General features: G+C 36.5%; 2 protein-coding genes and 1 long non-coding RNA gene across 7 annotated transcripts; 2 read left to right on the top strand and 1 right to left on the bottom strand.

Annotated features, from left to right (window-relative positions):
* Window positions 1-8,749: 8,749 nt before the first annotated feature.
* Window positions 8,750-9,364, bottom strand: LOC127857358 (uncharacterized). Its single transcript, XM_052393758.1, has one exon. It carries the CDS (start codon window positions 9,362-9,364, stop codon window positions 8,750-8,752), a length of 615 nt encoding a protein of 204 aa, XP_052249718.1.
* A 16,260-nt stretch (window positions 9,365-25,624) lies between these two features.
* Window positions 25,625-26,425, top strand: LOC127857624 (uncharacterized). Its single transcript, XR_008038527.1, has 3 exons — window positions 25,625-25,701; window positions 25,920-25,989; window positions 26,264-26,425. It is a non-coding gene; the product is annotated as an uncharacterized LOC127857624 (long non-coding RNA).
* Window positions 26,426-37,146: 10,721 nt separating this feature from the next.
* On the top strand, window positions 37,147-132,563 carry LOC127856982 (adenylyl cyclase-associated protein 1-like). Of its 5 annotated transcripts, none has more exons than XM_052393211.1 (16): window positions 37,147-37,277; window positions 60,219-60,444; window positions 68,188-68,223; window positions 74,903-74,953; window positions 88,657-88,766; window positions 92,123-92,200; window positions 94,487-94,540; window positions 95,779-95,868; window positions 97,426-97,511; window positions 107,673-107,778; window positions 120,659-120,854; window positions 122,737-122,966; window positions 125,019-125,142; window positions 126,502-126,584; window positions 128,196-128,339; window positions 130,135-132,563. In XM_052393211.1, the coding sequence occupies exons 2-16, from the start codon at window positions 60,315-60,317 to the stop codon at window positions 130,213-130,215; spliced, it is 1,599 nt and encodes a 532-aa protein (XP_052249171.1). In that variant the 5' UTR covers window positions 37,147-37,277; window positions 60,219-60,314; the 3' UTR covers window positions 130,216-132,563. The 5 variants fall into 5 exon arrangements, with proteins under 5 accessions (XP_052249171.1, XP_052249173.1, XP_052249174.1 ...); XM_052393212.1 differs by lacking the exon at window positions 37,147-37,277 and adding an exon at window positions 37,444-37,517; XM_052393213.1 differs by lacking the exon at window positions 74,903-74,953.
* The last annotated feature ends 9,937 nt before the right edge of the window (window positions 132,564-142,500 follow it).

Genomic DNA, 142,500 nt, shown 5'->3' with positions numbered 1-142,500 from the left:
TTCTATGAAAATCAGAGGTTCTTCGTTGAAAAAGTTAACATTGAATTTATTTTTTTTGCATTAAAGGAGTAAGATTCAGCAATTGTAGGGGTCGTGCTAAAGCAGCCATTCATTTAAGATTAATTCCGTCAAAGAATAAATAATGTTGAAATCTTATGATATTCAGTATTTAGTAACGTGTGGCGTCTTCTTCGTTTTACTTAGCTTTTTATGCCTAGGTGTGTGTGAAATCAGTAGTCCGGTGTATGGCACTTATAAAACATGTATATGTTCTTTTCGACTACACCTTTCGGAAAAAAGATGTGTATAAGATATCTTTTAAATAACAATTCAATGAAATATTTTTTTATCTAATTGGCAAAGTCATATCAGCGTGGGTTGCATTTGCGTTGACTTTTCTATCACTAGATAACACTATGTAAGGTAAATGCAGCTGTAACAAAGGATGCTATACCTATATCAATATATTCATAACGGAAAAGTATACTTGTTAAACTTAGGTCATGCCGTGTTTCGCGTCTTTGTTTAGTTTTATAGTTGTAAAACGACAATGTTGTAATGTTTACGTTTAATAATTGTATATGTTCTGGTAAATAATTTGTTAAGATTATAATTTTAAAATATACCAAGTTGTGTGAGATGAAATATTTATTTTAAGAGTACTCTTTCAAATGCAACGCACCATTTATATGCTAATTTTTATTACTCCGTTAATTAAAAAACTAACAATAGACCCGTGTCTAGTCTAGCACTTGCTTCGACACGTGAAATTTAGCACCACTCGTTAATTGGACATGGCTAATTTCACACCTTCCTAGTCCGCACTAAGGGAACGTTCAGGATTAACAGGGCTTTATCCGTAGTTTTATTTTAAAATTAATTGGCACTTTTTATTGACACTAATTGACAATTGCAAAGTCCCCTTTTACCAACCGGACTAGTACTCGAGTCGTGCGGAATAAAAGGAAAAGGCAAATTTGACACATGGCACAGTTTAATCCACTGCTATATAACCAAGCATTATTTTGTATCAGTAGTATAGTTACTGTTCAAACAAATACTTCGATCATGTCTGTCCATACAAACATTCATGTCCAGCTGAAGACCGCTGAGCGCCACTTCCGGTACGCCTGTCAGCAAGTGATGATTATCAGCCGTCAGGTGGAGGAGAAGACCCGTCGGTACCATGGCGTCGACAGAACAGGCGACACAATCTCCCGTTACAACATCCGGTTGCGTCTTTCTATTCTTGATGGCGTCAGAAACATGTACTATGAATTTGCCGCTAAGAAAGCGGCCGAGATAGTAGAGCTGCAGCAACGCGTTCTTGACGTCATCAGCCACAGTGACGTCACACTCGACGAGAGTGATTCTGAGATGTCAGCCGATGACATCTCTGTAACTTCGGATACCTCGGTTTCCTGTAGTGAATCCGACTGCTTCGAACTGTGCGACTGAGAGCGTCTTCATTCAACAATATTGCAGAGTTGCATCGTGTTACTGAAGATGTAATCAAACACCGAGATTTACCCTCGACGTGGGTGATTCTGAGTACCTTTGAAATGTACGCAACATCGGTGATTAGACTTAGCGGAAGCGACTCCGACTACAGCTCGAACTGTCCGACAGAGCGACTGCGTTCCACTTCATGGCCAGACATTATTTGCATATTCTCTTCGTCAGCGTCTGATATTGAAATGCGGATTGAGCAATATGTCCACATAAAGAAGACTAGTTCTCTATTGATAAAATGTCGACTCAAACTGTGGTCGAGTTATATGTGAAACCACGAACTGCTGTTACTGTATTTAATGTAACAAAATGTATTGTGTGATTTTTACTATTGCAAGATAATAAACTCTTTGGAAATTCACTTGTTTTGACTTATATACATGTAAATACGCCATTTCGTATACTTATAGTTGAAGGGTTATGGCAACTGTTACGTCCTCAGAACTTTTCTTGGAACATTCAGAAGTAATACAATAAATTCAATATTTATTTATCAATTTGAAATCAGATAAAAAGTGCAGTCGAGCAATAATACACCCCATAGTATACAATTAGTTTTTCCAACCGGGTTGCTTTCCATGTTTAGTTTAAGCGATATGAAATTTAACTAGTTAACTAGTTTTATTTCTAAACACGTAACGTTGTATAAGAGAATTTGTGAAAAATCCTTCTTTCGTGGTTGCGTGGTGTAATGGTATATAAATAAATAAATTGCTCGTCTATGTTGCCTTTATTTACATAAGGAATTGTTTTTTTAAATGCATCGCAAATTGATAGGTTCGATATGATCATTAGAAAATAATATATATGAAGTTTAAGTAAGATAGAAAAACCCGCTCCTAAAAGCGAAACTTATTGAAAGTAAAACACCACAACAACAACAACAACAATAATAACGACACATACACACGATAATCCTTACTTCAACACGATAACAAGACAGCATCAATACTAATAAAAGTCACACAATATAACAATAATTAGTAGTCTTCCGATTTACTAGACAAGCCATTTCGAGTGTTAGATTAAAACACGTAAACTGTCGACGTGTTAGATTAAAACACGTAAACTGTCGACGTGTTAGATTAAAACACGTAAACTGTCGACGCCAAGGGTCTGAAGTGTCTGATACGTGTCAAAACATTTTTGTTATAACATGAAGCATGTACCCAACCTTTAATGCTTATTATACAACTATGTCTTTGACAAATCCTTTTTCATTTATGTAATAATATGTCTTCACAATAACTTGCATTCCTTATGAAACGACTGAATGTTTAACCCATTAAACTGGTTTGTTTTTTATCAGAATCACAAGATTGTTTTCGTCCATTTATGCCCCCATTTTTTTGTCTTGATATGTTGGTCGTAGATTAAATTATGGTACTAATTTACTGTCGCCGAGTAAATATTTTATACCTGTAATCAAATAAAAACATTTGCAATTATGAGTTTGGTAGATTTATATTTTATCGTGAAACATATTATTTTGTTAAAGTTATCGAATTCAAATATGGCGGCCGTTCCTTTGCGCGTCATTCTTGTATCCGTGGAGCTCGTTCTAAAGATTATATTTTAAATATATAATATAATTTATTCATTGAATATCAAGTTTCCTCAAATATTTTATATCAAAAACTATACCTCTAACTCGCGAAAGCGCTTTCGTTCAGTACGAAAATCGTGAAATAAGCAAAAATGATTTGCAACGTTAAATAAACCTCCATCTTGAAAAATAGTATTCAGAAACGGGTGCAATGTTTTCCAAAACGCAGAGAAAACAGACTGGCTATCGTTAAAATGACGTGATTGCACGCCAAGACTTTTGTAAAACGCGCGTGTCTGTCTTTACCACATTATGTTCCTGTTTTTCGTGGAAGTTCATCGGGTGTCAAATGGAAATCCACGTGCAGGCACGTGCCTGGTATGAATTCTCGCTCACAAATATGTTGAGCGGTTTCACAACATGTCATCTAAAAACCGTCACTCTCATATGTTGTACCTTTACTATCACATGAAATACCGATATGAAGAAATGCTTCCCAAACACCGGATTTCTCCAGAAATTACGAAAATACAATAGAACACGGTAATAAGAAATAAATAGATTATTATATTCGCTGCATAAAATCAGAAAACATGTAGAAAGCACATTTTTTTCCTACGTCTTAAAGGCGGCCACAATATACTCAACCAATCTGTCACGTTCATGCTTCAAGCATGTTCATAGATGGCGCATAAAGTAGGTAGAAAATAAAGTTGGGAAGCAATATACAGTATATGTTAACAAACATTATTGGCTTATGGTCGTTGTATATAAAAACAATGCCACGAGTCGAGTGGTTATTATTTCAACAATTAACCCATTTGTGTCTAGTGGACCTTCCCACCCTTCTAAATTTGATCAATTTATTACCAAAATTAGAGATGCCTTGAATATTTATTTCTAAATTTAGAATATTTCTTACAGAAATTGCTTTAAGCAAACAGCGCTGACCCTGATGACACGCCGCATCATTCGGCGTCAAATCCGGGTCTACGCTGTTTGCCAAGGCCTTTTTTTCTAGACGCTAGGCATAAATGGGTTAATTGTATTGCTTGTCGTGAAATATGGCACTGGATTACCGTCGTTTACCATCAATACAATTACTTAGTATATCGCTTGCAAAAATTATTCATATTTGGACATAAGTGCCGATCTTATATCAGTGTAATTAGATCGTGGTCTCAAAAAACTGTTAAGGAATTATTTTTTTTCTATATGAACATTATTAACATTACTTTTTAGTCTTTTTGAAACGCAAATAGGCTTTTGTAGGTCACAATATACTAAATAGTTTTCCTATATAATTCAATGTAAAAGCGACAACTTTGAGCGAAAATAAATGCAACATTTTGCACATAGAGACTCCCATAACCATACATTTTCTTAAAGGCCATTCTAAGCTGAATCGATTTATGCAATAAAAAGATAGGTCATGTTCAATCCAAGAAAGAACTTGACACGAATCAAAATCGACTGTTTTTGCAACTTTTTTCTCGGCCGTTTCTTAGTCCGTTTCTTAGTGGAATGTAACCTTTTTCAGTACAATGCTTTACTATAATCTCTAAGATCATATTTCAGGGATCAGTTGTGAACACTTATTCATGCCCTACCACTATCTCCAAATGATAAAACCCGAACAATAGTTTAAAGTGTAAAACATGCCTTCGAGTCAACTATGATATTTTTTTAGGGAGTACAGCCCTACATGAAACGATTAATTAGTATATTGTAACCTGTAATACCGCATTTCAAAATCACAGAGGAAATGGTTGTCCTTTTCCAAGCCTTCCCTCATTTGGGGCAGACGAAATAGATATTTAATATAGTATTTCGTAATTCTTACAATTTCTCATTTATTAACTTTTTTCTAACATTTTCTTCTAGGAACATTGCTTAAACCATTTTATGTGATTTTTTCTTAGACCGTTTTACGTGAAAAAACGTTCTTAGAAACTAAAACAAATTTCGTTCGTAAAACAATTCTGGTATTGGCAAAAGCGAGTTATTTTTAGAAAATTACCATCTACAAGGCAAACTTAAAAGAATTATGTCCCTTGAAAAAGAAAGTGAGACAATTATATAACTGCTTCATGCGAGGTAGGGGACTTTTATTGCTTGGCAATAATCTTGTTCTTCAAACAAAATCTTTTTGATAACCTTTTACATTTTCAGTCAGACAACTAATCCTTTAACATTAACTTCAGCAGAAACTTCCATGTAACTTGCAAATAGACTTTCAACGCCATCGGCGCTCTCGTTTATATTTCAGGAGATGCGCCACGCACATGACATGATCGTGCAGACCGTATTTACTACGACTATTGTATCCTACAGTCGTTGTGTACCTGAACACAATGCTCTCATAGTATGCCAGGGGCACAAAGATTATTTCGCCTGATAAATAGTTACAAGGAACTCAGGTCGCGCGCCGAAATCTGGTCTGACAACCATACGTTGACAACGTCATAAGGGCGTCAACGCAGATTAACGTGTAGTCCGATAACGGTGGTTTGTGTGCTTTCATGCGATTGTTCCTTCGCGTATTAATCACGTTCAATTAAAGTTGACATTCCATTTGATGAATCTAGTACAAGTATATATGTTTAATCTTAACGCTATAACCTACAGACCCTTCTAGTTACATTCAGGTCCCTTATGCCCCGATACCATCAGATCTACTCTAGATCAACAGCCTTTCTGGTTATTTCTTTGTCTTAGTTTTGTATACACAATTGCAACACGTATATTAAAGTGACCATACATACACAATAACGAGACAAACTAAATATACTTAACCACAATGAATATAATGAATGAACGAGCATTAAAGCGGCGGTTTTATGGTGTAACCGTTAGCACAATTTTAAAGAAACGTACGTACTTTTCTATTCATTATCATGAGCAGAGCTAAAAGGTTCACAACATGTTTTGTTTTAGTCATTAACAAACTTGACGCTATGGACGTAGTCCTAATTGAGAAACACTACAATCTGATTTTAGTTTGGATTTATTTCACTGTAAGACTACTTCATACAGATGTATTTTTTTGTAAAATCTGATAACATGTATTTGTATTAGACCACGCGATGTGTTTTTCTGTTTGAATTAAAGGTATCAAGGAACGAAACTTGTGCCCGTCGAACATCATCCGAAAATGTAAAATAAAAATTCAATTTTTGATGAATCTTTATTTCTAAGTATCAACATATTGAATTAGTAAATGTCTTTATTTCTAATAATTTTCTTTTTATATTTCACATTTCCTTTATTGAAGGAAAATAGTATCCTTGTTCTTCTGGGAAAACTGGGCTTAATGCGTAAAGTGCGTTACCGGTACTTGTCGCCCCAGATTGGCAAGTATAGTCTGCATAGGCTAAAATCGGTACGACACTTAGGCTAAAATCGGTACGACACTTAGGCTAAAATCGGTACGACACATAGGCTCAAATCGGTACGACACATAGGCTAAAATCGGTACGACACTTCCGCCAAGACTTGATTTTCGTTTAGAAGAGTCTTCCTTTAAACGAAAAATTCCGTAAAATTCCGAAATTATGCGGGCTGCACAGGCTAATCTGGGACAAAAATGTACGTACAAACATTAAGCCCCATTTTCGAAAACAATGCCTCGTATTGGAAAATATGTGTATGTGTCGTAACCTTCATTTGTCATAAGATATTTGATAAGACAGGAACAAAGGTATCAGTAAATTTTAAAGGGCGTTGCACCTTCTGCTGAACGTCAACGCTAACAGTCGATATGCGTGACGACATTATATTACTTGGTGTTCTATAGGGTTCTATTTAAATCCGCCTCAGGAAAAATAATAAACACACACTATTGCACTTTTCAACTATATTATACTTTTATTACACTATAGTTATTTAAAGATTTCATAAAATACTTTACTTTTCATATAAAGCATTAAAACAACTCTTTTCTATTATTCCTATTGTTGCTATAAAATATTTCCATGTCTATGCTGCTTTCTCTATAAAACCTAAAATTTAACTGAACTAAAACAAAGCTTATTCTAATCTAACAGCTATTTTAAATGTCAAAACATCTATTCAATTTGCTACAGGAAACAAGAGCATGGTGAAATTAATTCTCTTTCAACAGAGTGATATTTAAAGTAAACAACAGGCAACACAATGTTGTTATTAATTTCATGGTTAAATGCTATCCATTAATTTCCCTGCAGAACATTCTCCCCATACCTTGATAAACTTTAGTTTATCAAATTGTCAAGTATACCAGATGTATGCTAACTGCTTATGCTAACTGTACTCTGTTAAATTTCAAAAGTATGCCATATACTATATTCTATCAAATGCTGTAAGTATAAGACTTATACTGTATTTTATCAAATGTTAACAGTATGACATATCTTCTGTACTATTTGCTTATCTAGATTCAGTGGAAGTGTTAATATTACTATACTAACTATAATTTACTGTAATATCATACTACAATACAAACGAGACACTTTAATCTCCAAATTCTCAACTACACACAATCGCATTATTTTTATAAACAAAACTATAACATTTCACATGCATATATATGATAAAAGTTTGTAATAAAAGCAACACATAATATACATTCTTTATCATCAAAATGTCATACAATGTATAGTAAACTAAAATGTAATTACAAGACATAAAGCAAAATTTCAAGCTCTTCAGTTTCACAAAATGTTCACTATGTTTGTCTTCCCAAAAAAGGATATACAGTTATTATTATGCGCTCTGAGTCAAATTGCAAATCTGCATATAAAACTTTTTACACCTAACAGTAATAGTTACTGTGGTTGCTTTGTGGATTATTATGCCACTTAACACAACAACCAACATTCAACTAGCTTATTTACACTTGCACTTGGTCTTGAAGCTGAGTTCATGCTGTAATCTTCTTCCTCTGGCATAATTAAACAAAGTCTTGTAACTGATCTCTTCAAAACTGATTGTCCAATACGAACACTGACAGCGCGAACATGACCATCAGCTCCTGGGAAAATCTCCACTATTCTACCAAGCAGCCATCGACCTCTAGGCTGCTCAGGATCGACAACAAGAACAACGTCTCCTATCCTAAAGTCTCTGTGTTGTTGAAACCACTTCTTTCTGCCAGCAAGAATTGGCAGAAATTCTCGCAACCAACGTTTCCAGAAGTGTTTCACGAGTTCTTGTATACGCCTCCAGCGTTTAATTGACTATATTCTGTGTCGTCAAATGAGTCTGGAGCAAACTGGCCTCCAACTTGTTCAAACAGGAAATGGTTTGGAGTAAGCGGTGTGCAATCATCAACATTTGCAGACTGGTACGTTAGTGGACGAGAATTAATCAAACTTTCAGCTCCAGTGCAAGCTGTGATGAGCTCTTCATCAGATATATCAGCTGAGGTCAAGATTGCTGATATTGCTCGTTTTGCTGATTTAATCATTATTTCATGTACGCCACCCCAGTGTGGCGCCGCAGGAGGGTTGGAAAACCACTGTATTCCTCGGTTAGCAGCACTTTCTTTGAATTTGTCTTTGTCTACATTCTGCACTAGTTCTCTTAGTTCTTTATCTGCCCCGACAAAGTTAGTGCCATTGTCAAAATACACTAAAACTGGTAAACCTCTCCTATTCACCATTCTGTAGAATGCATTCAAGAATGCGTTTGTGTCGAGACCAAAGGCTATTTCTAGGTGCACTGCCCGTGTTGATAAGCATGTAAATAGACAGAGGTATCCCTTGCTCGTCTTGTTCCCCTTCCCTGGATTGTAATGTAAGGACCACCAAAGTCTACTGCGACATTACTAAATGCACGCATGGTTACTTTTGTTCTCACTTTAGGTAAAGGTGCCATGATTTGATCCTTTGGATGGCCTTTCCTTCGTTTGCATTCAGAACACTTGCTTTTCCAGTCTCTTATTTGTTCTCTAGCAGCTACAATCCAGTATTTCACTGACAGATCAGAGAGTGTTTGGTTTGTTCCGCTATGATTGTTCTTTTCATGGGCATCTTTCACAATTAACTCTGTAACTGGACTCTTTCTGGGTAGTAACACAGGATATTTAGTGTCACATGGAAGAAATTCAGAGTACTTTAATCTACTGTCACTTCTCATCACCCCTTCGGTGTCTAATCTTGGATTCAGTTTGATCAGTTTGCTGGAAATTCCTACTTTCTGATTCTTACTAAGTTTATCATACTCTTCTGCAAAATATCTTCTCTGTGTCTCTTTGATCATTTCAGTCTTGCTTTCTTCAATTTCAACTACATTCAATGGCCCACGGACTCGATCATCTTTCTTCATTTTGCAGTTTTCAACAAATCGAATGACCCATGATCGAATTTTAACAAGTTTTGTCCAATTGGAATATCTTTCCGGGCTAAGTCTCCACTCTTCTTGTGACACATAAAATGTACGCAAATTTGTTTGTGCTGTTTTTCGCATTTCAAGTTTTCCATCATTACCCACATCAATTTTCTCTTTGGACATTCGTTTTCACTTTCTTTTAGGAAGCTGGGGCCTTCCCACCAATTGTTCGCAACAGCAAGACTGTTAACAGGTAAACCTCTTGGCACATAGTCTGCTGGGTTTTCGTTTGTTGAAACATATCTCCATTGACTTGGATTTGTTACTCTGTGAATTTCACCAATTCTGTTTGCAACAAATGTTTTGAATTGTCTGCTGTTATTTCGTATCCAATATATGACATTCATGCTGTCCGACCATAATGTTACTTGTTTGATTTCTATTTCAAGAGTTTTGCAAATCCTTGATGTCAGTTTTAAACCAAGTGTTGCTGCGAGTAGTTCAATTCTTGGGATACTAGTAGATTCTGTGGGAGCAACACGACTTTTTGCAGCTACAAAGCGTACAGTCACATCGTCATTTTCATACTCACATCTCAAATATGTTGCTGCTCCATATGCAATTGATGACGCATCTACAAATGAATGAATTGCCATTGACTTCAGCTGTGTTTCATTATTTTTGTTTTTGAGACAACGTGAAATCTTGATCTTATCTAAATGTTTAAGATCTTCGAACCACCTTTCAAAATTCAACTTCTCTGCTTCTCTCACGTTTTCATCCCAGTCAACCCCACTTAACCAGATGTATTGCATGATTGTTTCCCTCGCACTACATATGGCGCTAAAAAACCTAAAGGATCAAATATCCTACAAACAGTCTTCAATACATTTCTCTTTGTGATTTCATCTGGCATGGTCATTTCGTCACCGACTTTGAATATAAATTCATCATGTTTTGCTTGCCAGGATATTCCAAGAGCTTTAGTTGTTGGCAGATGTCCTGTTCGTAAATCTATTTCTGCTGATCTATCTTCTTCTGGTATTGTTTCTAACACTTATAGTGAATTTGAAATCCACTTTCTATCATGCATATCAGCTTTCTGCCACAGCTCTCTCAATTGTCTACATAGCTCTATTCCCTCTGTCACGTTTTTCGTAGAATCCATGCTATCGTCCATGTAAGTAGACTTCAGAATTGTCTCAGCCGCCATCGGATATATGTCAGCATTGAGCACAGCATTATGTTGAGATACATACTGGGCTAGATATGGTGATGAGTTAACTCCGAACACTAAACGTGTGAATTCAAATGTTTCGATGGGGCTTTCTGGTGATTCTCTCCATAGGAATCTTTGGTATTTTTGATCCTCACTTGCTAGGCCAACTTTCAAATACATCTCCGCTATGTCACAGACAACTGCGATCTGATTTCTTCTGAACCTTAGCAACACATCAAACAGTTTTCTTTGCAATTTTGGACCTGTACTTAGGTACTCATTCAAACTTGTGCTTCAGGTTTAGATGATGCATCAAACACAATGCGAACGTTTGTTGTCTCCTTTTCTGGCTTCACTACAGCAAAATGTGGCAAATACCATCCTTTTTCATTGTCTTTTCTTTCAACCTTCTTTATAAAGCCTTTCTCTTCATATTTCCTTATAATGTCACTATACTCCTGCTTCAATTCAGGAGATTTCTTCAAATTTTTCTCAGTACCATATAGTCTGTTTAAGGCACTACTATAGTTGTCAGGTAATGTTTCTTTATCTGATTTCCATGGCAATGGAACTATGTATCTATTGTCTTTGTGTTCAATACTGTTTTCTATTTTAACCTGCACTTTCTGGTCTTCTAGTGACATTTGGTTACACTCCGTTTCACTTTCAACTACCCAAAACTGTTTCAATGAAGTCTCCAAGGTATTATTAGCATGAAACACAAACATGCTAGTGCTATCATGATTATTCTCTCTATTTATTGGCCCAACACATGTCCATCCAAGTGGTGTCAATCTAGCCACTGGTTCACCATCACCACCTACTATCTCTCCAAGTGACCTATGAAGGTGCGCATAGTCAAGACCTATCAGTAAATCTATCTTCTTCTTTCTACCTGTACTTGGGAATGGTATGTCTTTAAGATGTGGCCACTGCTCTTTCATTATTTGCCAATTCACTGTTTGAAGTTTTCCAGTTACATTTCTTGTTGTTTGTGCTTCCATTGAAAGTTCATATTTTCTATTTAAGCTCTGGAGTTTGAACATAACATTCATAGTGCTAAATCTATCTGATTTTCCATTCATCACACTTACTTCAATGGTTTTTCTTTCACCTTGGAGTTGTTATTCACATGCAACATCTTCGTTTAGATAAGACGTTGTACTCCCGTCATCTAACAATGCATTGATGACTAATTCACGATTGCCTGTTGATACTACTACCGGAATGGTTCTCAGAGCAATACTTTATCTATTATGAGCACTATATGTCTTCGAGACATCTTCTTGTGGTACTGGGAGAAATGCTTTAGCATTAACATTCAAAACATCTCTATGTAATAGTCTGTTGTGTGTCTTTGTGCAACTATTTATTCCACACTGTCCCTTTAATCTACATTCTTTCCCCATATGAATACCTTTAAGGCATCTGAAGCAAAGTCCAGCATCTTTTGCTTGTTTCCATCGTTCTTCTACATTCATAGCATTGAATTTCATGCATTCCCATGCATTGTGATTTTCTCTGCAAATTTGACATTTAACAGATTGTTTTTGCCTTGCGTCTGTTTTTAGGAAGAAGGTCTTTTGGGGTTTCATTCGCGGGTTTTCTTGGTGTTTCAAACCATAAATAGTCTCATTTGCATGAACTGCATATTCCGTCTCTTCATTCACAAACGTTCTCAATGTTTCAACAGAGTCTGGTAACGATTTGTCATGTAGTGTTCTCATAAAGCGTGTTAACAATGGTTTGTGGCAGTTTTTTTAACAAACGGTGGTATAACGATCTTCCTTCAAGATCATGAAGATGGTTTACTTCCTTTAAGTTAATAACTGCAATGTCAAGTAAATCAGCGAATTTTTCAAGTTCTTTAGGCGATTCATTCTTTAACGGCTGGAAATTCTCTAACTCATCTAAGAATTGGTTTACTACTCTTTTGGTACCACCATATTTCCTTTGCAGCATTATATGCCTCTTTCGAATGTCCCAGATTTTCAATAGATTGTAGCGCTTCGCCACCTAGGTACTGACGTAATTGCAGAAGTTTGTACTGTGGGGTACTTGGCGATTCGTCAATACATGCTTGAAAAGCTGCCTTCCATGCAGGGTACTTTGTCTTGTCAACAGTGAACACGGGAATCATTACTCTTTGAAGTTGTTTCCGCATGTCTTTGCCTAATGCGGAATCTGATTTACTGCCGTCTTCATGGTTTGATTCATGATCTTGGTCAGACTTGGAGCTTACTGTGTAGTCAGACTTGGAGCTTACTTTGTGGTCAGACTTGGAGCTAACTGTGAAAACTTCATCATATAAACTCACGAGTTCATCATACTGTTTCTCAAAAATGTCAATTTTATTCAAAGTACTTGCCAATTCTGTTGAATCTTTCACCACTAAGGCAAGGTCTTGAACACTTTGCACTGCCATGTCCATAGCCTCTTCAACCTTGTCAAGAGACTCTTTCGCAAGATCTTTATTTGGCGTATCATCGCTTAATATGTTTTTCATTTTATTACGCGCCCTGGTGAATGCTGCTTTACATCGTGATTTTTTCACTTTTAATTCTACCAAATTTTCCTTGAGGGGTGTCTTCATGTTCTTTGTCATCCATTGTGAGATGTAGAAATAGGCAAACCACGCTCTGCTACCAAATTGTTCTATAGGGTTCTATTTAAATCCGCCTCAGGAAAAATAATAAACACACACTATTGCACTTTCCAACTCTATTATACTTTTATTACACTATAGTTATTCAAAGATTTCACAATATACTTTACTTTTCATATAAAGCATTAAAACAACTCTTTTCTATTATTCCTATTGTTGCTATAAAATATTTCCATGTCTATGCTGCTTTCTCTATAAAACATAAAATTTAACTGAACTAAAACAAAGCTTATTCTACAGCGATTTTTTTTCCTTCTTTATAAAGTACCGGTAAACGGCACTTTCCCAATTACGAAAAAACTACAAATTTCCCAATTGCTGTCCAAAAAAATTCCCAATTTAAGGTAAAAAAAAATGCAACATTTAGTTAGTTACCCTTTGGCTTAAACCAAGGTAAATATAATATAGACAGCTTGAAAACACTTAGTTATCAATTTTTAAGTATTTGGGAGCATAAAATCAAATACAATAATTTCTCAATTTGATGTTTTCACGACTCGATTTTTCCCAATTTTCAGGTTTTCACGACTCAAATTATCCCAATTGGACCGGTACGGGTACTTTTCCCGATTGGACAAAAAAATCGCTGTTCTAACAGCTATTTTAAATGTCAAAACATCTATTCAATTTGCTACAGGAAACAAGAGCATGGTGAAATTAATCCTCTTTCAACAGAGTGATATTTAAAGTAAACAACAGGCAACACAATGTTGTTATTAATTTCATGGTTAAATGCTATCCATTAATTCCCTGCAGAACACTTGGCGTAATGTTCGATGGGTACTGCGTTGTATTGGATTGTTTCAGTAAACTGTCGTGTCAATTTTAACACTTTTGGAAACTTTATAATATTAAAGATAATTGTTTGAGACGTGGAATAAAACTATTTGCAACAATTTTGCGTTACGCCTTAAGTCATAAATCACCAGGTAAATCTTCCAAAAAAACGCACCGTTTCTTTAAAGTTGGACTGACTTACCTCCCTTTCTGTGACGTCATTGCTGTACATCCGCTATTTTTAAAAGCGTTATTTCTGTCGGGACGATCAGTTGCATTGCCATTACTTCAATACTTTTATGTAAAATTATGGATTTTTCTGACGAATCTGATCATTATGAAGATGAACTGCATTAAATTAGACCATACATGTACAGTATACGCCATTTTATCGATTTTTAAAAACAATGACAATTTAACCAGACTCCTTTTCCCAAAATGGCTGGAAAAGCCCTGAAATGTTCGTTATTACATTTTTCGTCATCTATCCAAATTATTGTATTCTTTCTTGATAAATAAATTTTAGTGAAAGAAATCGTATTATTGTAACACATAATTCAACTTATAACAGTAATTCTAATCATTTGCATCCATCGATGTAATTGCATTCATGCTCTTACTGTTCATCGACCCCTTTTAAACACAATTATATCACGAATAATTTGAAATTTCCTCTATATTTATTTCAAAACAAACACGACGTATCTTTTTCGTTAGGGTCGATATTATGTGGTACAATAATACGATTAATAAACGATTTGTAAACACCCCTCCACGCGAAAAATAACAAATAACAAATACATGATTTGTTATTAAAGTGTCTGTTTGTAGAATAAGTCGGGATTGTAAGCAGATATAAATGGAATATGTCTCCTTTACTAAATTTCAACATGTATTTCACACCCATGCACATGACTGTTTTTTTGGTCGTTTTAGACGCCGAGGATAAAGGGAAACCGTGCTAGCACCTAGCTCACGGACTCTAGATGAGACCAATATACGCTCCGTGCCTAGCTGTAGGCTCCCACACCTGGAGGAGTGATAATTGCGTGATATTTATGCTTTTCTCAGTATAAAGCCATGACGAACCCACAATTGATTGAAATAATTGCATCATATATGTCTACATGTCGAATTTTATATTGAAACATTAGGCGGTGACCATTTTGATTTGTCGGCATTTTGTTTCATTTCAGACTCCATGCAGTTTTCAGATCTTAATCTCTATGATTTATTACTCGAACTTGTTAGTTTCTGAACACGTGTGCTACTGAAAAAAAGCCATCGGGATTGTGTTTTATGGCCCAAACAAGCACACAGTGGCTACGACCGTGTTTTTATCCCTAAATGTAAGCTAAGCACGTGCACTGTTAAATATTATGGGCTGCACACGACACGTTTTAGCCATCAATGCAAATTGGCCCCGGTCATATTTCTTAATAAAGAGAACATTGCTCAAGTAAGCACCATTTTGAGTGTCTAAATAATAATGAATGTCAGATTTGAGATTTGATGATTTTTTCTTGGATGTTTATTAGTTACCAAAACATTGGTATTTGTAACTATAGCTGCATACAGGAAGTAGAATTAATGCAATTCGAAAACAGGTGTAATGCTGGCTCCAGTCAGTGCTTCTCGTGGAAATTTGAAAGGGCGTACGGACATTAAAGTATTACAAAAAATCTAACCCTTTGACCCCCAATTTTCTCCATTGCTGTTTAGTACAAGGTAAGTTACCTATCTGAAAACATGGTTTCCAGGCACCTTACGTCTGCAGGAATGTGGCAGTTTGTATGTTGAAACTGGCTTAAAAAGGCTCTGGAGCACACAGAATTCTTATGTTTTCCCTTGAAATAATCAATACTAAAGCATGTTGCCCGAACTCATTTGATTTGAATTTTCCTGATTTTTCAGAAGTCACACCCTCAACCATTCTGGAAATGTGCTTGGTTTATTTTCAGATTTGCGAGGTGACCAGTTTCCAGACATTGGTTCGCTCCTGCTTGTGTACGAGATTGGCCGAGACTAATAAAACTGTAGTGTGCCACCATGTTGGTAAGTGCAAACGTTCTACCGAAAACCGCCGACTTCGTCTTTTTTTTATTGCTCAATCAAGCCATGACCTTCCAATATACTGTGTATTACGACACACAAACTTTAGATAAGCACGTGTCTTCTGTCAAAACAATGATTTTATAGGTCAGTAAACATATCGAAGTACCACACAGATTAAATTCCCGTACCAAAAATATCAATAAAAACAGAAAAATAACACCCGAATTAACTGTCGCTTATCTTCTAAAGCGGACGCCAAAATGCTTGTTCAGCTGTGACGTCACAAAACAGGGGAGAACAGGGGAGGTAAGCGAATCAACGCTTTGCGAGTTACGATCATAAAAATCAACAAAATCATCTTTTTTTATGTTAAACACAACACTAAAACTTTATTTACCCGATAAATTAATCATATTTCAATGTAAATAGCGTGAAATATATTGACTTTGGATTTTCTTTGAAATTGGCCTTTAATAGGTACGCAAAGTTTTCCCATGTACTAAGTTGTCTTAAGTCTAATATTTTTTTTAATTGATATCTTTTTTGTTAATCGATGCGAGATGTTCCTATGTACAAAAATGTCGAGATCAACAAAGCATTAATCAATACCTCGTTTTGTAATCAGAAAGCATTATCAAAATGAATTTAGTATTAATTATATTTATCGCTAATCGATAAGCACATTTAAGATGTAGTCAGTTAAACAACATTAATGAGCCGTCCATAATGTACACACGGTATTAATAGTTGTTATTTTATAATAAAAAAAGCTATTCAAGCTTTGCAATAATTTAAAATATTCAAACAGGTGGATCATCTATCTCGGCCTATCGTAGATCTACTGCATAAATGGTAAGATATTTAGCACGCTATCAATCAATCTCACGTCATAACAATACCAGTTTGGTATACATTTAATACTATCTTATCGGTTGAATCGATTAACATTTAATATGGTTTAATTTATTTAATACCAACATGGGTATACATCATAAACAATGGCGACTGCGAAGTCATAGATGTCCCTATAAAGACAATGTCAGAGATGGGTAATCATGATGAACAAGGCGATATGATATATTATATACAAGATAGTATATGTTTACGCGATATACCCGATTGTCAATTAGACAATTTGAACGGTTGATGGGATAGATAATAAACATTGAGGCCCGGGAACAGTGGGTATCTAAATGAGCCTTGTTCTGAGAAAACTGGTCTTAATGCATAGCGCGTAAAGTGTCGCCCATATTAGCCTGTGTAGTCCGCACAGGCTAATCAGGGACGACATTTTCCGCTTTTATTGTATTTTTCGTTTAAAGGAAGTCTCTTCTACACGAAAATCCAGTTAATGCGGAAAGTGTCGTCCCTGATTTGCACAGGCTAATCTGGGACGACACTTTACGCACATGATTTATGCCCAGTTTTCTCAGAACACGACTCAAATTGTGTTAGATTTCGTTGTGTATATACACGGTCAATCCGCGACGAAGCAGCGTGTGTGTGTAATTCACGTTTCTGAGGTCCTTCCGCGCCTGAGGCTGTGGATCCGGATTATGTCCCAGCACTCCTACCTAATTATCTTATTAGAATAACGAAAGTTGGGACGAATTTCGAAAAATGGCTGCAATTTCCAGCTTTGTGTTTGTTTTTTACTGAAATATATTTAATATTTTGGATGGTCTTGTGCTGTAGGGGAATACCCGGACCAAATCCCACTTGTCCGGGATGGTGGACACAAACCAAACTCACATGCTGCCGGGAACACGCATTAAAACTGGTGTCGCCTAGGCGAGAAGCGCGTGTACCAACCACTGCGCTAACCGATCAGCCTGTTTTAGCTTCCCTCTGGGAAAATCGGTTTAAATGCATTGCGCAAATTCTGGTCACAGATTAGCCCGTGCAGTCCGCACATGATAATCAGGGACGACACTCTCCTCTCTTGTGGAAATTGTCGTTTAAAGGATATCTCATCTCAACGAAAACTAGTCTCCACAGGCTAATCTGGGACGACAGTTTACGCACATGCATAGAGCCAGTTTTTCCAGAACAAGGGCCAAGGCTCGTATGAAGGAATAAGACCACTCCATGAGCACTAAAAAAATAGTTAGTAACAATCTGGGTCGAGATTCATTTGTCGCTGCAGGTTCAACATCAGAGTTCAACATTTGGACCGTGCTCTGTGAAAAAGAGGGTTTAATGCACATGCGTAAAGTAATATTAAGAGATTTTCTTTAAACAAAAAAATATCATCAAAGTGGAAAGTGTCATCCCTGATTAGCATGTGTGGACTACACAGGGTAATCTGGGACTACACTTTACGCATATGCATTAAAACCCCTTTTCCAATAGCATAGCCAAATTTTAATTTACCTAAATCGTTTGCGGTAGTGTTGAAGGGCAAACAGAAGGAAGCCTGTAGGAAACGCACTCGTCGGTGTACTGGTCTCTATTCAAACTCGTTTGACATTCATGAATACATTAAAGGGGCCTTGTCACGTTTTGGTAAATTGACAAAATTTTAAAAAGTTGTTTCAGATTCGCAAATTTTCGATTTAGTTATGATATTTGTGAGGAAACAGTAATACTGAACATTTACCATGCTCTAATATAGCCATTATATGCATCTTTTGACGGTTTTAAAAACCTGAAAATTATACAGCGTTGCAACGCGAAACGATTGAATAATTTGGAGAGTTCTGTTGTTGTCGTTATATTTTGTGAAACTACGAGGATTGCTTACATATTGTATAAAATACATGTTTCATTGTATGCGGAAGGATGGTCGAGGGGTCTAAGTGGTAGACTTTTTACTCCCAGGACTCCAGGGGTTAGTGGCTCGAGCCCTGTTGAGGGTTACTTTTTTTCTTTTTTAAATTTTATTCTTGATTTTTTTACTGGAGCTTTTCAGAGCAAATGTTTACATTTATCAATAGAAAGCATGTAATGACAAACTTCAAAACATGCCAAAATCTGTGAAAAGGCCCCCTTAAGCAACAATGCGCCTGAATGCACTCAATATATAAAAGTGGCATTCAGAGATGACGTAGAGTGAACATTGATGGACAGTCATATTGGCATAGCTGCATTTAGAATTGTCAAGAGCAGAATAGTGCCACGTGTTACCTGGAACGGGCTTTTAAAGACACTTATAAAACAGGAACTTGTTTCTCTTGTTCAAATTCAATACAATACAGTAATTTAGTGGGTTTTTTTTAAAGTGAGCAGGTGAATGTTCATTGGTGACGAGCAAATAGACCGATCTATAATCGTCATCTACCTATACAGTGTGTTATATATATATATATTCCGTCAAATGTTCTGACAGTCTTTTGAAAATAATCAAAAGCGAATGGGACCAGGACCTGGAATATAATTAAATGCAGGTGCGAAAAAATATTTCCAAACTGCTTTGTGCTGATTAAAGTAGTGTACCGGCCGTTTGTTAAACACTCAAAATTACTTTCTTTTACTTGCAAAGTACATCATGGCTTCCTGCGGGCATTGTGTGTTTGCCTCTGATTTCATTATGGAAGGGAGTTTGTTCCGCTATGGAAGAGGGTTTATTCCGCATATGCAAAACTAGCGAGGGTGTTTCTTCCGCGTATGCAAAATGTGACAGGAGGTTTCTTCCGCTATGCTGCTTTTAGGGAAGGGTGTTTCTTCCGGAGGAGGTTTCTTCCGTACACCCTTTTCGACACTGTTCGTCTGCTGGTGGGACAAAATATTTTGGTATTGTGGACTAACGGGCCTCTAATCAGCGCATTAAATCAATCATTATCGTGATCCTGCGTACCTGGTCGGGCATAGCGGTGTTGCGTGCCATCACAAGGACCCCGTCGAGGGTCATCGGTGCCTCCCATTGTCCTCCACATATCTTCATCGCGCATCCCAGGTAGGCTATTGTTTCTGGGTGTCCCATTTGCAACAGGTATTAGAGGCGTTTGTCGATCAACGATGGCCGATAGCGATTTAATTGGCGCTTTACCGCTATACATGGCTGACTGATATTAATTCGACACTTTAGGGTCGTTCTAATGTGCGACGTATTTGAATTAATCCCGAACAGGATTTTAATCGCTAACGCATTTAATTGCGATTTACATCTCGGTGTAGGAATACACGCACTTCTTGTTATAGCGAGATCACGCGAGAAATGTAATGTTTTGTCTGTAAAACGAGACCTTACAGATCAGACGATTTTAGTTTTGTATGGTTTTTGTTTTTTATGTGTGATAAATTAATTGTTATTTTGGCGAAAAAATGCAGTCTTATTGTTTGCGCGAAATACCTGTAGATGCAATAAAAAATTCGATGACGCTAAGCAATTATTTGTTGTGGCAGAGTTCAATAATGTCCTAAATCAGTAGTAATGCTAAGTTTGCAAATACGCTGAAGTCAAATGATCATCATATCAAATCACATCAAAAGATCAATTCAAATTCAAATTAACATTTTTCTTAATCACAGTCCAACCCCTTCGGAATAACTTTTGGGCTCGAATGACCAACATAAAATAATAATAAATATCACCTTTTAAGTGATGTTCTCACTTCAAAGTTATACTTTCTCATGTCCATCTTTGGCATTATCAGAACAGAACAGAAATGTATAGTATAACATGGCTAAGATAGACGATGTACTTTGTACAAGTCGTAATAAAGTTCTGTTCTGTTTGTCATTATCACCATTCACATAATCGTCAACAATATTTAATAATAGTATTAGACCTGATCCTGCTCTCACGTATCATCATGATCATCATTGCCATCCTGATCAACGTCATCCCCATTGTAGTCGTTGTCATTATCATCGGCATCAATGCATCTAAGGTTATGGATCGAACTTGACGAAATATAAAATCTATACATACAATTCAAATTTTTAAAGGACGCTTTTGTAATTGAAGTTTTAAACTGGTCAGTATCGCATGACAACCTGTATTTATTTTCAAAAATATAAGCCTTACACTTGTGGTGGTGACAGCGGTCGGTGATACTAGTGCCACTTTTTGCCTTATGTACGATTGCGTAGTCTATCGAGGGAGGTAACGCCAGAAAAATTACAAATATTAATCTCACATTAATTACCTCCCCAATAAATCAAAGTTACGTCTTAAGAATTTAACCGTAATGTACTTACTGTGTGATATCGCTTTATTTCTTATATTTCCGTTACTCCAAACGATCTACGAGTATCTGCGTAAAACTAATTTGGTCGAAATAAAAGCAAGATAGAAGTTGAAATATTTAAAAAAAAAATATAAGTATGACTCAATAAGATGTAGAGGAGTTGATGGTTGGGCATACACTTTTGCATGGAGAGATCTCACATTCGATCCACCCGGTATTACAAATATATACTCATTAAAGGATATTCCACGTAGAATATTATTGTAAGTATGTAATATTATTACATACAGTAAATGACATTTTAAAAAAGAAAAAAAGGTGTGAACAAATCCATTTATTTCCTTAAACAAAATTCCCCATGGCTTATACATTATAGAAAACGTGTTTTAAATTCCGATGTTTAAGCGAGCAATTACCTCCTCATCTGTGCATATAGCATGTAAACTAATTGTTTCCTAAGATATAATTTGGTTATGAACTCTTTATCATTTCGCATACTAGTATTTAAACATACATTTGCACAATTTAACTCTGGAAACTAGGTAGCAATGCTTAGGAGGATAAATGATCTAAGCCATGTGAACTAGTTCGGACTCGATTGCTTTATTAATTTCCAAATGATCTACTACATTTATTCATACTTGTAAGCAGTTGATGATAATTGCATATTGAGACGATATGTTTCGTAAGTTTATTCAACCTATAAAATTTTCAACTGCAGCTTGGTTATATTTATTTGTGCAAGCCTGTGTACCCTTGCAAGTGAAGCTGACACTTAAAATGTGTTTTGTTTTCCTAGTATTTCGATCAAGGATACATCAACAAAAACTTCTGTCCTCATTTTTACCTTTGGCTCTTATTTAAAAAAATGACCGATGGCTAGAAATGAGCTTTTCTGGGTGTCCGAGGGGAGATAACTAAACCTGTGTGCTTATGTTTTCTTTTTCCACTTGTAACGCGTCGTTTACTATCATGAGTGCCAAACAAAAATCAATAATATATACCCTGTATGTAATGCTTTCAATATGATGGCAACATTACGAAGTATTTAAGAATAGTATGTTTTCAATATGATGGCAGCATTACAATTATTTAAGAATAGTATAGTTGCTTTAAATAATTAACTAAATAGACATGTTAGTTAAAGACATCTCCAGCAAGGTTTATGTCTTTAAAAAAAAACTAAGGTATCATGCAATTGTGACACTTTCCCAATTAATTGTTTAATACTATTTTTTCCTCAGTAGACATTAATTTGAAGAAGAATTTTATACGTTTGAAGATCAAAAGAGGTATTTTGTTCAGAGATATTCAAGTGGAAGGCGTACATATAGAACAATTAGTGATCCCTGAAGTTTTTAAAGCTGACAATTTGAAAGGTCTTCATACAGACGTTGGGCATCCGGGAAAGGAACAAACGTTGAAACTGATCAGAGAACGATTTTTTTGGCCAGGGGTGTCATCAGAAGTAGAGGAGTACGTGTCTAAGTGTGACAGATGTTTAAGAAGGAAAACAGCAATTAACACAAGAGCACTACTTGTTAACGTTCACACAACATACCCACTAGAGCTCGTTTGTTTTGATTAACTCTCATCGTAACCATCAAAAAGGGGATACAATAGCATATTGGTAATACCAGACCACTTTACCAAGTACGCACTAGCTATTCCGACCAGGAACCAGGCAGCCAAGACGACGGCAGAAGCTTTTTACAACAATTTTATTGTTCCTTACGGTATCCCAACAAGATCCCATTCTAATCAAGGAGCAAACTTTGAATCAGATTAAATCAAAGAACTTTGTAATACAACCAACATGAAGAAAACACGTTCATCTGTATACCATCCACAGGGAAATACCGGACCAGAAAGGTTTAATAGAACTCTACTAGACATGCTTGGAGCTTTGGAAAATGAACAGAAAGGTAACTAGCAGAAATATATTCACTCATTAGTTTATTCCTACAACTGCACGCCTCATGAATCAACAAAATTTTCACCTTTCGAATTAATGTCGGGAAGAAAACCTAAATTACCTATTGATGCTAAATCTGTAAGATCACAAGAACAATCATGCAATAAGACAATTCAGGAATATATTCAAGATTTGAAAGTTAGAATTAAAACGACAAGAGACGTTGTAGAAAGGTATATTTCCAAGGCAAAGGAAAAGCAGAAACATGTATATGACCTTAAAGTAAGAGGAGCCAAGGTTGAAGTAGGAGATCATGTCCTGGTGAAGAATATGGCTCATGGTGAAGGAAAACATAAACTTGCCGACAACTATGAAGAAGAACTATATATCATAACAGAACAACCGCGAGAACATATCCCGGTATTCAGGCTTAAAGGTGTAGAAAGAGGTACACAGAAAACTTAATCAGTTATTTCCAGTGAAAATTAGGGAAGATGTGGACAGGGAGAGTATACATGAAGTGATTGAGCAAGCGGGGATTTCTAAAGGAATAGAAAAGGATGCATCCGAAGTTGGATTAATAAAGGAGGAAAATGAACCGTCTAATAGTGACAGTTGTGATGATCATTTTACGAGTTTCATACATGTTCCCAGAAAAAGTATTTGTGGGGACGCCTACAGACTAAAGGAGAAGAGTTTCAACAGAAGAATGGACTCGAGTGATGTTGTACATACTCAGCCCATACCCACAGGAGAAGAAGTGAGTGGAACAGAGAGGGAGATATTCGCGATGGAAAATGGCCGTCCGGCTGGAGAAGCTGAGAGGTGTACGGATGAGGCAGAGGAAAAAACTAGAAGGAGTGAGTTTATCCCTGAGGCTGGGAATGGATCCACAGAGCCAGGAGTAGACACAGCGAAGCAGAATATGACTCAGGACACTGCAGTGCAAGAACAATAATTCAATAATACAGTGTAAAGAAAGATCTGACAATTACCTCTACAGCCTATACGAAAATCAGAACGGCAAAGGAAACTACCAGCAAAATATGATGATTTTCATATGTTTAGTTTAGTTAACAGACCGTTTGATAAAAGATTTCATGCTTAAGAAGTATTAATGTCTTAAAGTGTCTTAAACTAAAGTGTGAACTTGCTAGAAAGCTAGTACATGCTATCATGAAGTAAATGTTTTATGAAATTTGTATAAATGTATTTCAACAGTTTTTATGAGTTTTAGATATTTGTAAGGACACAATCCTCTCAGAGGAGGAGGAGAGATTGAATAATTTTTAGATGCTGTATTTAACAGTAATGTTAGAATGTATTTTCGATTTGTTGCAGAAAGACAGGTACATTGATGCTGCATCTGTATTCATTATCAAATAATTACTGATTTTTTTGTTTTGTAGCTTTTATATATAATTATTGTGTACATATATTTGAATGTTAAGTGCGAATGCTGTAGAACTTATAATATGTTTAATATGTTGACAATGTACAGATTTTTTTTTCTCATTTATTTTTCACATTTCTTTACATTGTAGTTTACATCCATAATTACTAGAATACGGAAAAACATAAGAAAGTGTATGATAATAATGTACATTTTGAACTATAACATATCAAATATTTAGCGTATGCGTGATTATATTTTAAAAATTGTTTACATTGCCAATGTTATATAAAGAGCTTTGTGATTTATAGCAAAAACATAAAACTAATAATTTATATTTACTAAACATAGAGGTTTTGTATCTAGAAAAAGTAAAGAAAATATTTTACAACAAGATTTGTTTCAATGGAATTGTTGTAAGTATTTGTGGTTTTTTTTAGAAGGATTTGTTTTTTATTAAATTGTTTTGCCATAAAATTTGTCTGGGTAGCATTATTTGTGGTTTGTAGAATGTATGATTCACCTAAATTGAATCCATTTTTTTTGGTGTTGTTCATATTTATTTTTTACAAGGGCAATCTCAGATTCAATTTTTATTCTCGTATATAGGTATTCAATAAAGTGAGGAAAGGTTGGTATGCATTTTTTGTATTTCATTTTAAATATAAAAGATTTTAATAGTATCACAATAAAGTTAAATACATCAGAGTGTAGTTTTTTCTCAGTGCATCCAAAGAAAGCATGAGTTTTATTTATTTCAATTAATATGTTTTTACTGGCAAGAAACGTTTCCATCTTTTTCCATATTATTTGAATGTGTTGGCACTCCCAAAATAAGTGGTCTATTGTTTCAATATGTGATTGACAGAAATCACATAATGTGCTGTTGCTAATTTTGCATTTAAAAAGATATGTGTTTGTGGGGAGGATTCGCATGATAAATTTATATTAAAACAATGTACAGAATTAACAACTGGATATTTATACATCATGACTATGACGGGACGTCATTTTCAAAGGGGGGAAATGTGTTACCGGTTTAACTTTTTAATAGTTGCGTGTAACCCTATATAGAGTATATATAAAGCAAGCGCAGCCCTCCTTCACGATTTGCGGGAAAGAAGACGTCCATATTGGTCGCAGTAGTATTTCTACAATTTTATTATGTTTCCATAAAGGTATGTTGTATTTTCACTATGTAAATGTATTATTAGGATGCAAGTCTAGATAGCCATTGAATGGCTGCTTTTGTCAGTATTGTATTAAGTAGATGAATTTGGTTGTTTACTCTGACCTTGGTAGTGTTCATGATGGCAGCATATTTTCTTAATTTTAACAGTCATAACGAAGATCACTTTCTTTACTATTTGCATGCACCTATGGATTGATATTGCAGTAACATCACTGGGGTTCATCTACAGACCAAGTTCAGTCATAAGATGTCATAGGAGGCCAATCCACAATTGGTATGTTATGTTGTTGAATGTTTTCTAAAATAATGTTCAGAATTGTATGTTTTATTATTTGGATGCTTCGCATTATAATTGTAATGCTAGTTTGATCTATGAGGAGTTGTCGTGATATTGTGCTACAATATAGCAGGTGCCATATATTGACGGCCACTAGATACGCATGTGTTCAGCTGTATATTAATATGTATTTATGATGACATACTTTAATGTGATTGTTAATCTGTATTTATTTATATCATTGTAGAATATATGTAAATTGTTATTTCAGGGCTAAGACAGTTTTGTGACAGTTAACATTGTGACGGTTTTGAGAAGCTTTGGACTCGCTGTTCAGATAAATTATTCTTTAAGACTGAATTACAATTGTATTATTATTGTTATTATTAAATATTGAGAGAAACATATTAAAAGACATGTTAGAATTTAATAACCCAGCTTGTGTGTTTAATATATATATACTAAGTATTTATAATATAGTAATAAAACAGTAACAAGCCACAAATTGGGGCCCAACGTAAAAAAACACCATGTGTGTCAGACGTCCCACATATGTCATGGCAAAAGAAAATTCGTGGAAGAATTTCACAATTGGAGGAGTTGCATGTAGTAGGGTTCAGTATAAGGAGAACTTATGCTGCCTTACTATGAGCTAGCTATAATAGCGACGCGGTAGAGTGTCTGCCTGATTTGGAACTGGGGGGACCCGGGTTCGATCCCCACTATGGTCGGTGATTTTTCTGGCTGGGTTACATGCATATATATTGAATTCATGTATAAATATATACCAAATACTTATTTCTGTATGAATAGGTATTATCATAAAAGTTAATTTTCTAATCATATGGTTATTATGATGTGGGACAAAGATTGAATGTTTGTAACTTCGAATGTCTGAGAAGTTTTTATTGTCGGTAACAATATTATTAAACTTTGATTTAGGATGCAGCATAACTTGGTAATTGGAAATATCCGATAAATAACAGAAAATCAAAATGTCGTATTACAATATTCTAAAACCTTTTTAAAATCTGGATCATTTGCGTCTTTCTTTTCTTCAAATATAAGGCGATGACTTTTCACCTTTTTATTAAAGTATGTACATCAACAATTTAATGCAGCACACATATGTTTAACAAACTACCATACACATGTTCAGACATATAATTATGCTTTTTGATTCAGTTTCATATGATAATATTTGCATATAAAAGCAGCTTTTTTATATAAAAACAAATAATACTAAAAAAGAAACAGTACATGCATTATGAAGATATAAATGCATATACATGTATTTTGTAGTAAAATAGTACATATGGATAACTAGGGTTATTCTTATAAAACATATTGATCATTATGGCTATTCTAGTAATAAGTATGGGATAATCCGATAATGAGGAAATTAACAAGTATCACACAAATCCAACCATTTCCAGTGGTTGAACACCATATAAGTATATAACGAATGCTAAGCTAGGTATGCCCACCTAGTCCTGCGCAAATACCACTTAATGTTGTGTTATCCACTTCAAATACATTCTATGTGGTGGCATGTAACTGTTCAATGAGCTAATGGATTTCGTTCTCTTAAAATTTCTTGGCCACATATCGGTATCCAGCACAACATCGACCATATCCGTCTCGTATGTTTCCTTCAGGTAATCAATCACGGTATCCGCATCGCGTATTTTAATCATCAAACTGAAACAAAAAAATACCGGTACTTTTGCACATTTCTGCTCACATTTGTTTTTGTCTGAAAACTCATTTTATTGACGCAGCACTGACACAGTCCAGCCTTCGTTCTAGTCGCCAGTGGCATTACGTAAATGCATGGAGCAATCCTTAAAGTAACGCAGTATGTATTTTTGACGGCGTGGTTACGCGGTGGGCCCATGTCCTGAGATGCCAGTCTTTGCGATGACAGTCTTTGCAACGTTCGTGTGACCAAAAGTATTTGCGATGACAGTATTTGCAAGAACATTGTATCCCAAAGTCTGTGCAATGAGTGTCTTTCCAACGTTCTTGTGATCAAACATCTTTTCGACGACAGTCTTTGCAATGAGAGCATTTGCAACGCCATCAACACGCTAAGTCATTGCGATGACAATCTTCGCAAGGTCATAAGACCTAAAAGTCTTTGCGATTACAGTCTTTGCGATGCCAGTCTTTGCGATGCCAGTCTTTGCAAGGTCATTGGACCCAAAAGTCTTTGCGATAACCGTCTTTGCGATGAGACTATTTGCAAGGCCATTGACACCCTAAGTCATTGCGATGACAATCTTTGCAATGTCATTGGACCCAAAAGTCTTTGCGATAACAGTCTTTGCGATCGCAGTATTTGCAAGGTCCTTGTGGCCAAAATCTGTGCGATGACAGTCTTTGCGATGACAGTATTTGCAAGGTCTTTGCGACCCAAAGTCTTTGCGATGACAGTCTCAGCCAGGTCCTTGTGCATTCAAACGCAAACATGGACGAGATGGGCGTTTAAGGAACGCCGTGAGAGCGTTGTAAGCCGTTCTTACCAGATTATTGATTCTTCAATGCGGTCGCTTACTATAAAATATGGCCCGATTTAGTTTCTTATATAGAACGAAGAAAATTATTTTTGGTCAGGAAGAAATTGTGAATGGAATCCATCAGTTATATACATGAAACGACTATGTTCTGTAATGTTATCTGACTATATTTTGAATTAACAAAATCAATTTACATTTTCATTATATTGTTTCTGAATTTCTTGCTTCAATACCATGTTCATGTTCCTGATGTTTTGTTTGTCTGTAGAAGTTATTATAGCATATACATGTAAATGGATTTATAATTCATGGCACAACAAAGGTATTCGTAGTGTTAATAATGAGCCCGCTCTCAACATTCGAAGAGGTGAGTTTATTGCTTTGTACCTGTACTTAGAATCTTTCGTGTACGCAATATAATTGCATGTATAAGTAAAGCTTTGTCCTAGTATTTTAATTGGAATGGCCAACTGATGACCAGAAGGCAAAGACATACGTTTGTTTATTTTCAGGTCAAAGGTAAAGGACAAAAGGGTGAGGAAACAGCAATACGTTTTTGCACTAAGTCTCGAAAATACTTCAACTTACGATCATCCCATTTGGTATACTTTTTACTTGGGAGAATAGAAAGACGCACACCAACTTTGTGTTTAAAAGGCCAAAGGTCAATACCTCCATATAGCAGTTAGTTGACCTGAGATTATACAAGTTATTATGATGGTTACTCAGGGTTTAAAGGGAGATACGTTTGAATAAAGGTCAAAAGTCATGGGTCAAGTTTTTACTATTTGTAAAATAAAACATTTTTACACATATGAACATTAAATAAGAAGACTTGTTTGTCTAGAGAAAGTATTGTGTAGAGCGATGGAAGATTCAATATTAAACAAAAATCTTTGAACAACTGCGCATATTGAAGACTTGACTGCAATATGTGTAAAATTATTTGGGGCAAATATGTTCGGCAACCGTTTGTTTTTCTTAACTCCATGTGTGGTTCAATAGAATATAGTAGTGCTATGCTGGTGTGTGCTTTGTTATTTAAATTGCATGGATAAGTCATGTAATATTGGTGTTATAAATTACGTATGATGGTCATTAATTATATATTCATACTTGTAACGTTAGGACAAAGTGTTCCATATTTGAATGTAAAAAAACTTGTTCGGTAAAATGTACGAGCTTAAACGCGCGATCTAGCAAACGCTTGAAAAACAGTTTTTTAATTATAGAGCTCAGCAATACCAAATAAGTTGTGCAATTGTTCAATGCAAGTGTATAACAATAGTTTTTGCATCATTTCGCCTCTATTAACATAGCGTCACTCCGTTGAACAATACATATGACGTCACTGTGATTATTTGTTGATAATGAATTAAATCGGCGTCATTTTGAGTTTGCTTGGAGAGTTGACGTCAAGGAAATGCATGTTGCACGTATAGTTGTTTTCCATGAAAAAAGGGCAATACAGATTAACATAGTTCTTATATGATAAAGACGTATAGTATGAATTCGTAGAAGAATCGAAATAAGCTTCGTCTAAGTGTTTGTTTAATGATTTAATCCATCATCAGATCTCCTAATGATCGGTTAATACCACAATAACCAACACATATCCCGAAATAATTTCTTAATTAAATAACTTAGTCGATAGCCTTTATTACATCTCTCCGCAAACTAATTAGACATAACGAAAACTGTTTGGCCATAAAGCAACCCATGTATATATGTGTGATTTGATAAAATGTAGTAATATTGTGGTCTGTTTGTGTGTCAAAAACATAATACATGCAGCATTTAGCAACGTTATAATACGTTGGCCTTTATGGACAGATGACCATTATTCTCAAGTGTATTATATAGTGAATTTCGTCGGGGGAAATCCAGACTGACCGTTGTCTGCAGGTGACCGTTATTTTCAGGTGGCCGTTATGTCAGTTTCGACTGTATATCATAACACAAATACATATACAGCTTTTTGTAGAGACATTCCCACAGAACCATAACCTCCATAGGGTGCATTATATGAGCCGCGTTCTGAGAAAACTGGGCATAATGCATGTGCGTAAAGTGTCATCCCAGATTAGCCTGTGCAGTCCGCACAGGCTAATCAGGGACGATACTTTCCGCTTTAATGGTATTTTTCGTTTAAAGGAAGTCTCTTCTACAAGAAAATACGGATAAGGCGGAAAGTGTCGTCCCTGATTAGCCTGTGCGGACTGCACAGGCTAATCTGGGATGACACTTTACGAACATGCATTATGCCCAGTTTTCTCAGAACGCGACTCATATGATGACGCAACAAATATGATTATATATTTTTATGTATAGAATTATGTACATAACCGCAACACACAATACACATTATTTAGCAATAACTTAATATATGTATCTGCAATACAAAAAATAAGTACCGGTACTCATGGAGTTCTTGAAATACATTTAACGATTTCAAAATACAGTTTCGTGTGAACATATTAACAGGCGTTTGAAACGAGTCGTATCTGGTCTATACAGTTGTGTGGTATTGGTGTCTCATCAACATTTTAGCACTAGCGTCCCGCACCATTGTCGCGAGAGGGGTCGCTGTAGGGGCCACGATCATGCGCAGTTTAGGGACACTAGAGCTCGCCGAATGCGCTGCCCTTTTCCCGTCCACGGACCACAGTTTGTCCCTATTATGTGTCCCTGAATATTCATTAACTACATTTGCTCTGAGAACAGCGTCTATCTCCCCGACTTCATCCCGATTAGCACTACGCCTAACTTTCGCACTACTTTTCCGCTCGCCTCGTAGTCCCACGTGACTGTAGCTATACGCATAGCTTCCGTTACTCGCGTCATGTGTCACCTTCAATGGCATGCTAATGTGTTCTGTCTTTGGTAAAGAATTAATAGTGCTTAGCACTAGTCTATGTCTTACTTCGTCCGAAATAGTCGTTCTTGGTTTCCGACTAGTTCTACTTATTGATCGCACAGAACTACTTTTTGTTTCACTGATTACAGTGGAACTATTTTCTGCGCCTTTAAAGTTCGGCCGAGGAGTGGCGCGACGTGACCTACTTCTGCTCATTCTTGGGCGCAACTTTCTTTGTTCGCTTCTACATGCAGCTCTGCTGGAACAAACACTGGCACTTCCGACTGATCTGCTGCTTACACTGTTACTGCGATCACTACGCTTACATGAAGGGCTTCTGTCACGTGATTTGCCTCTTAATACCGCGCGTCGCCTTTTGTCAGCACTTTGACTTTTTTCCTTCGGGCAACCAGTTTTATTGAGACCTAAAACAGTCCTTGGGCTGATTTGACGAACCGCGTTACTTAACGTGTTTTGTTTTGTTTCATCATCAAATGACATGGCTGTTACAAAGAAACTTCCGGTGCTTCTTTCGTCTGGAAGTTTTCTTCTAGACATTGAAGCACTAACGGACCGTTTCCGCTCTTTTGCTGAGCTTATTCGCTTGCGACCGGACCTTGGTCGGCGTGATTTTGAAGAAGCACTTCTAACCCTGCCTCCCTTTTCTTTGTAAGCAGTATCACCGATGACTAGATCCCGATCTAAGCGTTCAAACCTGTCATAATACGAATTGTCCACACTGGGCGGGCGCACTGTTGACTGCAAAACACGTATATCAACAGGTCCCGTAATTGCCATTAGTTTCGATTCTATGACGTCTTTAGAAAGCAATTTACATCCCTGTGTATCTCTGACTGTTTCCGCATTATTATCACTTGTACACGTTTTCTGTTTGCACTTGGGTACAACCTTTGTTTCCGAGCTTGCCTTGTCTATGTGTTGGCCTTGCACGAGGAAAGTTGCGTTTAAAGGAAGCGGTTGCCCTTTTGGTGCGATTTTTGCTGGTGCGTGCGGTGGATTATTAGGTGAGGTCTTGGGTCGTTGATTGAACAACCGTTTGAATATATTCTCATGTTTACCCATGTTTACAGAGTAACAAGCAAGAAACACAAAGATGAGTCAACTTATCGCCTCAAACACGTCACTTCACATCAAATTCGACCAATTCTTTCACTATAGTGAATCATTCCGGATCTTGCACGGAACAATGCTGCCTCGATTGTATTTGTATCGGCTCACATTCTAACTGCAATTCATAAGATCGATATAGAAAATGTGTATAAAATTTGAACTTATGTTGGTGTTGACAGTAACTTACAACACCGCGAGTGCTTAAATAGAATATCACTGCTGTTGACGCATTACTTGTCCGACCACTTGTTGGTAAGTCCATATCTACAGAGTTATGTTCACTCTCTTTGATGTGGTTTATACGAAACGTGTAAAGCAAACTAATAAATGTTCATTGGTATTGTTTAGCGAATTATGTTAGCTCATTACTTCTTCCACAATGCCCTAATTATCCCCCACCGGTTTAATCTCGATAATACTTTAATTCAACGATTAAAGAGTCATGGGAAAATATCTCCAGATCTTCGTTCAAAAATACTAACATATCGTAACGTGCCGTTTAATTGAAGTATACGTATTTTATCCTGAACGAAGCATGATTAATTGTACCGTAATGCATTAAAACATCCTGTCCGACTTGACGTGTTTACACATAAAAACAATATGCAAATGCAAATCATACGCATACATTTTCACAATACATTGTATTTTAAATGTGGCGATTGAATAAACAATTCGACAGGTTACATTCCACGTGGCCAGATTGTTATCACCCCTGGCTTGGAATACTTGTAGGGTATCGCACATCTCAATCACTTGGAGGCCCGATAGACAAGAAGAAAAAACATAAACACGATTCCATTTAAAATTTAAACATGAAAATCTTGAAATAATTGACCAATCCATTTGACACTGCACTGATAGCTAACGAATTAAAAAACAAAACAATAACACGCTTAGATTTAATAAGTAAAGACTTTTTTTGAAACGGTGTATGAAATGGGCGGGTCTGTAAATCCGTTTTCTCATTTCAACTTTCAAAGTTATAATTTTGCAGATTGACTTAACCCATTTATGCCTTGTGGACTTTCCCATCCTTCTAAATTAGATCGATTTATTTCCAAAATTAGGGATGTCTAGTTATTTATTTCTATATTTAGAATATTTCTTATAGAAATTTCTTTAACCAAACAGCGCATACCCTGATGAGACGCCGCATCATGCGGCGTCTCATCTGGGTCTACGCTGTTTGCAAAGGCCTTTTTTCTAGACGATAGGCATAAATGGGTTAATTTTAACAGGAACGACTGCAGCAATTAAGCTATGTGAATATGCGCTTTATATTAGGCCTAAAAAAGTTTATTGTTGCCGCTTAACAGGCCGATCCTATATTTTGCTGCCGACTACTTACATTTTTTTCTATTCCTGGTTGAGTATTCGATCAATTTTACTGCATTCGATTACATGTGCAAAATTGACAGTTTCATTAAATACAGATATGTTACAACAAAAGTAGAGCATCTGTGTTGTTAAACATCCTAATTATAGGGGAAAAACGTAAGTAATTTAAAAACAATTATATTTTTGGTTCGACCTATCTACGCTATTTATCGGATAGGTTAGAGGCAACTGACATCTTATTCGTTTGGGTCCTAACGCACAGGCGTAAAAATGATGTTTGTTTCTATTAATCGGAACTTCTCCATATTTCGTGCTGACCCTTAACTGTTGTTTGGCTTAACATGTTGATTTTCATGTTGCTTTGCTTAACTCACGCAAATCACGTTTAACTGTGTAACTTTTGTACTAAAAAAGATCATATTCGCTAAACTAACTTTTAATTTATTAGAATTACCTACAGAAAGAAAGTTAAACAGAGACTTTGGAAGATTTTTGCGTATCGTTGCATATTGTTATTACCGTTCCAATGGGAATCGATAAAAATGAATGACCAAAAAGTGGAATCAAACGACTTTTTGGCCACATTTACTACATGTAGTTTAGTGTGGGCGCTTGACGTCGGTCCATTTGACGTCTAAATTAGCTCTGTCTTGCTTTTTGAAGTGCTATTGGCATTTGTTACACTGGTCTTAAGCGTGAACTCGATATCAGCTTTGAATAGTTGACATATGGGCCGTGCTTTGTGAAAATGGGGTTTAATGAATGTACGCTAAGTGTAACTCCCAGATTAGCATGTGCTGTCCGCCTGTCCGCAAAGGCAAATCATGGACGACACTTTCCGCATTTATTATATTTTATGTTTCAAGAAAGTCTCTTCTTAGCAAAAATCCCGTTTAAGCTGGGACGTTACTTTACGAGCATGCATTAACCCCCCTTTTCACAGAGCACGGCCCATTTATTGTATTGGTCTATAGGATGTTGATAATCTGTTTTAACCGTCAAGAGTACGGGCCGCGCGATTCTCTATGTAGCACATAATCGGTCGTATTAAACTATTCGACAGCAAAATTATAATTGCTGGCATATAAAAACAGCGCTCTTTGATTTAACGCCTAAACATTATGTATAACAAAAAATCTGTGGCATACATCAGGACGAAGTTCAATGAATATATCTCGATTGGTTTGCCAAACACAATGGCACAGCTTATCAAATATTTATATTGGCGATCGTTCTGAGTTCGTGTGAGGGTGTGACCCAAATTGCTTTTGACACAGATATAAATTTATTGTGAAAATGAGAACATTCTTATTTCTCTACTTGAATTCAAAAATCTAGACCATCACAACCCCTAGTATGTACGGTTCCGTCATATCGAGCTTATCCTGGTCTCGATCTTTGTATGTCCCCCACCACATATTGTTTTTGCCCTGTCTGTTAGTGTGTTGCTTTGTTTGTTTGTTTGAGCCAACTTTAACATTTGCCATAACTTTTGCAATATTGAAGATAGCAACTTCATATTTGGAATGCATGTGTATCTCATGGAGCTGCACATTTTGAGTGGTGAAAGGTCAACGTCATCATTCAAGGTCAAAGGTCAAATATATGGGTCAAAATCGCTCATTTAATGTACACTTTTGCAATATTGAAGATAGCAACTTGATATTTGGCATGCATGTGTATCTCATGGAGCTGCACATTTTGAGTGGTGAAAGGTCAATGTCAATGTCATCCTTCAAGGTCAAAGGTCAAATATATGGGGACATAGTGTTTCACAAACACATCTTGTTTATCGAGGCTCTCGTGATGACGTCACACGCATGCGCTTCGAGTATTTTCGCCTAAATAACATTACTTCGCTCGAAAACAAAAACAATGTAAACAAACATTTGTTTGGTGTGCGCACGCGTATGAACGTGGGTCGTATATGGGGTCATTTACGGAAGGTAATTGTCCACTGCACCGGAGTATTTTCTGGACATTTTATATAATTTGAGTAATTGGAAATAAATTATGCTTTTCGCGACAGAAACGTTTGCATGACGTTAATACATTAAATTTGATGGTGGTGCAATATGTTGTCTTTTTCGTGTGTAAATAGAGATATGATTTGCTTTCAATATCAGTGCAAACAAAGATCTATAAATACATGTTTATTTATAGATCTTTGTGCAAACAATAATATCCACCCTGGAGAGAGAAAGTCTTAACAGCGAATTAATAATGGTACATGAAATTTGTTTTTATTTTATTAAATTGTTTGCTAGGGTCATTTTGTTAGCAGATCTGATATATGTATACAACAAAGTGTGTCGAGATTAAATGTAAAAAATAATAAAGAATTTAAATTATGTTCGCCGTAACGATTCTGGTTAAATAAGAGGATTTAAGTAAATAATTGAGATCTTCTCTATTGTATTAGGCGAACGAAAACTTCAAGCAAACATGCCGAGTTTCATTAAGGTACCGGTATATCTTTTGAGCATCTGCGTGCTATTTATATCCCTCCGCACGGAGTTCGCATTTGATATCGAAGAAATAAGTAATAAGTGTCATTGTTAAACTATTATAGTTGCGTGTTGACGAATGGCTGCTGGTTAATTTCAAGAAAACAAGCATGCCGGTATGTAAGTACGTAAGTATGTGACGAAGCATATTGTGATCAAATGTGTCAACCGTATAAGCCGAAATGTATTTGAACAAATGTCGCACGATTGTGTTTGTGAAATTCTTAGGCACTTTTATGAGCCTACATATGTTGCTCAAACGAAAAATGACCGATATACCATAAACTTGTTAAATGGTAAATAGAAATTATAAAAAAGTGTAATTACTGATTAAGGCTATATGAAATATCTTCAGTGAATCCAAGTTTTAAATGTAATTAGCCTAATGCCGAGTACTTTCCTTTTCCGGTGTGACGTCCCCACGCGCGTAGTGAATGTTATTGCGGGTGGGTATGGAACTTTCGGCTTTGCGTGGTTAAACGCGCTGTACATAAACAATTTTGACATGAATTTTACTGGAATTAAATAAGTATTTGAAGTGAAATCGTTTATTATTGCATTGTTTGCATTAATTCAGAAAGTATGTAATTTATGTTACTCGTTTCCATAACCGCTCGATACGTGGTAACCGGAGGATAGTATCGTCTGCAGACTGAATGGTTTTGCAAATTTGTTATGTAAATTTACTTTCTCTATTGGATTTCACAAAATGATATGCTAGTTAACGAAATGAAGATATGTGTACATTAAAAATACCAATCGAACCTAATAAAATGAGTTTCTATCAAAACAATTCCCTAAAAGTAACACTCACAGGTAAAAATTGATCGTGTTATGAAAAGTAAAGGCACGAATCTTTTGAATATTGCATTGTGGATATTCGATTTGATTTCCGGTTTCAATCCTATGCGGAAGTGAGGCGTCTACTAGGTAAATTTACTGATTTTTATTTCAATTTAAGGTCTTTATTGTTAATACATGCGTTTTAAGACAATTTTATGATACCGTGTATTAGTAACAATCCATGTCATCCATCCTGAAATTGTACGTTAACAAATATTCGCTTTTAAACTTATGACATCAATTTCCTTGTTTTGTCAACTTTTGAACGGGACGTCGAATAATCGCAGATTTTGATGCGTGGGAAATAGTTGTCATTGCTTAATTCAGGCATGTGCTGACACTGTTTTCTTTTTCAATTCCTGTTCTTTGAAATTTGTGAAATTTACTCAAAAAGCCTATGCAAAAAGTGTTGTGTAAATATTGTCACGTATTTTCGCGACATATAGTTTGTAGATATGATGAGTCATAAAAATAGAATGTCTTAACCAGCTGAAGCAAACGTAAATTATTGTTTATTGATATATAAGGTTGTGCTTGCATATGTTCACTTGATTGCTTGGAATTGTTATAATACAAAAGTAAATAAAGTGAGATCAGAAACATGCATGTGATCTTTCAAACATCCATTGACAATTGGTAACTAATAGCATTCTTGAAGAGTGGCAACATACTGTCTTTTTTTGAAGAAAGAAGACATCCACGTAATCAAACAGTATTCCCATAATTACCTGATAACTCTTGGGAAACAATTCTTCAAACGAACAAAGATCTTAATGATGGATTTAGATATTGCTACTCAAGAAACCAAACTACAATGCAAAGAAATGCTAGTAAATAAGTTATAAGTATTAAAAAATAAATGCAGCCAGGGCTCTCGCTAGGATTTTAAAACAGGGGTCCATGGACTCCTTCCTTGGAAAAAGTAGGAGTCCAGAAGGAAAAAGTAGGAGTCCAAAAGGAAAAAGTAGGAGTCCAGTTGTATTTTGCACACATCTTCAAATTTTCAGCAAAATATGCAGTACAGGCACCGTGTACTTAAACAAAAACGCCTGTCCGCGGTGTTCACTTTTCCCTATGGGTGACATTTTGCGGGGGACGGACATGCTACTGACCCCGGTGTTCAGCAAACACCTGAAATCGTGGCGATTGCACGCTATTGTTAACAGGAACTCCCTTGATCACCGCGATGACTTTCTTCCAAAGTGTCTAGAACCTGTGTTTCTTATCCCTAAATGTTAAATAAGCAAGTGCACAATTAATTATTATGTTGGTCAGTACAAAAGGCCTATAGAAAACTGCCGACTGCGTCTTTGTTTTATTTCCCAAACAAACACCGAAAATCCAATATCCTATGTATTACGAAACACAAACTTTAGATAAGCACATGTGGTCTGTCAAAACAATGATTGTACATGTCAGCAAACATATCGAAGTATTTCTCGTATATGATATCGGAAACGGGACTTGCTTTAAACATTTACAATTACGATATTTATTTTCATAAGATTTGCTGAAAACAAATTAGAACCAAACAAACATACGCAGACAACACAAAATATAAATAATTATGACAAAACGTTGGTTTATTTTCGAAAAATCGCTTTAAATTTGTCCCGATTTCCAGAAAATGAATTATACATGTTGAATGAAATCTAAATATAGATGACGCTGTTCATTTGTCGTTATAAAAGAATATTCATGAACTGTACACAGCACTTTATGTGCAATCAGATACAGTAAGTTTGCCCCCGTCAAATTCATGTGCAAACTATAAATACTGCACGTGCTTTCTAACAACCGATATATTGCGTCTAGCTTGGATTATGAACCGTAAGCGTAGCCCATTCTAACGTTTCATTCAACAAAGTTATCTCAGGTGTACATGAGCTTGATATTGATTGGCCCAGCTAGCATGCGCGCTTCCATAACAAAAAGGTCACGCGTGGTCACTTACTATGGTGCAGACCAGGTTTCGCTTTTTGTTTAAATGCTTTCGCTGACAATGAAACCACATTGAAAACCAGTCTGGATTTGAATGGTGGACAATTGTGGTACATCTCAGCTGCTGGATATGACGCAATTTTTATACATTTTTATTGCAAAAAACATGCGTACCAGGGACTCTTGATTGGTTTGGGACATGCGTCCTTTTTCAAATTTATGCGTACAAATACGCAAAATTAAGCGTTTCAGAGAGCCCTGGCAGCCACTACTATGAATTTGAAAACCATATCCTCCAACAAGTATAAAGAACACCAAGGCGTCACCTTTACCAACAGGCTTTTTCTGCCCTATGCCACGGGTCCGAAATTCGGCCCCATTCCCAATGCAAATCTGGTTGTTTTTTTCCCAATTGAAAAAAAAATCCCAATTCCAAAAAAAAAAAATAAATAATTTTTTTTTTAACCTTAAAATATATAAGTTAACCTGATCCGGTGTAGAAAATAGAAAGTATTGCATAATTAAATTATCTGTTGCCTTGAATTTGTTTTAAAAACTGTAAAATATGTTAATGATTATTTAAGACTTTCCTTATTTTCCTCAAAATCCGGCGCTTCGCGCGATTTTTTTCAACTTCCCCAAATTCAGATTAAAAAACCTGCACTTATCACACATGTTCATAATATTTTGTAAAATTTTAATAATAAGTTATCAAAATAGTCGTAAATTTACCAGTTAAAGGCTTCTTTGAAATATAAGAAACACTATTTACATGCGATAATTTTTCCCAATTGAGCCAATTTTGCGATTATTTTTTTCCCAAAATTGGGGTTTTCACGACGCGAAATTCCCAAAATTCCAGTGTGGCGTTTTCCCAAAATGGAGCGGAAAAAGCCTGACCAATGATCTCATATTTGGAACTCCCTTCCCAAAGATCTCAATAAAGGCTGGTCCTAATCTCCTCTTCTTCAAGAGAAACCTGAAGCCCAAAAGCATGCAGAACAACAGTATACCAATCTAGTGAATCATTGAATCCTGTGAGACATTGACACATCCTTTAATCATGTGGGACGTTGACAAACTGGAGCTTGTTCAAAGCAGATAATCCAGACACATTTAAGCCTACTTCAAATCTGCCAAACAGGACTGTGTTGCCATGATGTCACTGAAGCTAGAAGACATTCCAAGACAGAAGAAAGTTGGCCAAATGAATTTCTTCTAGAAAGTGGCTCGGGGGTTGTAGCCTACAATGCCTGTTAGCTCCTATCTGACCCCAATTAATGGTTAATGCGAAGTCATACCAAAAGAGTTCATTAACTATATCATTTATGGTTATGTACTAACCATGAAACTGTGTTTTTGGACATATTAAAAATTCTAATAATGACCAGTATAAACACTTATTCTATAATAAAACTATTGTAAACAATCTTGACTGTGATATTGCACAAAGAAGGCTCTGCACTTGTTCTTTCATCTGTTCCAAACAATGTCATTGCATCATTTATCAGTAAATTCACCAATAACTTGTTACAAAATGATCTCCAGGTGCTATGGCATGGCAACTTTTGTCCAGCGCTTAAAAAATCAAGAATCAGATATGGGAATAATTACCGTTATTACTCTTTGTTTTTGGATACTCTTTTCGGAAAGTTTTTGGACACCCCACCCCGGAAACCCGACATGCTGTGAGAAGTTGGACATGCTAGATGTAGCCTGGCGGATATGTTACGCGGGGACATTGGTTAATATAATTGTCGGTGAAAAATTTTTTTCACTGGCATACCTTTAAAGAAATTTGTAAATAAAGTGCTAAATATGGGACAAATCCCTGCATCGTCGACTTTAAATAGCCATATTTCAATAAATCCTGAATATTAATAACCAGGATTTTTCTAACATACATGGTAATACCTCCTTTGCATGCACCAAAATTTATTTATTTCAAAAATGCCTTTAAACAATCAAAAACTTGATTTACTTACCCTACCAAAATTCTTTGAAATATATAGGCTACATCTCCTAGCATGTCCAACTTCTCACAGCATGTTGGGTTTCCAGGGGTGCTTTTTAGCTCACCTGTCACGAAGTGACATGGTGAGCTTATGTGACCATGTGATGTACGGCGATCGTATTTGCATGCGTGCGTGTGTGCTTCTGTCAACAATTTGCTTGTGTAGACAGTAGAGGTCACAGTTTTCATCCAATCTTTATGAAATTTGGTCAGAATGTTTTTCTTGATTAAATCTGGGTTGGGATTGTATTTGGGTCATCTGAGGTCAAAAACTAGGCCACTAGGTCAAATAATAGAAAAACTTTGTGTAGACAATAGAGGTCGCAGTTTTCATCCAATCTTTATGAAATTTGGTCAGAATGTTTATCTTGATGGAATCTGGGTAGGGATTGAATTTGGGTCATCTGGGGTCAAAAACTAGGTCACTAGGTCAAACACTAGATCAAATAATAAAAAAAACTTGTATAGACAATACAGGTCGCAGTTTTCATCCAATCTTTATGAAATTTGGTCAGAATATTTATCTTGATGAAATCTGGGTTGGGATTGTATTTGGGTCATCTGGGGTCAAAAACTAGGTCACTAGGTCAAATAATAGAAAAACCTTGTGTAGACTATAGAGGTTGCAGTTTTCATCCAATCTTCATGCAATTTGGTCAGCTTGTTTATCTTGGAGAAATCTGGGTTGGGAATGTATTTGGGTCATCTGAGGTCAAAAACTAGGTCTTTAGGTCAAATAATAGAAAAAATGTCAACAATTTGTTTGTGTAGACAGTAGAGGTCACAGTTTTCATCCAATCTTTATGAAATTTGGTCAGAATGTTTATCTTGATGAAATCTGGGTTGGGATTGTATTTGGGTCATCTGGGGTAAAAAACTAGGTCACAAGGTAAAAAGCTAGGTCACTTAGTCAAATAATAGAAAAACCTTGTATAGACAATAGAGGTCACAGTTTTCATCCAATCTTTATGAAATTTGGTCAGAATGTTTATCTTGATAAAATCTGGGTTGGGATTGTATTTGGGTCATCTTGGGTCAAAAACTAGGTCACTAGGTCAAATAAAAGAATAACCTTGTGTAGACAATAGAGGTCACAGTTTTCATCCAATCTTCATGAAATTTGGTCAGAATGTTTGTCTTGAACAAATCTGGGTTGGGATTGTATTTGGGTTATATGGGGTCAAAAACTAGGTCACTAGGTCAAATAATAGAAAAACCTTGTGTAGGCAATAGAGGTCACTGTTTTCACAAGTCACTTCTCCCTAAAGCCAAAATAAGGAGAATTGGTAACATCTTTGGGAGAAATGGTACATTTGCGTCATAGATCTTAGTATGATGTATATTTTGCGGCAACTTAACGGATAAGTGGTTTCTGCTCAGCGTTTAATCAACTCTTCACTTGTTTTATACAATAAGACATGTTAAGGGTATAAAACCGACATTTTTCTTATTTCTAATTGATTGTTGATTATAATGGTACTTTTTTTTCTGAACAGGTATATCAAATAAACTTCAATTGTAACAAGCCAGTAATGTTCAGAATCCTTTTACTTCCTTGTTAATTTTAAGCAATTCAACATTTAATAAATCAAATTCATATTTTGTTACAAAATATTTGTTTTGAATTCAATCAAATTCATATTTTGTTACAAATATTTGTTTTAAATTTAAAATTCATAAAATATCTCATTTTGCAGCAGAGATTCCAAATCTGACCTGTAAATGAGCACCATATTTATTGCCAGTGATAGGTTACCTCTTCCCATTTGATCATTCCTTAGTATTTTTAATGGGCCATTTAACATTGCTGAAGCATAGTTATTGGTAGCCAGCACAAGGCAATTAATCAAGGCATCATCTATAAACAATTTCAAGAAGTGTAATAGCTCCAGACTGTTCTGTTGAATATTCAACTTTGCATGACCTGTAAATGGGGCAACTTATGGCAGAGAATCCTCCTGTGTCCAATTCTCCACATCAAATTGATTTTAATCCGTCAATGTCTGGCACAAAGTAAATCATTAAAAGGAGGAGAAGTCACATTGCCTTCATGAAATTAATGTGCGAAGTTAAGATTAATTGCAAATAATTGGGCGAAGAAATCGCCCACTTCGCCCACTCGCGAGATCCCTGATAAAAGTGACTACTTGGGAAGTAACTACATGTACAGGCATTTGGTTATTTTGACTGTTCCTCCTACATTTTTATGATTCAAAAACAATCAACAACAGAAACATCAAGAGCTGTTCCAAAAGCACCAGTTCTGCTAGAATTGTGCACAGCACCTTGTAACCTCACAATGATTGGCTTGTTGTCCACATACCTACTAGTAACAAATATTTTGAGAACTTGAGGCATATATACCAGACCGTGGATCCAGTCCAAATTTTGAAGGCCTTTGCAAACAGTTAAGATCCAGATGAGACGTCACAGAACGTGGCATCTCATCAGGATCCAAACTGTTTGCTATTCTGATAGTATTCTTTGAAAAGAATCGAAGATAATGCTAATTTTAGAAATTCAGCAGACAACATTTTAGCAGACGAAAAATTTCCCAGCATGCAAAGGGTTAAATTCAGTATTCAGAATGCAGCACAAGAACACACACTTGGTTATAATTATATTAAAGTGAACTTATTAAGATTTTCAATTATATCAGGTGAGAGTTTTGGATAGGCTGATTTTTTGGTATCGTGGGAGATGTTTATGGTACAATGTACAGACCAAGATTAATGTATGTATAAAGATATGTACGTTTTTTTCTAAATGGGTAAGAGCGTTTCTTTAAACTGAATGTACCGTAAGTTACCACATATAGCGCGCAGTTTTTTACCTCCAAATTGAAATTAAAAATTTGATGCACGTTATACATTGATTCAGACTTCCCAAACTTTGTCGGACCTTCAGACTTATCTTACATAAACTTTCAAGGGCCAATTGAAATTCAAAAGATCAGGATTATCTTACTTTCTTCTGAAAGTCAACAAATAAATATTGGTGGTTGGTTCCCAGCATCTTAGTGACAGGTCAATTGGTAATTGCATCAAGCTGGGCTCAGTACTAGTCCAAATTTTTGACGCTCTTAAATATTAAGCTACTTTTTATATGGGTAATATTTGGAGCGTACAAAGGGTGAAAGACCAATTATGTGGTGGGAATTTTTTGTTCTTTGTCTATATTGTTGCGCAAGGATTTTGTGCGCAACATTCAAGCCCCGATATAAGACACTTAATAACAACGGATTGCAATAATATTTACATACCTGTGTAGATAATTCATTTCTCGATAATGTTCCGTAAAAATTATGTAATGACACTTTGAATTTTGCACGCCTGAGCAATTTAAATCCAACCACTATTCAATTTTTCAATATCTCTCGATTCGCTCACTGTGTAGATATAAATCGATAACACGACCTCGATGTAAAGCATCTGGTTTAAAGTGGAAGAATAAACAGCGTAAAATACAGTTTGCGTTCGTCTGTTGTGGTGCAGCGCGTTACATAGTAAAACGATGTTATACTTTTCTGGATTAATTTAGCATTGTTTTTGTTTTCTAAATTGACAATTAAAAAGTTCTGAAATAAATTACATCTTTTATTTTTATACTGTACATAAATAATATTGATACAGATCGTACAGTATACCGTCCTTTGTAACGTAGAATGTAAGTACATAAAACAACACAGACAGAGGTGCGAAAAAGACATGCATAAACACTTCCTGAAACTTAGAACAGTGAATAGAAACTGCACCATATCTGTTTTGAACATATGCTTATTAAATCGACAAAGTTTAGCATACTAGATCTAGTTACGTAAAAGTCGGTGTTAAAAGCTCATGTTAAATAAAATTACGCGTACACGTTACACCGTAATGCCTTCTTCTTATTGGTTCATATTTAAATCAGTTTCATGACATGGCTACAGGTCAGTGATTGTTTTGCGATTTAAGCAGAAGTTTAACTGAAGAATTTATGCCTTTCTAACTTCGAATCGACGATATTTGATGTAAAAATGAACTTCTGAATTAAAACTGAATGAGTTGGTAATGTTATTTTGCAATTTTACGCAAATTGATGAAAATTTAAACTTTCTGGTTTCCACCACAAAAAAGGTCCTTCAACGATGAGACGTTCCAAAGAATATAGCCCATATAAAAAGTATCTCTAAATTCTTTGCGCGTCTTATAAATGAGACTAGGCTCAGTACATATTCAAGTTTAATTCGCAAGAAAACAAAACAACAGATTATAGTCAGATTTAAATGAACATGCACAGACTGTAACAGCCATTTTGTATAACCAGGTGATTTCGTTTTGATTTTCTTTCTTTTGAATTAACATTTTATATTGAATCGATAATGTGGACATTATGTGAACATGTCAAAGCCTGAAAATTCCAAACGGCATGCAGACGATGATTTGCAAACGCCCGATAGCAAGAGAACGACGTACAAATATAAGCTTTTCGGTCATAAATTGGTTTATTTCTTGAAGACGGAAAAACCATGGTTGTCATTTACCAGAAGCTGGTAAAATGACATGCAAGGTCTCTCTGGAATATTATGGGTGTAATGGGAAATCTAACCATGTTAACTAAAAAAAAGTGGAAACATTTGTGACACTCACAGGTGATAAAATAATCAAACATTTTCAAGACGAGGAACAGTACAGGTAGGAGAACAATAAATTATTTTCATGGAATGGTGATTTCTTATTGAATATTGCACATGACGTGATCATAACCAATACTTACCATTCTTGAATTCACAATTTGTTTTATAAATCCTAAGCAAATTTATTGTGCATTTAATCTTTTCTTTTCTCAGTACATGCTGCTTCCTCTTTTTGAATACAAAAAGCTTTCCAATGGCACAGATTATTTGATTGAGCAGTATTAAAATGGTGGCCATTTTCGGTCTGACTTGCTAGTTTTCTATGCTTGAAAGTTTTTTCTCTCAATTTTAGCATTAAAAACGGGTTGTGCATTTTGCATAATTGTGGCTATTCATGGATTTCTTTGAAAGAGGTGATATATGTTGAAATTGGTGAATATCGTCCTCATTCAAATCGTGCACATAGAGAATAACTTCTTGTGAATTCTTGAAAATCTTAATATTCCTGTGATTTCGGAATCTCTTTAATCATCTGTTTGTATTATTTGTTATGCCCCCGGATCGATAGATCGGGGGGTATATTGTTTTTGGCCTGTCTGTCATTCTGTCCCAAAACTTTAATATTACAGTAAAGTTTTGCAATAACTTTTGAAATATTAAACATAGCAACTTCATATTTGGCATGCATGTGTATCTCATGGAGCTGCACATTTTGAGCGGTAAAAGGTCATGGTCAAGGTCATCCTTCAAGGTCAAAGGTAAAAAATTTAAAACTTTAATATATTAAAGTTTTGCAATAACTTTTGAAATATTGAACATAGCAACTTGATATTTGGCATGCATGTGTATCTCATGTAGGTGCACATTTTGAGTGATGAAAGGTCAAGGTCATCCTTCAAGGTCAAAGGTTAAAAATTTAAAAATTTAATATAGTAAAGTTTTGCAATAACTTTTGAAATATTGAACATAGCAACTTGATATTTGGCATGCATGTGTATCTCATGGGGCTGCACATTTTGAGTGGTGAAAGGTCAAGGTCATCCTTCAAGCTCAAAGGTCAAAAATTTATAAATTTAATATAGTAAAGTTTTGCAATAACTTTTAAAATATTGAACATAGCAACTTTATATTTGTCATCCATGTGTATCTCATGGAGCTGCAAATTTTGAGTGGTGAAAGGTCAAGGTCATTCTTCAAGGTCAAAGTTCAAAAAATTTAAACTTTAATATAGTAAAGTTTTGCAATAACTTTTGAAATATCAAACATAGCAACTTGATATTTGGCATGCATGTGTATCTCATGGAGCTGCACATTTTGAGTGGTGAAAGGTCAAGGTCATCCTTCAAGGTCAAAGGTCGAAAATTACAAACTTTAATATAGTAAAGTTTTGCAATAACTGTTGAAATATTGAACATAGCAACTTGATATTTGGCATGCATGTGTATCTCATGGAGCTGCACATTTTGAGTGGTGAAAGGTCAAGGTCATCCTTCAAGGTTAAAGGTAAAAAAAAAGCTGTGCATTAGGGGGCATTGTGTTTCTGACAAACACATCTCTTTTTCCCTATGAATATGAGGCAAACTTGCGTGTCTCTGAAATATCTGTACATAGGCTGCTATATTAAAGAAAAGAACTGAGTTACACAAGCTTAAAGCCACACCACTTATAAAATTTGGCATAGTAAATTTAAATATTAAGAAGAAACATAATTTATCTATGCCAATTAGAATATATCTGGTGGTTTCAAGGTAGAAATCCATCTTTTTTGCGCTTTAAAACTTAATCGTGTTTGTCAAAATGGACGTACATGTATATGTCTAGAAATCCTACTTTCGGTTTTAAAAGCGGTATCGTTTAAAAAATAATAAATTACTTGCTAACTAGGCTATAGATTTAATTTAATCTATGCCAGTTAGAATATATCTGGTGGTAACAAGGTAGAAATCCGTCTTTTTGTGCTTTAAAACTTGAAAAATTATCACGTTTGTCAACTTTTCTCATAAAGTATCAAAGCTTTTGCATTCAAACTTGATCACAATCACATTTATATCTTCTTACTTTAAGTTTTTATGCCCCCTTTCCAAGAAAAGGGGGTATATAGTTTTCGCACTGTCCGTCAGTCTGTCTGTCTGTCGGTCAGTGTTTCTGTCAGTCTGTCACACTTTTTCAAGTCTGCTCTCTAATTCAAATAGTTTTCATCTGATCTTTACCAAACTTGGTCAGAAGTTGTATATAGACAATATCTAGGTCAAGTTCGAAAATGGGTCATGCCGGTTCCAAAAACTAGGTCACTGGCTCACTAAGTGCATTTCAAGGATTTAGCATGGTGTTGGCTCTCTAATTGAAGTACTTTTCATCTGATCTTTACCAAACTTGGTCAGAAGTTGTATCAAGACAATATCTAGGTCAAGTTCGAATATGGGTCATGCCGGGTCAAAAACTAGGTCACGGGGTCACTTAGTGCATTTCAAGGATTTAGCATGGTGTCCCCTCTCTAATTGACCAGTCGCCAAAGTATCGATCGCTCCGCCCACATTCTTCGATCAGCCAATCAGATATCGATTTTTCACACACCCCTCAGCAACGCTTATCTGGCCGCCATTTTGTCCGACAAACAAAGCGTATCGTACATATGGAATGGACGTAATTTTTAAGAGTTTACACAGATTTTATATCAAATGCATGATCATTACTGTTCGATCATTATTCAAAATTGTAGGTGCTATACATACTTTATAAAAGGTTATTATTTTATCTTTATTTCTTGAACATATGAACGAGTAATGAGAAAACAAACACAATAAATAGTGTAACCACACCAGTTGTGTGTTCTATAAAACGTGTTATACCGTTTGATGCACAATATTATTAAGCAGTTTGGGCAACATAATAATTGCCACACGTGCTTATTAATCTCAGCGTAATTGTCGATGATTAATAAATGACAGTATGTTGCGTGGATCTCAGAATGAATGAACATTAAGGCATTGTAAGGTACTGTACACAAGAAAAGAACTATTTAATTACTTAAATGATTTCCAATTGTATATTTATTTTCTGTGGATCATAAACAATGGAAATCATTATAAATTGTTAACTTAAATATTGTTTTAACTAAAGTAAAAACAACAAAAAGGAGATTTCAACGCGGCTTAGCTAGCTTAAAGCGACTTCAAGTGTAAAATGTAAGGCTTATAATACAACAACAACAACAACATTTCTAATACAACGTATATTGATACGGGGAGAAATGTGAAAATTGCAATTAACATATATAAGGGCCATCTTGCTATAAATAAACAAATGCATAATATGCTAAATGTATTCAATTCGAATGTTCGTGAACAGCACCGTAATACCAAAATTTCATTTTTCGATAGTGAAATGTAGCAGGTTGCCATTAAACATAAATGAAATAAAATGCATATTAGATCTGTTAATGAAACCACGAAATTAGGCCTGTATTATATTATGGTTACAATCAAAATTTAATTTATATCTAAATTTAAAAAATCGGTGTCTTTAAAAATAACACAATAAAACAAAGATCTAAACATTTTTAATAAACAAAAAACCCATCATGATATGGATGTGTCATTTGCATTTAATAAAAATATTTTCAAAATGATACATGAATAGCAACCGGTTTCACTGCCAGACGGTTTAATACAAGTTCAAAATCAATATGAAATAAATGCTCATTTTTACCACTGATTTTTCATCAACTTCCTATAATATGTATAAGAAACGTTTCTGATAGTTAACTCATTTATTTTGATTACGCCATTTCTCTCTAAAGCATTTATGATTGTATTAAAGTTGTACAAAGCAGTTTAGTTTAGTGTGCGGCTTTAATAAAAAGAGCATGATACATCGTTACAAGTATAGTATTTCACTCACGTAATGCGCTATAATTGCGATCTGCTTGTCGGAGTTTTCTAATCACTAGACCACGTGACTATGTGGGCAGAGCGATCGATAATTTGGCGACTGGTCAATTGAAGTAGTTTTCATCTGATATTTACCAAACTTGGTCAGAAGTTGTATCAAGCCAATATCTAGGTCCAGTTCGAATATGGGTCATGCCGGGTCAAAAACTAGGTCACGGGGCCACTTAGTGCATTTCAAGGATTTAGCATGGTGTCCGCTCTTTAGTTTATGTGGCTTTCTGATTTATTTTGATATTCTAAGACATTTTTATGCCCCCGAAGGAGGGCACATAGTGATCGGACTGTCCGTCCGTCTGTCCATCACACTTTGCGTTTAGATCTCCAAAAATGCTCATAACTTATATGTCGCTTCAGATAGCAATTTCATATTTGGCATGCATGTGTATATGGACAAGGCCTTTCCATACGCACACAAATTTTGACCCCTATGACCTTGACCTTGAACTAAGGGTCCGCGTTTAGGTTTTGAAATCTGTGTTTAGGTTTCGAAAAAAGCTCATAACTTCTACCAAGCGTTTATAGGGGGCATAAGTCATCCTATGGTAACAGCGCTTGTTATTTATAACTTTTCTACAGTTTAATATTTTAATGAAAACTGTATCTCAATGTAAGGAATTTAGCTATATTTTGAATATACTCTTTTTCCCCTTTGTGTTTTTGAAACAGTGTGCATACTTTAAAACTCATGCTTGTTCTATAATCAATATTTGTATACAGATGCAAACAAACTTTACAATTTTTTAACAAGAGGCTTTTACCCAAATCTGATAAGCATACAGAAGAATGTGTATGTATTTTACTTTAATCTTTTGATGCCATAAACATATTCATAATAATAGTGGCATACACATTATTTTCCTGAACTTATGAGTAACACTGAGCTATCTATGTGAATACTGGTAACCACTTAGGATGTTTTTGCTGCTAAACAGATAAACTGTATGAAGTTTATGCTCATCATACAAGCAGGTATAAAGCCCAACCAGTGAGCGCAGAAACAGCCAGCTGAGATAAGGCTGGGGTAGACTACATCTGTATGTTGTGTATATACCTGACATGCAACCACACTCACACCCTTGTGTACATGTGGTGTTTGCTACATCACGCCTCTCTGCCCATGTGAACAATTTGAAAGAAATGAGGGAGGAATTCTAGTAATAATTAGTGATGTGCCTTTGATATTTTATTATTTTGTTTCACAGTTGAGATTATTTAGGTGCATGTATTTTTTTTATCCCAAGATAATGTGAATAGTTAATAGTTGTGATTGTGTGCTTTGAGAAGTGAAGTGTGGCATCTGAAGTGTGTTTAGGATGATACTGTTGAAGTGAAAGTGACTTAAAGTGTTATCATTGTGCCCGGATATCAGGAAGATTACAAACCAGGAAGTCAACACATAGTTATACATCTGTGCTAGGATTTAGATGGAGTGTGACCTTGACATTGTTGTTCTTAATACAGTGCAGTTGTATAGTCACTAGTAATCTGTATCATTGGTGTTGAGAGAAAAACAACTCATAATCTACTGCATGATGTTCTATGTGATGAGTGATAAAATAATCATCATCTTCACACAATTTAATAACAAAATGAGAACTGAATTTGTTTTTATGCCCCCTGGATCGAAAGATCGGGGGTATATTGTTTTTTTGCCTGTCTGTCATTGTATGTGTGTGTGTGTCCCAAAACTTTAACCAAAACTTTCACCTTCTTCATAACTTTTGCAATATTGAACATAGCAACTTGATATTTGGCATGCATGTTTATCTCATGGAGCTGCACATTTTGAGCGGTGAAAAACCCATTTTCTCCTGACATGCTTCATTAATGTTCACCATTTGAAGAAAGGCAAAAGGGTACCATGTGCTAACCCTGTGCTTAGGTGTTTGTCCCTTTAAAACACTCACATCTTTACTAGTCGCAGTGACTTATACAATCTTTTTAAAATGCAATAGTTATGAAAGCCATAATTATCTTTAAGGAATATCCTTCAAGAAAATGCAATAATTGCTATATATAAATGTCAATGTGACACAGCATAACCCATGTTATTCAAGGTGATGGGTGAATTAAGCCAAGTTTGTATGTGCCAGCTGCTGGTCTCTAGTCTGTTTATATATCCATACAATCAGCTTTTATGACAATCACTCAGTGTGACAGCCTTTTATGGATATTAAGGAGTTTTAAACTGTGCTTGCATTATATTGTATACATTTTTTTGTTTGATACAAGTATTTTTCTAGGAAAAAAAGTGGATTCATAACAAGGAATTTTTAATCTAGAGACTAATTTAGATGTACTTATAAAAAAATATATAATTGTATGTGTGTTTTTAAGAGTTTTTAATTAAAGACCTTTGACCTTTTTATATGGAAAAAATAACATTTGCGTTTTCTCAAGGTACAATTGGTATGGATCACATATCATTTAAAGAAAAATGTATGATATAAGAATAGTATCCCAGTTATGGTATACAGACCAGGCATTTTTCATAGCACCACGATTATAATTATCTACCTGATATAAAGGTTCCAGTCTGCCAGATGTTAATTTGTATGCCCCCGTCCGTCTGTCCGTCTTTCCGTCGCACTTTGCATTTAGGTTTCGCGTTTAGGTTTTGAAAAATGCTCATAAGTTCCATGTCCCTTCACATATCAACTTGATATTTGGCATGCATGTGTATCTCATGGAGCTGCACATTGTGAGTGGTGAAAGGTCAAAGTCATCCTTCAAGGTCAAAGGTAAAAAAACATGTATCAAAGCGGCGCAGTGGGGGGCATTGTGTTTCTGACAAACACATCTCTTGTTTATCATCCATCTATGCTGATATTGGCCTAATACAAAGGTATCTGATATAATTTCATATATCATGTTAGTAGTCATTATATCTGTAAATGTGTGGAGATAAAAAAATTCATTATCAGTTAAAATAAAGCAGATTCAACACCACAAACAATTTGACTAATGTAGAACATTGTCCTCATAAAAAGCAACACAAACAGCAAAAAATATATTTTACCAATATATATTTCTTTTCATTCATAGATGCAAGAACACATGATACCATTATTTAAACATCAAATTCTGTACAACATTTTAATTCCTGCTAAAAATGCAGAGCAGTAGCGAAAATAATTATTCTATAGGTATGGTAAACACAGGGACCGAAACTTAGCTCAGATACTCGCAAAATGTGAGCGAGTTGAAAAATTTATAGCTTGCAATTTTCCGCTAGTAGAAATTTCAGACTTCTCAAACCTGTTTTTCCATAAATCCCTTAAGTATTTAGAGATAATAACTTTCTATAATCATGACTCCCATTTTCAAGATCAAAATCTTGCTTAAATTTAACGATTAAAGTGTTAAATAATTGCATAATCACATTCAGCTGCCATTGTTGTTGTTGTTGTTGTTGTAAGATTCAATGGAAGCTACTCTGGTACGAGCTATGGTTCGCTAGGCGCTTGTGGCTAATAAGCGTCTCGTTGATCGCAACTTCTAAAAATCTTTCCGTCTGCACAATCAAAAATGTTCATCAATCATGGACAAGTTAAAATTAAATTAAGATTAAAAGATAAAATGAAAAGAAACACTGTTTGGAGAATCGAGAATGAGGTTAAATTAGTGTTTTATCCAGGCCGTTTTAGCGTGGCGCAGCGCCACGCCGCTTTTTTGAAGCGCCTCGCTGCCCCTTTCAAAGCAAATCAGCGCCACACTGCCCTTTTCAAAGGCCGCCGCCCTGTTTTCCGCCGTGCGCGACCTTATTGATAACATCTTAATTGCCTCTTAACCAAGCTTCTAAGCCGACTATTATCAGCGAAGATTCGCGCGGTTGTGAATACGTCATGCGTGAATAACCATGTGTCAATATCAATCGATAATTTCAGTGGCTTTGTAACACTAATCGGTCCAGATACAATCGTGCACAGTTACTTAGGAGACTTGATGAAAACCTCGATGTTATCACGTGGAAATTGTGCATTTCATGCATAATTCAGTTATATCAAAACATTTATTTTTACACGTAATTAAATTTAAAAAAAAAACCAGTTGTATCTGTAAAATATTGATTTGATTTCAATTTAATGCAAAACAGTTTTAAGTTAATAAAAATTGATTTTATACAGGGCTTGCACTAAGCGGCGTACGGCCGTATATTACGCCCGATAATTGTTTCCATACGCCGATTACAAAACCCCATGACGTCCACTGTACTTCCTGAAAATTGGCCATACGCCGAAAATAGCACCCCGTGACATATTAAAGCTGTTGATTAAAATAACGCTCCGCCTCCTATTCAATACAATTGGCGCAGGCTCATATTAAAGCTGTCGATTAAAATAACGCTCCGCCTCCTATCCAATACAATTGGCGCAGGCTCACAGTAGATGTGTGTTGATGAATTGTAGCAGACGACAATCTTAACACGTTTGCTGTTCACGGTTAGGCAGACCGCGCTTAATTGGAGCACGGGCTTGTTTATTGTCACGATGTTTTGATTACAATAACGTGTGAATGTCGGCAAAGAAGTTGATACCCCGTCTTGGACCCTGTTTGGCCAAAAGTTGTTAATTGTTGTAACAGTAGTAGGCCTGCACCATTGGTTCAATTAAGAACATTATGACCCGTTTGTAACTTTTCAAAATATGTTAATTGGCAAACACAGATATGAATTTTACAAAAATATTGAACTTGTACCACTTATCATTCGTGTTTAGAATGTCGCAACGTACGCTTTCCGATTTTGGCATTCCACTTTTGACGAAACGTAAATTAAAAATTGATGCAAATTGCGTTGTAAGCAAAACAATTATATCGGAGACCAATTAACGTGTATTGAATTAATTGATAATGAACAAAAGACAGTACGGCGCCGTTCCTAGTTACACTTTTTGCGAAATAAAATGTACACAATACAACACGTGGTCATGAAAACAATGTCATGACGCAGAACTTTCTGACTATTCAACAAAGTGTTAGTGTTTGTGAATCTCCATTTAAGATGCATATAAAGGACTTGTTTGTGCAATGTGTGTAACGTTTTAAATATAAATAATTGTTTAAGAGGGTAACTCATTTAACAGTATTCTAAGACTTCTTTGAAAAGCTATAGTTTGTATGAGATATATATCCTATGGTGTTTAATCTTGTTTTTTGTTACTACATGAAAATATAAAACACATAATAAAATATATAATATAAATAATAATATATATATATAATATGTATAATATATAATATATATAAAATACATTCTGGATTTTGTTGGTTTAATTATTCAACAATAAATCTCAAAACTATACATACAATGTTTGTGTGTAACAAAGCTTGTTATTAAGTCACTATACAGATATATTTGTGCCCTTTTTATGGATGTCACGCGCTAAAGTGCCCTTTTTTGAAATTTTGCACCACGCCCTTTTTCCTTCCTGTATAAAACACTAGTTACATGACTGAAAATGTTAAAAGGTTGCTTTTAGCCTTGTAAATGGCAACTGGAGATCAAGCTTGTTTTGAACAATTTTGAGTTTCAAGTCACAATTGCTGAATATTGAATGTGTGTCCATGTCTATAATTATTGAGATAACCGTTTTGTTCCAATGATTATGCTTTTTTAAGTAGCCAACATATAATTCACAATTTTAAGCAATATGGTACAATAAATGTATTGTTTAAAATAATTTTTTAAATCCCAAATTGCGAGTAAGTTTTTCATTTTGCAAGTGAAAAAAATCAACTTGTAAAAAAAAATGGAAGTGCCTTAATAGGTTAAATTCAGTCCCTGAAACATACAAAATAGTTATTTGTTGTGCTGTCATTTTATTCTTAGCCTTTCCTGATATTACAACTCAAAGAAGGAGTATCCTGTTGATAGTAATATATAATGTTTTTTAGTAAATTCAAACTGATGATTAATTGTGAAACTGCAGTTCTGTATACATTAACATTTGTTATCTCATATGCCATTGTATTTTACATGAACGGTCTTAAGGCTCTTAATGAATGTGTATATTAAACAGATAGTGGAATAATACCCAGATTAATCTACTCTTTATTTTTTCCACAATTCTGAGTGCCAGTGAATGAGAAATGGAAGGGCAGATAAGGAATAAACTATGTACATTACTTAATAATTCCAAATCAGATACCTTACTGTTGCAGTATTCTCACTAGACTTAATGTATTTCACATCTGTGATACAAGGTAATGTGAAAAGGCCTGCCAGGCTGTTGCTCAGATGAAAGATGGCTGGGTTTATGTGCATAGATGTGCACTGATAAGGTCACCTGGCTTTAAGCCTGGTGTTGCTGAAAATGATTAATCCTTAACCCTTTACCACTTAGGAGGTATTTTGAGGCATTTGTAGTCCCTTAGAAAGTATCATTTAATTAAATAACTTTCTTAATAGATTCAAATTGTACAGACTTCATTTCCAATCGTTAAATACTGATGAGCAGCAAACAGCATACAAAGTTACTCCAGGGGTCCATTTTGGGAATTTTTGCTTCGATGAAACGGATAATGTTGGGAAAACATTGGGAATTTATCATGCTTAAATAAGTCAGAGGTTTAACAAATAAATTTGTTTGTATTTGTTATTTTGACCTTAAATGCAGGTAAGCATCAGATGAGTAAGTTTGGTTTGTGTGAATGTGCTTTGAAATGGGGAGCACAGCAGGTTCATGGTGCTGAATCCTTTCTCAACCACATAAGTGCTTGTTGGTATGATACACATCAGCTGGACGAGTTGGAACATTAATAATCTAATGATCATAAGTCATTAGACACTTCTTTCTTTTTTTTTTGAAATTGGGAATTTTTGTTATAATTTCGGTTTGGGATCAGGTCCGTTTGCATTGGGAATGCCTCCGTTTTCCGGAAGCGCAGACAGTGCTGAAAACCCCTGAAAAACTCACAGGCTGTTCTGGTCTTATGCTGTTTGCACATAACCATTTTCACTTTGCTTCTGAACGGGAAAGGGTTAATGCAGGACAAGGCTCATTTCTATGTATTTCTGATGCCGTCCTAAAAAGGGTTAATACTTTTCCAGCTAAGATCTGAAACAGGAATGGTGTTTTTTTCATAAGAGCAATCTAGTGCGCAGGGTCCTATTATCCCTATGACATGGTTTTAATATAAATAATTTACAGTACAGCCAAAGCGGAACAAATGTATTTCGCGATCCGCGGCGGCAAGGCGAAACGAGTCGATGCCGCTTCAGTCGTTGAAGCCGCGTCAGTATGTGGCGGCAAGACAGGTCCCATTTCGCCGCGAAACTTCACATCTGTCCGCCGAGGCATGCCGCGATCCGCGACATGATGCCGAGTCGATGCGCATCATGAACTAAAAAATCTTTTTAAAATTATATGTTACATGTAGTTAACAAATTTTGAAAGAACAATTATAATAATAATTAAAATCATAATAAATTTATTGTGCGCGAATTGTATTAGCATATACATGTAAGCATACATGTAGTTCATGTGTCTGGCCAATTAAGTTTGTTTCCCGCCCGTAGTGTATGTATTTCACACATAAACAAGGTCACGTAATTATGTTTTCGCACATACAAGTGGTCAAGGCTCCAGCATATGGTGGATTTATAAATTAATTGCATGTTAATTCTGCTATTATATTTTAGCTGAGAAAATTAGCAGTTTGAAGCCACATCAATAATCAAGACGGTGACGAAGTATTTGTTGTTTTGTTAATTATCAGCTTATTATAACTATTGTTTGAATATGCGTATATAAACACGTTTTATTTTGTTCATATTATACAGTTAATATCGCTACTAATTACCCGATAATCCCGTATATTCCAGTTTTAAAGCAAATGCTGGTAAATATTTACAATACACAAACATTCTCGATATTTCCTTAAGTATCAAATACATTTTTGGAATTTGTTACTATTTATAGAGATGATGAAATAACGTCTAATCGGGGCGTTTTTTTCCACTGAACACGCGATTTACGCCTGACGTGATGTTCATGTATTTATGCAACACAAAATACACCCAAACTTTCCAAACGGCATTTTAAATGTCTGCATAATTTTCGCGCGCTTTTTATGAAACAAAGGATATTTTTGCACTGTTTATTTGACGCTAGAATTTGCCAAAGGACGCGTTAGCATTAAAATTCAGAAGTGTGTTTCGGATTACAAATTTAATAATGATAATCGAACGAAACATAAACAGTTGCGCGTAATTAATTCTACGCTACACATACATGTATGTACATGTAGGTGGATATCTTTTCACTCGATCCGCCGCGTACGTATGCGGCGGATTTACTCCGCGGAAGTACGCGAGGTTAATACAGACTCGGCGTCGTTGCGTGGATCGATGCTGCGTGAACACACGATTCGGCCGCCGCGGACTAATAATCTGGCCGTGGCGTAGCCGCGGATTATGTTTGTGCCGCTTTGGCTGTACTGTAGCATGTTTTATTTATACATAGATTTCATATTACATGAATTTTCATGTATAACATTGTTTCCATAATGAAGTAAACTAGAGTCTCGGTGAAAATTCATTGCATCTTCAAATACAATTTCTTTATAAATAAGTGATCAGAAAAAAAGCATTGTGGGACTGGTAGGGAACAGGGTGGGACCTAGACGAGGCATGTGCTGTGTCCTGTTGGAGCTGCATTTCTATGATAGACCTGATTAACCCATTTATGCTAAGTGGACTCTCCCATCCTTCTAAATTGGATCAATTTATTTCCAAACTTAGGGATGTCATGTATATTTATTTATATATTAAGAATATTTCTAACAGAAATTCCTTTAGGCAAACAGTGCAGACCCTGATGAGACGCCACATCATGCAGCGTCTCATCTGGGTCTACGCTGTTTGCCAAGGCCTTTTTTCTAGACACTAGGCATAAATTTGGTTAATAGCATATGAAGAAATATTGATCAGACAATATCCCATGGAAAGGTCTCAAAAATAAACCAATCAGTCAAACAGATATTACAACCTAACCAGACCTGATTTATATCATCAATACACTGAATTTCCAAACATCTTCCATCAAATAGAAACTTTGATGCTGGATTTGAGAAAAGATACTTTTGCCATAATGTGAGATGGTCCCATATTGGCTACATGATCAACACAAGCTGTCCCAGCTGCTTTAACCCTTTGCATGCTGGGAAATTTCTTGTCTGCTAAAATGTCTTGTGCTGAATTTCTTAAATTAGCATTTTCTTCGTTTTTTTTTTCAAAGAATACTATCAGAATAGCAAACAGTTTGGATCCAGATGAGACGCCACGTTCTGTGGCGTCTCATCTGGATCCAAACTGTTTGCAAAGGCCTTCAAAATTCGGTTCCAGCACTGAAAGGGTTAATGCATTCATTTGTTGAGCAAAAGCTCTGAGTGGGCAAAGTACAGGAAAACATGCAGTTTGCCTTAACATAGCGATAACAATATTAATGGAAAATCAATTTTCACATATCATTTTGATTGATGCTCAAGGCATTTATCTCAAAGAGGCTGATGTACCATAGAGGCTGTATTATACTGTTTTCATTTCCTGTTAATGCATTATTTAGATTTCATGTTAATATCAGGAAAACTCATTCAGCCTGCTTTAATAAGATGTGTTAAACCAAATCTTTCTCAAGTTTGTAGAGTGCATTACTTAATAGATTTAGATGTCGCTATTGAAAATAGTATGGAAAACATTCGAAGATTACTACATTTTGCATCTACAATAGTGGAATTTATTATAGTGTTTGAGATTTGTATGAATATGATTTTTTGTATGAAAATGATGTGTGCATGCCAAGATGCTCAAAGATGTGTGTCTGTTGATCAATGTGTTTATGTATGAAACTTCTGAATGTTTTCTGCAGATTATTGGATTTAATTAACCAATTTTTATCATAGGGAAAATATGCATTTGGGCAGATATTATCAGACACAAACTTTTTGGAATTTCGAAATGTGTTGATGTTCTAAAAATAATTGAAGTGATTGAAAAGAACACGCACTGAAAATGTTCTTTTTTTGAATTTCGAAATGTGTTGATGTTCTAATAATTATTGAAGTGATTGAAAAGAATACGCACTAAAATGTTCTGTTGTAAGGGTAGGAAGAGAGATTATGAGTTATCTGCAGAAGAAGACAAAGTTGTCCCCCTTGAAGAGTTAGAAAAGCAGAAAAATGGAGAAATTCATGCTGATGAGGCATATGAACCAGTCGAGTCTCCAATGTCAGTAACTGTAGTGGAAACCGATAAAAAAATATGTGTACCAAGTCAAAGTGATGACTCGGCAAAGATTGAGACAAATTTGAACCAGTCAATAGTAAAGGAACCTATTGTTAATCAACAAGAAGTTAAGGAAACTGAGTGTGAATATGTTGAAAGGGGAAAAAATCCCAAATATGTTTCGCAGTTGAGTATGTGCAGTACTCTAAGCATAAGGGAAGAAATAAATAGAAAACGGGACGAATTTTTCTCGAATATCTCACTGAACGATCCCTCTTTGCAGGACTATAGCTCGCCAAAACGTCTCTCGAGCACAGAGGACAAGTTTGCAGAGTACCAAAGACGTATCCTAGCCCGTAAACTCGAAGAAGAGCAAGTTATGTCTGCAGAACAGATGCATCAGGCAGTGACTCGACTGGAGGCTGTAGCGGCACGGCTCGAGTCACTTGCAGTGTCTGGTGTGACCGGAGGCAGTGGTTCCTCGGGCGGAGCAGGTGGTGCTTCAACAGGTGAGAACTGCTGACATTGCTTTGATTTACGTTTAATCAGGTGAAGCCTCAGGTAAAAACAGTTCAATTGCTGGCAGAGCTTTGATTTAAGTTTAGTCAGGCGCAGCCTCAGGTGAAAACAGTTCAATTGCTGGCAGAGCTTTGATTTAAGTTTGATCAGGTGCAGCCTCCGGTGAAAACAGTTCAATAATGGCAGAACATTGATTTAAGTTTATTAAGGTGCAGCCTCAGGTGAAAACAGTTCAATTGCTGGCAGAGCTTTGATTTAAGTCTGAGGTAAAGCAGTGTGATACTCTCAAAAAATGTTACAACACACCAGTAAATGAAAAGCGTTGTTTTTTCTATACAAAATGGCCATTAGGGTTCCCGCTTAAATGGATGATCATATTTTTATGCCCCCCTTCGAAGAAGAGGGGGTATATTGCTTTGCACATGTCGGTCTGTCGGTCGGTCCGTCCACTAGGTGGTTTCTGGATGATAACTCAAGAACGCTTGGGCCTAGGATCATGAAACTTCATAGGTACATTGATCATGACTCGCAGATGACCCCTATTGATTTTGAGGTCACTAGGTCAAAGGTCAAGGTCACGGTGACCCGAAATAGTAAAATGGTTTCCCGATGATAACTCAAGAACGCTTAGGCCTAGGATCATGAAACTTGATAGGTAGATTGATCATGACTCGCAGATGACCCCTATTGATTTTCAGGTCACTAGGTCAAAGGTCAAGGTCACAGTGACCCAGACACTCTAGAGTTACGGCCCTTGAATCATCGTAATTTTTTTTTTCTCATTTCCGCTCATTAACTCGAGCAATTGTCATCAGATCTTCACCAAACTTCATGAAAATGTGTAAGGCAATAACATTTAGGTCAAGTTCGATAATCAGCCATATTGACCCGGACACTCCTGAGTTACGGCCCTTGAATCATAAAAAATTTAGTTTTTTTCTCATTTCATCTAAATAACTTAAGCAAATGTCATAGGATCTTTGCCACACTTCATGAAAATGTGAAGGGTCATAAGATCTAGGACAAGTTCGATGATCAGCCAAATTGAGCAAGACGCTCCTGAGTTACGGCCCTTGAATCATAGAAAAATTGAGTTTTTTTCTAGTTTCCGCTCAATAACTCCAGCAATAGTCATCAGATCTTCACTAAACTTCATCTAGGTCAAATAATCGGCCAAATATAACAAGAAATATCTTTAAAAAGATATTCAACATGTATTTTCTGTACCATTTATCTTAAAAAAACGTTCTGTTACAGTAAAACATTTGTGGGTTATAACCAGGGGTTCTGAAATATGCTGTCCGAGTTGTCCGTGTTGTCAATTTCCCCTCCCGGGCAAGCAGTTTTTGAAAGCTGACTTGTCCGGGGACAAGTAAAATTTCCTTGGTAATTTTTTTTTGAGAACGAAACTACTCTATTTTCCGAAAATCAAAAACGAAAGTTTATATAAATAGCTTATGATTAATCTGCGGACTGGCACACTTTTTCAACTGGAGGTAGGTTATTTTCCGATAATAATTATTTAATGTAGTAAACCAGTCCACGAGTATATATAGCAACAGCCTATCACGCATAAGAAACAACTTTAATAGAGAAACCAGCACACATGTGTATAGCAACAGCCAATTACGCGTTAGATAACACTTTTCGTACATTACAAATGGCCGCACACATGTCCTAACGACCTGCATTCGATTTTTATATAATAAAACCACTTCAACGTCAAGCCATGACGCTAATCAGACCAAAGATAAAATCAGTTCGGCGTCGGAAAAGAAGAGAAAAGCCAAGTATGAATAGGGCCCTATGATAAACATACGACGCCAAGCAGAAACGAGAATTTGTTGAGTCTTGGCTAATTGATTTTCTTTGGCTTGAAAACGTTGCCGATGTGTGTAAATGTAAACTTTGTAAGGAGTTTCTTTTATCAGCGGATAATTATATACTTACAATTAACGGCGATTATTTTATTTCAAGTGAATTGTCTAGTCATGTTGAGATTATTAAATATCCGAGATGGTATCATGTGTGACTTAAACGTGATCTTATTATAGTCACATCTTGCTTGTATTTTTTGTTCATGTGAATTTTCTAGTTAACTATGTTTATAATTTAAAATAGAAGTTAACAAAAGTGTATGCTTGTATTATTTGCTTAATTGGTAATGATCTTTTCCTTTATCTATCTTAAAAGTACGGACAAGTACTTCTTTGGTACGGACAAGTGAATTTGTGGGTCCAACTTGTCCGTGGACAAGTAGACTCTTAAAATATTTCAGAACCCCTGGTTATAACATTACGTTTCAGCATATAAATTCAAAACTTGACATGCTCTTTAATAACACCATGCTCTTTAATTTCACATGTATGTCATACCAAACTTTATATTTCGTTGTTTTCTTTCCTAAGTTAATGATGCTATGTGTACGGACCTGATTTCACATGCCCATGTGCATGAACATATAATTTTTCTCTTTTGATTATTGTTTTTTTCTCTAATTCAATTAGCTTAGGCATGTTTGTTCGTTAAGAACGACAATAATTTCATGATGATTCCCGAAAGAAGGTATGAGCACATAGTCGTAAGAGCACTTGAATACGTGAGTTTGCCCATGGACACATGGTAAGGTTAACTAAATCTCCGCGATATGACCTAATATGTGTTTAAAACAGCAAACAACAAACGAATAGAATTATCAAACATAGTATGTGAACTGATGTGGCTCTGTAATTTCTGTTTGAAAAGTTTATTAAATATGCAAAATGAGAAAGCACGCATAAGAGCGAGTTTCAGAGATATCATACGGCTATTATGCTGTTTATATACCATAGTAGCTACAACGTTTACAAAAGGCAGGTTCAAAATAATTCGTTTTCTTTACACTCATGATGGCGTTGAAAGTTAATTATACACGTTTTAATTGCAATTTATTTACTGCATCACGACAAATGTCAAATACAATACAGAAAATGCGTAGTTGTTTCATTGTTCTATAAACATATAATGGATTGAATATAAATGATTTAAAATTAACGTTTTCAAACTATGATTTAATCTTTTTCCCAGAATATGCTGTCCTATTTATAGCTGAGCTTCCTATACCTTTATCAATGATAATCAGCGAGGTATGCCGATTAGAAAAATCGAGCTATCTCAATCGGACTGGCTCGGTCTTTTACATAGGTGGCCATTGTGAAGAATTTTTTCATGGTATGATAACTTAGACGAGCTGCTTCGCAGCATCGTCAAAAATTGTATCAAGTCTCTTGAAAGAAATGGCCGCATGAGTGCGGGTCAGTTTTTCTTATATGTCTATAGTAAAACCTTGTGAGCACTCTAAAGGTAACATTAATTTCCCGATCTTTATTAAACTTGCACAGAACATTTGTTCAAAACATATTCTCAACTGTGTTTGAAAATAGTTCCATTCTCTTAAAAACATAGCCGCCAGGGGGTGGGGCAGGTAACCTTGAATGGTGTAGTCTTGTGCACACTCTAGAACTAAGAAGTCATTGTTTTGGCCCAATCTGCATGAAAGTGGCTAAGAACATTTGTGATAATTATTTTTTATCCAAGATAAAAAGTGGTTATGGTTTGTTTAAAAACATGGCAGCCAAGGGTCAGGACAGTTTTTCTTATATGGCTATATTTAAACCTTATTGTTACTCCTGACGTCACATTTATTGCCCAATCATCACGAAACTTTATCAGAACAATTTTCCAAATCACACCTAGAACATCTTTGAAACTGGGTTGCATATGGTCCAATATAGGTAAAAGGATTAGTTGTCGTCTCTTATGGCAAAACAGACATCGAATTAAAACTTTTTTCACAAACTTTGAGCATTTATGCAAATGGATATTTGTGACGTAAAACTTCTGTTATGAAAATGCTGTTTTAAATTTTTACTGCTTTGAGTTTCTGTTTTTTTTATGTGCCCGAAGGAGGGCATATAGTAATCGGACCGTCCGTCTGTCCATCTGTCTGTCTTTCCATCACACTTTGCATTTAGGTTTCTGCGTTTAGGTTTCGAAAAATGCTCATAACTTCTATGTCCCTTCACATAGCAACTTGATATTTGGCATGCATGTGTATCTCATGGACCTGCACATTTTGAGTCAAGGTTATCCTTCAGGGTCAAAGGTCAAAAAAACAAAATCAAAGCGGCACAGTAGGGGTCATTGTGTTTCTGACAAACACATCTCTTGTTAATATGAATGATACTGCAATTCTATACTTTTGGTTTATAACACTCAATTATAAAACAGTTGTGCGCTATTTTTAGCTCACCTGAGCGATAGCTCGGGGTGAGCTATTGTGATCACTCAGCGTCCGTCGTCCCTCCGTCTGTAAGCAATTTGTAAACATCTTCTACTAAACCATTGAGCCAACTTCAACTAAATTTCATCTGGAGCATCCCTAGGTCATGGGACAAAAGAATTGTTAAAAAAAATTTGATCACATGACCAAGATGGCCGCCATGACCATATATGGTAAAAACCTTAAAAAATCTTCTTGTCAGAAACCGCTCATCAGATTTTCAAAAAATTTCACAGGGATGACCTTTGAAGGCTCCCCTGAAAAAGTTGTTCAAAGAAATTTGATTCGTCAAAAAACATGGCCGCAGGAGCTCGTTGAACTTTGCATGTTTATTCGTTTTTGCCTATTTTGTAAAAACTTTCAAAAATCTTCCACAATTTTTGTCCGATCATTTCCAAATTTGCACAGTGTCTTTATATCAATGAGGACATGAACCCTACAAAAAATGAGCATTATTGGTCCATGAAGTACAGAATTACCTCCCCTTGAATTGAGAAAATGGTGTTTATGCAATAAAGTCCAAATTTTTCATCCAATTCTTTCCAAACTTGTAAGGATTTAGCATGGTTCAAACAAGGGAAACAACTTCGGTTTATGCATGTTCTTTTTATTACACATTTGCCTCCCTTTAATTCATTCAAAATCTCATTTTACAGCAGAGATTCCAAATCTGACCTGTAAATGAGCCCCATATTTACTGCCAGTGCTAGGTTACCTTTTCCCATTTGATCATTCTTAAGTATTGGTCTTGTAATGCTGCTACTGCTTCTGCTACTGCTACTTACTACTAACTACTACTACTACTACTACTACTACTACTACTACTACTACTACTACTACTACTTCTACTACTACTACTACTACTACTTCTACTACTACTACTACTACTACTACTTCTACTACTACTAACCACTACTACTACTACTACTACTACTACTACTACTACTGACTACTACTACTACTACTACTACTACTACTACTTCTACTACTACTAACTAGTACTAACTACTACTAGTACCACTACTACTACTAACACCACCACCACCACACACCACCCACCACCCGACCACCACCACCACCACCATGACTACTTCTACTACTACTGCCCACTACTACTACTACTTTTACCACTACTACTACTACTACTACTACTACTACTACTACTACTACCACTACTACTACTACTACTACTACTACTACTACTTCTACTACTACTTCAACTACTACTACTTCTACTACTACTACTACTACTACTTATACTACTACTACTTCTACTACTACTACTACTACTACTACTTCTACTACTACTACCACTACTACTACTACTACTACTACTACTACTACTACTACTACTACTACTACTACTACTACTACTACTACTACTTCTACTAGTACTACTACTACTAGTACCACTACTACTACTACCACCACCACCACCACCACCACCATTCACAGTGACAAAAAACGTATTCACACAATGGCTGCTACTACAACTTATAGCCCATATAGGGGGGCATGCATGTTTTACAAACAGCCCTTGTTTCTATGGGATTTTAACCACAACTGTTCATGTTTATCTCCGACACATATTTTTAGGTCACCTGTCATGAAGTGACACGGTGAGCTTATGTGATCGTGTGGTGTCCGGCGTCCGTTGTGCGTGCCTGTGTGTGTCCGTGCGTCCGTCCGTCAACAATTTGTTTGTGTAGACAGTAGAGGTCACAGTTTGCATCCAATATTGATGAAATTTTGTCAAAATGTTTATCTTGATGAAATCCGGTTTGGGATTGTATTTGGGTCATCTGGGGTCAAAAACAAGGTCACTAGGTCAAATAATAGAACAACCTTCTGTAGACAATAGAGGTCACAGTTTTCATCCAATCTTTATGAAATTTGGTCAGAATGTTTATCTTGAAATCTGGGTTGGGATTTTATTTGGGTCATCTGGGGTCAAAAACTAGGTCACTAGGTCAAATAATAGAAAAACCTTGTGTAGACATTAGAGATCACAGTTTTCATCCAACCTTTATGAAATTTGGTCAGAATTCTTGATGAAATCTGGGTGGGATTGTATTTGGGTCATCTGGGGTAAAAATCTAGGTCAAATAAATAGAAAAACATTGTGTTGACAATAGAGGTCACAGTTTTTATCCAATATTTATGAACTGTGGTCAGAATGTTTATCTTGATGAAATCTGGATTGGGATTGTATTTCGGTCATCTAGAGTCAGGAACTAGGTCACTAGGTCAAATCATAGAAAAACATTGTGTAGACAATAGAGGTCATAGTTTTCATCTGATCTTAATGAGTCAGGTGAGCGATTCAGGGCCATCATGGCCCTCTTGTTTACATTTTGGGATGTGATGTCAGTTACATGTGACAGCCGTTAAAAAATGATAATGAACGCAATATGACTATACTGTTGGATATAGTGAATGAACGAGTAAACATAAATATTATCGTTGATTAACTCATACGTTTAATAATAGGTATGCATTTAATTCAATTTATTGAATATTGATTTGTATTATTTACTTGAAATAATTGGTTATGCAAATGTATCGGCAATACGCCTTTGTTTACATTACACTGTGTGCAAATGACTGGGTGGGTTAATGAGTTAGCAATACTACTGACTGACCAACCATCTAAAAAAGTTCACACTGAGAACAACAGTCACCTGTCTACAGTGGTCACTTTGGTAATTTCCCTTGAGTGACCACTGTTCTTAGGTTTGACTGTATAATTATTCACTTTATTGGAAACTGAAAAGAACTTATTTACTATATCATTTGCATTGCATACTATGCCTATACAGAGTGGGTAATCACGTCATGATAAAGATGGAGAAGTCCATGCAGAGGCAGGTATTTTTCACTGTTTTATACCCTTTATTACTTGTATTAATTTGTTAAATTCCGCTCACTTTCCAGCCATAATATTCGCTCTATATCTTGACCTTACTCATTGCAAAATTTCTGATCGTGATGACCAAATTAGGGCTCCACTAAGAAAATTTGCAGGGAGATTTTTATACGAAATAAACGCAAATCACCTTTTTTACTGATATGGCTGGAAAGTGAGCGTCATTTAAAAAATAAACAAAAGTAATATAGGGTATAAAACAGCGAATAATAACCGTCCCCATCTTGACTATCATGTGATTACTCCCTTTGCTATAGCTACTGGAGAATTCCAATATGCTTCATATGTACCATCAACTCTAGTCTTTTATATGGAACAGCTTATTTCATGTACAGGAGTGAATATTGAATTCTGTCTTAATGCCAGTTATTATTGACTTTTGGGTTGAGGTGAATGAACACTCTTGGTGCATTTATGTTGTTTCTTCTTTCATTTGTCTGGCAAATAAAAGTAACAAAATGTCAACGGCGGCTTCTAACGTTGTAGAGTGTCTTAATGTTGACCCAACTGATGCAGAACTAGGTAAGATGGGTTTTTGTTTTCCTTGCACACCTTTGAGCATTTACTTTTGTTTCAAAATTTGTAATGCAAATAAATCATTTTTTTCAGCTGTCAGCAAATGGCATTCTGTGTGAAACAAATTTATCTTATTGTAATTAAGTGTTGTTGAAACCTTAGGAGATAACCAAGAATTCATCTCACAGTTTTACGGATTTTTTTATGGTAAATAGCCATTGCCTTGTAGGAAGTTCATCATTTGAGTTTTATGTCGGAAGAGAAAATAATGTATTTAATTTATGTGTCTATAAGATGTCATCTGTATGGAAAACTAATATGGTGTTTTCTTGTTGCTTATTGATTTCTAAGCCTCTGATAATCTTTTGTAAAAAGGTCATTTTTTAGAAGAGTATCATGTCATAGAAATCAAGGCTTAACATTTGATTGTACCATATTTTACCATGTAAAGACCAAAAACCTGAAAATTGGCCCCAAAAAGGCCGCCATTCCTATATAGCGCAATCATTTAATCTAAGTTTTTCAGGCGCTTAATATTTTGTTTATAAGTAGGGATCGTTTATACGATCAGGAGCATAGGTTGCATAGCACTATATTTTCGACAATTATTAAGATTATTCTCTCGAGAACACCGTATATGTCCTTATTGCTGCCCACTGCGCGTGTTTTTTTCAAGACCCCTGCGCGTTAAATTCGACCACTATTTCCTATTCCTCACATTTGAACATTGTAACATTTTCATTACCTGCCACTCACAACATCGTATGACATAGTCTTTTGCAGACCCGCAACATCGCAATGTCCAATTTTACGCAAATCGTCCGTGGATCCCATTTTATTTTTCATGGACTTAAAATATTTCCCCATTAAAGGGATCTTTTCACAGTTTGGTAAATTGACAAAATTGAAAAAAGTTGTTTCAGATTCGCAAATTTTCGTTTTAGTTATGATATTTGTGAGGAAACAGTATCACTGAACATTTACCATAGTCGAATATAGCCATTATATGTATATTTTTTGACAATTTGAAAGCCTAAAAATTATAAAGCATTGCAACGGGAAACGATTGAATAATTTGGAGAGTTCTGTTGTTGTCGTTTAAATTTACGAAACTACGAAGATTGCTTATATAAGGTATAAATTACTTAAACTGTGTATACACGGCGGAATAGCCGAGAGGGCTAATGCGTTTTTACTTCAGACTAACTCCGGGGGTCACTGGTTCGAGCCCTGGTACCGGCTACTTTTTTTTCCTTTTTTTAATTTTATTCTTGATTTTTTACTGGAGGTTTTAAGATCCAATGTTTACATTTATCAATATAAAGCATTTAATGACAAACTTCAAAATATGCCAAAATCTTTGAAAAGGCCCCTTTAAGAGATGCTCCCCATTAAACAAGTTTGACATGGTATTTCGCGCCTTCACTGTGTCTAGTTGATTAGTATTTATAGTGAGACAAACAATACACCCAAAGGCTCAATTCCATACAGTTGGCGTTATCGGCATTATCAGCGTAAAGCCATTAGACAAATATCATTTGTTTGTCCCTATTGAAAGAAAATAAAACGAGTCTATATCTCTATTGTTGGTTTGTAACCTACGTAGTATACTCACACTGTAGCAAATTAATGCAGAGATCGGAAAATCATTGATAAATGTATTCATCTTTTCAATGCTTAGGGCCAAGTAATTTTGGCAAATCGGAGCTCAACTTACGTAAAACACTTGCTCAATTAACCGTTAAACTCCACCTCCGTTCTCTGCAAAAGGTTTGAAGGCGGAGCTTTGCACGTGCTATTATTTAATTGGACGATTGCCATTGAGGAACAAACACACGATTGGTTCGGCATGTTGATTGCTAGACAAAGGAAGCCAATTTTGTCGGCGAGAAACTTGTCGCTTTATTGCTTCAGACAGGAAGCGGCTTTCCTTTGATGACGTCAAACTGTCAATTCACAGAGTGCAAATTTTCGGAATTGCTAACATTAAACTTTGGATTAAATTATAAAAAAAAAGCAAAAGCGAAGTTAAGAAATATGATTGAAATAATTAGCGTCAGTTCGAATAAGACGTTTTGCATTGTTAATCAACGAGTTTTCATGACAACAAAAACTTTAACAAACAATACCGCGACGACTTGGGGATTGATATACTTCGATTTTTTTTAATGAAGAAGTGTGAAAACACCAACATAGACATTTTTTTCATCTTTTAATTTTTGTCAAAACTGTAACTACCTCGTTCATTCCTACAGTTTACCGCTATTTGTTGTTTCGACAACGGCCCCTTCAGTCTATAACATTATAGGGTGTAGTTTTCTGCAAGAAAAAAAATGGCGGCAATTGTGAAGATTGACGATTACGAAATGGATTTTGTGCAATTTAGCAACCAGGAAAGCGTTGTGTTAATGTATTATGCGCACTGAATTTTTATTTTGAAATTTGAAGGTAAAAAAATGCGCGCTATGCATGGTAAAATACGGTAATGATTATGGTATGATGTACATTTGTACCTATAATCACTGGGGGCTGACGAGGTCAAAGCGTAGTCCGTTTCGCTACGACGTCGGGTATATGTTTTACTACGAAAACATTGTGTAAATACACTACTTAATCAGGCGAGCTTCATCTTTTCTGGTGTTTATGGATTAGAGAACGGAACATCCAGTAATGGTAGGTACTTATTTTCAATAACAAACTAATAACAAATGCGCGTAGTTGCAACCTTTAAATTCATTTTGAGCTAAAATCGAAATATTTCGATTTGAAGCAATGCATAAGGTGGTTATTCTGTGAAAATATCCAATTACGGTAACTTAAATGAAATAAAACTACATGTTACTTTGATTCAGTGAACATTTCACATTTTAAAGTACAAAACAGGTTACGAACATATATTTTAATCATTCAAATGCTTTGTTTCGAAGGAAATTACAAGTCGCTTTATGTATAGGTTTCGCACAGAGTATGTATTGGTTGCGCAACGAAGTACAAATATAATGTATAGGTTGCTCAACGAAGATTCTGTGTTCATTTCAGGACATATCACATGCAGTTTGCAGTTACTGCAGACTGCTATTTTTCAGCGCAAAAGATGCCGTGCTTCACTGTGCGCATTAACATCCAAACGAAAAAGTTGAACTCGGTGAAAGCCGGCACAGTCCCGGCAGAGCCCCGGTATACCGTCACTACGCCGGCACTTACCGGGGCTATAACGGCATCAAACTCCGGCAGAACTGCGGCAAAGCCCCGGTTTAACCGTGGACAACCGGGGCTCCACCGGGAAAGTATTCAAATGTTTAATACATCCGTGATGAACCAGGAGTTACCGGGAAGGACCGGCAATGACCGGCTTGGCACTGGAAACAACCGGGACTTCACCGGAAAAAACCGGGACGGCACCGTCAGAGCACCGGTTTACTTATGTAACGTAGCTATAAAGAGACTCTGCCGGCATTCACCGGGGCTCCACCGGGGCGTTGCCGTGCCTCTGCTGGAGTGTGTTTGGGCACCGGTGGAGCTAAGGTGCCGTCCCGATTCTTCCCGGTACAGTCCCGGTTGTTCCCGATGCCACGCCGGTCGTTGCCGATCCTACTTGGTGACTCCCTGTTCATCCCGGAGGTATTAAACATTTTAATACTTCCCCGGTGGAGCCCCGGTGGAGCCCCGGTGGTCCCCGGTCGTCCACGGTTCATCCCGGTGGAGCACCGGATCATCCCGGTAGGGCCCCGGTTCATCCCGGTAGATGCCTGATCACGCACTGGGGCTCCGCCGGCATCATAGTGAGACTGGGCCTTAACCGCATTGTAACACGAGGTAAATTTACCGGCCGTCATGTACGCAGTAAACAATAACCTGTGACAGAAACCCACTGCCACACCTTTACAACAATATACTTGTTATTCAATTGCGGATTTGTGCCATTGGGGTTCTACTTTCCACACCTTACGGCTGTTACAGGTGTGGATTTTACAGGTAAAATCATGTATACGAACATATATATGGATTTTCGTTTCCTTTGGCCTTGTCGTGAATTTAATTATATCATAATAATGTGCATTACCATGTTGACTGTGCGCTTCGGATCATGTTGTGCCGTTGTTACTACCTCTTTCTCAAAGGAAACATCCCGCCACTCAATGACTCTATATTAAAAAAAACTTCTCTTTATTTTGCCTTCGAGAGATAACCAATACGTCTTCTGTGAGAAACGCATACATGCTAAAGCGTTGTCGTAGCGAGGCATATACGTATACTGTCAGAGACATGATCACGCCTAATAAAAGTAATAATAATAGCCTTTACTTCTGATTACTGGGTCACCCTACATATTTCTAAACACACAAGTGGCTTCACGATACATAGATCAATTTGGAAATTGTAAAATTGTGTCATTTAACACAGTTGTAAACCTAAATTGCATTTTTTTAAGTGAAACTTTACTTCGGTTTGATAAATCAGCGGTATATTTCATGTTTAACCGCATAAACCAGACACATCTTGGATTATAATTTGATGTAACAGACCTATGAAATTTCATTGTGCTTAAATTCAGAGTTTTGTCAGTAGAAAAGCATAATCTTACATGTTTTAAACACAATTTTCTACTAATCCGTTATCGATGTCATGTGTATTTTAACAATGTTTTCGTAGTAAAACATATACCCGACGTCGTAGCGAAACGGACTACGCTTTGACCTCGTCAGCCCCCAGTGATAATGAGTAAGATCATACATTGTTGATTTTTCTCAGTTTTCAACAGTATTTCAGTCAAATCACAGTGGTCAGTTTACTCTTTCCTGGGTTAGCTGGTTTACTATTACTTAGTGCATATACACTTGGGCACTTTTCTAACCCATCACTTTTCAAACTTGAATATCTCAATTATGAGTAAAGATATTGATTAAATTTTTACCATACGATCATTTGACTACATTCTATGCAAGCACAGAATAAAATCATTCATCCGTGATGATTGGACGCGTAGCATGTGGGGTATGTGTGGTTCCATATTTTTGCACGCAGAAATGTTGAAACGCGATTTAATTCTAGTTTTATTTCAATTTAATTATTTTAGGTGTTTTTTAACACAAGGAAAACATACAATTAATTTACAAAACAATATAGCACGTATGAATATTCAGGAGCGCAATCGCGCACTTTGCATTTTACTGGCTACCTTTCCCACTTGCTAAAGCGTCTGATCGTCATGGATGAATGATTTTATCGTTAGCTTGCACATATTGTAGTCAAATGATTACATGTGCAATTTTAAATAAAAATATTTACTCATTACTGAGATATATGTAAGTTTTAAGTGTAGTAAAAGGCGATACACATGTTATTATCCCCACGCTTTTTGAAAAAAAGGTGGGGATATTGTGGTGATCTCTGCCGTCCGTCCGTCCGTCCGTCCGTCTGTCTGTCTGTCTGTCTGTCTGTCTGTCTGTCTGTCTGTCTGTCTGTCTGTCTGTCCGTCCGTCCTGGCCACTATCTCCTCCTACACTAAAAGCACTAGAACCTTGAAATTTACACACATGGTAGCTATGAGCATATGTGCGACCCTGCACTATTTGGAATTTTGATCTGACCCCTGGGTCAAAAGTTATAGGGGTTGGGGTGGGGCCGCGTCAGAAATTATCACTCATTTTTTTAGGTTATTTTACATTTACTTCTTTATTTCTACACCGATTCACTTCAAATTGATACTGGACCTCTCCTATGACAATACGGTCAATCTCAACCATGCATGGCCCCATTCCCAACCCTGGGGCGCCCCGCCCACATAGGCCACACCCACCAAAAATTTCCATTTACTATAATTTTTTCATTTCTACACGGATTCACTTCAAATTGATACTGAACTTTTGTTATGACATTAGGGTCAATCTCAACTATGCATGGCCCCAATCCCAACCCTGGGGCGCCTGCCCACATAGGCCACACCCACCAAAAAATTCCATTTACTATAATTTTTTCATTTCTACACGGATTCACTTCAAATTGATACTGAACTTCTCTTATGACATTAGGGTCAATCTCAACTATGCATGGCCCCATAACCAACCCTGGGGCCCCGCCCACATAGACCACACCCACCCAAAATTGCCTTTACTATAATTTCTTCATTTCTACACCGATTCACTTCAAATTGATATTGAACTTCTCTTATGACAATACAGTCAATCTCAACTATGCATGGCCCCATTACCAACCCTGGGGCGCCCCGCCCACATAGACCACACCCACCCAAAATTGCCTTTTACTATAATTTCTTCATTTCTACACCGATTCACTTCAAATTGATACTGAACCTCTCTTATGACAATACGGTCAATCTCAACTATGCATGGCACAATTACCAACCCTGGGGCGCCCTGCCCACATATGTCACACCCACCCAAAATTGCCTTTTACTATAACTTCTTCATTTCTACACCAATTCACTTCTAATTGATGATGAACTTCTCTTATGACAATACGGTCAATCTCAGCTATGCATGGCCCCATTACCAACCCTGGGGCACACCTAGGTCAAACATTCGGCGTGGGGATACGCGTCGGCCTCTGCCGCGCCATTTCTAGTTCCAATTTGATTTCAATTTAATAATTCTAGGTAAGTTTTTACACAAGAAAAACATAACATTAATTAAAGAAAAACAATATGGCTCGTATGAATATTCAGGAGGAAAACGGCTCAATCAGCATGTTGCAAGCCCGTCAGTTATGAAGACGTGTAAGTTTGTGCGTTTTACTTTTCACATTGTTATTATTTAACGTTGTACAAGTTTGTGAATTTGACTTTTGAAGTGACGTTTTTAATTTGTTAATTTTTATATTTGGTTGTTTTTCAATTTCAATATAATTTTCATGAATTATTAGATATGTGTTGAATTATTCTTGGACAAATTTCAACACAAGCTGTTCACAAATAAGGGAGCTATGTTGATATGATTAAGTGATGCGTTAGAAATGTCTCCAAGTTCACTTATGCCAGTTACTGACAACTACCCTACTTTAACCCATTTATGCCTAGCGGCTAGAAAACAGGCCTTGGCAAACAGCTTAGACCCAGATGAGTCGCCGCATGATGCAGCGTCTCATCAGGATCTGCGCTGTTTGCTTTAAGGAATTTCTGTAAGAAATACTCTAAATTTAGAAATAAATATTCTAGACATCCCTAATTTTGGAAATAAATTGAATTTAGAAGGATGGGAGAACCACTAGGCATGAATGGGTTAATCATATGTAGTGGGAAATCACAGTAGAGGATTTCATGACCAATCCACTAACAAGTTATTTGTGGACTATGTTAAATGTCAGTTATGTGGCTGGGCAGGGGATCAAACCCACAATCTTGAGATTTGTAGTCCATCCCTCTGCCAACTGGGTATCAAACCCACAATCTTGAGATTTGTTGTCCATCCCTCTGCCAACTGGGTATCAAACCCACAATCTTGAGATCTGTAGTCCAGTCCTCTGCCAACTGGGTATCAAACCCACAATCTTGAGATTTGTTGTCCATCCCTCTGCCAACTGGGTATCAAACCCTCAATCTTGAGATTTGTTGTCCATCCCTCTGCCAACTGGGTATCAAACCCACAATCTTGAGACTTGTTGTCCATCCCTCTGCCAACTGGGTATCAAACCCACAATCTTGAGATTTGTAGTCCAGTCCTCTGCCAACTGGGTATCAAACCCACATTCTTGAGATTTGTAGTCCAGTCCTCTACCAACTGGGTAATAAACCCACATTCTTGAGATTTGTAGTCCAGTCCTCTACCAACTGGGTATCAAACCCACATTCTTGAGATTTGTAGTCCATCCCTCTGCCAACTGGGTATCAAACCCACAATCTTGAGATCTGTAGTCCAGTCCTCTGCCAACTGGGTATCAAACCCACATTCTTGAGATTTGTTGTCCAGTCCTCTGCCAACTGGGTATCAAACCCACAATCTTGAGATCTGTAGTCCAGTCCTCTGCCAACTGGGTATCAAACCCACAATCTTGAGATTTGTTGTCCATCCCTCTGCCAACTGGGTATCAAACCCTCAATCTTGAGATTTGTTGTCCATCCCTCTGCCAACTGGGTATCAAACCCACAATCTTGAGATTTGTTGTCCATCCCTCTGCCAACTGGGTATCAAACCCACAATCTTGAGATTTGTAGTCCAGTCCTCTGCCAACTGGGTATCAAACCCACATTCTTGAGATTTGTAGTCCAGTCCTCTACCAACTGGGTAATAAACCCACATTCTTGAGATTTGTAGTCCAGTCCTCTACCAACTGGGTATCAAACCCACAATCTTGAGATTTGTAGTCCATCCCTCTGCCAACTGGGTATCAAACCCACAATCTTGAGATTTGTTGTCCATCCCTCTGCCAACTGGGTATCAAACCCTCAATCTTGAGATTTGTTGTCCATCCCTCTGCCAACTGGGTATCAAACCCACAATCTTGAGATTTGTTGTCCAGTCCTCTGCCAACTGGGTATCAAACCCACAATCTTGAGATTTGTAGTCCAGTCCTCTGCCAACTGGGTATCAAACCCACAATCTTGAGATTTGTTGTCCATCCCTCTGCCAACTGGGTATAAAACCCACAATCTTGAGATTTGTTGTCCAGTCCTCTGCCAACTGGGTATCAAACCCTCAATCTTGAGATCTGTAGTCCAGTCCTCTGCCAACTGGGTATCAAACCCTCAATCTTGAGGTCTGTAGTCCAGTCCTCTGCCAACTGGGTATCAAACCCTCAATCTTGAGATCTGTAGTCCAGTCCTCTGCCAACTGGGTATCAAACCCACAATCTTGAGATCTGTAGTCCAGTCCTCTGCCAACTGGGTATCAAACCCTCAATCTTGAGATCTGTAGTCCAGTCCTCTGCCAACTGGGTATCAAACCCACAATCTTGAGATTTGTTGTCCATCCCTCTGCCAACTGGGTATCAAACCCTCAATCTTGAGGTCTGTAGTCCAGTCCTCTGCCAACTGGGTATCAAACCCACAATCTTGAGATTTGTTGTCCAGTCCTCTGCCAACTGGGTATCAAACCCACAATCTTGAGATTTGTTGTCCATCCCTCTGCCAACTGGGTATCAAACCCACAATCTTGAGATTTGTAGTCCAGTCCTCTGCCAACTGGGTATCAAACCCACAATCTTGAGATTTGTTGTCCATCCCTCTGCCAACTGGGTATCAAACCCTCAATCTTGAGATCTGTAGTCCAGTCCTCTGCCAACTGGGTATCAAACCCACAATCTTGAGATTTGTTGTCCAGCCCTCTACCAACTGGGTATCAAACCCACATTCTTGAGACTTGTAGTCCAGCCTTCTGCCAACTGGGTATCAAACCCACAATCTTGAGATTTGTAGTCCAGCCCTCTGTCAATTGAGCTAGCTGACACGCCTTATAAATTGAAAGTTTTGTTTGTCATACTTGTATGTTGTCTATCTTGACCTTTTGACATTATTTTAGTGATGTTTATTTTGGAATTCATTCAGAAGAAATATTATTGCTGTACAGTCCGGGGAATGTTATCATCATGTCCAATAAAATGATATCTGCACCAGAATATACTATTGCACAAGTTTATAATGTTGTTTTTAGCTCATCTGAGCACAATGTGCTCATGGTGAGCTTTTGTGATCGCCTTTTGTCAGTCGTGCGTCGTGCGCCGTCAACATTTTGCATTGTGAACACTCTAGAGGCCACATTTATTGTCTGATCTTCGTTAAATTTGGTCAGAGCATTTGTCCCATTAATACCTCGACTGAGTTCGAAACTGGGTCATGCTGGGTCAAAAACTAGGTCAATTGGTCAAAAAAAGAAAAACCTTGTGAACACTGTAGAAGTCACATTTGATGCCGAATCTTCATGTAACTTTGTCAAAATGTTTGTCTAAATGATATGTTGGTTGAGTTCAAAAATGGTTCCGGTCCGTTGAAAAACATTGCCGCCAGGGGGCGGGGCAGTATTCCTTATATGGCTATAGAGAAACCTTGTGAACACTCTAGAAGTCACAATTTTTGCCCAATCATCATGAAACTTCATCAAAACATTGATTTTATTGGTATCTTGGACGAGTTAGAAAATGGTCCAGATCGGTGAAAAAACATGGCCGCCAGGGGGCGGGGCAATTTTCTTTATTTGGCTATAGTAAAACCTTGTTAACACTCTAGAAGCCACATTTATTGTCCAATCTTCATGAAATTTGGTCAGAAGATTGGTCTTAATAAGATCTTGGATGAGTTCGAAAATGGTTATGATTGCTTGAAAAGCATGGCTGCCAAGTGGCGGGCATTTTTCCTTATATGGCTATATATGGCTATAGTAAAATCTTGTTAACACTCTAGAGGCCACATTTATTGTCCGATCTTCATGAAACTTGGTCAGAAGATTCATCCCAATAATATTGTGGACGAGTTAAAAAATGATGCTGGTTGGTTGAAAAACATGGCCGCCAGGGGGCGGGGCATTTTTCCTTATATGTCTATAGTAAAACCTTGTTAACACTCTAGAGGTCACATTTATTTTTCGATCATCATGAAACTTGCTCAGAAGATTTGTCCCAATGATATCTTGGATGAGTTCAAAAATGGTAACCTTTGCTTGAAAAAACATGGCTGCCAAGGGGCGGGGCATTTTTCCTTATATGGCTATATATGGCTATAGTAAAATCTTGTTAACACTCTAGAGGCCACATTTATTGTCCGATCTTTATGAAACTTGGTCAAAAGATTCATCCCATTAATATCTTGGACAAGTTCGTAAATGATGCCGGTTGGTTGAAAAACATGGCTGCCAGGGAGCGGGGCATTTTTTCTTATATGACTGTAGTAAAACCTTGTCAACATTCTAGTTATGTTATAAAGTGCTGCTTTAATGTATTCTTACAATGAAGACAATGTTAAGTTAATATCCTTCCTATTTTGCATATTTAACCTGCAATAATGTATAGATTCTTAAAATAAAATATCACCATTTATTCATAATGTCAGTATTTAAAAAAAAATTAATTCAGTTGTCCAATCTTCATGAAATTTGGTCAGAACATTTGTTTCCTGTGTAGTAAAGTTTGGTTTTAATATGTCATTACTATGTACCATTAACTGTTTTATTTAATTTTTCATAACACAGAATTTTCATAATTAACAACTGTTTTAGTCATTATTACTTATGGTAAGCCTATCAACTAAGAGATAGCTGAAAGAAAGACAACATGTACACAATTTTGCAGTATCTATTTCCCTTGTTTAACCTGCTGAGTCATATTCCCCAATCTATTTTTAGTTCTGCTCTAGAATTCGTTAGACCCCAGATATTGATCATTGCAGTGTGTAACTTTTTACCACTCAGCTTTAATACTGACCCTCTCACTGTGCTGTATGCCAGATGTTAATATCAGTGGTCAGTAATAAAAGCTGGTTGAACTGTTTGATATATTTTATTTCACAGTGGGAGTATTTAATGCATGTTTTTAACAACTACCAAAAAATATGTAATTTAAATGGGAACTTCATATCAAAACAAGATTCCATAATGATTCACATACATGCCATAATTTTTTAGGTCCAAAGCGGGACATTCCATAAAAAATTGTCGGGACATTTGACCAAAAAGCAGGACACCTAAAACGATCTATCATTCCACGTTTACTATAGTCAGTATAGTACTAACAAAAACTATTGATACTTTTATTCAAGACATAAAACATCTGATATGAAGCATGAAATCTTAAACATAACAATAACAGTTTTTTTAAATTAGATAATAGCAAACAACGAAGATAATATTCATCTGTTTAAGAGTACAAAATCTAGAACATTACGACAACAATACTCATTATATTAATTTCAATGGCAAACATTAACGCAGGGGAGGCTATCCAGTTGACTGAAAGTACGGGTTACAGTACACTATCTACCGAACAGTGACATCAGTTACACACGGAATGCGCGGCCGTACACATTTCCGTATTTTGTTTTCTTCCTATATACACAGATTAAACTGAATTGTGAATTGTCAGGCGCTGTATTGGGGTAGTGTCAAACTGTCATGAATAACAACACGTTGTTTTTATTACAATAACACAAGAAAAGATGGGTAACTCTTTTACTGTTTGTTGCGATGTTTTTTTAAGCATGTGTCCATGCGCAGTTTGTTACTTGTCAATTGCCGCGGTTTAATTGGAGTAGGGTCAAACTGTCATGCATAGCACCTCATTGTTTTTAGCTTAATTGGAGTAGGGTCAAACTGTCATGCATAGCAGCTCGTTGTTTTTATTACAATTACACTAGACAGGATGGGTATCACTTATTGGACTGTTTGTTGCGATTTTGGTATATTGCACATTCGGAATATCCCGCTATATTGGAACTAAACATTGAATGTAAAAGACTCATTTATGACGTAGCGTTAATTTTACAAAACAATTGTTTTGTAAACCGTTTCAAACAAATACAAAATAAACACATTTTCAACATTTATTTCATTATAATAAAACTATCGATAGCAATAAGCGACCACTATCTTGAAGACCACCATGGTGTGAATGCCTGATGAAATCAATAATTAGCCGATAAATCGCTGATAAGGTGTCATAAACAACACTGGTACACACGATAAGTAGAATCGTATTGTTAATTGGAGGGCAATAAAGGGATTAGCGGTGTTAAGTGTTAGCGAAACAGAGCTTGAATAGCGAATTTTATTGGGAACCTATACACCTTACATCGTTTTTTTATGAATGTCGGGACAAATCGTCTCATGGCGGGACGGCGGGACAAAGGGCCCAAAAGCGGGACTGTCCCGCCGAGATCGGGACGTATGGCATGTATGATGATTCACTCTATATAATCATATTTAAGATATGTTAACAAATATCAAATGGATACTCTATGAAAACAACAAAAACAAATATCAAATGGATGCTCTATGAAAACAACAAAGAAATAATTTCAATTATAAGTTTCTGGAGATAAAAAACAGAATCAGAATAACCTTCAAAATCAAGATTTACCTTTCTTATTTTCTGAGTTCATTTATCAAGATTAATCATTTTCAGGCTTTATGTATTTAAACGATGTCAGAAAATTGAAAATAAAATGGTAATGAATGATACACAATATTAATGAAATGAAATATAAAATTTAAAATTTCATATTTCTAAATTGTTTAGTGTTAAACAGCCTACTGTTGAATATGTTTATAAAATGATTCAAGTAAACGGCAATACCTTTACTTAATTGAATTACAACCAGTCAGCAGTGTCATCCTTACCGGAAATAAGCGATTGTGGAATAAATATTTCCACATTACATAAGTGCTCACAAAGTTACATAACTCGTAACCATCCCGTGACCAGTTCACTTGCGTAAGTAAACGAGACCGCACTACCACACCTGGATACGACAGTTGAGTTCGAAAATGGTTTGGATCTATAAAAAAAAACATGGCCGCCAGGGGGGGGTCTTTTTCCTTATATTTATATAATAAAAACGCTTGTGAACACTTAAGAAGTCACATTTTTTGCTTGATCATCATAAAAATAAAATTGTGTCAAAACATTAGTTATGTGGATGTCTCGGACGAGTTTGAAAATGGTCATGATAAGTGGAAAAACATGGGCACCATGCAGTGGGGCAGTTTTCTTTATATGTATATAGTGAAACATGTGAACAGTCTAGAAGACATTATCTTCATGAAATTTGGACATATCTTGGAAGAGTTCAAAAATGGTTCAGCTCTGTTAAAAAAACATGGCTGCCAGGGGGCCATTTGTTGTTCATTCTTCTTGAAACTTGGTTAGATCATTTGTTTCATTGATATCTTGGGCTGCAAAGAACAGGTCATTTCTTTTTATCTCAGGTGAGCAACTTTGGGCCTTTCAGGCCCTCTTGTTTCAGTTGTCACTAGAATAAATACCAATGCACTATTTCAGTTCTTCAGAACAACCGCAACTTGAAAAGACAACATTAATTGGGTTTATTAAGGAATAATTTATCTGCATACGAGATTTAGTCAATTTGTGTGCTATTTATTATTTATATACTTATTATAAATAATCATAAGCCACTTCTTTAAAAAATATATGTTTTTTTTTAATGTCCCCCACTATAGTTGTGGGGGACATATTGTTTTTACCCTGTCTGTTGGTTGGACTGTTTGCGCCAACTTAAACATTTTGCAATAACTTTTGCTATATTGAATATAGCAACTTGATATTTGGCATGCATGTGTATCTCATGGAGCTGCACATTTTGAGTGGTGAAAGGTCAAGGTCATCCTTCAAGGTCAGAGGTCAAATATATGTGGCCAAAATCGCTCATTTTATGAATACTTTTGCAATATTGGAGATAGCAACTTGATATTTGGCATGCATGTGTATCTCTTGGAGCTGCACATTTTGAGTGGTGAAAGGTCAAGGTCATCCTTCAAGGTCAGAGGTCAAATATATGTGGCCCAAATCGCTTATTTTATGAATACTTTTGGAATATTGAAGATAGCAACTTGATATTTGGCATGCATGTGTATCTCATGAAGCTGCACAATTTGAGTGGTGAAAGGTCAAGGTCATCCTTCAAGGTCAGAGGTCAAATATATGTGGCCCAAATCGCTTATTTTATGAATACTTTTGCAATATTGAAGATAGCAACTTGATATTTGGCATGCATGTGTATCTCAATGAGCTGCACATTTTGAGTGGTGAAAGGTTAAGGTCAAGGTCATCCTTCAAGGTCAAATATATGGGTCTAAATTGCTCATGTAATGTCACTTCTGCAATATTGAAGCTAGCAATTTTATATTTGAAATGCATGTATATCTCATGGAGCTGCACATTTTGAGTGGTGAAGGGTCAAGGTCAAGGTCATCCTTCAAGGTCAAACGTCATATAGGGGGACATTGTGTTTTTATTCCTTTCTTTTTTATGCCTCTCTTCAAAGAAGAGGAGGTATATTGTTTTGCTCATGTTGGTCGGTTGGTCCGTCCGTCGGTCGGTCCGTCCACCAGATGATTTCCGGATGATAACTCAAGAACGCTTAGGCCTAGGATCATGAAACTTCATAGGTACATTGATCACTTCTAGCAGATGACCCCTATTGATTTTCAGGTCACTAGGTCAACGGTCAAGGTCACAGTGACTCGAAATAGTAAAATGGTTTCTGGATAAAAACTCAAGAATGCTTACCCCTAGGATCATGAAACTTTTTAGGTACATTGATCATGACTGGCAAATGACCCCTATTGATTTTCAGATCACTAGGTCAAAGGTTAAGGTCACAGTTACTTGAAACAGTAAAATGGTTTCCAGATGATAACTCAAGAATGCTTACGCCTAAACTTCATAGGTACATTGATCATGACTGGCAGATGACCCCTATTAATTTTCAGGTCACTAGGTTAAAGGTCAAGGTCACAGTGACTCAAAACAGTAAAATGGTTTCCTGATGATAACTCAAGAATAAATATGCCTAGGATCATGAAACTTCATAGGTACATTGATCATGACTGGCAAATGACCCCTATTGATTTTCAGGTCACTAGGTCAAAGGTCAAGGTCATAGTGACAAAAAACGTATTCACTTAATGGCTGCCACTACATCTGACAGCCCATATGGGGGGCATGCATGTTTTACAAACAGCCCTTGTTTTCAATTTGGGATTTTTTTTACCAATTTACTTTAGGAATGGGTCTTTAATGGGAGGGTCAACGGGTTACGCCACATAAAGGCTTGTAATACATGTTACTGTAACAGAAAATGCTCAGTGTCTACAGTAATTTGCTTTGCATTAAATGTACTGTACTTGTATATGGTGCATTTAAGAAATAATTTTTTTGTGAAAACAGCTCACAAGCTGAAGTGCATCCTTATTGTATTACACACATTTTAATGAATGTTTTTTGGTTTGCTTCAATGCACTTCATTACATATTTACAAATTAAAAAAAAAAAAAATTCAGCAATAACATGAACATATATAATTATGCCCCCCTTCGAAGAAGAGGGGGTATATTTTTTGCTCATGTCGGTCGGTCGGTCCGTCGGTCGGTCCGTCCACCGAATGGTTTTGGATCATAACTCAAGAACGCTTACGCCTAGGATCATGAAACTTCATAGGTACATTGATCATGACTGGCAGATGACCCCTATTGATTTTCAGGTCACTTGGTCAAAGGTCAAGGTCATGGTGACTCGAACCGTCAAATGGTTTCCGGATGATAACTCAAGAACGCTTACGCCTAGGATCATGAAACTTCATAGGTACATTGATCATGACTTGCAGATGACCCCTATTGATTTTCAGGTCACTAGGTCAAAGGTCAAGGTCAAAGTGACTCGACACAGAAAAATGGTTTCCGGATGATAACTCAAGAACGCTTACACCTAGGAACATGAAACTTCAAAGGTACATTGATCATGACTCGAAGATGACCCCTATTGATTTTCAGGTCACTAGGTCAAATGTAACGGTGACTCAAACCAGTAAAATGGTTTCCGGATGATAAGTCAAGAACGCTTACGCCTAGGATCATGAAACTTCATAGGTACATTGATCATGACTGGCAGATGACCCCTATGGATTTTCAGGTCACTAAGTCAAAGGTCAAGGTCACAGTGACAAAAAACGAATTCACACAATGGCTGCCACTACAGTTGACAGCCCATATGGGGAGCATGCATGTTTTACAAACAGCCCTTGTTTATATAGTTACTGCATTTGAACGATAATACAAAGAACATCAATACATTACTGTTCCAAACACGATTTTTTTTTATTGAATCCATTGTTTAAATTGGTCATACTTGTCTGGTTCATCATAGGAGATAGTTTTGTCTTCCACTGGAGACCACTGTGTAATGCACTTCAATTTGCAAACAGATTACATCTGTATTTCACTGGATGTTCAACCAACCAACACTTCATATTAGTGGTGTGAAAGGAAAATAATGTTGGTATTTTAAAAATGGCTACCAAAAGTGCTAGAGATATTATGAGAAACCTTAGAGGTAATCAGATTATTGAAAGTTTATCGCTCATTGAAAGCTCCTTTACTTATCCTTTACTATTCAGTTAACAGTATGACACAATATTCTATCAGATTAAGGGATATATGTACAATGGCAAAAGATACAAGTGGTTGAGCTGTTTTGAAATTTTATTCAAGGATGCAAAATATTTAATTATCTGCTTTTCAGTTAAGTGGAATCTAATGTAATTACTACGAAGGAAACATTTAATTTTAGATCAGTACGTAACTATATTATATGTTGTAGATGCTCTAACAGGTTCTTGGAAACTTTCATTCTTTATTATATGCTTTAAACCTTTACCACTTAGTTATGTATTTTGACCTATTTGTAGTCACTTAGAAAGTTAAATTCAATTAAAGGCCGTTCTTATATGATCTAAGTTTTAAAGGTTTCAGTTGCAACCATGAGATACGGATGAGCAGCAAAAAGCATAAAACCTAAACAGACTGTTTGCATTTACCCATTTTTACTTAGCTTCTGAGTGCGAAAGGGTTAAATATATGCAAGGTTTGCAACAAGTGTTTAACCCATTTATGCCTAGTGGACTCTCCCATCATGCGGCGTCTCATCTGGGTCTACGCTGTTTGCAAAGTCCTTTTTTCAGGACGCTAGGCATAAATGGGTTAATAAGAGTATATGATAGAGCCTGATGTTTCAAGGACATGTTAATGATGTCTAACAATAAATAAATTCAAAAGGAAAATAAATACTCCCTAGTGTACACTAGATATTTTAAAACAGTCTATAATAATGTGTTCTTTTTTTAACAGTGATTACTATTGAAAGAGTTTAATACCACTGTGAAAGCAATGAAATGAATTATCAATCATACAATTAAAAGTATTTTTTAGTAAAATACAATCATTAATCAATCACCGTTAAGTATACTTAAGGAATTATCTTTAAGGAGGTTTATAAGCCAAATATATTTGATACTTGCATTTTTTTTTACGTATTACTCTATGCAGTGGGAGCATTAACCATCTTAGTATTGCAATTACTTGTGTCTGTCAGAAAGTATGGCATACTTCAAGTACATATCGCAATGCAATTCCTAAAATATATATCTTAGAACTTTGAATATTAAGTATATATTTATGCCCCCGGTAGGGTGGCAAATAGCAGTTTTACTGTCCGTCAGTGTGTCAGTCAGTTTGTCCGTTCGTCCGAAAACTTTAAAATTGGCCATAACTTTTGCAATATTGAAGATAGCAATTTGATATTTGGCATGCATGTGTATCTCATGAAGCTGCACATTTTGAGTGTTGAAAGGTCATGGTCATCCTTCAAGGTCAAAAGTCAAAAAACAAAATCCAAGGGAAGTAACAAGCTTTAAAGGGAGATAATTTCAATTTTATACCATTTGGCATGTACATATCATTTTTACAAGGGAAGTAATATTTTTTTAAAGGATATAATCTGAAACAAATTTTAATATCAATGTCATCCTTCACGGTCAAAAGTCAAAAAATACAATCCAAAGGAAGTAATAAGCTATAAAAGGGAGATAATTTCTAAACCCGCCAAATGATTATTGAAATTTGTATTTCAAAGCGGCGCAATAGGGGGCATTGTGTTTCTGACAAACACATCTCTTGTTGATAATTGTATTTGTTATACGTGAGAAAATATGGTTTACAAACTATTTCTCTGTTTTGAAGAATAGGGCATAAAGAAAATTTGTTTACTGAACTGAGTTGTGGGTTATATATTGTCAAGACTTGCCTTGTGAACACTCTAGAAGCTATATGTTTTGTTCCAATTAAATATTGACAGAATTCATAATTATGTAAAATGGTGTCAAAAACCAGGTATTTTGGTCAAATTTAAGAAAATGCTTTGAACACTCTTGAGGTCACATTTACTGCCCAATATTTATGAACTTTGGTCAGAACATTAAATTTGTATTTACGATTTCTCCACCGAATGAGTGTCCATTGAGAAATATGTCTGCCATGAGGCGGGACAGTTTTCCTTATCTGGTTTATAATAGTAAAATCATTTTGAAGACGCTGTATAGTAACCTTCTCATTATGGAACTTTTTACATGTATGAACAAAATTGTGTTAAAAAAAATGGTTGCTTAAGAATTGGACAGTTTTACCCTGAAACTGAGTGTATACTACCTGCTCTGAACAGTTTTGTTCCTTTGGGTCTTAGGTGAGCGCCTAAGGGCCTTTTGCCCTCTTGTCTTTATCAACCATTGGTTAAAATGATGACCCTGCACATTTTTATTATATTTACTCTTTCAATGCGGGAACCGAATTTTGAAGGCCTTTGCAAACAGTTTGGATCCAGATGAGACGACACAGAATGTGGCGTCTCATCAGGATCCAAACTGTTTGCTATTCTTAAAGTATTCTTTGAAAAAAATCGAAGAAAATGCTTATTTTAGAAATTCAGCAGAGGACATTTTAGCAGACGAAAAATTTCCCAGCATGCAAAGGGTTAATAAGCCTAGCTCTGGTGAAACTGGGCTTTATGCGAAAAGTGTCCGCCCAGATTAGCCTGTGCAGTATACACAGGGTCCTGGTATGACACTTTACAACTAAACTGGATTTTCTTTTTGAAGAGTTTTCCTTTAAACAAAAAATTCAATACAATCATGCAGAAAGTGTCTTTCATAATTAGCCTGTACAGACTGCACTTGCTCATCTGGGCAGACACTTTACGCACATGCAGACATTTTGGCATGTTTTGAAATTTGTCATTAAATGCTCTAAATTGATAAATGTAAACATTTGGGCTGAAAAGCTTCAGGATAAAACTAAAATAAAATTAAGGAAAGAAAAAACATGTTATCCTCACAAGGGCTTGAACCACTGTCCCTTGTAGTTAGACTAGCACTCAACCCTTTGCATGCTGGGAAATTTGTCGTCTGAAAAATGTCGTCTGCTGAATTTATAAAATAAGCATTTTCTTTGATTTTTTTCAAAGAATACTATCAGAATAGCAAATAGTTTGGATCCTGATGAGACGCCACACTATGTGGCGTCTCATCTGGATCCAAACTGTTTGCAAAAGCCTTCAAAATTCGGTTCCAGCACTAAAAGGGTTAAACCATTCCTCCATCCATGCTCAAATCATAAGTGATGTTTTGTATATGTTATATAAGAAATCCTTGTAATGTTACAAAATATACAATGACAACAGAACTCTCCAAATTTTTCAATTGTTTTGCGTTTGTAACGCTTTATAATTTTCAGGTTTTTAATCGTCAAAGATGCATATAATTGATATTTTATATTTTACTGTTTCCTCGAAAATGTCATAATTGCAAAGACATTTTTTTCAATTTTGTCTATTTACCTAAACGTGAAAAGGTCCCTTTAAGTCCAGTTTCTCAGAACAAGGCTTAAATGTGAATGCATGTTTCTCATCTTATATGTAACTGTTTTGCTATTCTAGACGCGCAAGATGGGCCTGTGGTACTGGCCTATGACAGTGACATCCTCCATGGGAAATTCTCCGAGTTCCTTCGACTGAGCCGGGAGCTGGGGGGAGACCTACAGACTCAGGTATCAATCGTTTGTTGTTGGAGCCTTAATTGTCCCACACTTGTCCAAGACGGGAGGCGGAAAACTACAACGGGCGAGGCATGGTCAGGGGTGATAACCCCAAAAAATGGTTAGGGTAAGGGTTAGGGTTAGGGGTCGGGTTAGGGTTGGGTTTAGGCTAACCCAAACCCTAACCCGACCCCTAACACTAACCCAAACCCTAACCCTAACCCTCTAACCCCCCCTTGCGCAATACCATACCATGCCTCGCCCGTTGTCGTTTTCCGCCTCCCGTCCAAGACCAATGCCAGTTGCTGCCTGTAAATAAAGGAGATCTAGACATGCATATAGGCCATATTATAAATATATTGATAGATAGGTGGTCAAATACTGAGCTCAATATGTGTACTTGAAAAAAGACTTTCTGACTCGATTCCATAGGGACTTGAAACATTAAAACCCTATAAAGGCTATATTTATATATATATATATAATCTTTGGATACCTTTGTCATAAACTCCTATAGTACATGCATTGTCTGATTTGGATGTAAAAAATCACATTTATTTTCTGTTTGATGTAATAGTTTGAATGCATTTGGATTTTTTTGAAATACTTTTATCCATGTAGCTTCAGGAATGTGAGGCCAGTGCTGCCCCTTTTAAACACCGGCAAAATTGTAAGGGCTTGTAATAAATTAGCAATCTGATCCCTGGTTTTGAGAGCAAGTTATACTTACTGAAATCCCCATTGAAGATGGCCTATTTGATGTAAAAGCTATTTATTTTTGCATTTAGATAATACATACATTAGATATAACGTCTGTATCAATGTTATAAGGGATAATCAATAACACCAACAATGTACACCAAAATCATCCTGAATATTGCATAATCTCCCGCATATAGATTCAACTTTGGTGTTAGCCTGTCTGGGTTTTCGGACTGCTAGGTCACATGACTAAGTGGGCGGGGGCAGAGGCATTGCCCTCCAGGCGAGATTTCAATTTGTGAATTCAGTACATTACCACTAGATCACGTTCCTGATTCATAAAGCAATGTCACTTATCTACAAATGTTATGAATACATAGTAATTCATTAACCGCTCAATGCCTCAACATGACCTATTGTTGGTAATCCAATTACCGTTTTCAAAAACGGTAATTAACTGTTATTTGAACATATTGAAATTTCCTCAAGTGGGGGTGGTTTTGTTGTGTATTGCTATGTATTAGATATGCTTTGTAGTAACACGCTAAGACGTTTGATAGCTATTGTTTAAAATTGTCTTTTCTAGTTTTGTCTAATTGAACTTGATTATTCTGTAATTAAAATCTAACTGATACATTCGATTGAAAGTCTAGACGTGGAAACCCTATATACTGAAAGAAATCTGATCTGTCCTTATAGGATATCTGACAGCTTAGTGTGGCAGCTTTAGTTTAATTTTCAGATTTGAAAAAATGCAATATTTTGATTACTTTTATTTATACCAGTACATACTTTGAGAATTATTATTATTTGAATAAACCTTTCACTGTGTTTTTCACATACCATTAAAAATGATAATTAAAATGGTTATTAATTGAAGATATTATGGAAATGGTATGTAAAATCATTTACATAAATTTAAAATGCTATATGAACATTCAAAGGGGTGTAAAGACTGTCTGCTTTGTCCAACGCTTAAAAGAGAAGAGACCAAACTAAAATGTTTTCATATTTGGCGCCAATGAATAAATAGTATTGCCATATTACTTTATACAATGGTATTCAAATTTGATGCTTAAACAACATAAATGCCTACTTTACTATATTTTTATGTCCCCCACTATAGTAGTGGGGGACATATTGTTTTTGCCCTGTCTGTCTGTCTGTCTGTTGGTCTGTTGGTCTGTCTGTTGGTCTGTTTGCGCCAACTTTAACATTTTGCAATAACTTTTGCTATATTGAAGATAGCAACTTCATATTTGCCATGCATGTGTATCTTATGAAGCTGCACATTTTTAGTGGTGAAAGGTCAAGGTCAATGTCATCCTTCAAGGTCAGAGGTCAAACATATGTGGCCAAAATCGCTCATTTTATGAATACTTTTGCAATATTGAAGATAGCAACTTGATATTTGGCATGCATGTGTATCTTATGGAGCTGCACATTTTGAGTTTTGAAAGGTCAAGGTCAAGGTCATCCTTCAAGCTCAGAGGTCAAATATATGTGGCCAAAATCGCTTATTTTATGAATACTTTTGCAATATTGAAGATAGCAACTTGATATTTGGCATGCATGTGTATCTCATGGAGCTGCACATTTTGAGTGGTGAAAGGTCAAGGTCATCCTTCAAGGTCAGAGGTCAAATATATGTGGCCCAAATCGCTTATTTTATGAATACTTTTGCAATATTGAAGATAGCAACTTGATATTTGGCATGCATGTGTATATTATGGAGCTGCACATTTTGAGTGGTGAAAGGTCAAGGTCATCCTTCACAAGGTCAAGGTCATCCTTCACAAGGTCAAGGTCATATATAGGGGGACATTGTGTTTCACAAATACATCTTGTTTTATAAATTTTTGTAATGACTAATATTTCTGATATTACCAAATTATGTTGTCAGACTTGATGCATTGAACAAGACCTCCAGCATGTTTCTATGACCCAAATTACCAAATTCATAATGAATTAAATTAAAATCTTTCTGTCCCTTTCAGTCAGTGCAAGATTAGCTCAAGATTATGTTGTAATTACCAAATACGTTTATACAATTAAAAAAAGTTTGGGGGGGGGGGGCACACAAGCTCATTCATTAATGTTTTATTGGCCAATTAAATGCTTGCAAGTACATGTACATTTATACACTTTGTCAGTAGCTATTGTACACTTTTTTCCCATCACTGTGACTATGTCATATCTTTTGTTTATTTGTTCTCCTTTCTCTTTTTAGAGCTGATTTATCAATGATGTTCAACTAACTTTTAAACATAGTTATTGTATCTCTTTTATGCGTTGCACTATAATTCTACAATTGAAAGCAATGAACAATACGAATAGTTATGTGTTTCTACTATTTGCACAACAAATTATCATTTGCATTCCTATTATAGCATGAAGTTTGTCAATCAAGCTGTATATTTGCATATTTTATGTGCATTATTCCATTACTTATTAATTTGTATTTATAAGAAAAAAAGTTTAAACTGTACCAGCAGGTGGCAAAAATACAAAAGAACTAACTGACTCGCGTTCAACAGATTTTTAATAAAGCGGTATGCATGATTGTAAATCCTGAAGTGAGATCGAAATTGAATGAGAGGTTTTAACAACTTTTCCACATCTTCATATTTGAACGATATCACTACTGTTCTTGTTTCTCTTTGCAGGTTGCCATGGTAGAGAAGGGTTTTCAGGAAGTAAGGAAGTTCATCGCCATGGCGGGCAGGAGTAAAAAGCCGGACCAGGTAATATTACCAAGTTTGTTGTCTAACGAGCTTATAAACTAACATTTGACCACAGTTGGCAACATTTGATCTTTGAGTACATTTCTTGTTCATGAGTAAAAGACGTACAGTCTTTCAATATAACAAGTAAGGCCTTTAAAAAAAATTAAGGGCAAAGGGCCGTGGGTAACTGCTTATGGCCCAGTGCAATCTGATAGCATAAGACAAACCTATCCTTGTCTGTCAGGTTTGAAATCATCTGATACATTTATTCTTTGCCCATACTTTGTTCCTGTTCCACACAAGGCAAATTTTTGACCGTGTAAAATAACATAAGAAAAGGGATTTTGCAACTTAAGTATTATATTTAATACACAGTTGTTACAGTTTGTGTTCAATGACCTTATACAAAGTATTCAAGTTAACAGGTATAAATGACATTCAAACAAAATTTTAACAGACAAACAATAATAGTCGTTATATTATGTGAGTCTTTATTGATTTTTTCTGGTTTTCATCATGCGCTTCATGACATAAAAAAGGTATGGTTTTATATATTGTCTTAAAAAAATTCTATTATACCAATATTTGCTGAAATTAATGTTACAGCGATCTATGAATTTAAGTAGGTTTTTAGTCAAAGGGAGATAAATGAATATGAAAATTTGGAGCTTTTGATTTTTCTTGACAGAGTTACCTTCTCTTGTCAATATTAGTGTGGGAAATGCAAACAGCTTATACTTAGTGTAGATTTTATTGATACCGGTATGTGTACAACATTCTATTGTTAGAATGGTAATGATAATCTGGTTCCCATTATACCAAGTGTAGGTTTATTCCTTAGAAATATTGAAATACAGGCTTGGCAGTGGATGAGAAAGTATATGTACAATTCCCTTGACACACCTTCACATGAGTGGGCCACAACAATTACCATTTCACATGCCAATTAAAATAATAATTGAAATGGTTATTTCATGTATTCCTTTCAGTAATTGTACTAAGATTATTATTTGTTCTCAACATATTGTTTGTCAGACTTGAAGTAGATCCATATAATTATTAACCAGGTTTTCCGAAGGGAAAAACTGGTTATTAGATTGGCGAATGCGGGCGGGCTGGCTGGCGGGCGGGCTGGCGGGCGGGCGGAACAAGCTTGTCCGGGCCATAACTATGTTGTTCATTGTCAGATTTTAAAATCATTTGGCACATTTGTTCACCATCATTTGACGGTGTGTCGCGCGAAATAATTACGTCGATATCTCCAAGGTCAAGGTCACACTTTGAGTTCAAAGGTCAAAAATGGCTATAAATGAGCTTGTCCTGGCCATAACTATGTCATTCATTGTGAGATTTTAAAATCATTTGGCACATTTGTTCACCATCATGGGACGGTGTCAAGGTCGCCACGACTAAAAATAGATTTTTTTAAAAAACAAACTTACAAATGGGGTTAATTTTGTTTGTTCATTTCAAAAGTTCAGTTTGAGATTTCTCCCTTTATCAGATTTTTTTTCACAATAAAAACCTGGTTTTGTGACAATTTTGTCCCTTGTTTTCTTTTCATCTGGGTAGATAGATAGATAGATAGAACATATATTTGTCATTACTGGGTGAAGTATGTGTTCACTCCAGGTAATGATGATTCCTGTTCCTAATTACTGCCATTATTCTTAATTGATCCAGATTTTATTAAGAAATTGAACACAAGGTTATTGGCAACGAAGGGGGTGGAAATGATCAGTCTGGTATGTCTAGAAATATGTGAGGCCTTTATATTAATGTAAGACGATGCATGTCCTGTAATTTCCTCACTATATATATTATTATGTTGGAGTTGATCAGAATATGTGCAGTTCATGTGGGAATCTCACAATTTGCGTCTGTTTTTAGCTAATTTCTGCTATCATCAAGGTCTGTTTACAATGATTCATTGTTAGACATTTGAATAAAAGAGACCCTCGTTTAAAATCAATTTTACTGCATTTATCAATGTAAGGTATATATTAACAAAGCATAAGGTAGGCAAACATGTGTTTTTGCTAATTACCCTTGTAAAGTAAAAAATAAATATTGGGAAAAGTTCAAAAATGTGTTGTAGTCGACCAACAGTTGTTTGGCAACTTTAGGGACCCAATACCTACCTTCAGGTCTAAAATGTTGTATCTGCAAAACATACTTATAGCATATAAAACAGGTTTGACACTCGAGCCTATCCGCTGGCTGATTGCGCAGTGTTCAAAGTCCTCACTGTGGCAATTGAGTGTTACCATAGCAACACATAGTCTGTCATATTTTCTGTTACAGAACAAGATGATGGAGCTGTTAAAACCACTGTCAGAAGTCATTTCAGGCATTCAGGTACAGTTCTCCAATGTTGTATCTATATGTGCTATACATGTGTATGCCTTTCAGTTTTTAGCAAGGCTGTTTTCGGAGAAAACCCGAGGTATTGTCATAGCCTGCTCGCCGTCCGCCGGCATCGAGCTAAAACCTTTACATTGGCTCTAAAATCAAAGTGCTTCCACCTACAACTTTGAAACTTCATATGTAGATGCACCTTGCTGAGTTCTACACCCATTTTGGGTCACTAGGTCAAAGGTGAAGGTCACTGTGACCTCTAAAAAAAAAAAATTCTGACAAGCTTTCGCAGCCGAGCTTGGCACACAAGTGATTTTTTTTTTATAAAAAACAATAAAAAGAAGAAAAAAAGGGGATGTGCTTCTTTGAAATCAGTCTAAATGTTTGCATCTGAGAAATTTTACTTGTAAAGTATTGTAACAAGAATTTAATTGACATTCACTGTGAATTCTTTAAGATTGATTGAGCATTTCTACAAAATGGAATACAATATTCTAATCTAAGTCAGTTGGAATCAAATATAATATCACCAAGCTAAGGTTTTTACAATTGATGTACCTTGAATCCAAGCGATTTTGGGCCATTATTACCCTATTTTAGAATGGTTTGTTTGATTACCAATGAAAATCAACTATCACTATTTAAAGTGATTAGATCATGCTACTATTTCTACAACGTTATTGCCGATGCTTGTATTTCAGGAGTGCCATGAGAGCTGCGCTAAATAAATGTGTGTAAAGTGTCATACAGAATTAGTGTAATAAATGTGTGTAAAGTGTCATACAGAATTAGTGTAATAAATGTGTGTAAAGTGTCATACAGAATTAGTGTAATAAATGTGTGTAAAGTGTCATACAGAATTAGTGTAATAAATGTGTGTAAAGTGTCATACAGAATTAGTGTAATAAATGTGTGTAAAGTGTCATACAGAATTAGTGTAATAAATGTGTGTAAAGTGTCATACAGAATTAGTGTAATAAATGTGTTTAAAGTGTCATACAGATTAGTGTAATAAATGTGTGTAAAGTGTCATACAGAATTAGCTTGTTCAATCTGCACATGCTAATCAGGGACGACACTTTCCGCCTAGACTGAATTCTTTTGGAAGAGACTGCCCTTTAACAAATTGAATAAAAGAGGAAAGTGTGGTCCCTGAAAAGCCTGTGCAATCTCGGACGACACTTTACGCATATGCATTATGTCCTGTTTTCCCAGAACAAGGCACGTTGTGTTTTCAGGAGTTCCGTGAGAGCAAGCGACAGAGCCCGATGTTCAATCACCTGTCAGGAGTGTCAGAGGCCATTGGAGCCCTGGGATGGGTCTCTGTGGTACGTTTACCTACGTTACTAGGCTTGTGTTATCCATTTCCCACTCAGAAGCGAAGTGAAAGTGGCTAAATTAAAGCAGCATAAAACCAGAACTGCCTGCAAGTAACTTTCAGTCTGTTAAGGTTTTATGCTGTTTGCTACTCATATGTAGTTAAGGGTTGGAGATGAGGCCTTAACACTTTAATGTTTAAAGAAAGGTCTTTAATTTCATTTGATTTTATTAGGGACTACAAACGGTATGCATATCTGAGCAGTAAAGGGTTGTCTAACATGTTGTAAGAACTTAAACCACAGGTGAAAATTACCTATTAACCCTTTGCATGCTGGGAATTTTGTCGTCTGCTAAAATGTCATCTGCTGAATTTCTAAAATTAGCATTTTCTTCGATTGTTTTCACAGAATACTATCAGAATAGCAAACAGTTTGGATCCTGATGAGACGCCACGTTCTGTGGCGTCTCATCTGGATCCAAACTGTTTGCAAAGGCCTTTAAAATTCGGTTCCAGCACTGAAAGGGTTAAACCACAGGTGAAAATGACCTATTAAGCCGCACAGGAATTGTTTTGAATGGAAAGCTTATCGACCAAAACACAAAAAATGCTCTGCAATTTGTCAAAAAATAATGATTTGGTAAGTTATAAATTGCAAAGTGCCTATACACTGGAAAGTGTGTTATGCCTCTTGTGTAAATCTATTGATGTTTGTATCAAGCACTTTCCACAAGGAAACATACTGAAATGTATTTTGTACTAACAAAATGAAGCTTACGTCATTTTCTCTGATTGGAATTATTTTTTTTTTTTGGGGGGGGGGGGGGCAGGGGGGGGGGGTTGGTTAAAGCTGTGTCAAGAAGATTTGAACTCCTGCTGATGTAGCTGAGATTCGTTCTTTATATTGAGGATGTATAAATGAAAATCTTAGGGTTATTGCATTGAGTCTTCAGGACAAGGGGGTTAAATGTCAAATTTTTGTAATGTAAATTTGACATGTTACTTACTGGCATATGCTAACGCAGATGATTAAGTATTTTTAAATTATGGTTAAGTTGCAGAAAGCATTAAAAACAGCTTACAATTCTCTAGTTTACTATTGCTTAACATAACAGATCATTTAATACGATTTTGCGATAATATTTGCTTTGATTTTCTGCTTTCTAGGGGAGAAAAGTCTACTTGTTTTACTTGATTTGATTTCTATTTCTTATTGAGTATATAAAAATTTGCTAATCTCAATAACATTTGCAGTTAGCAATCAATTTGTTCTTGAGGTTATGGTATGATTAATTGTAAAAGACAAAAATGCATAATAAATAGACATCAAATTCCTAAAAGAATCTTCTCAGATGAATGTAGTTATAGTATGTACAGTTAAATAGTTCTTGTTTCTTATCGATTAATTAAACTGTTATATCTTTGCATATTTTCAGTCACTGACCCCAGTCCTTAATATGTAGGGTTTCATTTTTACTAATAAACCTTCGATTGTTTTCAGACACTGATCCTAGACCACTATGTTTTCGGTTTAATTTTAAACAGATAAACCTGTGAATGTTTTTAGTCACCAACCCCAGGTCCCTATGTGAAGGAAATGCAGGATGCAGGCATGTTCTTCACCAACAGAGTCATCAAGGATCACAAAGACTCGTAAGTTCATTGTTCATTAACAGTGCGTGTCTTTCTTGTTCAAATTTGTGGCCAGAATTTGGCCCTATTCTATAATTTACAATCTCAAATAGTATGTATTTTTACCAAATGACTGTGAAAAATTCCCAAATTTCCCAGCATGCATGAAGGATTGAGGAAATAGCAAGAAAGTACATTTTCTGGTCTTTATAGGATTTTTTAATCTTTAAATCTTGGTCACAGACAATAAAGAGTACATGTAATTGGAAATTAACTTGCACATGTTATAAAATAATCTTTATGTACATATTTTCTGTTACTTCTGAATGAATTCTTTTAAAGTCTGATTATGCACTGAATATTGTGGAAAATACAATTTAATGTGTAATGATGTATTTGGAAAGTACATTTTCTCTCATTTTAAATATTTTTTCCTTTGTCAAGACAGTAAAAACACAGCTGTAAATTATGTAGCATGTTTCAATGAATGAGCAAGAAATAAATACATTTGTTTTTGGCATCTTTGGATATACGCATGTCTTCTCTTGCTTGGACAAAGCATGATATGACATTGTCAGCTTCTTTGTACATATTATATTTTAGACCAAATACAGGAAGCAAAGATTTACATCGTTTACCCATACATGGAGAAGAAATCTGTAGCTGTTTGTCTTATAGGAACTCCAGGAATTTTCTATTTTCTTTTTGCTCCTGATTCAATGTCTGGTTTCCCAATGTACGTACCATACTTTGATGTCTATGTTGATATGATTATTGTTTCTTCTTTTCTCTACTCATTCAAGTACAGGAGGCTGAAAGAATCTTTTTAGCCAGCACAATAATTTTATTAAGTCTTCCAGTAGCTGATACCAACAAAAGCACAAGAAGTTTAACCTATTATTATATAATACGTGCAGATTATTTTTATGCATCGCTAAGCTCTGAAGAATTGTTTATTGTGATTGTATAGTGGTATAGAAAGTATTTAAAATACATTTGCCACAGGTTACCATCACTTTCTACACTCACACCCCAGCAGCATGTCTTTATGCCTTTTTCCTGAGCTAAATCCTGGGCAAAAGTGTAGCCGTAGACTGTTTTATTTACAAACAGTCATTTGCTAGCCCCTGACACAAGTTATGGAACATAATTTCATATATACAAAAGCATGTGTGCGCATAACATTATCAGGCAGCAGTTGGTTTAGATTTTGACATAAATATATGAAATATCATTACATTGGTATTTCTACCAAATTTACTCAGAATTAATCGTGCCCTTAAATCTTTAAACATTGGACAGATAAGAACAAAATGATATTCCGTTTCAACTTGTTTTAAATTACAAACTTTACAAATTCTTTCGTGTTTTGGAATTTTAGAATACCGGCCCCTTTTAACCGACTGTTTTTAGCTCTTCTGGCCATAGGCCAGAAGAGCTTATGGGATGGCATGATGTCTGTCTGTCTGTCTGTCTGTCTGTCTGTCTGTCTGTCTGTCTGTCTGTCTGTCTGTCTGTCTGTCTGTCTGTGTGTGCGTTAGACTTTCTCTTGTTTATCTAATAAAGTCCCCTGTTTGCATCCGATTCTTTTCAAACTTGTTCAGTATGTTGATATTAATGAGGACTCTAACCCTATTGAAAAAGGGTTACATTAGAGTAAAAAGTCCAGAATTATCTCCCCTTGAATTTGAGAAAATTATGAAATAAGGCCTGTTTACGCAATAAAGTCTACAGTTTTAATCCAATCATTTCCCCACTAGCACAGTGTCTTTATCTGAATGATGAGTCAAACCCTATTGAAAATGAGCAATATTGGAGTTTGAGAATTTGAGAAAAAAATGAAAATCTTTAACATTTTGCCATAACTTTTGCAATATTGAAGATAGCAACTTCATATTTAGCATGCATGTGTATCTCATGGAGCTGCACATTTTGAGTGGTGAAAGGTCAAGGTCATCTTTCAAGGTCAAAGGTAAAAAAAAAATCAAAAGCGGCGCAGAAGGGGACATAGTGATTCCGACAAACACATTTCTTGTTTGTTTACATATAAAGTTCTATCCTTTTGAAACTTCAATGGATGTTTTATATCATCAAGGGCCAGAACCCCATTGAGAGTGAAAAAAAAAAGTCAAACTTATTGTTGAAAAGGAGCCATTTGAAGTTTAAATTTTACGTTTCTTCTTGTTTATGCGATGAATTTCCCATTTTTGGGTCTGTTTGTTTAAAACTTACTCAGATTGTTCATACTATCAAGGGCTTGAGCCCTATTGAATCCAGCAAGTAGAGTGATTCAGGCCCTCATGGGCCTCTTGTATTAAATACTGCATCTTAATTCTTAAACTTAAATATTACTTACATCAATATAAATAGCGATGCCCTCTGAAATAAAAAGAATGAGATTTTTGTGGGGTTAAAATATTTCTTACAACAAAAACTTCACAGCTAAAAAAAAGTATTATTTTAAGAAAGCAAGTTAATTATGCAATATGTCATGTATTTTAATAGCTTAATTACGTTACCTGATATCATATGCTTACTTATTCCGATAGGATCGTAATTTATCCGAAATTTTTCGTCCAAGGAATCCCACACTATTCAGAAACCCGTCAGGTAGGACAGAGCGGTCACATAGTGCCGTGTAGCCGCACAACCAAAACGGGACATTACCCAGAGTCACTCTTATTCCGGATGGCGATATACAAAGGCCGACATTTTGTTATTAACTTAATTGTTGCTTCTGTTTCTCTGGATTCTTCTGTTTAACAGAATAGAGAAGTTTTTGTATTGCGTTAAAACATTCTCCGTATATATATATCCCTGTATTTCTGTAATTGTTTTGTGTATTTGTTTGTTTGTTCAAGGCAAAATATGCCTCAAACACGTGGCTCATGTGGACACACAAAGGCAGCATGGGACAACCATGGTAGCTGCCTGTCGTGTGCAGGATGTACCCAGGATAACTGCTGCCCTTTCTGTGAGCATTGGTCTGCAGATACCTGGGCCATTAAGCGTCGACCCTTCAAGAGTCGTGGACGCAACAAGAATAGTTCAGATCAAAGTAGGGAAAGTTCCGTGTGTCGGGACTTTTCACCACACGATCTTGACCATACTCCACCAGTAGCTGCCAGGCATCGGTCCCTACCCCGTGACGACACTGGACAAAATTTGCCCGGTCCGTTCATCGGGAATGACCAGTTGAATGACATGGCATCAGATCAACGTAGGAAAAGTTCCGTGTGTCGGGACTTTTCACCACACGATCTTGACCATATGCCACCAGTAGCTGCCAGGCATCGGTCCCTACCCCGTGACGACACCGGACAAAATTTGCCCGGTCCGTTCATCGGGAATGACCAGTTGACCGGTCCGGAGACTTCACCGGTCACCGGTCAACATTGACCGGTCCGGTCACCGGTCAGGCTGTGACCGGTCAACCGGTCACCGGTCATTGACCGGTCCGGTCACTGGTCATGTAATGACCGATCCGGTCACCGGGTTTCAGTCTGTGCCACAGACCGTTCCGGTCACCGTAGATGTTGACACTACCTTGTCAGTACTCCACAAAGGTAGACGCAGCCGCGTTTCTACTGTGAGTCACAGACGTAAACATGTAGTGTCTGATGTTTCCGGCTACTCCTCCACCTCAGGCTCGTCGTCGTATGACTCATCGTCTACTTCAAATAGCCCTCATCATTATCGGAGGGGACGTCGTTCACGCTCACCGAGTGTTTCTCGGCGTATATTGCCTCGTAAAGACCGATCACGCCAGCGCTCGGGGAGACGTTCGATCAGGAAACATCATTCCCAGCGCCGCCCAACAGTGTCTCGGCATCGCAGGGATAAGGGACATAGACCTTCCTCTATTAGGCGCTCTCGGACTCCTAGGTCCCCTAGTCGATCCTTCTCTGATGAATCTATTGACACCCTTCCACGTGTGTCGGCCTCTATTTTGGCCTCAACACACACTCCAGCCGTTCCTATAACCACTGAGCATAATTTGTATTCAAACACTAGTTTGCATACATATCAGGCTCAAGGTACCGGGGTTAATCTAACCACTTCGGCTGCGTTTTCAGCCCCACGGGTCTCTTCCACATTGCATAGAAGTATACCCCGGGCTGCCGCTACACCATCAAATCCCAATACTTTGTGGATCCAACAGTCGCCGGGAATCTTTGTCCCTTTTTCGACTGATCCTTTACCAGCGACCTCTGGTATTCAAAGTGAGTCTGCTGACTTGATCTCTGAGGGAACTAACTCACCAGCTATATCTTTGATGGTGCCGGAAAACGATTCTCTCATGATAGAAGCGAATGAATCTATTATTCCTTCTCCTATATCCACCGGTTTCAATCAATCCAATGCTACCGCAGATGGTTCGATTGAGGCGGGTTCGGAGTCTAATGAGGCCGAACTTTATTATTTGGCCTCCATCAATCAGGTATACGAACTTATGTTCAATACCTTAGATGAGAACTTCTGCCCCCGCCCTTCCTTGTCTCTCACAGGATCTGCGGTTACCGTTACAGAACAGGTAGCACGCAGATGAGAGCCCGGCAGAATAAGTAAGGCTACTTCCCGAGTGGATCTACGCCTTCCTATTGGCTCTTCCACAATGGCTGTTTTTCAGTCACTTGAACCACCCAATAAGCCTTCGCCATCTCCATGGAAAGCCCCTAAGGAGCTGACGGAGCCTAAACAGATGGACGGTGGGAAAAGTTATAAGGCCCCGGTACCCGACCCTGCTACCGGTTTGGACCTTTCCAAACTTCCGGTTCCTGATGCTGACATTAGTAAGCTGTCACTTACAATGCCGTCATCATCTACCCATACATCAGTCCCTCTTTCCCTGTTGGAAAATTGGGAGCTGAGAGAACGCCGTTCCATAGGTCTGGCTAACCAGCTAGATCTCATGGCAGCCACAGCCTTAGACTTGGTTTGGGAGCTCTCTGATTCAATCCCAGAGGAGCTCCGGGCCTTGTTGATACATCTTTCACGTACTACGCAGTGTTTATCTCACAATGCTGCGTCGTCTATGTCTGAGATGTTAAGGCTTCGGAGAGACCTCATCCTCTCTTCCTTGCCCAATAATTTCCTTTTGGAAACAGGCGTAAACTCCCTTCGAACTGCTCCACTAACAGCAGATTCTCTTTTCGGAGGGAGGATACAGTCGGCACTTACTGCTGATCGTGAAGATCAGATACATGCCTCCTTAGCTAGGAGCAACTCTGGCCAGCGCCCTGTGGTTTTTAAGCGCCCTGCTTCTAAGCCCCCAGGAGCCCCACCGGCCAAGAACGCTAAAAGGGACAGTTTCCCTACTAAGCGTCCGTCTGCTCCACTTCAGCCCACAAATAGGCCTCCTTTTCAGAACAGAACAACTTCCTATCGGAAGCCTTCTGTAAAACAAAATTGGAGTAAGGGCAAACCCAATACGGACAAGAAGTCATTTAATCCTTCTTCCGGCAAGGGTGGACCTCCTAAAGGTCAGCCCTAGGTCATACCCCTTTCTACCGCCACAACCTCTGATGCTGGAGGTACCAGTCGGGGCCAGACTTATGCACTTCGCAAATCGATGGCTCCAAATAACTTCGGACGCGTGGGTTCATTCTCTTGTCACACAAGGCCTCACTTTTCAATTCGAAAAAAGGCCCCCACTCTCTTGCGTCCCAATAGATCTGGTATCTCCGCATCCACAACTTCCAGACTCCATTCTCGGACTCCTGGAAAAACAGGCGGTAGAAAGGGTTCACGACCCTTGTTCTCCAGGATTTTACAGTCGCCTTTTCCTTGTTCAAAAGAAAAGCGGCTCCTGGAGACCAGTCATAGACTTAAAAGTGTTCAACACGTTTCTAGTCAAACCTACTTTCAAGATGGAGACTCCTGCCTTCATTTGGCGCTCCATCAAACCCATGCAATGGGGGGTTTCCTTGGACCTGGAAGATGCATACTTCCATGTTCCTATCCATCCCAACTACCGGAAGTACCTGCGCTTCTCCTTTCGAGGCCAGGTCTACCAGTTTTGGGCGATGCCCTTTGGATTGGCCACGGCTCCACGAGTTTTCACCAAACTCATGGCCGCAGTGAGCGCACACCTCCGATTACACGGGGTTCAACTGCTTCAGTATTTCGACGATTGGCTCTTACACCAGCTCGATCGTCAACTGCTTCTGCTACACCTAGAGTTCTCTTGGAAGGAGCTCCTCTCTTTAGGACTCCTTCTCAATGTAGCCAAGTCAGACCTCATTCCCTCTCAGGATTTCATATTCGTGGGAATGAATTTTCTGACCCACATCAATCGGGTCAGGGTCTCACCGCAACGTATATCAGACCTCCTTTTGAAGGTCAGATGGGTGCTGTCCCAATCTCATATCACAGCTCAAGATTTCCTCTCACTCAACGGTATCCTGAGCTCTGTAGCAGACTTCGTGCAGTTGGGACGTCTCTTCCTACGTCCTCTTCAGCACTATCTCTCAGCTCGATGTAAATGGTCTCCAGACAATCTGCTTACACAGATTCCCATCCTTCCGTCCTTAGTCCCCCACCTTCAATGGTGGCTAGACGAGGAGACCCTGTTGGCAGGAGTACCGCTTCTTCCCCCACAACCGTCTTTACATCTCATAACAGATGCGAGCATGGAAGGTTGGGGCGCTCACCTGGAACCCCGCAGCCTGACATTATCAGGATTGTGGTCTCCTCAGGAGTCTCTCCTGCACATAAACAATCTCGAAATGCGAGCAGTCTTTCTAGCTGTTTCTCAATTCCAATCACATCTTCGGGACTCCTGTGTGATGGTATTGACAGACAACACATCAGTCGTGGCTTACATCCAGAAACAGGGCGGGACACACTCTCACTCCCTGTATCTGGAAACAATGAAATGACTTGTTCTTTGCAAGAGCCTAAACGTCTCTCTCTTGTCCAAACACATACCAGGTCGTCTCAACGCCCTGGCGGACGGTTTGTCTCGCAAACACCAGTTACTACCATCGGAGTGGACACTTCATCAGGAAGTGGCCAATCAGATATTCCTCACATTCGGTTATCCACTGGTCGACCTGTTTGCGACCAGAGACAACCACAGACTTCCTCTGTATGTGAGTCCAGTGTACGAACCAGCAGCGTGGGCGGTAGACGCGCTTTCGTTCGATTGGGATCAACTGGATGCTTACGCTTATCCCCCACCCATTCTAATTCCCCAAATCTTAGGGAAAATCAGGGTGAGCTCTTGCCGGATCCTCCTGATAGCCCCTTGGTGGCCCAGGAGATCCTGGTTCAACGACCTTCTCGGTCTCCTGTGCGAATTTCCCAGGGAACTCCCGCACAGGTCAGATCTCCTATCTCAGAGAGGCAGACTTCACATGGATCCAGACATGTTCCACTTACACGTCTGGCCGTTATCAGGCAATCCCTGCAGAAGAAACGCTTTTCTGTCAGGGCTTCAACGCTCGTTGCCTCTGCAAGGAGAAAGTCCACCAGAGCAGTCTTTGATGCTCGCTGGAAACTCTTCTCTAATTGGTGTGTTCGAGGGAAAATTGATCCCCTCAATCCCTCTGCTAGACGCATAGCGGATTTTCTAATCTATCTCTTTGATGATAAGAAACTTTCTCTTAGCTCCATCAAAGGATACAGATCTATGCTTTCGCATACCTTGGCTTTTCGTAAGTCATCACAAGTCTGTGCTGACCCAGCCATTTTGGAAATGATCCGCGCCATGGAACTTAAACGTCCTGTGTCTCGTTCTCTTACCCCCAAATGGGATTTGGCTTGTGTTCTTGGATCGCTTATTAAAGCTCCTTATGAACCCCTTAATCAGGCTTCTTTACAGTTCCTAACCTGGAAGACCGTTTTCCTTCTTACCATGGCTTCATCCAAACGTAGAAGTGAAATTCATGCTCTTTCTATCGAAGAAAGCCATCTTCGTTTTGATTCCTCCGATGGCTCTGTCACCTTGTTGTGTCAGCCAGGATTCCTTGCTAAAAATCAACTCCCCTCTATGGCTTCTAAACCCTTCAAGGTCCCAAGTCTTTCTAGAACTTGTGGTAATGAAGATGAAGATAGACTCCTCTGCCCTGTCAGGTCTTTGAAGTTCTATCTTAGTAGAGTTAAGTCTATTCGAGGTTCTCTTTTAATTAGTAATTACTTACCTGATATCGGTAAGTCCCACCTCCCACCCCGCACTTCGTCTAATATTTCATATTTTTTATTGGAATAAGAGTGGACTCTGGGTAATGTCCCGTTTTGGTTGTGCAGCTACACGGCACTATGTGATTGCTCTGTCCTACCTGACGGGTTTCTGAATAGTGTGGGATTCCTCGGACGAAAAATTCCGGATAAATTACGATCCTATCGGAATAAGTAAGCATATGATATCAGGTAAGTAATTACTAATTAAAATGAATTTTACTAGAAAAATTTGTTTTAGTACATGTTTATATCATCTTAAAGTTGAAAAGAAATTATTCCAATGAAAAGGAGTTCAAGAGACTATGAGCAAACATTCATACACCATTTGTTAATTATGCCAAAAGTGTGACACACATTTACATTTATTGGCAACATCGCATAATGTTCATTCATTGGAATTACTTCGGAAATAAAGTGTGTATTTTTTCTTTGAATGAAAATGCATACCAGAATGGAGGAAAAATGTGAAATTGCAAATGCCTGCTTTGCAAAAATTTCTGTTAATTGGGTTTGACTTCCTATTACATTGTGAATTCACGTAAAAAATAATTGCATTGGTTTTCTAAATAACACACTGTAAATATCTCATGTGGAGTTCCGTGAACTTTGTTCATGAAACAAATACAAAATGGACATTATGTCTCTGTAGCAATTGAAACTGTCTGTTAACTCGAAAGAGTTCAAGTTTAAGCATGACTTCTCTTCCATTTTGTTCTAATTTAATATAGAAAAACAATGACATTATTGACAGACCTGAAATGGTGTGAGTAAATGTTTAAACAACCATTTATTAATGTGCGTAAGTGTGTATCACTCTGGTTTAAAGCAAATACTAGCAGTTATTAATATTTATTTTAGAAAAATTACTACTAATAGAATTACGTGCATATATGACCTACTTTTTCATTGTGTGTTCTGTGTAGTTAACATAAACGTTCAGATAAGTTGATGAAAATAAAGTTCCAATTTTTTCAAGTTCATCAGTGTTTGTTAATACTTATAGATTTCCAGCAATAACTTTAAAAAAAATTGCAACCTGGTAATTATTGGCTAAATAGCGACTCATATTCTTACATTGATTATCCGCTTATGACAATATAGATTTTTATTCCCCGCCATCGGCGGAGGGATATTGTTTGGCGTTGTCTGTCCGTCTTTCCGTCCGTCCGGAGCCATATCTAGGAAGTGCTTTGGGGGATTTCATTGAAACTTGGTATGAGTATGTATATGGATAAGAGGATGATGCATGCCTAATGGCATTGTACACCATCAGTTAATAACACAGTTATGGCCTTTTGTATCTTGAAAAAATGCGTTTTTGTGTGTCCGGAGTCATATCTTGGAAGTGCTTTGGCGGATTTCATTGAAACTTGGTATAAGTATATATATGGATAAGAGGATGATGCATGCAAAATGGCATTGTACACCATATGTTAATAACGGAGTTATGGGCCTTTGTACCTTAAAAAAAAAAATGCTTTTTTGAGTGTCAGATTACAGTGTAATACTTTTGTGCCCAGAAACATATTGGCAGGGGATATCAATTCAACGAATTTGCTTGTTGCTGTTTCAAAAGGTCATTGAGGTTAAGATCTTTTACTTAAGTTTACATTTTGCAAGTTAATGACACAGTGAATTCATGGCTTGAGGAAGAAATTGAAAAGGCCATTTCGAGAGAAAAAAAAAATGCATGAAAATATAGAGTTTTCCTCAGTTCATAGGTAAAAGCTAGTTAGTATAATCCTTTTCCTCTCAAATAATTATATTTCAATGCTTTTGTAATCCCTTCAAAAATCAAATAAGATTTTAGACTTCTTACTAGAATCAAGTTTTGAAGGCTTCATTTCCCACCCTAAGATACTGATGAGCAGCAAACAGCATGAAACCTTAAAATACTGCGTTCCTTGCAAGCTGGTCTGGTTTGATGCTGGTTTTATATAGCCATTTTCAATTTGCTTCAATTGGAAAACGGCAAAGAATGCTTGTGTATTTCCACAGGGGCCCCCAGCATGTTGAGTGGACCAAGGCCTGGATGGGGACTCTGAGAGACCTCATAGAGTACATCAAGCAGTACCACACTACCGGTGTAACCTGGAACCCACAGGTACAGAGTCAGAACCTCACCTTACACACTAGAAATAAGGCGAGACTCATTACCCATTTGCGCTAATATTTATTGTTGGACCTTAGATTTTAAGAGAAAACTCGACCTTAGGGTCTTTTTAAGGAATTGAAAAAAAATTAAGGATATTCAAGTACTGGTTAGGGTTTTCCAATCAACTTAAGAGCTTACCGTAATATAACGATTCCAAATCACACCATGGTTTGCAGTCACTCCAGGGTTTCCAATCACACCAAGGTTTCCAAAAGCACCAGTGTTTCCAATCACAACAAGGGTGTCCAATCACACCTAGGTTTCCAATAGCACCAGGGTTTCCAATCACACCAGGGTTTCCAACCACACAAGGGTTTCCACTCACACCAGGATTTCCAATCATACCAAGGTTTCCAATCTCACCAGGATTTCCAAAAACAAACTTGGTTTCCAGTCACAAACTGGGTTTCCATTCATAACAGATATCCAATCACAACAAAGTATCCTTCACACCACGATTTCCAATCACAACAAGGTATCCATTCACACCATGATTTCCAATTGCAGCAGTGTTTCCAATCACACAAGGTTTTCAATCACAACCAGGGTTTCCAAATACAATAGGGTTTTCAATCACACCAGGGTTTTTCATTTTCAATAAGGTTTCCAATTACAATAAGGTTACCAATCACAACAAGGTTTCCAATCACAACTGGGTTTACAATATAAACAGGGTTACAATCACAACCAGGGTTTCCAATCACAACCAGTAATTCCAAACACAATTTGGTTTCCAATCACAACAGGGTTTAAGATCACACCAGAGATTCCAATCACAACATGTTTCCAATCACAACATGGTTTTCAATTGCAACATGGCTTTCAATCAAACCAATGTTTTCAAAAGGACTGAGGTTTCCAATCACAGCAGGGTTTCAAATCACAACATGGTTTCCAAGCACACCAAAGTTTCCAATATCACCAATGGTTTCCAATATCATCAGGGATTCGAATCACTACAAGAGTTTTCAATAACAACAAGTTTTAAATCACATCATGGTTTCCAATCACAACATAGTTTCCATTCACAACATAATTTCGAATGATAACAATGAGTTTCAATCACCAAGGTTTGCTAGTACACAAGGATTTCCAATTGCACCAATATTTCCTTTACAATAGAGTTTGTTTAAAACTGAACTTTGATAAAAGCCATCTTAAATACTGACAAATTTGTATTATTCTATTATATGAAAATAACACATTGTTAAAAAATAGCAAAATGTTTTAATTAGGGATTAATTATGTCAATCCATTAACACTCATACAATAAAGCAACACATGAAATGTAGGGAAGGAACATCAAACAGCAAGCACAATCTACAAAATTAATTAATGTTGCATTAGAAAAATGTAATTCATGAAGCATTCATTTCTTGCTGTAATAGTGTGTCTGCAGTTTGCAATCAACATTTTGAGTCTTGCTTGATTATGCATAATAATGTTTCTTTGAAGTAAAACTGGGTTCCTGTTAAAAAATGTTTTGTTATGTGGAAAATCAAAGAATAATTGAAAACAATCTCTAGGATCATTGTTAGATACATATGCTCATCATATTAGCATGGAAAATGATTGAATATTGTCAGAGAGTAGAATGAAAATGGCATTCTGCGGTAGATTCCTCAAGTTACACATGAAATGGCAAAAAAAAAAACACCAAGAAAATGGAATTTTTTATCTTGAATATTGTATCAGGTGAAGAAAAGTTGAGCAGATAGGATAGTTATACACCAAGACCTCTTGATTGTTTTAGACTGGTTTTACCATTATCAGTCTCAAAGTGAGACAATCTTGTCAGCCCATCAACAATAGAGGTGTGCTTTGAACTGGCTTGTGTTACCTCAACCAGTGTAATTGAACACCCTGGGCAGCTGTCAGCAATGGCAGGGGATGTGAATAGATCTATGAGGCAAAATTACCATGTGCTGCCTTCCATTTTATACCTCTTTGCATGCTGGGAAATTTGTCGTCTGCTAAAATGTTGTCTGCTAAATTTCTAAAACTAGCATTTTCTTCGATTTTTTTTCAAAGAATACTATCAGAATAGCAAACAGTTTGGATCCTGATGAGACGCCACATTCTGGATTCAAACTGTTTGCAAAGGCCTTTAAAATTCGGTTCCAGCACTGAAAGAGATACCCAATCTTCATAGAAACATGCTAGGTAATTTTGGGAAACCAATTGGAGTCCTTAAATGGTCTTGTTCCACTATCTCTGAGATGTCCTTTATCAGACCTCTTCATAGAATTTCAAGTTTTAAAGCAACACAATGTCTATCTCACTTGGTAGAGTCCAACCTCTTTGAGTGATATGTGCATGGCAGTATGAGCATAATACCCTGCTGATGATAAACAACGTTTCTGTACTATATCACACAATAGTTGGATGTAAAACCCTTGACATTAACCCGTTTATGCCTAGTGGACTCTCCCATCCTTCTAAATTGGATGAACTTATTTCCAAAATTAGGGATGTCTAGTATATTTATTTCTATATTTAGAATATTTCGTACAGAAATTCCTTTAAGCAAACAGCGCAGACCCAGATGAGACGCCGCATCATGCGGCATGTCATCTGGGTCTACACTGTTTGCCAAGGCCCTTTTTTTAGATGCTAGGCATACATGGTTAAAAACCAGGATTTAACATCAGAAATGTCATACTTTCCTTTACTTATAAGCTGTCTTTCTTGGACTGTTCACTCTTTTTCAGTTCCAAGTTTTCTTTGCTTGATTGCTTTAGTTAAGTACAGGCAATAAACTGTATTAGTTTGCTTTGTAATTTTTCCATGGGCCAAAACCTGCTTATGCAATATTGCCCTATTTACCACTATTATTCATCAAATATTCGTTTTTATTACTATTTTATAGTGTTATTATTTTTTCATGGTATTTTTTATTGGTCATATTTATATGCAATTCAGGGATAAAGTCAAGATTCTATAAGATGGAATCTGCATCAAATTTACAAATATTTGATAAATAAGAAAATTTGATATTAATTTGCATTTTCATGTCTGATAACTAAAATATAGTGCAGTTGTAAATGTTTATTATGTACTTGTGTTATGTTTTTATGTTCATTCTGAGTTAAGGCACACTGCAATATCATTGAAGTGATTTCTTCATTGCTTTATTATGCCACTTCCATATGAATTTTGAGGAGTGATGATGATGCATAAATAATTCTATTGGGAAAGTTTTGATTAATAAAATACCAATTATTGAGAACAAAGTATGGTTTATATATCAATAGTGTTATGTTTAAATATGATCATTAAAAGGCAGAATAACAAACACTGCTTTAATTGGAGCTTGTTAAAAAGGGGCCCACATTTGCCTCAGCGCCCTCTATAATTGCCAAGTGGTGTAGGAGGGGGGGGGGGGGGGGGGGGGGTGAAATGACTTTGTGATAACAACAGTTCAAAAGATGTATACACATAATTTTTGTGAATTGGTATACATACACATCATTTGTATGTAATTGTTATATGAAAGAATTGCTTAATTAAACATTTAATTTCTGTGGACTATCATAGACGTGCAGAATAGTTGCTGGCACATATTTATTTCATTAGCAACTACTTATTGAAAATAAAGATGTATAATCAGAGACACAGTGGAAAATGCCCTTTAATGGTGTGTGGGTGTGTATGTGGGTGTTTTTCAAAAGGTTACACTGTTGTTTTTATACGCCCGTCTATGACGGGACGTATTATGGTATACCCCGCGTCCGTCTGTCCGTCCGTCTGTCCGTCCGTCTGTCCGTCCGTCTGTCCGTCCGTCCGTCCGTCCGTCCGTCTGTTAATGTCGTACGCTACGTCAAATATCCTTTTACAGATTTTCTTCAAATTTTAACACAATCTTAATATTGATAAACCCTGATCCCCTTTCGTTTTTGACGGAATTCTGAATTGTCGTTCCAGAGTTATGGGACTTTGTTCGTCAAAATTTCGTGATTTCATTGAATGTCCTACTGTAGCTCAAATATCCTTCGATGGATTTTTTTCAAATTTTAACACAATCTTAATATTCATAAACCCTGATCCCCTTTCATTTTTGACGGAATTCTGAATTGTCGTTCCAGAGTTATGCGACTTTGTTCGTCAAAATTTCGTGATTTCATTAAATAAACTGAAGTAAAAAAATGATTCAAAGGGTTATTTATTACCTTACTACTTCATTGGCGAACGACGGGCGTATCATGCGCTCATGGCGCAGCAGTTTATTTTAGGGTTACTGTGATGATGATGTTCACAAGTTAATGGCACGTATTTCTCAAACACTAGATCAGCAATTTAGGAAACAATTAAATAAAGGTTAAGTTGTTGCAGGCAGTTAATAGCCTGTAAACAGAGTGCATAAATTACTCTATTAAACAGTTTATGAAGTGGCTCAAGAAACATATAGATACCTGATTTATTGATGTATTTATTTCAAAGAAAGGTCATGAGTTTCATTGTTGTGGAAAACATGTAAACGGGTACCTCCTGGGTTTGTTTGAAAGGGTACAGACCACGCCTGTCTTTGAACAAGAACAGCAACTAAAACAACAATAAAAGTTGATATTTTTAACTTAAGTGATTGTCTTTATCCTGAAAGGCTTTCCAACAGAGATTGCAGTCATTTCTGTGTTGTTACATCCCAAGATGCAGAGTACTTCATAATCAGTTAAAACACTCAAATTTGCTGACCTTTCTTTAAGTCTGAACTTAATTATACAAGCAGTATATAACTTCATATTTATTACAGCTCTTTGATTGATGCCATGCAAGCAGTGTTAAATATCATGAAAAACTTTATATGTAATATCATAGCAGGCATGTTACTTTGATCGCTTAACAAATGGATTTTTTGTATCAGATACAAGTTAAAAAAACTGCGTTGTTAATGTTTATTTAAATAACATGGATAAATATCATTGCAGCTGTGTTATTAATTACTAGTACAACTTTTACCTTAAAGTAACTGGGGGAATTTTGGTATAGGTGTCTGCGCATGGTAAACTTACCAAAGTCCCATTTACAAATAATTGGCTTATATGAATATTTTTTTTATTGTTTTCGCATTTGCATAATAAATAAATGATAAATAACACTTCTATCAGTGTTACAAATCATGAAAAACCACCAACAAAGTTCACCAAAAATCATAGCATAGACTCTAGGTCAGGTGATCAAGTGTCTGAGCATAGACTCAAGGTCAGGTGATCGAATGGGCAGAGCCAGGTAAGGGGATCAAGTGTCTGAGCATAACCTCTAGGTCAGGTGATCAAGTGGGCAGAGTGAGGTTAGGTGATCAAGTGTCTGAGCATAGAATCTAGGTCAGGTGATCAAGTGGGCAGAGTGAGGTTAGGGGATCAAGTGTCTGAGCGTAGACTAGGTGATCAAGTGGGCAGAGGGATCTTCTTCCAGTCTGGATGTTAATTTGCCTTACAGGAACAGTAATATTTAATAGTGAAAGCAAGTTGGGCTTATAAGCTGGTTATGAAATTGAGGTACATACAGTAGTTTTGTTTAAGGGTATTTGACCTAGGAAATACTTTACATTTCAAGACATCCAGGCTAATTGATATTGGCAAGTATTTAAAAAAAATATATTTCAAAGTTAAATATGTTTTATTTTTATGGACATACCAACAATTATAGATTTTCCAAAGTTTCAAATTCACATAAAATGTTCAGCAAATGATAATTCGCACAACCAACAAACATACGTTTTACAAAATTGCTTCAGAAAATCGTTCACCTTTATTTGACTTGTTGGCATGGCAACCTTGTACTGGATAAAATCCTGACAAGAGTTTGGTAATGCAGTGTCCTTCATTAAAGCTGGAATCCAGCAACAGTTCTTGCCAGTTATTAATTACCAGCAGTTACTGCTGTATTCTGATTACCTGGCAATGTTTATGGGAGACTTATGATGTTGTTTTTAGGTGGGTAGGTTGACAGATCCATTATTGTTGTTAGAAATGGCATCCATGACAATAGTACTCTTGGGCATTACAGACATTCCCTTACGAATACTCAGCATAATACATGTTTTGGAGCAAAAGAACTCTATCTATTGTAGGGTTTCCATAAGATACTCCACTATTGAATGAACACAAGAAAAATGAATTTTACAAATCTGTTTGGTATTTACCTCAAAAAATGGATGATCTGGTTATTCTATGTACAAGAGATAGGTTATGACATGCTAGTGTTTAGATAGTGATTATTGTTGGTGTTGGGTTCTCCTGAAAAGGCCAATCCAAATTAGAAAAAATAAGTAAGCATATTTCTAAGTTTATGCCCTAGCACTCCTACCTTATTAACTTTCTAGACTCAAGAAAGTTGGGGATGGATTTCTAATAATAGCTGCAATTTCGGGCTATTTCTAGTCCTTGCTGAAAGATTTTCAATTTTGGTGTGGTCTTTTGTTGTGGGAGGAACCCAGAGTACGAAGAAAACTCAACATGTGCAGAACATGTATGGTGACCACCAACCAAACTCACATGTATCCAGGAACGGGTGTGAACTGGAATCGCCTTGGTAAGAAGTGGATGAACCATCCACTGGGCTAACCAGGCACCCACATGAAGGAAGATTTACTTTGATGTGTTCATATACCTGGACCTTGCTTATGGGAGGTCATGGTTCTCAAGCAGTTGTGTACGCTAAAAATTGTAGAAATGCCTGCTCTGATTTCGTCATATTGGTGCAAAAAGGCACCATGTGCCTACTAATTTAAATGTCACACGGTACCTTTTTTGCACTCTGAGGGTCAATTTGTGGTAAGACTTTTATGTGCCTTGTAAAGCAGTAATTCATAATTAAACCAAATAATAAAAACACAAAGATGTGAAGGAGGAATGACAAGCTCTGCAGTTGTGTGTCATTCTAGTGATGCCTTGAATTGTTGAATTACTTATTTATGAATGAAGGTATAACCACTCGGGGTTGCAAAAATCTGTGTCACAAGAAGAGCCAGAAAACTGGCAAATAAACAATGTTAGGGTACATGATTTCTTGATTGGTTGCACTCTTACAGCTGACCTTTTGGAACTTTGTGGAATTATAAAAACAAGGCAATATGTAAAAAAGATGGTTTTCTGTCTCTAAAGCTTACAAAATTATCTATTTGTATAATAATATTAAACCTTTCCCACTGAGAAGCAAAGTTAAAATGTCAATGTTCAAATAGCATAAAACCAGAAAAGCCTGAGAGTAACTAGCCGTCTGTTCAGGTTTTATGTCCTTTGCTCCTCATCAATATCTAAGGATTGGAAATGAAGCCTTTAAAACTTGAATTTAGTAAGAAAGGTCTTTAATGAAACTTAGTGTTCTAAGGGACTACAAATGCGTCAAAAAACGTATCTAAATGGTAAAGGGTTGAAGACAACGAAAATATTTAATGGGAACGGTCAAAATTGTCTACAAAATAAACATCCTCCTTACAGCTTATTTTTTTTATGCCCCAGAAGGAGGGTATATAGGTATCTCAATGTCCGTCCGTCTGTCCGTCACACTTTGCGTTTAGTTTTGAAAAATGCTCATAACTTCTAGTATATTTTGTAGTGAAATCTATGGTTACAAGACTACATCTTTATAAAGAGCCAAAGGTACTCAGTAATTTTTTTTACAAAAATATATTTTCCATTGATAGAGCAGACTGCAAAACAATTGATTAGCTTGATAATTATATGGCTGTTTATTTACACAGTCTGGTCAATACACATTTGATGTGTGTTATTGTTCACCATTACAAAATACAAAGAATGCTTGTTTATTATTGTTCTCTGAACAGTATACAAGTGAGCGTGTTTATCAGAAGGGTATTTCATTAGAGTCCTGATTGGAACATTCATAGGTAAATAATATTCCCAGCCAGCCATGTTGGTTAATACATCATTGCAGTACCTTTGAAAACATACTTCTTAAAGCAAGCCCACATTTCAGGGAATATAGCTAAACTTTGGATTATATAAAAAACATACTTCTCTAATACCCCTAAATATACAATTATTTAGCTCAATAGTATGTTGAAGTAGGTCCCAATTTACAATGCAAAAATAATACCCATTCTGTAATAAAGATGGAGATGTGTGCTCTAAGTCTCTCCTTACTTCATTGGTGAGTGTCATTTTGATTGGAAGCACATGCACAGGTAACATGTCTGTTAGTGATTGAAGACAGAAAATTAACGACTGTAACAGTGCCAAGCACTTGACATGCAATTTGCACACACAGTTATAAACCTAGTTGCAATAACTTTTGCTTGCTGGGAAAAAATGCCCTGGGAATTAAGCATGGCAATGTTAGAAATACAGAAATACTTTAGTCTTTGGCCTTCAGAATAATTTTGGATCTGTTTTCTGTGTCATGTCCTAGATGTGAGGGGGGGGGGGGGGTCCTATAAATCCCTTGCTGCAAAGTGAGAGGGGATTTATGAGAATGTCAATTGTCCATCTGACTTCTGCAACATTTTCCTGACTGCTCCATATCTTCTTTACCCTTTGAAGGATTTTTATGAAATTTTGCTAACATTTTTTGTCATTGAGTTTGACTGAAGGAGGCAAAAACCAAACATCCTTAAGATCAAAGTGACACTTAAATGTATAAAATTTAAGCATTTGTTTGGTGTCAAATTTGTTTATTTGCCATCTGTATCCCATATACTTTTCGAAGTATTTTTTAATTTTACTCATTGAGACTATGATTATTTTGAAAATGTAACCTTGCACAACAACATATGGGCAAGTACTCAATTAAATGTTGAATGTTAGAGCCTGGTTTGATTTTCATATTTACCAAAGGTTCTTTATTGTCCCCTACCGGTGAAACCGGAGGGGACTTATGGTTTGCACTCCGTCTGTCTGTCAGTCCGTCACACTTTTCTGGATCCTGCGATAACTTTAAAAGTTCGTTTTTTTTTCATGAAACTTGAAACATGGATAGATGGCAATATGGAGATTATGCACGTCATTTCATTTTGTTCCTACGTCAAAAATTCTGGTTGCTATGGCAACAAATTAAAAAAATATAAAAAAAAATACTTACAATGGTGGAGTTTCACTGGTTGGGGACCATATTGCTTGGCAATCTCTTGTTTCATTTATCCTTTATGATTTTTCATGAAACTTTTGTGAAATCATAATCACATTGAAGCAAAGTAGAAAAACCATGACGGGGCCGCTCCAAATCAAAGTCAAGGTCAAAATAATTAGGGCATGAATAAAGCAGTCACATGCACTGCCATGTTCAGATTTGCCATACCTTTTTATTTGCATTGAACCTTTAACCCTTTATCACTTAGATGTGTATTTTGACATATTTGTGGTCCTCACAAAGTTTAATAGTTTTAGTTATACTTTTTTTTATTAGATTCAAGTTTTTAAGGCTTCATTTCCAACACTTAGATATTGATGAGCAGCAAACAGCATAAAACCTGAACAGACTGCGAGTTACTCACAGGCTGTTCTTGATTTATGCTGGTTGCAAAAGCCATTTTCACTTTGATTCTTATGGGGCAAAGGGTTAATCAAGGTTAAACTTTATTATTCTTTTCATTGTATTTGTTGTCAGATTTGTCTACCTTGTCACCTTGGCATTGTGGATATGGTGTCCCCCTAGCGACTGGGAAGTCATGGGTTCGATCCCTACTGTGGAATTGTTCTATAGATCTCCCCAACAAACACTAGCAAGGAAACAGTCTTGAGGGGGTTTTAATTAACCTTTGGCTTCGAACACAAAAATATAGAGGTATAAACTTATCTATACCAATGCAGAACGCTTCAAGTTCTGGAAACAGAATATTTGTCTGCAAAAGACAAGTATTTATCTCTGCAGTAAAGCAAAATATCTATCTTCTCTGCAGGCATAATGATCATACATCTTAATACTGTGGCACAATCAAAACTGAACACATGTCCCCCTTAACACAAAGCAAGAGTTCTTATCTACTTCCACTATGTCTTGCACACTTTCAATTATTACCTGGTTAATTTCTCCATTTCCTACTGCTGATAACATCTGGTTTCATTGAGCATTCACAGAAGCCTGCCAATCATTTTGACTGACATATGCTGAACAGCCAATGGCTGATGAGATGTCTTTCCCAGGAGCCAATCATATCATAGCTCTGTGTGGTATGTTGCTAGATTGTGGTACCAAGATAAACTGCAAAAAGTTTGTCAAGAAAACAAAAGGAACATCAGGCTTGAGTGTTTAAGGGTAAACCTGGCTAATGAAAAGTGGCATATTTGTTGGGTATTGTAATCCATGGCTTGTAGCTAGCTGGGTTATAAAACGGGAAGATGTAATGCAGTTGTACATAAGAGAGGAATCACCTTGGTAAGAATTTGGGGATGTGAACACTTATGTATAAGAAGAGGAAAGCATACTGGTAAGCAAGTAATTAGCATCCACCTTTGAGATTCAATTCTACAAAATACTGCTCTGTAATTGCTTTCTGTCCTTGGATTTCTTGCCAGTACAATAAAATATCAGCTTTGTGTGCTTGCTTACATTGTAAATTTACCTCTTTGTCTTTCATAAAAAACCTCCAACAAACATTGTTGATATTTTTTATCAGACTGATGTTTAGAAAAGTACGTTATTTTTACTCATTTAACAATTATTGTCTATTTATTGCAGCCTAAAGAATTATCATAACACTCTTACACAACACTTAACATTTCTCGTATGATCAAAAGTGCCCTCTACAAAATACATGGGTAATGTAATTAATAATGCTTACTTTAGATCACAGTAATCACAATATAAGAGTGATGTTCAGAGTTCCAGAGTTTGAAGTTCTATTACAGTGACTAGAGGCAGTTCATATAACTACCCCCTTGGTAATTGTTGGCCTGAAAAACTCACTCTTCTTTGAGTCCACAGACAGTGCCAGATAAGCAACCTGGAGGCCCGTGGGCAGTGAAATGTTTGGGGATGGCAGTGAAATGTTTGGGGACCATGCCCAAGGCCCTTAGAGTGAAAGAGCTGTGTTGAATTCTACAACAGCCTTAGCCCCCTAATAAACATATTGAACATTGAAATTACCAGCAAAACAACAAATTTTTGCTAATAATAAATGAATGTCACTTGGAGAGGCAATCTCAACCTTTTAATCACAACATTACATTGATGTATAATTATTGGCTTTGTCATGTCATTAGATTAAGCTAAGTAAGTAATTAACAAATATTCTTTTGTCGCACTCTCATGGGGCCTTCTAAAACTCACAGGGCCCATGGGCAGTTGCCTACTCTGCCCAATGGCAAATCCGGGACTACATTGATATAGTGGAGAAGATAGAGACTGTGTCAAAATTCAGTTGTTATGCTCATGTACTCATGCCCCTAATTGCATCAGTATTGAAACTTATAATTAACAGTTCCATCAATTACGAAAACTACAATTAGGAGCAATTACTGTAGGCAGGGATTATACCACAACATAGACCTAACCATCTGTACTGTTAGGGTGGCAAAGGGTGATTATTACCAGTTGCCTCATAGACAGAAATTGTTTATAGGTCTCAAAGACTCAATGCTCAGTTAGAAAATGGTTGTTTTACATATTTTTGATGACTGACAATATGTCAGGTCTTCCTAGCATGGCAAATCCATCAGTGATATATATGCCTCTGCAATGATGACACAAACTTGCAGTCTTGAGAAATCTTCTGGCATTATTGGCTGCATGACAATGCATCTGACAAATGTTTGCTGTGGTTTTTATTGGCATAACTAAGAGTCTCTGTAGGAAGAGAAAAATGTGTTTTGTGTTACGTAAATTGTTATTCTTTTGTCTTTCCAGTTACCATATGAATGGTATTAAATGATTTGAGCGTTTATTTCTATTTGACTTGGACATGTTCCAATGTTGGACATGTTCCAATGCGGGGGTGTTGAAAAGAAGTCAACTACTGATAGGTTTAAAATGTGCTTGCTCTTGCCTATACCAACATACCAGGTGGGTAATAATGTTTTATTACATTCAAGGAATATTTAGACAAGGCTTATGATATTTCATTCATTTTAGCTCAACTGAGCTGGGCACTGTTTGATGAACATTCTCCATTTTTGAGCTCAACTCAAAAGATGAGATTTGAGTTTCAACTCAGCTGAGTGTTGAGAATGTTGGTAAGCTCAAGAACAATCTAAAATCTTAGCTATAACAATATGCATATTTTCTGCCACAAACTCAAGGTCGAGCAACTCAAAAATACTTTTTTTAACACCAAATTGAGCAAGATTGAAAAATTTATCTGAAAAGAGAGACAAAAATCTAAGTTGAGCCAGAATATCTATTCAGGTATGTTCTAATACTAGGCAAAGCTTCTGATATTCCATTCTTTGTAGCTCAACTGAGCAAAACATGACTAACAGCTAATGTAAGTAGGTCGCCATAGCATAGTGGATGAGGTGTCTGTCTGGCCACCGGGAGATCATGGGTTCAGTCCCCATTGTGGGGGCGTTTGTTGATCTTCCCCATAGACAAAAATACTGGTTCTTAGCAGGATACAAACTCAATTCAGTTTCAAAAGCCTTAGGCTTTCAATGCATTTCAGCAAAATTAACCCATTTTTGCCTAGCGTCTAGAAAAAAGGCCTTGGCAAACAGCGTAGACCCAGATGAGACGCCGCATGATGCAGCGTCTCATCTGGTTCTGCGTTGTTTACTTGGAGGAATTTCTGTAAGAAATATTCTAGATATAGAAATAAATATACTAGACATTCCAAATTTTGGAAATAAATTCATCCAATTTAGAAGGATGGGAGAGTCCACTAGTCTTAAATGGGTTAAATAGGTTTAAACTAGCACCTAATGTCTGTCTGTTGCAGGGTGGTGAGGCCAAGCTCAGTGGTGCCCCTGCGCCCCCAGCCAAGGCGGCAGCAGGAGGGGCTCCCCCGCCCCCTCCCCCCGGCCCCCCTCCCCCACCCCCCGTGGCACCAGCAGCGCCCCCTTCAGGCAGCGGGGGAGAGGAAAACAGGGCGGCGCTGTTTGCAGCGATCAACAGAGGGACAGCAATTAGCTCGGGTAAGTACGCTATACTATAGGTAGGATTGGATTAAGATACTTGTCATGTGACCTTTGCCAAGGGGTTTCAGGTATAGTTTTAGGAAATGTTTTTATGTAGGAAACAGCAAGGACACAAACATTAGCTCATATCCAATGCCCATTAATTTTGAACAGAATAGAAAGATACTATTACATGTATTATTATTATTAAAGGGCTGTATTTTTCATGAAGAAAGTCAAAAGAGCTTAATGTATATTGGCCAAATATTTGTTGGAATGAACTGTACAGTCATAATTATAGTCCTACTTTAGATTCTTTTTTCTGTAGATCACAAACAGCAAGTAATTGGTAGCATACATTCAGATTTGGACCAGTATTTATATACCTTGAATCAATATGTCATGCAGTCAGGACAATATAATATTTTGACCATCGTTTATATCCCTAGAATCAAACTGTTATACAATCAGGCACACGTATCGTCGGGGGCCAGTAAAATGTTTACACCTTGAAGCAATCTGAATGACAGCTTGTGTAGGGTTTCAAAGACATGTTCTTGTGAATTTACTTTCTGTGTCCTGCAAAGTTTGATATAGGTTTTCGGATAACAACTTAAGAGATATTTTCAGAGGAAATTTCTTTCTTGGTTTCTTTTGAACACATTTTGTATAATTGTATTGAGTTAGTAGTAGTAAAAGGGAGAGCATTCACCTTAAAGATTTCTATATTTATTTTATGTCTTCAAGTTGCCTCCCTTGTCTTGATGCAGACATTTTGATTTTTGAAACAGCACAACACAAAACAACAACACATATATAAATATAATGATTTTTAGCTCGGCTGTTTTCAGAGAAAACCGGAGGTATTGTCATAGCCAGCTCGTCGTCCCATATCCGCGTTGTGCTAAAACCTTGACATTTTTCTCTAAAATCAAAGTGCTTCCACCTACAACTTTGAAACTTCATATGTAGGTGCACCTTGATGAGTTCCACACTCCACACCCATTTTTGGGGTCACTAGGTCAAAGGTCAAGGTCACTGTGACATCTTAAAAATAAAAAATAAAATCTGACAATCTTTTATTTAAAACTGCACCTGCAGCCGAGCGTTGGCACCCGTTATGCGGTGCTCTTGTAAAAATTATTATTACCCTGGGCAGTTATCAACAGATGATTTTCCTCGAAAGAAAACAACCCAAACACACAACAACAAGTATTTTAGTAGTATGCTTAACTTTAATTATGCCCCCAGTAGTGTGGCATATAGTAGTCACGCTGTCCGGCTGTCCAGCAGCCCAGCATTCGTTCCTAAAAGCTTTGAGATGTTTACAAGATTTTTAGTGTGTGAGAGTACCTTCATGAGTTACATATGAAGTTGGAGCTTTGTTTGTGTCCATTGATTTTTGGAAAAGTAACAGACCTTGGACTTTTTTCTAGAAAACAAGTTTTCCAGGCTTTTTTCCTACTTTAATGCAGATATTGAACTGATGTTTTATTGTGTGAGTCTACATACATGACTTACAGATTACGTTTTAGTTTTGTTTGTTGATTTTTGACGAAGTGTATGGTCTAGAATAACAGTTTTCTAGATTTTTTCAGAAACACTTTTAGATAACTGACCTTATTTTTTGGTGTGTCACTACACCTTAATGACTTACTGATGAAGTTCGGGTTGTGTTCTGGTCCATTGATTTTTGACATAGTTACTGGCCTTCGACTTAAAAATAATCTAAAAAATAGATGCTGTGCGGCTTCAAAGTGTTTTAGGGGGTATTGTGTTTCACGAACTTAGCTCTTGTTTGAATTATATTTAATACCTAGAATTTCGCAAAAGATATTTTTCAATTGTATAAATACAGCATTGAGTAATTGATACTTTCATCTGACCTTTTTCCCTCCAGGGTTAAAGAAGGTATCAGACGACATGAAGACACACAAGAACCCTGCTCTACGTGCAACCTCCGCAGTAACCAGCAGCCACACCAGCAGTCACGGGGTCAGGACGGGGCCAGCCCCTTTCAAGGCCAACAACCCCCCACCAGTCAAGGCCCCTAAACCTGGGGCTAAGGCCCCAGCAGCCCCTACTGAGAAGCCACCAGTGTTTGAGCTTCAGGAGAAGAAATGGGCAGTGGTAGGTAAAACGTATTCCTATATTTGTGTTTGGTGTAGCCAAAATGGAAAATGGCTACTTAAATCTCTACTAGACTTGTGAATTTTTTTATTGACTTGTTAACTCGCTAATGGACTTCTACCAGAGGCGTATTTAGGTGGGGGGCTAGGGGGCTATAGCCCCCCCAGCTGGCTGGCTAGACACGATTTTTAATAAAAACGAGCCCCTTACAGTTTCAATCCACTTGTGTATTTCCTGTCATATGTCCCTTATTAAGCCATAAACAGCTGTCGATTTGTGTGATTAGCCCCCAGGCATGTGTACAGACGATCTAACCTTCGTCAGCTAAAGTGCACGCTTCATTGACTGTAAGTAATAAACTGCGCTATTTGATTGGCTGAAGAAGATACATTCAACTAATGAAATTCATCCATACATTTAGCTATAGATAAATGTTTACAAATGGCTGCCGCATGAGACTTGTGAAAAACAATATTTCAATTTGTAGCAATTAAAGAGTTTAGACGAACGCAATGGACATTCATAATTATTTTTTTCGGTAATTTCTTTGATGAATTTAATTGGTATTAGCTCTTTAGAGTGATAATCCTTTTGAGTAACAAGTTATTGCCAGTGAAATTCAAGTGCACACTTAATGAATGGCAATTATTTCTTATTTATTTATTTTTTGTTTTTTTTTACAAATCAGGCTAACTGCTTTGATGTTCATCCATAGTTTTTAAAATTAAAAAAGACTCAAAAATGAAGAATTACTTTGCTTTATGAAACTAAATCATTTTCTTAAATCGTGACAACATCGAGGCAGCTACACCCGAATTAAACTACACAAGAAACCTAACAACTCCCTTTGTTGACACTTTTGTAAACGAAATGGACACCAAATTCAGTGATTTGCAGACTAAGGCAGTCATGGGATTGAAGTTTATAACTGAACAAATGTGCTCCTCTCCTATCAGTGCTAGTGACCTTGAATGGTTCAATGATGATCTCCCTTCCCCTCAGTCCCTCCCTGCTGAGTTGCACTTTATATGGCAGGCTAGATGGAAAGGTGTACCCAACCCACCTACTACCCTTCAGGGCTCTGTTGCACATTGTGATTCCCAGCTGTACCTCATCATTTACACTGTTTTGTCCATATCATGTGTGTTCCTTGTCACATCATGCGAGTGTGAAAGGAGTATCAGTGCCCAAGGACTTGTTAAGACAAAACTAAGATCATCAATGGGTCAGGACAGGTTGTCCGCTGTGTGCCTGCTTTCCATTCATAGGGACATGGACATAATCATTTTCATGTTGTACCTAAGTTGACCTAGTAGTATATCCAACAAGGTTAAATAAGAGGTCCACCCATCTAACTCTGTTAAAAAAGTTATGGATTAAGATCATGTCTCCCACCACTTTAGTGGTTTGAGAGACATTTGATTTACCCCTGTGTGTCTGTCTGTCCGTGTGTCTGTCACACTTGATGTGCGAACTCAAGTTCTTATTTGTTTTACATGCACTTTTATCATGAAAATGCTGATTAGATAGCAGGAAATCGCATCATTTCAAGGTGCCATTTAAAAAAAAATTCTACGACGGAAGGGGACACCCCTCCTGCACCCACCCCTGTTGAGCCCCCCCTCTGAGAATTTTCTGGATACGCCTCTGTCTACAATCTCTAATTGACTTCTAAAGTCACTAATTGACTGCTAAATTCTCTAATTGATTACTAAAATCTTTTCTTAACTTCTAGAATCTCTAATTACCTACTTAAATCTTTAATTGCCTTCAATAATCTCTAATTTACTTTTAAAATCTCAATTGGATACTTAATTCCCTATCTATAAAATCCCTTCTTGGCTACTTAATTCTCTAATTGGATACTAAAAAATACATTCTTAGTTTTGCATGTTGTTGGTATTTTATTGCCTGTACATAATATTGTACATGATCTGACACTTGCCTCGATACATGAATGGCATATGTTCATTATTCACCTTTTAAATGTGATACAGATTCTTTAATCAAAGCCACTCTTTTTAATTGAAATTCACCTATCCGCCACTGCAGGAGTACCAGGTGGGCAACAAGAACATCGTTGTCGGCGATACGAACATCAAGCAGACGGTGTACATGTACAAGTGTCTTGACAGCACCATAGTCATCAAGGGAAAAATCAACTCCATTGTCATAGGTATATTGTAATGGTGACATTGCTATTGGTATGTTCTCATTGTGACATTGTCATAGGTATGTTGTCATAGTAACATTCTCATAGGTATGTTGTCATAGTAACATTCTCATAGGTATGTGGTCATGGTGACATGGTAAAAGGTACGTTGTCATGTTGACCTTACCATAGGTATGTTGTTATGGTGGCTTTGTCATAGATATGTTGTCGAGGGCAAGGTTAACTCAATTGTCATAGATGTGTTATATTAACTCCATTGTCGTAGGTATGTTGTCAATGGGGCAATATTAAGTCCATTATCGTAGGTATGTTGTCATGGTGTATCTGTGGCTTTCATGGGATTTTAACCCACGACCTCTGGAAGCAAAATAAAAACGGTTTAACACTTGAATTATTCAGACTTGCTAAATTGCTGGCGCAGTAAAGGTCTCTGTTTGTAACAACTTATTTTTCAAATTATAAGTGTTACAAATGCTTGATTATTTTAGTGATATTAATGGATGATTATCTACATGTATAAATGAACCTTTGTTTTATCATTCTTAGTCTGCAGTGAAATTATACATAAATGATTTTTTTTTACTCTTTTGCTGTTTTCAGTCTGGTGTATTATTTTGCTTCTCTGTATTAAATGTATACATTCTTTTTACACTCTATTACATTTTGTTTTAGAATTATCACTTTGCCAAACTGTGACGTGAGCCATTAATTTGTCTTTAAACTTTCATGGTTTAATTAAGTTATATTCAATTGCATGTCATTAACAACTTTTTTTTAATTGAAAGAACTTTTTCTGCTGATTATCTTGTATTAGTCTTGAAAAGCTATGTCAAATGATTATTGATATTCAAGATACTTTCTTATTATTTTCTTCTAATTCTAAAAAATATGCTAAATAGATGAGCTTTGCTCTGAGCAAACTGTATTTATTGCATGTGTGTAAAGTGTCGTCCCTGATAAGCCTGTGCAGGCAGGGCATTTTCTGGATTAAGTTAAACCCTTTGCATGCTGGGAAATTTATCGTCTGCTAAAATGTCGTCTGTTGAATTTCTAAAATTAGCATTTTCGTTGATTTTTTTTCAAAGATACTATGAGAATAGCAAACAGTTTGGATCCTGATGAGACGCCACGTTCTGTGGCGTCTCATCTTGATCCAAAGTGTTTGCAAAGGCCTTCAAAATTTGGTTCCAGCGCTGAAAGGGTTAAGGATAGACCTCATATAAACAAAAATTTAATAAAAGCGGAAAGTGTCGTTCCTGATTAGCCTGTGCAGACTTCACATGCTTATCTGGGATGACACTTTACGCACATGCATTAAGCCCAGTTTTGCCAGAAGTAGCTCAACTCATTGTTAACTTACAGATAGCTGCAAGAAGGTGGCTATAGCATTTGACGGTGTGGTCTCGTCCATTGAGTTTGTCAACTGTCAGAGTGTGCAGGCGCAGGTAAAATTACTAGTCAAAGTCTGGGGCCATATTTTAGAAGGCATCTAAAATGAAAGTTTTTTCTTACATAAAAAAAAACTTTTTTGAATTTTTTTTCTTGAAAAATCAAATTTTTTAAAAAATGAAGCATATTGACAAGGAATTCTGATTTTAGTCCCCTACCGGGGGACTTCTGGTTTTGTCTTCGTCCGTCCGTCACACTTTTCTGGATCCTGCAATATCTTTAAAGTTCTGAATATTTTTTCATGAAACTTGGAATCTGGATAGATGGCAATATGAACATTATGCACATCATTGCATTTTGTTCCTATGTCAAAAATTGTGGTTGCTATGGCAACAAATAGACTAGAAATAGTGCTGAAAATGGTTTTTTTCTGGATCCTGCGATAACTTTTAAAGTTCTTAATATTTTTTCATGAAACTTGGAACATGGATAGATGGCAATGTGGACATTATGCTCATCATTTCATTTTGTTCCTACGTCAAAAATTGTTGTTGCTATGGCAACAATTAGACTAGAAATAGGGTTGATAATGGTGTTTTTTCCGGATCCTGTGATAACTTTAAAAGTTCTGATTTTTTTTCATGAAACTTGCAACATGGATAGACGGCAATATGGACATTATGTACTTCATTTTGTTCCTACGTCAAAAATTGTGGTTGCTATGGCAACAAATAGACTAGAAATAATGCTGAAAATGGTGTTTTTTCTGGATCCTGCGATTACTTTTAAAGTTCTTAATATTTTTTCATGAAACTTGCAACATGGATAGATGGCAATATGTTCATTATGCACATCATTTCATTTTGTTCCTACGTCAAAAATTGTGGTTGCTATGGCAATAAATAGACTAGAAATAATGCTGAAAATGGTGTGTTTTTTCTTGATCCTGTGATAACTTTAAAAGTTCCTAATATTTTTTCATGAAACTGGGAACATGGATACATGGCAATATGGGCATTATGCACAACATTTTCTTTTGTTCCTATGTAAAAATTTCTAGTTGCTATGGAAACAAAAAAAATATTCTGAAAATGGTTACATTTTCTGACAATGGTGGAGCCGGAAGGGGACTTTTATTGCTTGGCAATTATAAGTGTTGTTTGCTTATGTTCTAATAACAGATGATTATATCTAGGTAAAATGGTGTAGGTAAAAAGAAAGTAGGTTTAATTTTATATTCATTAAAATAAATTGTTCCTACTTTTCAACCACAAAAACACACTGTATCTTAATGATGATCCACGACATTCTTCAGTGTATGATTATCTCAGTGCCAAGTTCTACAAACATTTTAGCCTTCCTCTGAGAAAATGGGGTTTAACCCTTTACCACCTTAAATATGTATTTTTACACAAATGTAGTTCTTCAGAAAGTTGAATTTAATTAAAGAATGTGAGTTACTCGCAGGCTGTTCTGGTTTTATGCAGTTTGCACAAAGGCAATTTCACTTTGCTTCTGAACGGGAAAGGGTTAATGCAGGACAAGGCTCATTTCTATGTATTTCTGATGCAGTCCTATTTCTCCCCAGTCTTGTGTTGATTCCATACACATTGCATTATAAGCATTCACATAAACAAAAAATAAACACTTATTGTGGATCTGCCTAGGTGATGGGACAGTGCCCTACGGTGAGCATAGACAAGACAGATGGCTGCATGATGTACCTCAGTAAGGAATCCCTCGACGCTGAAATCGTCACTGCTAAATCCTCCGAGATGAACATCCTGGTGCCTAAAGATGATGGCGACTTTGTATGTCGCCTTAGATTTTTTTCTGTATTTTGTTTGAATTGGTTATGAAATATTTGTTAGCTTAGTCTCCTGGGTTTGATCATTTGAGTCGCGTTCTGAGAAAATTTTGCATTATGCATGTGCGTAAAGCAGTCAGCACAGGCTAATTAGGGATGACACTTTCCCCCTAAACTTGTTTTTTGGTAAGGAGGGACTTCTTGAAACTAAAAATACCATAAAAGTGGAAAGTGTTGTTCCTGATTTGCCTGTGCAGACTGCACAAGATTATCTGGGATGACACTTTACGCACATGCATTATGCCCCCCACTAATTTAATCGCAATACGCTCACATTTTAAGCGATTTTAATGATTGGGGAATCCAGAAAATTTGTGAAATACTGGCAGGGCCTTTGTTTAACTAGCTGACCTGAGAAGAACAGGCTGAGTGAGAAACTAGGTCCCAGCTGAGTTTAAAAACGAGGTCACAAGTTCATATTTTAAAAAGCTAGGAAACACTCTAGAGACACCTTTTTTGCCCTCTTTTCATGAAGCATGGTCAGGACATTTGCCCCATTGATATCTGGGTCAAGATGGAAAATGGGTCAAAAACAAGGTCACATGGTCAAATGAACAAAATAGCAAGTGAACACTCTATAGAGGCCAAATGTATTGTCCAATTTTCATGAAACTTAGAAACTTTGTCTTAATGATAACTCAAGCCAAGTTAGAAAGTTGGTCACTTACTGTCAATAACTCTGTAAATAGCTCAAATTCTGATGTCTTAAATGATTTCAGATATTGACAAGGTTGTGTCCATATCTAGGCTATCAGATCAAAGTTCAGAAAAAGCTTGTGAACACTTTCGAAGTCACATTTGTTTGTGCAATGATATGGTTCTTGTCCATTTAATAATCTTGCAGCCATAAGGCAAGTCAAATTTCCTTAGGTGGCTTAAGTAAACCATTGCAGACAGGTTTTGGGGCAGTTTTTATTGACCCATTTATGCCTAGTGGACTCTCCCATCCTAAAGTGGAACAATTCATTTCCAAAATTATAGATGTCTAGTTTATTATTCTATATTTAGAATATTTCTTACAGAAATTCCTTTAAGCAAACAGCGCAGACCCTAATGAGACGCCGCATCATGCGGTGTCTCATCTGGGTCTACGCTGTTTGCCATGGCCTTTTTTCTAGACGCTAGGCATAAATGGGTTAAAAGTTTGTTGTGAAACCTTGTGAACACCTGCTCAGAATAGTGTCCTTGGGGTGTTAGGTAAGCCCCTTAGAGCCTATTTTCCATCTTGTGGTTTTCTGTTGACAATTACACAACATTTGAAGTTAAACAGGGCTATATGTCAGAGTGGTTTTATAAGCTGTGTGTAAGGTATTAAACAGAGCTAAATGTCAGAGTGGTTTTATAAGCTGTGCGAAAGGTATTATAACTTGTTTTGAAAATAATATCAATATCATCAAAACATGAATACATTACAATAACAATTAAGGCAATTTAGCTCTCTAACTAGGTAAATCATTTTGAAACTGGATTAAAAGCTATTTATATTAAACATCCAATAAGGAAGCAGGGTTTTTTTCCTTCCCAGGGAATTTCTGCTCTTCACAATTTTAAGAAGGTCATGATTCAAACGTTTAGAATTTTTAAAGTTGGGATTATTCATTTAATAACAATTTTGAAAAATTTGCGAATCATTTGTCCACAAAATGAGGGACTGAAAGCCGCTTATTAATGACTGGGGAAGAAAAAGCACTGTGAAGTTGAAGACAGATGTTGATGCATTTTGTAAACATGATTTTCAGGCGGAGTTCCCCCTACCGGAGCAGTTCAAGACAAAATGGAATGGGAAGAAGTTTATCACTGACTGTGCTGAGAGCGTCTGATTGGTCGATATATTACCTAGCAACAAAACTTACATTTATACGAACAAACGCCAATCATGTTATATGTGTATATTTTTTTTTAATTGTTTAAGTCTTTTTCCACAAGGTTTAATGTTGAGTAAAATAAATCAAATAAATATGTAACTTGCATATTATTATATATATATATTCGAATTTAAGAATTATCTCTTTTCCATAAGGTGTATTGATGAACAAAATAGACCAATTAACAGTAACTTACGGCATGTTTTACTTTGTTAATAGACACTTGTTCAAGATTGCACATAAATCTGATTCAATTGACTTTGCCTGTGGGTATTCACAGGATCTTGCTACAAATATTAAGTAATTAGATGTTAATCACTCATTTCGTTTTGTGCGAGTTTCCTTTGACAGCTATGGCTCATTTGTCTGCTTATTAAAGTTAGTTATTTAAGAACTTCTATGTTTCAGTATTTTGGAATAAATTTAAGGTTTGCTTGTAAGTTGTTAAGTTTGCATCCAATGCTTCATATTGTGGGCTGCATTTTGTTTCAATTCCAAAATGTGAATATTTGGGTATTTGCCAATAGTTAAAGAGAGGTTTATCAACAGAATCAGTTCATAGATTCATAAGTGCCCGTGTTTAGATTAATATATTGAAACACATGTTAATCAAGTGGGTCCATTTTCAATTTTGTATTTAGAAATTAATTTGATTTTACTACTGAGATATAATTATCCGTTCAAAGTTTTGATTTGTTAGATGTTTCATTAGTTAATTGATTTTTGTATCTTGTGCAATTGTCTGGAAAATCCAAAATCAAAGTTCAACAAAATATTTTCAAGTGTGGCTCCTATGCTTTCAGTTTCCTGTGAAAGATTATATTGTCTTGAAAGTTCTGTTTATTATTTACTACTTTTTGCATGCATTCATGGTATACCTCTGGTGGATAATTTCCTGTTGACATATCACTTGTATGAAAGTCTTGTCTTGCAAAATGTAATATAATAGGATGAATTAAGTGTAATGCATTTAATACATGAAGTTTGAGGCAGTCACAATTGAGAAGGCTCCTGGTTATACCTGTGAGTAAAGTGTTGTTCAAGATAAGCCTATAAAGTCCGCACAAGCCTGTCTGGGAAAACACTTTCCACCCAGGACTGGATTTTTGCTTAGAAGAGACTTCTTTAAAATGAAAAATTCCATATAAAGTGGCAAGAGTCTTCCCTAATAAGCCTGTGCAGACTGCACTTTACGCACATGCTTTAAACCTGGTTATTGCTCAGCGCCTATGGTATGTAATTTAAAAATGTTTCTTAGCATTTTAAAACAACTAATACGCTGGGTTAAACATTTTTAATGTATTTGTGTAATAGGTTTTTGGTATGCATAAGCTTATCAGTTCTGGCATCTGCAAAGTCAAAAATAAACAATATCTTGGAGTAATTAATTAAAAAACAGAGATTTGTGTTATGAATGTCAATGTTAAGTATGAAAAGTATCAATGAAAATTTCAAATGAGGTATTATAAAATCTGCCTGCTTTTAATTATGCAAGAATTTCTTAACATTTCAGAACTTAATATCAATTAAACATTGTGCGTTTACTTACGCTCATATAAAGCATTATTAACAGGGGCTGTTGCACAAAAATGCTGGTGTCTGACAGTGTGCAATATTTATTGTGTTTTTCTTTCCTATAATGTCTTTAATTTAATAATATTTTTGTATAAGTCCCTAACAAATTGATGAGATCTTATTTGGATTTGCTGCATCCATTTTTTTAATTAAATAAAAATGTATATTTTTCAATTGTCCATGCATTGTCTGTTGACCCGCATCTGATTTTTTTTACAGTTAAGGATTAATTTGGTTAAGCTTATATTTTTGTACAACTTTGTTTTTTCATTTAATGGTAAATATTTTCAATGGCATCATAAAGCTGTTTGTTTTAGTTAATAGCTGTTGATTTGCAGCAGATATATTATATAATACCTATTTTAAGCATCCAATTTTGCTCAATTGACTGTTAACGAACATGATAGTGAATGTAGATTGCTTAGTGTGATTTTTATACTTGCTTGTTCACGTTACCGTTTCGAACATATATTAAATGGATCATGAATATTGTTTGAACCCCTAGCTCTCTTATAAAGACAAATATATTATTCTGATGTTTACTTGAACCAACATGGACTGTTAAACATTGTACATGATCATACTATGCTATTTTAGCTAGAATGTTAAACATGAATGTAGACTGTTTATGTTCTTCTGTGTTTGTATTATCTGTATTTAAAGAACTGTAGCGTCCTAGCTTTTTGTATTCTATTAGTACAAATAAAATCAATATATATCTTTCGAAATTTAGTTGTTTTTTATAATGGGTTAAATACTCATTCGGAGATGATCAATCAATAAAAATGTTTAAATGAAAAGTTACTTCATATGGCTCTTATTTGGAGGAATGTAAGAAAATAAACATTTTATAGAAATTCTTAACATTAAAAAACAAAGTGGATTGCTGGAAAAGTATGTCTGAACATGCATTACAATTAAACTGTATTGTTGCTATGTGGCAAAAAAGCAAACATCTGTTAACTAAGTGAACGAAAATTTATCATATGCCATACCCTGTTTCCCATGTAATATAACAATTACATTTTTTTATATTACACATGTGTAATACAACATAGAGTTTTCATTGGCTTAGTTTTCGTTTATTGACCAATCGCATTTTGTTATTTCGCTGAAATGACGTTGCAACGTCAAATGACGTCACGAAATGTAAACAACATTCGGGATTTATCATTATGTTTGCGTAAATATTTATTTAATTTGCTCATTTAAAAGCATTTGATAAAAAGATCTTACAGTCGTTGTCATATCATACCATATTGTATTGAACTCGTCCAGGAAATTCGTTAGTAAGCTCGTCAAAGGCTCGCTTACTAACAAAATTCCTGAACTCGTTTAATAACTCATGCCAGATCCTATATATAGCCAGTGACGACAACAACTCTGTGGACAGCAGACGAGCACCTGAATCACAGCTTCTATGGCAAGCGAAATGCACATTAATTCCTTAAAGGGATCTTTTCACGCTTTGGTAAATTGACAAAATTGAAAAAAGTTGCTTCAGATTCGTAAGTTTTCGTTTTAGTTATGATATTTGTGAGGAAACAGTAATACTGAACATTAACCATGCTCTAATATAGCCATTATATGCATCTTTTGACGATTTTAAAACCTAAAAATTATAAAGCGTTGCAACGCGAAACGATTGAATAATTTGGAGAGTTCTGTTTTTGTCGTTAAATTTTGTGAAACTACGAAGATTGCTTATATAGTTATAAAATACGTCACTAATGTGTACTCGGCGGAATAGCTCAGTAGGCTAAAGCGTTTTTACTTCAGGACTCTGGCAGGACTCCAGGGGTCACTGGTTCGAAACCTGCTCCGGGCAATGTTCTTTTCCTTTTTTTATTTTTTTCCTTGATTTTTTACTGGAGCTTTTACGATCCAATGTTTACATTTACCAATATAAAGCATTTAATGAATAAGTTAAAAAAATGCCAAAATCTGTGAAAAGGCCCCTTTAACTCACGGTTTAACAGTTAACTTTATAGTTAAAGAGACTTTGAACCCGGGTTCAAAGTGCCGTTTGCACATTAAGTCCTTAAACCCGGGTTCAAGACTTTGAACCGCGGTTTAAAGTGTGTCTAAAAATAGATACAAATCTGTTATCCGAGACAACCAATCAGCGGAGCTGAAACCACAATTAGAAGGTAAATGCCGCGACTTCATTGGTCATCTCTTTACTATAGGGTTAAGAGGGTTTTTTTCACTTATAAGTTGCATATTCACCGCATGAAATGTGTGTTGTCAGTGTCAAACAACACATTAGTGTAAGAAGATAAAAAATATACTACGGGAGTGCACATCATATGTGTCTTCACATGCCTTATTATGAGTATATTTCTTCACTATCGAAATATATCGTATGTTAATGTTTGATTTAAACGCAGTTTTCTTTCGACACATTAAATCACACTTTCATAGCCGCGTCATGCGAAAATGGGTCTAATGCGTTTCGACCAGCGTTTCTTAAGCTCAACAAGTGCATTTGCGCAGTCTGGTCAGAGGCTATGCTGTTCGCTATACAATCAGTCAATATGTTATGGTCTCATTATGTATCCCCTGACCAGACTGATAGATGAGTGGGCTATATATATATATTCAAAATATTAGTAGCAAACTTGTAAATAAGGGCAGCCTATCCAGGCGTTCAGGAACGATTTCCAGACGTGCTGAAGGAGTACGGCAAACATTGTGGTTGGATTATTGAACGATTTTCTTCTTATCGTGACACTATACTATTTTGGTAATGATTGTTTTCTCCTCTTGAAAGCAAAACTGAAATTCTGCGAAATAGATTTTAACGCGTAATTGTAACTGGGCCACAATTTGTGTCGTTTGAACATTCAGAGTAGTCCGGAATTCCTTACACTGAACAGTGCTACATCCTTTGCGCTGAGCACAGACACAGTGATGTAGCCAAAGTTCAGAGGTTTTACCTCGAATCAGCCTATTCGAAAATATTCACGCGTGTCTTTTGGCGTTATGTAAAAGTCATTAAGATAAAAAAAAAACTGAGTAAAACAGCTAAGCCGAAAAAGCGCATGAGTGCTCTATACCTATGTTTAGGTAAGAGTTGTTGACACCGTGTGAACTGCTAGGGTTATTAGTAATGCATAAACAACAATGTACGGGTCAACAGAGCTGTCTTGATGACTACCTAATTCGTGAGTAAAAAGTATTGCTCGTAGATTTATTTGTATATTTATTTTCATCAATGATCTTCTTGGATATTTTGAATTTGTATATGGTGTCAAAAATCAAAAGTTTTGTAAAGTGAATTTTCATCATGAAATTATATTCTTAGTGAGATAGGTATTCGATATTCCAACAATATTCATTTAATATGATGGTGAATGCAAATTGTCGTTATATTCAGTTCTCACTGACATTTTCATCATACTTTCTATGCTTTCAGAACGTCCAAAAAAGGCCATGTTGTTTTTATTTTGTCTAAGTTATCTCTATGAAATAAATAGGATGATAAAAAGTGCACACAAAGCTCGATCCGTGCGTTATGACACACTCTTCATAAATGTGAATGGCGTGTGTTCATTTCAAACTTGCGATTAATTTTGAAAAACGAATTGCGTCTTAAATTATGCATAGCGAACAACCTCAGCGCCTTCAGCGCTTTGATTTAATCAAGGTAACACAATAAATGAAACATGTGCGTGAAACTTCCGTTTATCCGTAGAATTCCTAGTTCTTCTTGAATGCTCTGAGCTTTTATGAGTACATACGTACAGCTCATACGACCCGGAGGGTCAATATAGCTGGGAGTTGTATTATTGCAACTATATAATTCCCCATTGAGATAGGCGGATGATTACAACCTTGATAAGATACTATCCTTTGTATGGCATAAGTATTTTTTCAAGTATGTCTTTAAAAGCCATATTAAGTTTAATTAAGTATAAATTCATGTCCACGACAAAGAAGACATTACTTACGCGTGCTTACGTCACCGCATAATCAATTATACATATAAATTATTGTTAAGCGACACTACGTGTGAGGGGTACAATATATAGTGAAAACATGAGCCGTGTTCTGCACATCACCATGGTATCACTCTGCTACGTTGTTGAACATGCACTTGGTATTGCGAAATGTTTATGATGTATACAAGCAGATTTTGCACATCAACGTAATAACACGACACTAGAAATATATAGCATGGGATCCCAATAACCCGTCCCAGCTACTCACTGCACTGGGTTAAACAATTTCACTTTCAACCCAAAGGCTCGCCATAGTATATGGATTCTCACAACGATAATCAGAAATCAGAGTAATTGCAGCTCCTGTTATGGGTTTAAGAAATGCACATAGAAACCGTCATAAAGGTTATAAACGGTGCGTGTGGTATTTCTTTTACACATAAAATACTCTCCTTAACCAGGCGGACATAACAGCCTTAAACCGAATTTTACATAGACGTAGTCAACCACTTACCACCAAACTTGAATGTCTGCCTTAGATCATAATTGTGAGCCCATGCATCAAGCATATTTCTCCCAGAGCGCGGCTCATACATAAATAGCCGGGTACCTGTTGCGTACTCGCCGCCTGTCTCGTGTTCGGAGAACCATCAAAGGCGTCTCCACACAGGCCGCACATGCGTCAAACTTCTGGATTTTCTGAAACAACGTAAACACATAAGTCACGCGGTCTTGTTTACCGATGATGTGTTATGTCAGGTATATAATTTCACTGATAGCATGTATTGCGATGTGTTCTATGTAGTAAACTTATCGAAATACAAGTCAATTTTACCAGTATTACTATATAACTTAGCTAACATTTCCAGTTTCAATTGGCTGGTGGTATAGTATCCGTCTTCACGGTGATAAGGCGATTACCACAACTATTCCACTCACCGTCAAAATTTTATACTTCTGACAAGAGCACCGTATCCTTCTGACGAAAAGAAAAATGACGGACGAATCAATATCCGGTAAGTGGGTGACAAAATGTTTTATTATAAGACACTGCAAAATTATTGCCACTTGCGAAGCACTCCACCGAATTTCTGAACCAATATGTCGTCTATTTAAAAGTTTACCAGTATTGAAATATTTAGCATGACTTTGAAATAGTGTTTACAAAAAGTCGTGTCGCGCTCGACACCATTCGTACTTGTGAGAAGAATGTAATACTAGTAATCAGATGATTGTCGATGTGTCAGACCTGATGTGACAGACTTAAATAATTGTATATATAAAAAGAACATGCCATACGAACCTGTTTGTTTCAATATCTGTTAAAGGCCTAATTTTTTTGTGAAAACATGCATCTCTTACATACAAATCGATGCACCGCGCAACACTGATTATAAACACCGTGTTTATATTCCGTGTAACTGAAATTCGTGGCACCGCTAACTTCTGCACATGGTTTTAAATGATAAGCTAGAACGAGCCATCGTGAGCTAAATTTAGTTACGATAATCTTACATTTATCAAAGTTACATGTCCCAGAATTGATATTGAAAATGATCGCATGCTTGCACCTAAAAAGGTTCACCAGGATCGATTGTCTTGCTTTCCAGTACGTGGAGGGCACATGTTTAAGTCTCATGTTTCAATGTTTTCTATTTTGTTGTGGTAAAGTATAATCATTATTGAAAATTATTATTTAATAATTTCAGATTCATAATCCGTAAAAAAGATGTCCAGCTACGATTATGGAAGGGTATAAGCAAATGTTGGTGTAAAACTAACAGAAGGAAATAATAAATTTAGTTATGTATAGAGTGTACAGTGTGATGTTGCATTGATTCCATTTACTGAAATATGAATTTTGTGTTTGTGGCAAAACCAAAGATATATACCAAAGATGCTCTCGACTACTTATATCAGAAATAAAGGGTTTACAATTAAAACAAGAAATATCTTTAAAAAAGATATACGGCGTTGATTGTGGTTGGAGTTTATGGAAGGTAAAGATTCAAATGAATGAGATCAAGGGTAGCTAATATCTTTTTCTGTGCAGTTTTTAGCTGCATCAAACGCAGTACGGGATGTTACGCGGAGTTTTCGCGGCTTATTTTACATTATTACATATTGCTGGTCATAAACCTATAGATACAAAACAGAAAACCAAAGTCAACCGGCCACACGCGAAGTCTCCGTACATATTTTAAATATGTATACGCGCGTTCTTCGAACAAACCTGTTTGAGTGGTTTATCGGGCATTGCTACGTGTATTTGATTCGATTATTAACAGTATCGAGAATCATCGCGCTCATACTTAATTCATTAGTCAATATGCTGCAATAATACATTAGTAAATATGATGGAATAATTCTTGTTAATTAATTAAAAATAATATTTATCATGGTATTGTTGAAAACACATTAAGAATCTATTATTGACATGCCATAAAATAATATCGCTGGATATCTTCATTTCACATCTTTCTGGTGGTAAAGAAAATTCCAGTTCACTTAGTTCACGCTATAGCGTCTTTATTATATAACTATTATGTTACTGACCGCGAACTCCGAACAGCACATAAGGTCTGACCTGTATGTAAACTCTGACATTCAAACACACTAACCGCGAACTGACCCCTTATACCTCGCGGGTTGAAATGCAATGCATTAAAGTGAGGCATCGCTTCCACTGCTCTTTATACTTTTACATATAACATGTTGACAGGAATATGGAAGTCAGTACTAAATATGAGAACATGGCCTTTAAGTACACAACGTTCTCGCGCTGAAAATCCTCTGCAAATAAAAGGTGCACGCACAAACTGTATTGATGTCGAGATTGAGTGTAAAACTGCTCTATCTATTAAGCCTTTTTTTTAGAGATAAAACTGTTTCATGCTGAACACGCAGTAAAACAGTGTTACAAAGACGCGGACATGTTTCCAATGTTCTAGTGGTATTATCAAATCAGCCAATGCAGTCAATGAAGTGTATTCATCTGTACTTGGCCGCGGGAAGTTTTATTTGAATTCTATTGGACGCTAACAAAGGTCAGGCTAAGGTGAAAAGCTGGCGTATACAGCTAACGCCGAAAAAAACTTTTTTGAGACTGTCTATAGAAGCTTGTGAGTGCATGTCTCCATAGATAAGACATTGCAGCGCGGTCCGTTTTAACGAGTCGTGAAGGGTTCGAACCATATAGTTATTTCCGTCAAGTATTAAAAAAACGATTGAAAACCAAATATTTTCAAAGTACGTTGTAATATTGCTTTTGAAACCGTTTGTACACTTGTTTACCATCGTGATCCAAATTATGAAGCCTTAATTTGACATTTTTTTTATATTTTGCTTTATATTTGTTAACAATTATGACCCCAAACTTACCACAATTTTTCTAATTAGAATAGCTTTATCATACTGTCTTTCGACAGCTCTTGTGGCATAATACAAACCTTTGGTGCTATTTTTTTCAGATCTTGCTGGCATTTGCGATGAGTGGCGTAGATAGTGATGAATTGATGCCTGATGATATAGTTTTATATCAGAATAAAGCGGTGCCAAACAATCATAAAGATGCGGTGCTTTTACGGACATTGTTGAGCGGTGTTCATATGTCTATGTCAGTGTTGAGCGGTGCATACTTGCTAACACGTGTAAATGTAAAAATCACAGTTATATTCAATAAAGCATGCCATAATGTGTTGTAAATTGATTCTCCTGCTATAAAATACCGTTTAACAAAAAAAAATCTTTCATTTAAAATATTTAAAATCTGCAAATATACAATTTTTCGCGTCATGAAAGTCACTTCTTTCACGACATGCTCAAATTGTTTTCACTATTTTGAAGTTAATAGCGACTCAATTTTGATGCGGTAAATGGCAATTAGATGTAAAGTATATACTTCGTTCGGTGGAATATCTTTTTATTATCAACTAACCTTCTCTTCTTGTTTTTTTCTTTCATTTCTGGACTCCCCAAAATGTTTGAAGCCATGTTTTTGACAGAAGGATACGGTGCACTTGTCAGAAGAATAAAATTTCGACGGTGAGCGGAAAAGTTGTGGTATTCGCCCTATCATCGTGGTCTGTGTACCGAATAAGCGACAGTTTTGTTGCGGTGACACGGGTATGAACTTCTTAGAGCCTTTGGGGTTTACACATTAGCTCTTGAATAGATCTACCGGTATTACTAAACGATGACAAAAGTCTGGCCTTTTTATATTATTCACTTTAAGATGCTGCTGTCGGATTTTTTTTATATAAATATTACTGTGTATATTGGACGTAAAGAAATTTCTGGGATCCCAGTAATTAGTAAATAAATGAAACCTAGCTAGGGTATAAATAGTTTTTTGGAAAATTTTCTTTAACTATATAAACCACTTATTTAGATCTGTAGGTTACAATTGAAACGCTGGAGTTCTTGTACTAATAATATTTACGCTCTCAGTCGCTCTGTATATCTTTCTGTAGAGGTATGTCTTTTTTATGTTAAAACTCAAAATAATCCACGTATATATACAACATTAAACGTGGTTCATATTATTTAAAGACGAGAAATGTTGAAAGTTTCTATTTGATTGGGCATTTTGTTTCTATAAATTGATCTGAATCAGTTATAAACATGTTTGCTATTTTTATGAGCAGAGATAGATCTACATTGATTACTTTATATGATGCCAATGTATGGATGTTTTTATTCGAATTGCTTTTTTATATTTCAGACCAAAATAGTGGATCATCTGTGTATTTACGGCGGAGTCGCGATGTCAACAAAACACGCACCAGTGAGCAAATCAAGTGCTGATAGCTTGGCTAATATGAACGATTTTCTCGCGAAAATCGTTTGTCACATGGATAACTCGACGACTAGGCGGTCACCTGTCCCCATGCAGAGAACGATGAATTGCAAAAAAATACAAATGGAAGGCAAAGAGTTCACTGTCGAAGAAATTTGTCATGTACTGCGCAACAATATCGGAGTAATATTGGATACAAGGCCGCGAAATCTACACCAGAGAATGTTACATAAAAGGCTTAGCTCATTGGAAAGCTGGAAAGGGCGGACTAAGAAAACCATATCTAACACGGAGATAGCCCGGGCTGGATTTTACCATGACGAATCAAGCGACTGTCTTAGATGTTTTCACTGTTTAGTAAAACTCACATCTCGTGGTACGCGTAATGATATTTGGGAGGAGCACGCGGAATTATTTCCATTTTGTGCACATGTGCGCCAATGCAAGGGTGACACGTTCATTGAAAACGTACTTACGGAGTCAAACGAACAAGAATTATGGAATGCTATAAATTTAGTGGAAGAAGAACACGATTCATCAAATGGACAGTGTGCAACAATGTCGATGATACATGATAAATCTTCTCACGCCGATAATGACGTCACGAGTCCAAATGATTTGAGTGTTATTCTGGAGGAGAACACGCGGATGTCTAACAACATTTTATGCAAGGTTTGCTGGGAGGAGCAGTGTTCCATAATCATCGTCCCGTGCTCGCACTTTTCCGTCTGTGGTCAGTGCCTTGCTGCTCTGGACAAGTGTCCACTATGTAGGTCAGAGGTAAAAGGAACGATCAGGGCACAGCTGGCTTGAACTCGACAAATCAGGGATCACCTGAATCCTCGCAGCAGCCAATCAGGTTACTTTCGTCCACCGCCCGATCAGGCCACACTTGGCCGTTGCACCAACCGCTATTGGCTTATATAATCCTTGCATCGAAATATCAGGGTTTAGTTGCACCGTGATGATATGTGTTTTTCGGATGAAGAACATACGTATCTGCTCATTTCTGATTAGATATCAGTTGTTCAGAGGCAGCTGGTTTGACCCTGTCAAATCTTCAAGTTGGCGTTTAAAAAATTAGTTCAAGAACTATTTGCTGAATCTTTGAACATTAAAGTATGTTGTGCCCACGAATGCGATTGTTGCATTATATTTACAATTTGTTGTGAAATATTGGCATTTGATAAAAGTCATGTTATAAAAGAATTCCGAAAAGAACCCAAATAAAATGATATTGTGATCATAATATTTATTATAAATTTATTATTATAATAGTTTATTTAGAGCCTTGTTTATAATGTCATGTTAAACGGCATTTTGTTGTATCTTAATTGATAAGCGTGCCTATGATACATTTTATACATGTCATAGTTGGTTTTTATATGTAAATAAAAGAACGAAAATCTATGTGTATATTTTCATTGTTAACGTCCACCTTTAAGTTGTACGTTTCATTTGGATATGCTTTTATGTATGAACTAGCACTACACGAGATTTAGCGTACTTATTGTAAAGTAGATCTTGTTTTAAGGGGTGTTGCTGCAGTTTTGCGGATTTTTTTCCATCTAATAGATTCTGTCCAAAATTTATATTTAAGATATACATACAAATACTATATGAAAAATGAAATAACAAGAGGGCCATGATGGCACTGAATCGCTCACCTGACTCATTAAGATCAGATGAAAACTATGACCTCTATTGTCTACACAATGTTTTTCTATGATTTGACCTAGTGACCTAGTTCCTGACTCTAGATGACCCAAATACAATCCCAATCCAGATTTCATCAAGATAAACATTCTGACCACAGTTCATAAATATTGGATGAAAACTGTGACCTTTATTGTCAACACAAGGTTTTTCTATTTATTTGACCTAGATTTTTACCCCAGATGACCCAAATACAATCCCACCCAG

Source organism: Dreissena polymorpha, chromosome 14 (genome assembly GCF_020536995.1).
Source record: "Dreissena polymorpha isolate Duluth1 chromosome 14, UMN_Dpol_1.0, whole genome shotgun sequence".
In the NCBI taxonomy this organism is placed as follows: Eukaryota; Metazoa; Mollusca; class Bivalvia; order Myida; family Dreissenidae; genus Dreissena; species Dreissena polymorpha.
Note: the sequence above shows the minus strand (reverse complement) of the source record. Positions and strands in the feature narration are given on the sequence as shown.

Bases quoted from the DNA above. Each gene is read 5' to 3' on its own strand.
- LOC127857358 (XM_052393758.1), bottom strand. From the start codon at position 9,364: ATGAAGAAAGATGATCGAGTCCGTGGGCCATTGAATGTAGTTGAAATT.
- LOC127856982 (XM_052393211.1), top strand. From the start codon at position 60,315: ATGTCTGCAGAACAGATGCATCAGGCAGTGACTCGACTGGAGGCTGTA. The intron at 60,445-68,187 runs GTGAGAACTGCT...CTAACGTTGTAG, and splicing joins AGCAGGTGGTGCTTCAACAG to AGTGTCTTAATGTTGACCCA. The intron at 95,869-97,425 runs GTACGTTTACCT...GAATGTTTTTAG, and splicing joins CCCTGGGATGGGTCTCTGTG to TCACCAACCCCAGGTCCCTA.